The sequence below is a fragment of the Rhineura floridana genome, chromosome 11 (genome assembly GCF_030035675.1).
Source record: "Rhineura floridana isolate rRhiFlo1 chromosome 11, rRhiFlo1.hap2, whole genome shotgun sequence".
NCBI lineage: Eukaryota > Metazoa > Chordata > Lepidosauria > Squamata > Rhineuridae > Rhineura > Rhineura floridana.
Window position 1 is genome coordinate 28,623,311 of NC_084490.1, and position 143,771 is coordinate 28,767,081.

The 143,771-nt window shown below is 43.8% G+C and overlaps 5 protein-coding genes across 10 annotated transcripts; 4 read left to right on the forward strand and 1 right to left on the reverse strand.

Moving 5' to 3' along the window:
• Positions 1-12,969: 12,969 nt before the first annotated feature.
• On the forward strand, positions 12,970-70,833 carry LOC133365807 (deleted in malignant brain tumors 1 protein-like). The gene is made up of 13 exons (XM_061588076.1): positions 12,970-13,178; positions 40,788-41,138; positions 47,356-47,661; positions 49,399-49,713; positions 50,054-50,359; positions 51,611-51,925; positions 53,475-53,780; positions 59,241-59,555; positions 60,350-60,664; positions 62,631-62,960; positions 69,290-69,613; positions 69,715-69,843; positions 70,255-70,833. Exons 1-13 carry the CDS (start codon positions 13,085-13,087, stop codon positions 70,416-70,418), a joined length of 3,570 nt encoding a protein of 1,189 aa, XP_061444060.1. The 5' UTR covers positions 12,970-13,084; the 3' UTR covers positions 70,419-70,833.
• Positions 70,834-80,511: 9,678 nt separating this feature from the next.
• On the reverse strand, positions 80,512-91,415 carry LOC133365810 (zinc finger protein 397-like). Of its 4 annotated transcripts, none has more exons than XM_061588082.1 (5): positions 91,213-91,415; positions 88,324-88,410; positions 86,951-87,950; positions 86,649-86,757; positions 80,512-85,407 (listed from the first exon to the last, which is right to left on the reverse strand). In XM_061588082.1, the coding sequence occupies exons 3-5, from the start codon at positions 87,647-87,649 to the stop codon at positions 84,227-84,229; spliced, it is 1,989 nt and encodes a 662-aa protein (XP_061444066.1). In that variant the 5' UTR covers positions 87,650-87,950; positions 88,324-88,410; positions 91,213-91,415; the 3' UTR covers positions 80,512-84,226. The 4 variants fall into 4 exon arrangements, with proteins under 4 accessions (XP_061444066.1, XP_061444062.1, XP_061444064.1 ...); XM_061588078.1 differs by having other exon boundaries at positions 86,649-86,775; XM_061588080.1 differs by having other exon boundaries at positions 86,649-86,775; positions 91,192-91,415.
• Positions 91,416-94,069: 2,654 nt separating this feature from the next.
• On the forward strand, positions 94,070-102,330 carry LOC133365811 (zinc finger protein 883-like). 2 transcript variants are annotated; one of them, XM_061588083.1, is made up of 4 exons: positions 94,070-94,194; positions 95,983-96,945; positions 98,551-98,677; positions 100,003-102,330. In XM_061588083.1, the coding sequence occupies exons 2-4, from the start codon at positions 96,241-96,243 to the stop codon at positions 101,043-101,045; spliced, it is 1,875 nt and encodes a 624-aa protein (XP_061444067.1). In that variant the 5' UTR covers positions 94,070-94,194; positions 95,983-96,240; the 3' UTR covers positions 101,046-102,330. The 2 variants fall into 2 exon arrangements, with proteins under 2 accessions (XP_061444067.1, XP_061444068.1); XM_061588084.1 differs by lacking the exon at positions 94,070-94,194 and adding an exon at positions 94,284-94,345.
• A 5,151-nt stretch (positions 102,331-107,481) lies between these two features.
• Positions 107,482-116,421, forward strand: LOC133365812 (serine/threonine-protein kinase SBK2-like). The gene is made up of 4 exons (XM_061588085.1): positions 107,482-107,584; positions 108,781-108,945; positions 112,619-112,821; positions 114,924-116,421. Exons 2-4 carry the CDS (start codon positions 108,783-108,785, stop codon positions 115,521-115,523), a joined length of 966 nt encoding a protein of 321 aa, XP_061444069.1. The 5' UTR covers positions 107,482-107,584; positions 108,781-108,782; the 3' UTR covers positions 115,524-116,421.
• A 17,086-nt stretch (positions 116,422-133,507) lies between these two features.
• Positions 133,508-143,579, forward strand: ZNF628 (zinc finger protein 628). Of its 2 annotated transcripts, none has more exons than XM_061588074.1 (2): positions 133,508-133,677; positions 139,001-143,579. In XM_061588074.1, the coding sequence occupies exon 2, from the start codon at positions 139,016-139,018 to the stop codon at positions 142,601-142,603; it is 3,588 nt and encodes a 1,195-aa protein (XP_061444058.1). In that variant the 5' UTR covers positions 133,508-133,677; positions 139,001-139,015; the 3' UTR covers positions 142,604-143,579. The 2 variants fall into 2 exon arrangements, with proteins under 2 accessions (XP_061444058.1, XP_061444059.1); XM_061588075.1 differs by having other exon boundaries at positions 133,539-133,677; positions 138,998-143,579.
• The last annotated feature ends 192 nt before the right edge of the window (positions 143,580-143,771 follow it).

Below are 143,771 nucleotides of genomic sequence, written 5' to 3' on the forward strand. Positions count from 1 at the left end.
ATTCTATGATTCTAAGTAGACAGTATGCCTTTACATGGAAGTGGAGGGACAGAACTTCAGAAAAGCCCTGATGTATCAGGCCAAAGCCCCAACTAGTCCAGCATCTTGTTTTCATAGTGGCCAACCAGGTACTGATGGGAAGTCTACAAGCAGGATCTGAGTGCAGGGCAATGCCCTTCAGCAGGCCCAGACTCGGATCTAGTGTAGCCCTCTGCTTAAACAAGAGTGGTCCTCTGCTTAAACCAAATGTTTTTCTGTACCCCTCCATGCTGTGACACTGTATGCCTAGAAAGTGGCATGGGCAGCAGAAGGGAAAATAGGTAGAACAAAAGTTGATTTTTGGTGCTCAGGTAGGTTGGTACACAAGACACCTGTACGCTACAAAAAAACATCATGGCAAAGGTGATAAATCTGGCATCATTAAAAGAAGCAAGCAGTTTTCTGGCCAAAACCCACAATGAAACTTGCAAGGGCTAAAAGACCTAGGTAGACCAGGACAGCATAAAACATAATGACTGACCCTTTGTTACATTGCACTATGATCTCTCCAGGCTGTGAGTGCAGGTCAAGTTCTGGAAATGCAGGAGAGGTTCCTAGCCAAACAGCAACGATACAAATTTAAGTAAGAGAGCAGTAAAGGACAAGGAATCATTGGAGTCTCTTACCCATCCACATCTGCATCTTCCTTCCTTGGTTTGTAGCCAAGAAAGCCAGAACAACAGTGATGGTTTCGGCCAGCACACATAGAGTATATGGTGAGTGGTGGCAACACCTGTCATCTCCAGAGATGGAGAATTCATTTTTTATATGTTTCTTGGTGTTCTTCTTACTTTGTCTCTTTTCTGTGTTACTACTTTCTACAGAGAATCTAACCTAGAAAATTATATTTCTCTCATTATTCATCCCAGAAATCTCTGTCAAATTTATTTTTATTAATTTCAAAGCCTTTTTATTGGTCAATGTCATATGAAGGTGAAGACAGCCTTTTGTGTTTCAAACTGGAGGTTATGCTCTTTCTATTTTGGGTGTATTAACAGTTGAATCTGAAACTGCAGTTTGATGTAAAATCAGACTGATTACAATATGTTGCTACTTAAGCAATGACTCTAGCTGTTGGAAAAAACAAATTTGAACTGCCCAAGATGCATGTTTTCAGCCTGCTATGCTTAAACTACTCCACTTAAGGAGAAGTGGGCATGGTCAATTAAAAGCACACCTAGAATTTTGCTGGAATATATATCACATCCCACTGTTTTGTCTTTTGCAAACTAAGACACTCCTCATGTCCATTGGAAAGTATTCTGCATAACAGTCAGTGCCATTATTCCACAATTGTTTTTGGAGCTTTTTTAGTGTTGAGAAGTGTTGCTGTACTTCACATATTCACAGAAACAGAAGCAAAAGAAAATGATTTACTATATGAAACTTCACTAAAATTGCAAAGTAAACCAAACATATTTAAAGTGACTATCAGAACTATATCAACTTTCTTAATATTGTTGCTTCCTCCCTGCTAAAACAAGTTCAGCACAGCACATGTCTTGTTTCTGTTCTTTGGGCTGATTGTGGGTGTTGCCACCACTCACCATATGCTCAGAGGCACATGTTACCAAATTGTTCCAAGCTACACAGCAAGTGGATTAGACTGTGAAAGACCAACCCAAACTGTGTTTGCATTTTGACCAATTTGTAGGGCAGTACAATATCTCAGAGAGGAGTTCAGGTCTCCTGCTCCCCTGGTGCAAACACTGTAGGTGCCCAATTTCTCTGCTTTTTAATAATAATAATAATATAATAAATTTTATTTTTGAGTCGCCTATTTGTCTGGGTTAACGGACACTCTAGGCGACATACAACAATATAAAACATAATATACATAATATACATATCAAAACAACAAACATAATCAATTTAAAACCAGCCTTCAATTAAAACATTATAAAACTAATCCACCCCAATCTTGTAGGCCTGCCTGAATAGCCAGGTCTTTAAGGCTTGGCAAAAACTTATCAGGGAGGGAGCATGTCGGAGATCAAGAGGAAGGGAATTCCAGAGGGTGGGGGCCACGATCGAGAATGCCCTCTCTCTGGTCTGCACCAGCCTGGCTATTTTAACCAGTGGGACCGAGAGAAGGTCTTGTGAGGCTGATCTTGTCAGGCGGCATAATTGGTGATTCTGGAGGCGCTCCTTCAGATAAACTGGGCCGAAACCGTATAGGGTTTTAAAGGTCAGCACCAACACCTTGAATTGGGCCCGGTAGGCAACTGGTAACCAGTGAAGGTCTATTAACACTGGAGTGATATGATCACAGCGACGGCTGTGCTTGATCAAGCGTGCCACCGCATTCTGTACCAGCTGTAACTTCCAGATCGTTTTCAAGGGTAACCCCATGTAGAGCGCATTACAGTAGTCTAAGTGGGAGGAGACCAGGGCATGTATCACTCGTGGGAGTAGATGAACAGGAAGGTAGGGTCGCAGTCTCTGTATCAGGTGTAATTGATACCAAGCTGCCCGGCTCACTGCTAAAACCTGAGCCTCCATGGACAGCTGGGAGTCAAGGATGACTCCAAGGCTGCGGACCTGGTCCTTCAGGGGTAAACTAACCCCATTAAGCACCAGGTCTGTAATTCCCAACCTTCTTTTGTCTCCCACGAGCAACACCTCGGTCTTGTCAGGGTTTAGTTTCAGCCTATTCTCTCCCATCCATCCACTTACGGATTCCAGGCACTTGGACATGGTATCCACAGCCAACTCTGGTGAGGACTTAAATGAGAGATAGAGCTGAGTGTCATCCACATATTGGTGACACTGCAGCCCAAAACTCCTGATGATGGCCCCCAGCAGTTTCACATAGATGTTGAACAGCATGGGAGAGAGGATAGAACCCTGTGGTACTCCACAATTAAGAGGCCAAGGGTCTGAAACCTCATCTCCCAATGCCACTCGTTGATGCCTGTCTGTGAGATAGGAACGGAACCACTGTAAAACAGTGCCCCCTATTCCTAATCCCTCCAGACGATTTAAAAGGATACCGTGGCCGACGGTATCGAAAGCCGCTGAGAGATTAAAGTTTGATAGAAATATCTGTTGGCTATAGGTACATTCTTAAACTGCAAGGTTTTTTGCCTATTAGTGAATTTCTCTGCTTTTTAATCTGGGAGGTAAGAAATGGGACCCTGTGCAAGTCTGCTGAGAATGGATTGATCATTTGCATGCTTATTGAGTTCGGTGGGATTTACTCCCCTGCAGTCATGCTTAGGATAGGTGAAACTGACCACAGGGGTTGGGGAGGGGAGTGGGGCTGAATAGATGAAACTCACTCAACCTGTAATTTCAGGCTGGTATCATGGTCACAACAAGAAAATCTGATTTGGAAGCTAACTCTTCAGAAGATAAAGATAAAGAAATAGTTGTTGATATGATGATACAGGCACAGGAGTGACTGTATAGTCAAGGTAGGTGACTCAAATACTGTTGTTCTGTCAACTGAATGTTCTATTCATTGCAAAAAATTGAGAAAATTTATTTCACATATATGAAATTTGGCACAGAGAATCTACCTGAAGAGGCCTGTAAGTTGGTCCAATATCAGTAAAATCCAATTAAAATGTTTGAGATACAGCAGTTCAAAAACATTGCTCCAAATTTGTTGTTTTCATCTGCTTGCAACCTTGATTTTGCACTCATAGAACATAGCTTTAGTTTTTCCGTTTGCCAATTTAGATGATAAAACATAAAAAACCCCGCAATATTATTTCAGGGGGCTCTCCACTGTGGCCGTAAGCCGCTAGGGACTCAAAACAGGGGCTCGGGCAGCAACAGATATGTGTCTTGCTCCTTGCACCACTGGGACAGCCCCCAGGCATAGTCAGCACTACTGGTCCAGTCATTGGTATGCTGCACCACCACTATATGATGACTAGAACCCAAACTAGAGCTTTTCAGTTGAGCATGTGACTTGAGAGACCAATAGGAAACTGGTTGGCTATATATGACTGTTGTTCCAAACTGTTTCTCAGCCTGACCAACTTGTCTGACAGCCTTGCCTGACCTCTTACTAGATTCCTGCCTCTGGCCCTTTGGTTATCATCTGAATGCAGTTTCAAATCATCATCTTCTGACTACATTTATGCCCCCATCCTCTTGGTCCTTGTTTGCCTGAAGTGGTGCTTAAGTTCCAGCCCATCTGCCTCTGACATTTCAAAGATCAGACTTTAGCTGCAGTCTGTCACAAAGGTAGGTCCCCAAGCCCAACAGAGAGATAGTTTGTTGTTGTTATGTGCCTTCAAGTCGATTACGACTTATGGCGGCCCTATGAATCAGTGACCTCCAAGAGCATCTGTCATGAGCCACCATGTTCGGAGCTTGTAAGTTCAAGTCTGTGGCTTCCTTTATGGAATCAATCCATCTCTTGTTTGGCCTTCCTCTTTTTCTGCTCCCTCCTGTCTTTCCCAGCATTATTGTCTTTTCTAGTGAATCATGTTTTACTCATGATGTGTCCAAAGTATGACAACCTGATTTTCATCATTTTAGCTTCTAGTGACAGTTCTGGCCTGGAGACTAAGTAGTACATGCCATGAAGAGCATGTGCCACTGCATTATAGATACTGTAGCTCTGGCCAGACATGTCCAGCTCAAATACATTTTGGTTCTCATCACCTAGCTTCTCCTTTCTAGCACATTTGGACAGATCCCTCATATTAGGTGAAGAGCACATTGGCATCCAGCAATAAAACGTGATCTGGATAATGCAAAACATCTGGATAATGCAACCTCCCTCACAAGAGTGAGGGTCTGAATTCAGGAAAAGTCTCTGAATGCTGGCACTCCCTTAGCAGGGATGGCAAAGGACAATGCACCACTTAAGTAAACTGAATCATCAGCAAAAGATGTAAAAGTGGCCGTGAGGAAATCACACTGACCAGCTGAGATAAAAACTCCCCAATTGTATTTATCTGGAAATGTAAAGAAGTGGAGGAGTCCGCATAAAGAACAATCACTTTGGCAGTGCTGTGTTGCATAGACCCTTTTTGCTCCTGAATAAACTCAATAAACTGAATTTCCCACTGCAATTCAGGTATGGCAGTCTTGCCACAAAGGCAGTACATATGCCATTGTGGGTGTCCCCAGGAACATGTCCTCATTGTTTCCTTCATAAACAAAGAGCCCAATCCATTTGAAATGGAGGAGTAAATGTGCAATACCTGAAAACTGAAGGTCTTGGTTTGGGACCATCCGGTAAAAAGGGGGTATTGAGTCTTATCAGTCAGCTCAGGAGCAAAGGAGGTATAACTGAGCTTAAAAAAATAATAAATATTGTTGACAACCTTACATCATTTCAGACCATTTTTTCCTGTAACATGTCAGAATCTTTCTTTCAGGAAAAGCGTGTTTTTGTCCAACATAAAAAGAGACTTAGTGGCATTTTAAAGACTAACAAAGGGATTCCTCCTCCCCCTCTGACTTTGTTGGATTTAACTCCCATCAGTCCCAGACAGCATGGCCAATGGACAGGGATGATGGGAGTTGGAGTTCAACAACATATGGAGGGCCACAGGTTCCCCAGCACTGGGCTACCACATTTATTATGGCATAAGCTGCCACAGACCAGAGTCCACAATCAGTGTGTTAATCTTTAACATACCACTAGACTCTTTCTGATTTTTGCTAACACCTACCTCACTAGAATATATAAATCAACATTTTTTCATGGCATTTTATTGGTTGCACATATAAACATTTAAAGTGATCTGTCCAAAGTGAGGATAGGGGACAAATTCAACTCAGTTCTCATTTAAAGGTGAACCTACCAAATTTCCACTTTCTAAAATAACATGAGAACTGAAACACAGCCATCTTTAAAATTCAACTTATCCATTTTTTTGGGTGCTGTTCTCTAACCAAACAATGCTTACAAAAATGCCTATATAAGGGAAAGTATGCATAAAAATGAATATGTTCATGAAAATAACATACAATAATGCATTAGGTGAAATTGTTTCCTAAAATGTGTACATTAGTCAAAACGTCATACAAACATATTTATTAGAAATTCACACTAAAATGCTGACAAATTTTCATGAGGATTTTTAAAACACACACAAATTGCTGCAGAAATGTCATTCTGGCAGGTGCGAACAAATTGCAACCAGCTTTCTGTAATAGAATCATAGAATAGAAGAGTTGGATGGAGGGGCTCTGTGCCCTCCAGATGTTGTTGAACTCCAACTCCTATCAGTCCCAGGCAGAATAGCCAGACATCAGAGATTATGAGTGTTGTAATATTGAGGAATATTTTAAAATATTCTTATATAATAAAACAATTATTGGGAATATTAAATGAAATAGTGCAAAGCCACTTTTTTCCAAAGACCTGGGAAGGAGCTAAAATGGTAATACTCGTAATACTGAAAAAAATTAAGACATCATGAATGTTGAATCTTGCCAATCTATCAATCTTCTAAATCAAGATTTCAAGATTTGGATCTCTATATTAGCCAATAGACTAAACTCAATTATTGGTAATTACATAGCAGATTATCAAACTGGATTTATTAGAAATTGTAAGCTATTGATGAATATAACATAATTATTGAATAAAATTCATGTTAACAGATCTAAACAACCATATGGCCTGATATTCTTAGATGCTGAAAAGCATTTGATTGCATATAATAGTAGTAGTAGTAGTAGCAGTCAGTAGTAGTAGTAGTTTGGTTAAAATTTTAGAAAACATTGGTCTGGAAGGTCAATTTGGAGTATGGATAATGATGTCAAGAGCCGACTTCAGAGCTGCCAGCAAAACTGATTATCCTTTCTGGAAATGGCCCTGGAGGTAGCAACAGAATCCCTAAAATGTAGTGCTCTCAAGCCTCACCTCCCTGAACCACTCTAGGACACCATGGTCAATGTTATCAAAAGCTGCCAAGAGATCAAAGAGAATAAGCAGGGTCTCACTTTCCCCATCACTCTCCCAACATATGCCATCAACCAGGGTAAACAAAGCAGTTTCAGTGCTATGATCAGGCCTGAAGCCAGATTGAAATGGATCAAAATATTCAGTCTGTTCCAAGCATGCCTGAGGCTGGACTGCATCATCCTCTCAAACACCTGGTCCCATGGCATTTTTAACATATAAAGTGTGGGAGAAATTCCCCCTTAGCACTCATAAATTCCCTCCCAGTTAACTCAGCCCCCCCAAGTGCCCTTTAATTTCTGCTTTGCCTGGTTACATTTGGGGAAAACAATGTATATTTAAATGCTGCATTTTTCAGAGTTCTGGACATTTTTAGTTACATTTTAAATGCCAAGTTTCTTCAAATAGCAACCATTTACTATTAAAATACATGGTTTCATGATGTTTCATTATTTTTAAAAAATGTGTTTAATTATTTAAAATGAAGATTAAAATGCCCTTTTACATTATTTTAAAATGCCCTTTTGAGTTCATCTCACCCCCCGTGAAAATTCCTTTTTTAAAAAGCCCTGAGTTGTCCAAAAAGCGGATGTTTGCCACTGGGCAATGTTTAACACTTCTAGGTCCGTGGAGGTCCTCTTAAGGAGTAGACATGCCACTGCCTACTTCAAGGAGGATGGTACCTGATAGCACTATTGTTACTGCTCCAAACTACTTCAACAACACTTAAATCTCACACCCAGTTCTGGGTGCCATTTAAGATTAAGTCGAGAGTCATTATTCCTGTCATTGCTTCTGTGACCCACTGTTCTAGGGCACAGTCATTTAGGGTATCTAGAAATTTTACTTTCTAGATGTGTTAGTTGCCACCCTTGATTTTAGGTGATATCTTAAAGTTACAGATAGATTTGAATTCAACAGGCTGCAAAACACTGAAAAACAAACAAACGTCTGTCTTGGGAAATCTCTCTGTCTATATATCTTTCTACCAGGCTAAAGTAAACAAAAAGGAATATTCTGTTCTGAATTAGCAGGAAATTATTCGCTTCCTGTTTCCCTCTTACTTGTATAAATCTTTTGATTTTCCATTCTAAAAAAGATAATTGTCTACACTGCAACATTTCGTAGAATTTGCAGAATGTTCAGTGAACATCACAGGATCTGACTGTTCCTAGCTAATTTCCTGTTTTGTATAGTACTGCTGAATGCCACACAGATCCTAGGCTTACCCAAACTAAAGTCATTGTAAGGGAACACTCTGCATTCCAGAACTGCAGATTCATCATAATCTACTATGAAGGGAACAATAATTGCAAAGTCAGGCACATTTAGCACATAAACAAATCTGCCAGTAATGATTATATGTGATTATTAAATATAACAGTGAAATACATGCTAGTCTCAACCAAGCATTGGGGTTGTAGTCAACTAAGTCCTACTCAGAGTAGGTCCATGGAAATTAATAAACCTAAGTTAGTCATGTCTATTAACTTTAATAGGACTGCTCTGAGTAGGACTAGCATTAACTACCACCCATTGTTCTTTGTATCTCATGGAGCAGTGGCAATGTTGATGTCACTCTGGCAACTTCATTCGATGCGTGCTGTAAAAAGCAGCATAATAGTAGACATTCAGTGGTGTTTCTGGGTCTTGATGTTGGATGTTCATTGATTTTGCTTTATTCATTCCTTCTCAGGTTTTACCATTTCAACTGTGCAAGAGTGGAGAGATGTTCCCTGGTCCTGCTGATGTGGACAGGAATATGATCGAGTGTTGCCATTCTCTCCCATCCTGTCACAGATTGAACTGGGAATCTCCTGCAACTAAACATGCATCTTTGACAGAGTTACTAGTCAGGTTGATCATGGGAATGCCATGGAGACAGTATTTGACTTCGACAAAGCATTTGACAAAGTCTCCCATGTGTCTCTTCCTTGAGTGTTTTTGCCTGGCTGGCATGTGTCCTTGAACGCTGATAATGACTCTTGCTTGCCTGGATGGAGGATGGAGGGGTGGTGTCAGTGTGCATAGAAACTAGCCTATTATACAAAGGTAAATGTTCTGCCGACTTTTGTCTCTGACCCTACCCACCACTGAAACGTGTCCCCCCCCCTCAAAAGGTTGTTCAGAAGGGAATGTGACTATAGGGCTGAAAAAGGTTGTCTACTCCTACAGTAGGTGAGGCTGATTTTGTCACTTGTATTCACTGCTGTTTGCATTGTTTCACCTTCTTTGATGCATCACAGTGGGAACAGCAATGGAACCAGCAGTGAATAGGCTAATAATGAGTAGCCCTGTTAATAGCACACTGGGAAGAGGCAACAGGGAACCATAAGTTAGACATTTTCCTTTTTTTTTAAGAATCCCAGTTAACATATGGGGCTTATCCACGTGGGAGCAGAGCTTTGTACTAAAGGCGCTGTTTTTATCTCCATTTTCTATCTGCACCGTCCACAGTAAGGGCTCAATGCCAGCTGCAAACATGGTGCTTTCTATTCACACGGGAGGGGAAGGGTCAATCACGCAGTTTCCTAATGACCACGCCCTCTAATTTAACATTCCCACTCCCTCTGGTTACCTAGCAACCAAGCATGCTCCGTTTGTTCTACCAGTTAGTTGCATTTAAAAAAACAGCCACCCAGAAGTGTGATTGTTTATATTTGCACTGGTATAATACAGCTGAAATACAAATCTTTGTTTGAGCAGTGTTATGCTTTTGCACACAAGTTAGGAGAAAAAGAAAATAAAGGCACCGCTTGCAGCAACTTAAAAAAATGCCAGCAGAACGGGAGAGAACAGCCAGAAGTTACTCTTCAGCCCTCAGGAAATGAAATGAAAGAAGGGAGGAGGAGTAAGTAAGCATGGAGAGGGGAACAATTGACACACCCACCTAAAAGCATCAGAGCACAGTGTCTGCAAGCACTAGAGATACGGAGTGGAGACCGTTTTTTCTTCCCTTTTCGCATTATCAGAGGATTGGGTTAGTATGGATTTACAGGGGGGAAACCGTGTGATAGCTTCTGTTTGCCAATAACATCATGTGAACCATGCAAATTAAAAGGGCATGTAAGCAGCACCAGACACACAGCAAACCCCCGTGTAGATGAGCCCATGGTCATATCCACACCATACATTTAAAGCACTCTTATACCACTTTAACAATCATCGCTTCTCCCAAAGAATCTTGAGGACTGTAGTTTGTTAAGTCTGGTGACGTACAATTCCCAGCAAGGGTGTCCACAGTGGGGGGCAATCCCCCCAATTCTAAATGTAATGGTGGGTGCAGTGGGTTGCCAATGATCTGTAGTAACAATTCATAGACCTCCCCCCCCTGAAATATTTCTGTGGACACTCTTGATTCCCAGTACCCTTAACAACCTACACTGCTTAGGATTATCTATGACTATTAAAGTAGAATAAGAGTGCTTTAAATGTATGGTGTGGGTGTGACCTTAAAAGCAACAAATTGTTACCCAAGGGTACTTGGGAAGGTAATTAACCACAGAAAAAGAGGAGAGTGAATTGCTAAAAAAGAAAAAAACCACAGAATTGTTAGGGGTCTCTGTGGGCCACCTAGCCTGCCAGTTGTAGGTTAGCCACAACTCTTTTAAGCACTGTTAAGATGTGCTATGTGCAGCTTGAACCACTGAACAACTTTGTTGCTGTGTTTTGAACAACTTAAACTTCTAGTTGTACATTGGGCATTGCATTGCCATGGTCTAGTCTACATGTTGACTGCCTTCACGTCGATTCCGACATATGGTGACCCTATGAATAGGATTGGTAAGCGGTATTCTGAGGTGGTTTACCATTGCCTTCCTCTGAGGCTGAGAGGCAGTGACTGGCCAAGGTCATCCAGTGAGCTTCATGGCTGTGTGGGGATTCAAATCCTGGTTTCCCAGGTCATAGACCAACACTCTAACCACTACGCCACACTGGCTCTCAGTCTACATGTTACCAGGCATTATATAACTGTAGCAGGTTTCCAAGCAAGGCACCATTTGGCATACCAGCCAGAGTTGTCTAAATGTACTATGAACTACCTGGACATCCAACCCATACTCAGAAGTTAAGCTAATAGTATACCCACAGTGTGAACCTGATTCTTCAGCAGAAATGCAGCTCAGCCAATAAGTTGCTAAGCTGCCTTTGGGCACTGTCTCCACAAGTACAAGTAATATCTTTCTAACAATGTTTTCATTGAGACAGATACCCCAACAATGTTGGCACCCCAGAAAGTTGCCTAGCTTGCCATTTTAGTAAGGCTGATCCTACTGAGAGCTGAGTCCTTGTACTGCAGACAGGTTCTGGGCTTGAGTCCTGGTTGTAATGAACCTTTACACAGCAATCCATACTATGAAAGAAGAAGGGAAAACTGTTGACTAGAGCTGGGCTTTGCAAAGCATCTGCACACGTCCCTTTCATGTGACCGTTTGGAGAATCAGGTTCCTCCTGTTGGGCAATTCTCCCCGTCATGTTTGTGCATGGTTTGAAAGTTAGGTTTTTTTCACTTGCTTCTGCAAACAGATGCCTCCATCTCCAATAGTTTTCCGTTTGATCACACCGCTTCAAAAATGTCAACATGTTCGGGTTTAAGGCACTTTGGCTGGCACTACTTCCCCTAATCATTCAATAAGCTACAGATACTGGAAGAGAATCTCACTAGTAGATGGAGGTGTGAGTGAGTGAATAAATAACAACTGTTTGTGTTAGTTTCCCCAGAATAGGCAAAATAACTCAGGTCAGATATCTTATTTTTCCCCTTTCTTTATTTATATATCCACCTTTCTGTAATTTTTTTACTTTTTATTAAAATATCAACGGGTTGTCTCCAGTGCTTGTGCTGCTCAGAGTAAACTCATTGAAATTCATAGATCTAAGTTAGTCATGTCCATTCATTTCAATGGGTTTACTCTGAGTAGGACTAGCACTGTATACAGCCCAAGATGTGGCTATATTCCATAGATATTATTATTGTTATATATATACTGTATATATATATATATATATATGTATATATATATATATATATATACTGTATATATCCTGCCTTTCTACACATACACAAAGTGACTTACACAGCAATGCAGTACAAAAAAAGAGAGAAATAAAGCCTAACAACAAAACAAACAAATAAAAACAAGCAAGCAACAGTTTTAAAAGCAGATCACACAACAGAAGATTCGTAATCTGCCACCACTTTCCCCTGTTCTCTCTCTCCCCTTCTCTTTTTCAGCACGAGCATGGGGAACATTTGGCTTCCCTGCCAGGTGCCAAGAAACAGGCTTTACTTTCTCAGTGCCCAGCATGGAAATGTAGTTGCCTGGTGGTTCCCCCACCTGTCCCAGAAGACCTATGGGCTTTCCTAAGTTCTAATCACAAGATTTCAAACACATCACTGCTTGAGTGGAGATGACAGAAGTTTATTGAGCGAGTGAGTGAGCGAACGAGGGAGCAAGCAAGAGGTGGAACATAGGAAGTGGATTTATTACACCGAGTCGGGCCATCGGGCCATTCAGCTCAATATTATCTTTCCTGTCCCAGCCTGGAGATGCTACAACTTGAACCTGGGACCTTCTGCATGCAAAGCAAATGCTCTTTCACTGAGCTACAGTCTTAATAAGGGGCGATCCTAGCTGAATAAGGACTATTACAGCCCGTCCTACTCTGGACATTGCTAGATCTTGGCACTGACATCAGTGATTAATTTGGGGGGGATTTACTAGAGAGAGAAAGGCACCCTTCAAAAGCTCAGAGGCACATGTTAATCCTTCACCTATTCCAGAGTGGACCTCTGGCACCAAAGATGAGTCCTGGGGCTGAGCCTTGACTCAGATTAAGCCCCAATAATATCCTCAGGAACCATATGCCCCAAGGCAACCCCTCAAGCCTTGGTAAAAGCTAGACATTTGGGGGAACTGAAAGTTGTTTCACAATGTCACAAATGGTGAAAACTGCAGTGCCAGCAGTCGGCCAAGTTATGCTTGATTAAACTCCTCCCTCCCAGTTTCCACCAGCCCCTTCCCAGCATTTTGTTTCCCAACCTTTGCCCATGGCAATGACCTGCATGAGTGTCTCATCAGGACAAGCTGCAGCCTAAGCGTCCAGGCTCTGAGCGCTCCATTCAAGTGAGAAATCTGCTCCCACCTAGCTGAGTCCCAAGGACCTATGGCTACCCACACTCTCCCCTCTTTGGGGAACTTTCTAGGAAGATGGCTGAGACAGATGGCAATAACCCTTTTCCTCCTAGCCTCTCTTTGGGGTGAGTTGAGCCTTCTCTTCTTTGTTAAGCTGCAGGCTAGCAAATGGGTGCCTGCAGCTCCTTCTGTCACTGCTCCTATGCTGCAACCAGCTCCTTCAAAGTCCCACTGCTTGATTATTAGAGATCACACTAGAAGGTGGTGGTGGAGTATTGGTGGCCCACTGAACTATTTCTGGTGGACCATTTGGTGCCTGTCAGTAGCTGGAGCTCTTACAAAAAAGGTGAAATAATTGGATTATAGTCTGATCCAGCAAACCTCTGATGGGGTAGGAAGAAAGTGGATTGTGATCCACTGATGGCTCATCTGGTGTCTGATTGCTGCAGGGGTCTTGCAAAAATTGCTTGACTGAGGAAGCTTAGTCTAATATAGCAAGCCTTTTTTTTCTTCATGTACTCAAGCACAAGTGCATACTCAGGAGTACTTAACATAGCTTTGTTATCTTACCTGTTAAGAGATCCTGAGTATGTACTCTGGCTTTATACAATGCATAGGTAGTCTACAGAGGCTTGTGATAATCATAACAATTTTTAAAAGATCAACCACGCAAGACTAAAGCCAGCTGACTCTTGGATTAGTCCCAGCTTCTGGATAAGTGAAATAAAATTCACTAATAGGCAAAAACCCTTGCATTTTAAGAAGGTACCTATAGCCAACAGATATTTCTATCAAACTTTAAAAAACAGGGAAATTGGGAAGCTATAGTGAATGCACTGTGAAAGACCAACCCAAATGGTGTTTGCATTTTTACCAATTTGTAGGGCAATACAATATCTGAGAGAGGAGTTCAGGTCTCCTGCTCCCCTGGTGCATTCACTATAGCTGCCCAATTTCCCTGCTTTTAAAAGATTGATGGAAATATCTGTGGGCTATAGGTATATTTTTGCCTGTTAGTGAATTTCTCTGCTTTTTAATCTGGGAGGTAAGAAATGGGATCCTGTGCAAGTTTGCTGAAAATGGATTGATCATTTGCATGCTTATTGAGTTCAGTGGGATTTACTCCCCTGCAATCATGCTTAGGATAGATGAAACTGACCACAGGGGAGGAGGAAGGAGGGAGGGGGAGGGGAGCAGGCAGGAGGGGGAGGAGGAGGGCAGGTTTGATCATTTGCATGTTTATTGAGTACAGTGGGATTTACTCCTATGCAATTATGTTTAGGATAGGTAAAACTGACCATGGAGAGTTGCTAGGAGACCCCCTGTTCCCCTCACAGAATTTCAATCAGAGCGGCTGACTGTTAAACCACTCTGGCCACTGGAGCTCTGTCAGGGGAATAAGAGTCTCCTTTCAGCATCCTTCACAAACTACACTTAACAGGATTCTTTGGGGGAAGCCATGACTGTCTCAAGTGAAATAAAGGTCTGGTGTGGGTGTGGCCCCCTGATTAGCCAAGCCCAGAAGCTGGGAGTCTGGCTTTTAGAACACTGACAGTTGGTTCTTACTGAGCATACCCTGCCTTATCATTGAGTTCAATGCTAAATTTCTTAAATTAATTAAAAATCAGCCAGGCATTTTTTAAACTTTTAAATTGCAGAAGATGAAGATCAGAGTATGGGGCAAGGTCAGTAATAGGATTACAGGTACTCTGTGGACATGGCTAATTTTTAATGAATTTCAACAGATTATGAGAACTCTAACAGAAACAAGTCCAAAAGGGGTTTGGTTTTTCTCTCTCTCTCTTTTTACATTTTGAACTCTTGATTCTCTCTGTTTTGTGTATCGCCATGAAAATTGAGAGGGTTGTTGAGCAAGCGTACCTGAGTTCAGGACTATAAATTTTGTAAGGTTTTGTTTTGAAATGAGCTTACGGGAAGCATCAGAATGGCATGGGGAGTAGTTTCAATTTAACATTGTGGAATGCAAACATTCCATGCTGACTATAGTATACAGCCACTCTTGTGGCTGTATAATCTGAAGAAGGGTGCCTCAGCATGTACACAGCTGTATTCTGCACAGTTAATTAACTTTATCTGCTCCTGGATTCAGATAAAGCTTCATGAAGTGCTGCCACTAGAAATTGAGAACTAGATGACAGCCTTTCCCAAACTTTGGGTCCCCAGATGTTGTTGGACTACAACTCCCATCAGCCTCAGCCAGCATGGCCAATGGTCAGGAATTATGGGAATCATAATCCAGCAACCTCTGGGGACCCAATTGCTGGGAAAGGCTGAACAAGGACATGTTTGCATCTTCAGCTGTTACAGAAAGGGGGGCATAAATCAGTATGGGGAACATCAGCATTCCTTATTAACTTGGAGATAAAATAAATTAGCCATGAGTCAATCATAGGAGGGCCACATATCTTTACAGAGGACAAGCTTCTCTTTGAAGGGCTCTCAGAGGACAGCACTTTATTTGAAGGTGTCCTCTGTTTGTAGGGCTGTCCAGTCCAAGTCAGGTTTGAAAATAGAGATCCCTAAGAAGGGAGAGTTAGGGCCTTGAAATTGCCCATCAGCACTTAGTACTTGAACAGATTGAACAGGCACTAGGAATGGGAGGATCTGTCAGTTTTGGTTCTCTGTTTCTCATTTTTCCAATCTTAATTTCAGTTCTCCACATTTTGCAGCTATTTGCATTTTTTTAAATCCTTAGGAAAATTCTCCAACTTAGTGTGAATATCCCCCACTGTTCTATGATTCTATGAACCACATTTTTCTTTGCAGTTTTGACTAATGTACACATTTTTGCAAGCCATATTCCCTAATATAATGAATTTTTGTATGTTATCTTCACTAAGATTTTTATGCACACTTTCCCCTAATATATGCATTTTGTAAACATTGGTTGGAGAACTACATGCAACATTTGGATAAGTGAGAATTTCAAACGATGGCTGTATTTCAGTTCTCCTATTGTTTTGGAAAGTGCGAGTTTTGTAGATCAGTCTTTAAATGTGAACTGAATCAAATTTCTCCCCCATCCCTAGCAGGCAGACAATCATCCTCACTATGGAGAGATGTACTGCGCTTCTAACTAAATTTTAAAACAATTACTGTATTACTAAATTTATATCTCTATATCTCAACTGGAAAATGTTATGCCTTCTTTTGGCAATATGTGACTGTGGTAGCATCCAGACAAGACCACTACATTGCACCCTACGTGGGGCACATGGCAGACCATGAAGGCACACAGGTCAACTATCTTCCTCAGCCCCATATGAAGAAATTGATTCTTTTTCTAGTTCTAACTTTACATCAACACATGTGCAAATTTGATGCAAATCTGTGCCTTCTTTTGTGCTCTTTTTTTACTCGATCAGGACCCTGGCTTCTGTACTTACCACTTTCAGGTTATATCAAATGGCAGCTTCCACATAATGGATTTGTACACCTAAGTTAAATTGGAAATGTGGGGAAATTGACTTGAAGAGAGTGATGCCCCTCCAGTTTGGGCTTAAGGCCTGGGTTTAGTCTGTGTCACTATCATTGATACTACTACTAGTTGTTCTCTACCATTTAGACTAGTTATTAGCATGAGGAATATCATGGTCCTTTGTGGCTCACAGGTGACTGGCACACTGAGGCCACATCACCTATTTATTGAGCATTCAGCCTGATATGTGTGTGGGGAAGTTATATGACAATAAGCATTCATTCTGATTTGCTTCTGGGGTATTTATACATCTTCCCATTAATCATTCATTCTACACTTTTCAGAGCATTTCCCTGTTACCTTCTTAACCACAAAAAGTCTGCTTCTTGTTTCAAGGTCTTGTTCATAGTGCATTTGTTGTGCTAGGGTAACAGAGCACTTTAATCGTGCAAGCCTAAATTTCCCAGTATGCACTTGAATCCTTCTCACAAAATACTGGAGGTGCCCTGAGTCAACACCCTAGTTATGTCTTTAAGGCTGAAGTTAGGAGGGTGGGATGGCTATACCCAGGTGAGTGTTTCAACAGCCAGGTATATACAGCGATACAGGACTTGTGAATCTGACACAGGAAATGATCCCCACCATCACATCACCCAAAGTTTGCCTCCCTCACCTCACCCCACCCCCAACAAACATATTCAGAATTTCTTTGTATATTTATTATTCTAGCAGCCATGTTAGTCTGTAGCAGAAAAACCACACACACACACACACAGAGTGGTGTTGCAAGGGCAGGACTTTAAGTCCAGGACAACACTCAGCAGAATGAGCAGAACAGCCCCTAAAAGCAGCTGGGCTGGGCTGACCACATTTCTGAAGAAAGTTAAGCAATACACATTTCCATCTAAAGAGGACCCCACCCTCTGGGCCATTGAGTACAGAGCCCTACCCATGACCATTAAGTGCAGAGTCTAAAATGATCTACCTGCTCTACTGCACACACATGCAAAGAGTCCTGTAGCACCTAAAAGGCAAACATTATGGCATGTGCTGTTGGAGTCTACTTCATGGGCCAAAGTAGGCCTCGGCCAGATGAGCTCATACTACAAATAAATGTGTTAGAGCAAGAGTTCTCAACCTTTCTACCCCCAGGGTCCACTTAAGACAGCTGAACATTACAGAGGCCCACCAGTCACAAAATGGTGGCAGATGGTGGTAGAGTTTGATAGTGGTGGGCTGGATGAGGGCCAATTGACTGAAACTGAATCCTGCTAAGACAGATACACTGTGGGTGAGTAGTTCCCAAGTCCAAAAATGGCAGCAGTGGGGTGCATGTTCTAGATGAGGTTACACTCCTTCTGAAGATACACAGCTTAGGGGTGTTTTTGAACCATCTTTGTTCACGGAGGCCCAGGTGGCCTCTATTGAGAAGAATGCCTATCACCAGCTTCTGCTGCTGTATCAATTGTGCCATTTCCTGGACAGGGATAGTTTGGCTACTGTGACCCATATGTTGGTAACCTCACACTTTATGTGGGGCTTCTTCTATAGCACAGAATCCCACACCTTGTACAGTGAGTGGTGTGCCTTATTGGACACATATCACACCTATGTTAAAGGACCTGCATGGCTGCCTATTAACCAACAAACCAGTCTTAGGGCCCTGCTGCTTACATATAAAGCAACTAAACAACTCAGGGCCAAGTTACCCAAAATACCATCTTCCCTTCCATTGCCCAGTAAGGGCATTCCAATCAACAAATGGAACCCAGTTAGTTCTGCCACAGCCTGATGATTATTGGGTTGTGGTAACGCAGAGGTGGGCTTTTACACTGGTAACACCAGTTTTGTGGAATGTTGTCTCTGCTAAAATAAGGAAGTCCCCATTGGTATTAGCATTCTGCCGGCTCTTGAAGACATACCTGTTTAGACAAGTAATCCCCTGATCTCCTGATTTGAACCTTCTGCTTTAATTGTTTCATTGCTGTTGTCACTCTTTAAATTGTGCTATTGCAATGGGCTTGTTTTATTATACATTTTAATTGTAGATGTTTATTTTAATATTTTGTTGAAATTGTTTTATTGTGTTTTAATTGTATGTTTTTATTTTTTGTAATTGGTTTTATACTTGTAAATCACTTAGTACCGCCTTGGAAATTAAGTGGTATATAAATTAATAAATCAGCAGCAGCAACAGTGGTGGCAGCTACTAACAACATTTTCTACTGATACTAATCCATCTTTTGAAATGGCTAAATTCTATGCTACTGTGTTTTCCCTGGAGCAATGAGTTCCATAGCTCATCTTTTCTCAAGTTAAGCATAGACATTTGCTCTGCTGGACGTATTATAACAGCCTCACCGTTTTAGGCAGAATTTGTTGATCCAGAGGCTCAAAACAAAGAAGGCTTTTTCTTTTACATTTTCCCCTGCCCACACACACATGCCTCTCAAAGTATTTTTACTCATCCCCTGCAATTTCTTCTCCCATTCACCTTTCACAGTCAACTTGTACCTCCTCCTCCCCCAAACTGCCAGTTTCTTTCATCCCACCTCCCTGCTCCTTTTACATTCACCTCTTCCTCCTATAACAGCTTTTATCACCTGCCTGATTCTTCCCTGTTTGTTGTTGTTCTTGTTGTTGATGATGATGATGATGTAAACCTTAAACCTTTTTTAAAAAATGTTTTTAATCTTTTTTTAGAAGATGTTTTGTGCCTTTGTTTGCCGCCCTGTGCTCTTGCTGGGAGGAAGGGCGGGATATCCACCTTTATTCAGCAAGCAGAAGTTGCTGGTGCTGGCATTGGTCTAGCCAAAAGGGTATGGCATGGCTAGGGGGTGAAGCATACAAGTGAGGAGGAGGCACTGGGCAGGCTGTGGCACTAAGTCCTCCCTGAAAGTGCTCCAGGCCCACTGGCAGGCCCAGCCCATAGTTTGAGAAACACTGTGTTAGACTTTAGGGCACTAGGAGTTGATGGTTTTGTGGTATGCGTGATGACAATGATAAATCTAATAGTTGGGATCTGTTGCCATTATGTGTGTGTTTGCTGCAATTCCTTTGCCTCCCCACTGCTTGAGAAGGCAGAGTAGATGCAGTATAAGTCTCTTCCAGATGACCTTTTTATTGAGCATTCATCCTGATTTGTTTGCACAAAGTTTAAAGGGAGGTTGTACGATGCCAGGTGTTTATTGATTCTGATTTGCTTGTAGGGAGCTTCTACGGAATCATGTCAAGCAATTGTTATCCCATATTTTCCAGTGTATTTTCTCATCACTTTTCTGACAGCAAAAAGTCCAGGAGTTTTTTGGGGGGGAATGAGGGAGAGAAGTTGGTTGTGCAAAACCTCCAAATCCACTTCGGTTGCACAACCTGAATTTGCCGGTATGCCATTGAATCCCACTCGCAAAATAGGGACAGCCTGAAAGCACCCATAGTCTATACTTGTCCAAACCATTGCCTCTTTCATGGAGCCACTGGGAGGATTCCTGAGACCAGCTCTTGATGGGGCCTAGGCATCAGCCACTGTTGACAAAGAGCACTTCCTGACTGCTAGAATTAAAAAGAGAGACAGAGACTGAAAGCAAAGAGAAACACAGACTTTGATCATTGTCTACAACAGGGCTGCCAAATTATAGACACTGTTTGCCCAGGGTGATGTGTGTGTGTACACACACCCACACACTAGGTGCTGCCATCCCTCACCAACCCCAGCTCCGCCCCACCATGGTAATCCCTTAGTGGTAATCCCTTAGACCTTCCCCTTTCACTTCTGCAACTGATAAGCCCCTCCCATTCCCCCCTCTAGACCTCACTAAGTCCTTACCCTTTGCTTCCTTTAGATCTTGCTAAGCCCCCCTTCCGCCTTTAGAAGTTGCTAAGCCCCCCTTGCCTTCTTTAGACATCACTAAACCTCCACGCTTGCCTCCTGCAGACCTTTACACCATACGGCCTGGAGACTGAGTGAGCGAGCAAGTGATGGGGGAAAGGAAAGTGAGTGGGCAGTGGTGGCCTGGGTGAGCCACAGAGCCAGCTGCTGGGAGCTCTCATCCCTACCAGTAGGCCTCACATAAGTGGAGACAAAAAGGAGAGGCAAGCTCTGGTGATGAGTAAAATTTATTGTAGTGCTCCACGCATTTCGGAAATACTTTCCTTCCTCAGGAGCTGTGGAGCTATATCTCCTTAGCTCTGTCAAAGCAATGCGAATTCTTTATCCAAGTCCCACACTGGACGATAACAATCCCATTGTTTGTCCTCTGTCTCTGACAACCAGAAGTGCTTGTCTCTCAATTCTGTATACTGTATTTAAAACATTTTGTTGAATGATCATTGGGTAAATCTAATCCAAAGTAAATATAAGTGCAGTGGGAGGTCATTATACAGCCGCTAGAGTGGCTGTATACTATAGCCAGCGTGGATTTTTCACATTCCGCAATGTTAAATTGAAAATACACCCCATGCCATTCTGATGCTTCCCATAAGCTCATTTCAAAACAAAACCTTACAAAACTTATAGTCCTGAACTCAGAAACGCTTGCTTAACAACCCTCTCAATTTTCATGGCGATACACAAAACAGTCAGAGAGAATCGAGAGTTCAAAGGGTAAAAAGAGAGAGAGAAAAACCCCATAGCCCTTTGGGACTTTTTTCTGTTAGAGTTCTCATAATCTGTTGAAATTCATTAAAAATCAGCCATGTCCATAGAGTACCTGTACTCCTGTTACTGACCTTGTCCCATACTCTCACCTTCATCTTCTACAGTTTAAAAGTTAAAACACTGTGTGGCTGATTTTAAATTAATGTAAGAAATTTTGCATTGAACTGAATGATTGTGTCATGCATGCTCAGTAAGAACCAACTGTCAGTGTTCTAAAAGCCAGACTCACAGCTGCTGGGTTTGCCTAATCAGGGCCACACCCACACCGGACTTTGATTTCACTTGAGACAGTTATGGCTTCCCCCGGAGAATCCTGGGAAGTGTAGTTTGTGAAGGGTGCTCAGAGGAGACAGCTATTCCACTGACAGAGCTCTAGTGGCCAAACTAGTTTAACAGTCAGCTACTGTGATTGAAGGTCTGTGAGGGGAACAGGGCGTATCCTAGCAACTCTCAGCACCCTTTGCTGTCTACACTTCCCAGGGTTCTTTGAGAGAGGCCATACTGTCCAGAGTGAAAAAGAGGCCTGGTGTGGATGTGGCCAGGGACAGCTTTGTTTTAAATTTGGGTGGAAGGCTAAATTTGGGTGGAAGTGCCTGCTGCAGATAAAAAGGTAGGGGAAATGCTGAAAAGCAATTATACTGTTCAGAGTGTTTTCCTTTTGGAAAGGGGCTTCCCCTCTGCCCAGCGCCCACCCACCCAATCTCCTACCCTACCCGCTCCTCCTACCCTTCATGCTCCTCCCCCGGGTCAGTGTTGGACTAGGACCTGGGAGACCAGGGTTTGAATCCCCACAGAGCCATGAAGCTCACTGGGTGACCTTGGGCCAGTCACTGCCTCTCAGCCTCAGAGGAAGGCAATGGTAAAGCCCCTCTGAATACCGCTTACCATAAAAACCCTATTCATAGGATCGCCATAAGTCAGGATTGACTTGAAGGCAGTTCCTTTCCATTTTCAAACGTGATTGCACAGAAATAAATCCCATTGAACTCAAAAAGTATGGAAATGATCAACACCACCCTCCCTTCTCCTCCCTCCTATCCCCTCCCTCTTGCCCCTTTCCTCCCCCTTCCTTTGCTCCTCCCTCCCCCTCCCCTTCCAATCCTCTCCTCCCCCTCCCCTTCCAATCCTCTCCTCCCCCTCCCCTTCCTTCTCCCCATGGTCAGTTTTATCTATCTTAAGCATGATTGCACGGGAGTAAATACCACTGAAGCCTATAAGAATGCAAATGATCAAACTTGTCCTCCCCTCCCTCTTCCTTTGCCCCCCTCCAATCCGCTACTTCCCCTTCCCCCTCCTCCTCCTCTTCCCCCATGGTCAGTTTTACCTATCCTAACCATGATTGCATAGGAGTAAATCCCACTGAACTCAATAAGCATTCAAATGATCAGACCTGCCTTTCCCCTCCTTCCCGTCTCCTCTCCCTTCCTCCTCCCCTTCTCTCCCCTCTTCTTCCTCCTCCCCGACCCACTCCAGCCCTCCCTTCCTCCCCCCCGGTCAGTTTTCCCTATCCTAAGCATGATTGCATGGGAGTAAATCGCACTGAACTCAATAAACATGTGAATGATCAAATCTGTCCTTCTCCTCCCCTCCCCCACCTGCCTGCTCCCCTCCCCCTCCTCCCCTCTGCCTTTCCTCCTCTCCCCCCTCCTCACCTCTGCGCTCCCTCCCCTCCTCCCCTCCCCATCCCCTGTGGTCAATTTCACCTATCCGAAGCATGATTGCAGGGGAGTAAACTCAATAAGCATGCAAATGATCAATCAATTCTCAGCAAACTTGGGCAGGATCCCATTTCTTACCTCCCAGATTAAAAAGCAGAGAAATTAATTAATAGGCAAAAAATCTTGCTGTTGAATGCACCGGGGAGCAGGAGATATTGTACTGCCCTACAAATTTGTCAAAATGCAGACACAATTTGGGTTGGTCTGGTGCATTCAGTATAACTGCCCAATTTCACTGCTTTTTAAAGTTTGACAGAAATATCTGTGGGCTACAGGTACATTCCTAAACTGCCAGGTTTTTTGCCTATTAGTGAATTTATATTATAATTCCTGGGAAACAGAGAAAATATTAATCATGAAACTTTAACTCTTTATTGGCCTCCCATCCATTGCCTTCCTCAGAATGTACTGGCTATACCGTATTTTGACTTTCTTTCTGGAACATAACTTTCTACTGCCTCTTTTTACTCCTCCACTTAGGACAAAATTTCTTTCTATTATTTATTAGAGGCCAGACACTTTCTCTTTATGTTTTGATCTTATTAATGGGGGAAATTGATAAATCAAAGTTGTATGTTCAGTATTGCCTGCTTAATCAACATATGGTCTTGCATTCCTTTTATTGCTCTTTGCTATGAGGGCAGGACTGCATAGGAGTCAGGACTTGAGCTGCTCCTTCTGGTCTTCACTCCAGTCCATTCCTGCTTTTGTCCAAGGCGGATCTCTCCTAGACTTCGCCTTGCTAGTCCGTGTTTTCCTTTCTCTGGTGAGTGAGTGAGTGTTGTTGTTGTTGCCTTGCTCTGGTTTTAAATAAATAAAAACCCTTGCTCTATGTTCGGCTTCCCTTGTTTTGCTGCTTCTGTGTGGACATTGTCTTCTGTCTGTTTTTTCCCTGCAGAGCTCCTCTTCCCAGTAGAGCTTGCAGCTGTAGCTCCCTTCCCCTCAGAAATCTAGCAGTGTCAGTTCTATCTTTCCTCTCTCCTCAGCAGAGCTAGCAACAGTGGCTGTACCTTGCCTCTCCTCTCTGGAGCTTGCAGCTGCAACTCCCATTTCCTCAGTAGAGCTACCATAGGCACTCAGCGGAGCTCACAGCTGCCGGGCCCTGTCCATCAGAGATGCTCACAGCTGCAGCTTCCTTCTTATTGGAGCTTGCAACTGCAGCCTTCTTGTCCCTCCAGCCTCTTTGTGGCTGTGGCTTCCCTTCCCACCCATAAATGCAGGTCCTGTCATTTAGACTTTGTGCCTGCAGTTTTCTCCTGCCCCTTTCCTCTGCTGTGGCTGCTGCCTTCCCTGCTCTGCTGTTAGTTTCCCATCCTTCTTTGCCCACTTTACCATTTTGTCTGTGGGCCTGATCTCTCCTTCTTCCTTCTTCTTGGCTGTTAGTTTTCCTGCTCTTTCTACTCCAGTTACCATTTCATTTATGCTCTTTGTTCAGTTAGTTGCTCCACCTGTCATTTTGACTCCAGTTTTCCCACACTTTTTCTTGTGATCAGATTGCGCCTATTTCCACCATTTCTGTGCCTATAATCCTTTATTCTGTTTCACCCTTTCCTTTCTTCTGTCTCAGACAGTGGGTGGAAGCATTTATAAGGCTTTTTTTTTTTTACCATGCCTTAAGCAATTTTTTTCTGAGTGGCTCCTCTGTGGTTCAAGGTTTTTGGTTTCTGCATATCCATTACACCCCCATTCATGTGTGTGTGTTGACTTTTGGATACTGCACTTCTCTACCATGTGCATGTATACCACGGTCAGTCCAGCTGGACTTGTGGATCTTACTGACCAGCCCTGCAAGTTGGCATAGCAGGCTTCCTCTCAGCCTTTGCCTGCACAGTCCAAGCATAGTCACAAGGTGCCCAAGTGCAAAATTTCCAGGCAGGTGGCCTCTAAAGCTACATATAAATCTAAGCATTCTGAGAATTAGACAGCTGCCAGGCAAGCCAGTTACATGGGCACTCCTGTCCTTAGGGGTTTGCCTTCTTCTGATATCACCATGGAGGAGGAGCTACTGTCTAAGAAGGATGTCCAAGGACTTGCTTCACCAGGAGGGCTTCTTGGCGTCAATCAGTCTGACAAAAGTGTATCTGATTTTACTGTTTACAATTTTATTATGTACATGTTTGATTTTATTTTTGTAAGCCGCCCTGAGTGCCCTATTATAGGGTAGAAGGGCGGGATAGAAATATTTTAAATAAATAAATAAACTCTTTGCCCCATCACTGTCCTGACTGAAACCAGTTACCCTGCACCTACTGTTCACAATGGATACTCTGACTCTCATCACCCCCAGTTACCAAGACCAATTGTTAGGGATGAAGGCAATTGTAGTCCAACAAACATCTGGAGGGCTACAGGTTCCACATTCCTGTGCTAAGGGATTAACTGAGCCAGAATGTATCATGGAATCATAGAATCATGGAGTTGGAAGGGGCTTATAAGGCCATCAGGTTCAAACCCCTGCTCAATGCAGGAATCCAAATTAAAGCATACCCGACAGGTGGCTGTCCAGCTGCCTCTTGAATGCCTCCAGTGTTGGAGAGCCCTCCACCTCCCTCAGTAATTGGTTCCATTGTCATACTGCTCTAACAGTTTGGAAGTTTTTCCTGATGTTCAGTCAAAATCTGGCTTCCTGCAACTTGAGCCCATTATTTTGTCCTGTTCTCTGAGATGATCAAGAAGACATCCTGCCCTTCTCTTTATGGCAATCTTTCAAGTATTTGAAGAGTGCTATCATATCTCTGCTCAGTCTCCCCTTCTCAAGGCTAAACATAATTAAATGTTGTAAACCGCCCAGAGAACTTTGGCTATGGGGCGGTATATCAATGCAATAAATAAATAAACATGACCAGTTATTTCAGTCTTTCCCCTGATCATCCTTGTTGCTCTCCTTTGAACCTGTTCCAGTTTGTCTGCATCCTTCTTAAAGTGCGGTATCCAGAACTGGATGCAGTACTTAAGATGAGGCCTAACCAGTGCCAAAGAGAGGGGAACTAATACTAATGCGAACTAACGGTTAATCTCATGTAAACTCACATTTTGACCACAGTTTTATATAACCAACCCCCATTCCATTTTGTTATGCTTTTTTCTATATCCAAAAACAAATTTATAATCCCAGGAAGATAAATGCTGGCAATCTCAGACTCCAGCAGCAGATATTATAAATTTTTGGTAGGATTGTCCATTGAGACATTCCTTTTGGGAAGAAACTGTGGAAATAATGGAAGAAATGACTGGGCATACTATATCATTTTCATCTCAACCTGCTTTGTTTGGCTATTGAAAATATTTGTTGTTTGAAGATCTTTTCACATCAACTAGGCAAGCCATTGCTGCTCACTAGAAGCCAGTAAGAATTCTTCCTATTTTGAATTGGCATGGACATGGTTGGGCAGTTGTCTTTCATTTATTTTTATTTATTAATTAAATTTATATTCCACCCTTCCTCCCAGAAGGAGCCCACACTGACATACCACAGAAGTTCTAAGGACACTCAATATGCAGATAGATTCATAAGAAATTGGGTTGGGTTATAAACCTTTGGGATAATGAATTTCATGCTAATTTAATGCCTCTCCATGGGAGGAGAGAGAGGTCTGTGGGTGGAAGTCTTTCTGGTGTGGCAGTGGAAACCTCTGCTGCTGGTTTCCCATGTGAAGCCAGGAATAAGTGCATGTCAGAGGAAGCCATGAATCCACAGGATCCCAAGCCTCCTTGTTCCCCAGACAGGCCTCAAACACCAGCCCTGGAGCTGATGCTGTTAAATCCCTCCTACTGTAGTGAGGTGGTTGTTTTCTTTTTTTAATGGAAGGGGAAAACAGCAGAAAAGGCTACACACACATACACACACATACCTTCTGAGCTGGCTGGTGCAGACTAGTGCAGACTATCTGGATGCTATGGTGGCTATGAAGTGGATTTGCTCCATCCAGGAAGGTAGGATTGCTGAGCCTGTTAATTAACTTTTTAAAAAATACTCTAATTTTCCTGGTTTAAGTTCTTTGCAGTGACCTCTATTCATAGTGTCTTTATTTTGCCATTTTTGTTAATATTTATCAATGGCATATGTATATTTGTCATCTTCCAAAATTGTAATGATTATGAGTAGATAAAAACAACAAAGGTATTTTGATCCATAAATACAAAGAGAGGTTGAAAGGCAGAAAAGATTACAGAACACTACAGAAAAGAACTCAAAAATTAAAACAAAGTCACCTTCTGTACCAGTCTTCCACAGTTTGGGGCCCTCCAGATGTTCTGGGCTTCAATGTCCATCAGCCCCAAGCAGTATGGCCATGCTGGCTGGGGCTGATGGGACTTGCAATCCAAACCATCTGGAGAGATTCAGTTTGGGGAAGTCTGTTCTATACATAGTTTTGCATGTATGATAGTCCCAGGGCCGGCTCCAGGCATGCCAGGGTCCTTGGGCATCAGCTTGCCCTGGGCCCTGTCATGTGTGTGCGTTCACGTTCGCCTGTCTCTTGTCTTACCATTGCCATTAACCAAGATGGCGGCCACGGTTTCCCTAAGGGGATGAAGCCTCCGCCGCCATCTTTGTTGATGGCATGCGTGTGTGCTACACATACGCATCTCTGCCATCAACTAAGATGGCGGCAGGGGCTTCAGTACTTTAGGGAAACCGCGGCCGCCATCGTCATTAAGGGCAATGCTAAAAGGCAGGAGACAGGTAGGTAGGGGTGTGGGGGGTGGATTGCCGCGGATCACGGAAGGGGAGCAGAGGGGCCGCTGAGGGGGCCCCTGTAGCTCCAGGGGCCCTCGGCCAGTGCCCCACCTGGCCACCCTTTAGAACCGGCCCTGATAGTGACACATAAGCCCTACACTGAATAAGTCAACTAATATAAACACACATACCTTCTGATGATAAATAGGCAGAATCACCAAAGGGACAAGTCTAACTTTTTTTTCCAGAGGTAAGAAGTCTCCTTCCCAAAGGGGATGCTTAGGAAGGAGCTGTTTAGCGGACTTCCGGGAAGGGTGACTTAGCCTGTGCCTGCTCTTGAGACGGGCTCCTGCCTCAAAAGAAGCTTATTCAGATATATCAGTCAGATTTTTTCTTTTTTTGACTGATTAAACTTCTCCCGGGTAGGGAGAAACGAAGAGATTAACCTCAAAGCCTATTTTTGTTGGGACGACCAGATCTCATTAATTTATGGGACGAGGTCCAGCCGACGAAGGTGGGACGGATTTTTAACAACAAGCTCTATCTGGAAAAGCGAACGTTCATCTTATCTTCTAAGAGAGAACGCACTAACAGGCAAGCACCCTTCTTTCTATATTTTTCTTTTACTTGACTTAAATTGTTGCTGTTTAAAAGAGATTTGCCAGATTGATCGGTTTTTGACATCTCACTGGGGAGCCATAACTTCTCTCTGCTACTCACTAATTAATAGCTTATCTCTGTTTTTGTTGCAAAAAGCTGTCCTGGATTTGCATTCTAAAGATATACACAGAAGAGGGATTTCTATTCCAGATTTTTATTTTGAAGAATATTATATTGTCTGAGACTACTCTCTTTTTGGTCTATTTTATTTTGACGAATCTGTTTTCTGACGACCGCCATTAATTGTTTCGATCCTGGGAACTGCATTTTGTTTACTTAAGCATGGAGAGATAAGGCTGTCTGCTCTGTTTATACTGTGATGTCACCAAGTTTGGAGTATTAACCCAATTGTTGCTGAAATAAGAAGTGGTTTTCCTATATTTTTCTTTTAAAATGGCAATTAAGAAAGTGGCTGAGAAGCTGGAAATAACTATGTTTCAGAAAATAATGGATGAGATTGAGATAACGAAACAAAACCTGCGACAGGGTTGTAAGGAGCTGAAAATTGAATTGAGTAAAATGAAGCAGGAGATTAAAGATATAGGGGTCCCTGTGAGAGAGGTGACCCTGGAAGGGGTCCCTGTGAGAGAGGAGACCCCGGAGATTGGAACAAACGTGGAACAGGAAAAAGATTTGGAGTCTATGGACTTTAGAAACAAAATTTATTGTTTGGAGACACAGGAGATTAAAGACATAGGGGTCCTTGTGAGAGAGGAGACCCTGGAGACTGGAACAGGGGTCCCTGTGAGAGAGGAGACCCTGGAGACTGGAACAGGGGTCCCTGTGAGAGAGGAGATCCCGGAGATTGGAACAAACGTGGAACAGGAACAAGATTTGGAGTCTATGGACTTTAGAAATAAAATCTATTGTTTGGAACTCAATGTTATCTCTGAAGAAATTAATGAAGATTCTAGAGATAAAGTTATCAATGGCATGGATAATCTTCTGGACTGGAATGATGTGATGGAGCCCAATATAGAGAAAATCTATGGAATTAACTGCAGCCATGTGACAATGGAAAAACTTTCAAGAGATGACCCAGTGTATTTTGAAAAAAAGAACAGAGATATGATTTTACAGCAGTATTTCAGCAACCTATTCAGAATGGATGGCAAGAAAATATTTGGGATAGAGGTAATTCCCATCAGACTCTTACTATATGACTATGGCTTTGACAGCAAGATTATTATGGAATACTGATAATGGAAGATTGGATACTGAAATTACTGGACTTAACAAGACTACTGAAGATGGAAGATGGAAAATGGAACTAATAGGGATAATAGAACAATGGCTACTGAAATTACTGAACCTAACAGATTCTGATGTGATGGATTAATTGAAATGTTTATTTTGACTATGGTTATGACAACAAGATTATCATAATTAGTAATGAGATGGATTAATCGATATGCTTATCTGGAAAAAAAAATTGATAGATATATTTCTTAAAGAATTGAAACCTCTCTTTGACTTTTTGTGGAAAGAATAAAGTAATGTTTATGAGATTTGATGATTAAGTAAGATAACTACTGGAGGAAAGTGATTTTATAATATGACTTAAGAGACAGGATTGTTATATATTATAGACTTATAACTGATTTGATCTTTGACAAATGGGAAGTCAATATTTTACTCTTTATTTTTTATTTTTGTTTTTTTTTTCTTTTTTTCTTTTTGTTTAACTATTTTTGATTTTGTTTTTTGTCTTTGAATGTTTTATGATTTTGTCTTGTATGTTTTATGAAAATCTGAATAAAAATTATTGAAAAAAAAAAAAGGAAGGAGCTGTTTAGCATCTGGGGCTCTAGTGTAATCAGCTTCCAGAATGACTGATAGTAATGTTTAAGACCAGACAATGTTTGCAAGGATTGCATGAGTTTCCCCTTGTTTCTTCTGAAGAGGGCTTGATCTTTTGTGCACATTCCAAGTGATCAAAAGAATAAATGTTTTGCACATGCTCAAAGCGGGCACACTTGCAAGTTCTTGAAGCATCCCCTAGACAACTTCACTGCCTCCTTCTCTCCCATCCCGGCACTCCTAAGGATCCAAAACATACCAGAGTCCAGAGAATGGGAATGTGGCAGCAGCAAAAGTGGTGGTGAAGGGCCTCCAGCTCTTTGGGAAAACATTATATTCCTGCCAAAGAGTGCATGGGGGTTATATGCCCCAGTGTATTAGATGTAAATGGGATGGTAACTGCATCCTTTTCCACCGAGGAGAGCTTTCTCATGCCCCAGGTAACTTTGGGCCCCTTAGGGGCCAGGTGGAGAAGGCAACTGCAGAATGGCCTCAAGATGTATATCAAGCAAGGCCCTGTTTGGCACACACCTGTTTGCGAGTAATCCAAGCATCTCTTTTTGATTACTCACAGGTTCCCTAATAGCCAAGTGAACAGTGACAGTACTTTATTTGAAGCTAGAATTCACTTACTGTATTCTTAATGAGTACAAAAACATATTCTGCTTAGATTCCTCATGAGATCAAAAGGTCTACCTTATAGGATGGGCCATGAAGAAAAGGAAAGGGTTAATGTTTTACAAGATAAATTCAGCTTTTTAAGTAGGCACTTCAAACATGGAAAGGGTGAGTCATTTTCTTAGAAATTCACATTTCCTAAGTTCATTATTGAGCAAAACATATTTACACAACCAAGACTCTGTGTACATGATTTGTCAGCTTGCTCCACATGCCATTCAAGGTGTGAGCTGGGCCTCATGATGTCAAATTCAGATCAAGAAAGAGCTTTTCCATCATAGGGCTTACTTCTGAACAGACATGCATAAGATCTGTGTGTTGTACAATAAAATTCAATTGTTTGGTCAAGGCTTAGTCATGCTTAGAGTAGGCCCATTCAAATCAATGGGACTTGTAGACATGACTAACTTGTCCCATTGATTTCAATGGGTTTACTCTAAGCATGACTAAAGTCTAGATCTAACCCAATATTTTGCTGCTGGGGAAATTCACCATGACTTTGCAATAGCTTCTGCAGTTTGGATTGTTTATGTGAGTGCCAGAGGCACATATTGGATGGGGTTGTACTCCCTCTGAAAGAGCAGGTCCATAATCTGGGGGTGCTCCTGAATCCATCTTTGTCGCTAGAGGCCCAGGTGACCACAGTGGCTAGGAGTGCCTTTTACCAGCTTCGGCTGGTAAGACAGCTGTAACCATTTCTGGACTGGGATAGCCTGACCACTGTTGTCCACGCACTGGTAACCTCCAGGCTGGATTACTGTAATGCGCTCTATGTGGGGCTGCCCTTGAGGTTGGTCTGGAAGCTGTAGCTGGTGCAAAATGTGGCGGTGAGACTGCTCACTGGAGCAGGGTATCGCCAACATGTCACCCCACTGCTGAAAGAATTACACTGGCTGCCCATTTGCTACCGGGCCAAGTTCAAGGTTCTAGTTTTGGTGTACAAAGCTCAGGACCAGGATACCTGAAAGACCATCTTATCCCTTACATACCCAGTCGATCACTGCACTCTGCAGGTGTGGGCCTCCTGCAGATACCATTTATTTATTTATTTATTTATTAAATTTATACCCCGCCTTATGGCCAAAAGGCCCTCAAGGCGGCTTACAAAAACACGAATATAACACATCATAAAGCATAAATACAATAATGCAATTCTCAAAATTAAATAACAAATAACATTATTAAAAGAAAAGAAAAAACATTTAAATGTGTCACAATAAGAGAACCAAACACTTTATAAAAAGGCCTCGATAAAAATCTTCAATTTCCCAGCAAATAAGTAGCATTTTTATTTTTAACATATAAATATACACAGTATATAAGTAGCCAAACAATAATAATAAACAACAAACTAATGAGAACATCTCAATAAATATACAATTAAACAATCCCCACACACTTCACAACAGTTGACTTCCGGGAAGGGTGACTTAGCCTGTGCCTGCTTTTGAGACGGGCTCCTGCCTCAAAAGAAGCTTATTCAGATATATCAGTCAGTTTTTTCTTTTTTTTTTGACTGATTAAACTTCTCCCGGGTAGGGAGAAACGAAGAGATTAACCTCAAAGCCTATTTTTGTTGGGACGACCAGATCTCATTAATTTATGGGACGAGGTCCAGCCGACGAAGGTGGGACGGATTTTCAACAGCAAGCTCTATCTGATAAAGCGAACGTTCACCTTATCTTCTAAGAGAGAACGCACTAACAGGCAAGCACCCTTCTTTCTATATTTTTCTTTTACTTGACTTAAATTGTTGCTGTTTAAAAGAGATTTGCCAGATTGATCAGTTTTTGACATCTCACTGGGGAGCCATAACTTCTCTCTGCTACGCACTAATTAATAGCTTATCTCTGTTTTTGTTGCAAAAAGCTGTCCTGGATTTGCATTCTAAAGATATACACAGAAGAGGGATTTCTATTCCAGATTTTTATTTTGAAAAATATTATACTGTTTTGAGACTACTCTCTTTTTGGTCTATTTTATTTTGACGAATCTGTTTCCTGACGACTGCCATTAATTGTTTCGATCCTGGGAACTGCATTTTGTTTACTTAAGCATGGAGAGATAAGGCTGTCTGCTCTGTTTATACTGTGATGTCACCAAGTTTGGAGTATTAACCCAATTGTTGCTGAAATAAGAAGTGGTTTTCCTATATTTTTCTTTTAAAATGGCAATTAAGAAAGTGGCTGAGAATCTGGAAATAACTATGTTTCAGAAAATAATGGATGAGATTGAGATAACGAAACAAAACCTGCGACAGGGTTGTAAGGAGCTGAAAATTGAATTGAGTAAAATGACGCAGGAGATTAAAGATATAGGGGTCCCTGTGAGAGAGGTGACCCTGGAAGGGGTCCCTGTGAGAGAGGAGACCCCGGAGATTGGAACAAACGTGGAACAGGAAAAAGATTTGGAGTCTATGGACTTTAGAAATAAAATCTATTGTTTGGAGACACAGGAGATTAAAGACATAGGGGTCCTTGTGAGAGAGGAGACCCTGGAGACTGGAACAGGGGTCCCTGTGAGAGAGGAGACCCTGGAGACTGGAACAGGGGTCCCTGTGAGAGAGGAGACCCCGGAGATTGGAACAAACGTGGAACAGGAAAAAGATTTGGAGTCTATGGACTTTAGAAATAAAATCTATTGTTTGGAACTCAATGTTATCTCTGAAGAAATTAATGAAGATTCTAGAGATAAAGTTATCAATGGCATGGATAATCTTCTGGACTGGAATGATGTGATGGAGCCCAATATAGAGAAAATCTATGGAATTTACTGCAGCCATGTGACAATGGAAAAACTTTCAAGAGATGACCCAGTGTATTTTGAAAAAAAGAACAGAGATATGATTTTACAGCAGTATTTCAGCAACCTATTCAGAATGGATGGCAAGAAAATATTTGGGATAGAGGTAATTCCCATCAGACTCTTACTATATGACTATGGCTTTGACAGCAAGATTATTATGGAATACTGATAATGGAAGATTGGATACTGAAATTACTGGACTTAACAAGACTACTGAAGATGGAAGATGGAAAATGGAACTAATAGGGATAATAGAACAATGGCTACTGAAATTACTGAACCTAACAGATTCTGATGTGATGGATTAATTGAAATGTTTATTTTGACTATGGTTATGACAATAAGATTATCATAATTAGTAATGAGATGGATTAATCGATATGCTTATCTGGAAAAAAAAATTGATAGATATATTTCTTAAAGAATTGAAACCTCTCTTTGACTTTTTGTGGAAAGAATAAAGTAATGTTTATGAGATTTGATGATTAAGTAAGATAACTATTGGAGGAAAGTGATTTTATAATATGACTTAAGAGACAGGATTGTTATATATTATAGACTTATAACTGATCTGATCTTTGACAAATGGGAAGTCAATATTTTACTCTTTATTTTTTATTTTTATTTTTATTTTTATTTTTTTTTTATTTATTTTTTTTGTTTAACTATTTTTGATTTTGTTTTTTGTCTTTGAATGTTTTATGATTTCGTCTTGTATGTTTTATGAAAATTTGAATAAAAATTATTGAAAAAAAAAAAAAAAAAAAAAAAAAACAACAGTGTTTAACAAAAATATGCTATAGTCCAAATACCATCTTATCAGGAGGTCCATTAAGCTCAACATAGGAAACGGACCTTTAGTGTGGAGGCACCTACCCTGTGGAATTCCCTCCCCTTAAATATTAGACAGGAGCCATCTCTGTTATCTTTTGGGCGCCTACTGAAGACCTTTCTCTTTCAACAAGCCTTTTAAGTAGAGACCTTACCCCAGTCTGTATCTGGGTTGGAATTGCTTTTTAATATGTTTTCAAAGCTTTTTAAAAAAATGTTTTTAAAGATGTTTTGTTTTAATATTTTAAGGATGTTTTGTTTTTAATATATTTTAAAGTCTGTTTTTAGGATTTTTATTGTTTTTAGTGCTTTTGTTTGCCACCCTGGGATCCTACTGGGAGGAAGGGTGGGAAATAAATAAATAAATAAATATTGGCTAAAAAAAGGAGTGGGAGGGAAATTAGTTTCAGTTTGTGTTTAAAGGTAATCTTCACTTTCCAAAAACACAATGCGAACTGAAACATACCATCATTTAAAATTCACACTTCTTTGAATTTTGCAATGCAGTTCACCAGCCAAGTTATGTGTACAAAATTGCATATACCAGGGTAAAGTGAGCATCAAAATGCACATATTAGTGAAAATAACATTAAAACTTTCATTATGTAAGAGAAAATGTTTTGCAAAATTGTGTATATTAGGCAAGATTGCATACAAAAAATATATGCATTGCGAGAAATTCATACTAAAATGCTGATAAATTTTAATGAGAACTTCTTGAAAAAAATCACAAATTGATGTAGAAATGTGGAGAACTGTACTTAAGATTTGAAAAATGAGAAATTGAGAGAAACTGATGTTGACAAATTTGTCCATCCCTACTGGTAAAGTAGATAATGGCATGGTGTGGAGAAATGCATATGACTGTTTACGTTTTGTGCTTCCGAAAAGATTTCAGTGATCTCTGTCGATGTTAGAGCGTAACTGTCAAAGTTCAAGGCCTTGTGCTGTTGTTATGTTGCAAGACTCCCTTAGCCTTAGCTGCTTGGTGACGGGCTCTGAAGGTGAAAGAGAGACAGAGGCGGTCACTTTTGGTATTTATACAACTGGATCAGGTCAATTCCTATTGATTGGTCCAGGAAACTACAGGCTCTGATTGGCTGGAGGTTGTAGACAGTGAAGAAAATGCAGTTAACTGTCAATTGGGAGAAATTCTGCCAGTTGGGAAAAGTCAGTGGATGAGGGAAGTGTGAGGTGAAGCCCAGAGAAAACAGGTGGAGGGCTGTGGCCTGAATTTTAATCTATTCCTCCCTGGTGTGATAACTATACTTTGCTGGTGAAGATAGAAAAAGGGAGCTGGTGGTGGTGTTAGGCTAAGAGGCTGCTCTGTGTAAAAGTCTTACCAGAGGAATGTCACACAAGTGGCTTTTTAAAATCAGTTTAACTGTTCAAACAACCAGGAAGAGCTCTGGAGTCAGAGGTAGATCGTAGCTGGATCAGGTTGTAAGTGAATTTGGCTGGGGTGAAGATTTAAGGAATTTGGCCTGAGGTAAAAGCCACTTACAGGCTGGTATCAGCAACCTGTCTCTTCTTAGCAACTGTCAATCAATCAATCAATCAATCAATCATTTATTACAGTCGATAACCAGCACTATAAAATGTTAAAACAGTAAAACAACTTAGCAACTGTTATCAATAACATGTAAGAACTCAAAGTAAATATCAGTATTCCCTTAATATCCAAAATATCCCTTTAATCAATCATCTTAGTTAATTTATTCTGCTTCCAGTGTTGGTGTCAATCTCACACCTAATCCTGTTATATCAAGCTATTAGGAGACTTTAAAGGCATTCTAAGAGAACAGGTGGCAGCGGAAAGGTCAACTTGAGGAGTTATTGTGGCTGGGTGTTCCATAGACCCTGAAACATGAAAATTAAAGAGGCACAAATATCTAAACTTGTGTTTATAAAAAGTGGGACCATTTTCCTATGCTGTGCATGGTTTGATATTTTTGTTGCCTTTGATATTATTGTATTACTACATCTATATATTGTTGCGCGCCTTCCCCAATCTCAGAGCGGTGAGATTTTGGGGGTCCCTGCGCCCATCCAGGGTTTGGTTTCCTTTGGGAAGAAGGTCAGCGGACACTGCGGTGTCTTTATGAAATATGGTTTATTTATTTACACACACTCCAACCTGAGCTTAAGATGGAGGGGTTCAATGCATCAGCAGTCTAATATCCAGCTTTTCCATCTGGGTGCAGGGGCATCCTATAGCCATGATGCAGAGGGATAGCCTCTCTGCATGCCTGCAGCACCAGCCATTCTCTAGAACACGCTAAAATTACAAGCACACACCTGCTCGCTGCCAAGAGTGGGGGAGAGGCTCTCCTTTAGAGTTTTTAATGACAAAAGGGGTCTTCCTAGCCCATTCTCCGTTGCTAGGCAACTGATCGGCCCATTATCTTACCTGGCCAATCTATTTGGTTAACAAAAGACTCATCTGACCAGCAGAGAGTTCCTCATTCCAAGGCACAGGATTCGAAATCAGAAGCTGGAAAGGAGACCCAGAGAAATCATCCATCCCAACCCCCATGCTCATAGCACTATTCCTTTAGCTCTTCCTTTGCAGTTTTGCATGACAAATAATTTGTTTCTATATTTTAGTGTGGGTTTTTTCCTTTTCTTTTCCCCCTTCTCTTCTCTGTAGGACAGCTATGTGTCCTCTTTCTTCTCAGACAGCCTAGGATTTCAAGGGCTACCTGGGATGGTGTCCTCTTTCCATGTGTCCAGTAAAGGACATCCATAGAGGATGGCCACAATGTTGCTCATCTTTTCCATTGTTTTTGTGGTGTGTGTATTTTCAACGTGCCACTAGCTGAGCTGCCAGTGCTACTAACTGAAACCTCAAAATGTCCCTGGGGTGAACATAAGAAGAGCCCTACTGGATCAAACCAAAAGCTTGTCTGGTCAAGCATTCTATCTTACAGTGGCCAACCATATAATAATGGAAGGCCTGTAAGTAGAACAAAACACAACAGTACTCTTCCCTCTCATGATCCCCAGCAACTGGTATACAGAGGCACACTGTCTCTTGATACCAGAGGTGATATAGTCATCATTTTTATTTACTTAAAATATTTCTGTCCCACCCTTCTACCCTACAATGGGGCAGTCGGGGCCGCTCACAATGCCATCATACACAATGAATAAAACACAAAAAACATGAAAATAGATAAAAATACATAAAATACAGTTAACCAAGGGGAGTGATCTTAAAAGGGGACTAAAGAGATAAAACTTGAAAGGGGAAAAACGGAAAATTATTTTCAGGCTCTACCTCCAGTAGCCACTGATAGCTTTATTGTCCATGAATTTGTCTAACTTTCAAAGATGTCCAATTTGGTGGTCATTGCTACATAGCTGATTCTTACATAGGGGCAGCAATATCCTTTTCTGTACACTGTCCCTAGAAAGGAAGAAGAAATAATATTATTTCCCTTCTCGGGAGCATTTTGAGGTTTGAATCTATACATGCAGAAGAGCTGCAAGGCAGCAGATCAGCTTAGTTAAGAGAGAGAGAGAGAGAGAGAGAGAGAGAGAGAGAGAGAGAGAGAGAGAGAGAGAGAGGAAAACCATGGTTGGCTATTTTGTCTCATAATTAGACTCCTCCTGCCACCCAAAGGCAAGAGCTCACCACTGGTACCACACCCTATTTATTTTGAATCTAGGGAGACATTGATGTTGTTATTGATTAAGGGTGTAACTAATTGAATGCAAATGAATTTTGGAGCAGGATCTGGATCATCCAGGTGGGAGGTTAAAATGGGTAAATTAATTAAAGAACTGATTTGGGTGATCTGGGCTGTGATGCAAATTAACTGAACAATTTAAGTGGGATTATATGGATGAGGGATGAATTGGCTTCCTTGTGTGAAATTTAAATTCCTCAACCCAGTGTTGCACTCTCCTTTAGTGTTGATGTTCACCTGGAACTTTGATGATGCTTCTTGCTTGCTTGGATGGAGGGCAGAGAGGATATACAAACTAGCCTAATGTACAAAATTTTACATTTGTTGCTCCTCCCACTTTTGCCTCTGGCCCCACCCACCACTGGCATGTTGCCCAGAGGTTGCCCAGAAGGGAATCCAGACCTTGGACTGAAAGAGCTCTAAAGCAGAAGAAAGCAAAGCCAATTCGCAGACAAGAAGCCTAGAAGAAGAAAGGAAACAGAAGCACAAACAGCTGCTGATTTATTGGAGAGTAGTGAAGGTGTTAAGGACCAAACAGATGTGCCACACAAAATGTATAGGACAATGGGACTTCCGGGAAGGGTGACTTAGCCTGTGCCTGCTTTTGAGACGGGCTCCTGCCTCAAAAGAAGCTTATTCAGATATATCAGTCAGTTTTTTCTTTTTTTTTTGACTGATTAAACTTCTCCCGGGTAGGGAGAAACGAAGAGATTAACCTCAAAGCCTATTTTTGTTGGGACGACCAGATCTCATTAATTTATGGGACGAGGTCCAGCCGACGAAGGTGGGACGGATTTTCAACAGCAAGCTCTATCTGTTAAAGCGAACGTTCATCTTATCTTCTAAGAGAGAACGCACTAACAGGCAAGCACCCTTCTTTCTATATTTTTCTTTTACTTGACTTAAATTGTTGCTGTTTAAAAGAGATTTGCCAGATTGATCGGTTTTTGACATCTCACTGGGGAGCCGTAACTTCTCTCTGCTACGCACTAATTAATAGCTTATCTCTGTTTTTGTTGCAAAAAGCTGTCCTGGATTTGCATTCTAAAGATACACACAGAAGAGGGATTTCTATTCCAGATTTTTATTTTGAAAAATATTATACTGTTTTGAGACTACTCTCTTTTTGGTCTATTTTATTTTGACGAATCTGTTTCTTGACGATTGCCATTAATTGCTTCGATCCTGGGAACTGCATTTTGTTTACTTAACTATTGGAGAGATAAGGCTGTCTGCTCTGTTTATACTGTGATGTCACCAAGTTTGGAGTATTAACCCAATTGTTGCTGAAATAAGAAGTGGTTTTCCTATATTTTTCTTTTAAAATGGCAATTAAGAAAGTGGCTGAGAATCTGGAAATAACTATGTTTCAGAGAATAATGAATGAGATTGAGATAACGAAAATTGAATTGAGTAAAATGAAGCAGGAGATTAAAGATATAAGGGTCCCTGTGAGAGAGGTGACCCTGGAAGGGGTCCCTGTGAGAGAGGAGACCCCGGAGATTGGAATAGGGGTCCCTGTGAGAGAGGAGACCCTGGAGACTGGAATAGGGGTCCCTGTGAGAGAGGAGATCCCGGAGATTGGAACAAACGTGGAACAGGAACAAGATTTGGAGTCTATGGACTTTAGAAATAAAATCTATTGTTTGGAACTCAATGTTATCTCTGAAGAAATTAATGAAGATTCTAGAGATAAAGTTATCAATGGCATGGATTATCTTCTGGACTGGAATGATGTGATGGAGCCCAATATAGAGAAAATCTATGGAATTAACTGCAGCCATGTGACAATGGAAAAACTTTTAAGAGATGACCCAGTGTATTTTGAAAAAAAGAACAGAGATATGATTTTACAGCAGTATTTCAGCAACTTATTCAGAATGGATGGCAAGAAAATATTTGGGATAGAGGTAATTCCCATCAGACTCTTATTATATGACTATGGCTTTGACAGCAAGATTATTATGGAATACTGATAATGGAAGATTGGATATTGAAATTACTGGACTTAACAAGACTACTGAAGATGGAAGATGGAAAATGGAACTAATAGAGATAATAGAACAATGGCTACTGAAATTACTGAACCTAACAGATTCTGATGTGATGGATTAATTGAAATGTTTATTTTGACTATGGTTATGACAATAAGATTATCATAATTAGTAATGAGATGGATTAATCGATATGCTTATCTGGAAAAAAAAATTGATAGATATATTTCTTAAAGAATTGAAACCTCTCTTTGACTTTTTGTGGAAAGAATAAAGTAATGTTTATGAGATTTGATGATTAAGTAAGATAACTACTGGAGGAAAGTGATTTTATAATATGACTTAAGAGACAGGATTGCTATATATTATAGACTTATAACTGATTTGATCTTTGACAAATGGGAAGTCAATATTTTACTCTTTATTTTTTATTTTTGTTTTTTTTCTTCTTTTCTTTTTTTTTTTTTTTTTTTTGTTTAACTATTTTTGATTTTGTTTTTTGTCTTTGAATGTTTTATGATTTTGTCTTGTATGTTTTATGAAAATCTGAATAAAAATTATTGAAAAAAAAAAATGTATAGGACAATGAATATGTGATGACCAATGCCATCAGCACCTGAAGGCCTCTGGCTGGCTGCTATGGAAAAAGAATGCTAACCTAAGTGAAGCTTGGGTCTGATCCATCAAGTCAAATGCTGACTCCCCTTCACTTTATTCGCCTTTTCTGTCCTGTTGCTATTTTCAAAATGATCTCTTAACCTCCTCTCTGAAACTTGTGTAACTAGGTGGTGGAGCCTGGAGCTCAGCTCCAGAAGAACCAGTCCATGCTGAGATCAGATTGGTGAACGGTTCGAGTCGCTGCAGTGGGAGAGTGGAGGTGCTCCATAGTGGGCAGTGGGGTACTATTTGTGATGACAGCTGGGGCATCGAGGAAGCCAGAGTTGTATGTCGGCAGCTGGGCTGTGCAGCTGCAATATCAGCTCATCGTGAAGCCCATTTTGGAAGAGGAACTGGCCGCATCTGGCTGGATGAACTCAGATGCACAGGGACAGAATCAGCCCTCAGTCAATGTCCAGCAAGGTCTTGGGGAGACAATGACTGTCATCATGGAGAAGATGCTGGCGTGATTTGCTCAGGTATGTTTATCAGCTATGTTAACATGCATCCTTGATCAGATGTGCACCCATGTACATACATACACATCACTAAAACAGACATGTGAATGTAAAGATTGTTGGTCTAGAGCAGCCTTTCCCAACCAGTGTGCCTCCAGATGTTGTTGGACCAAAATTCCCATCTTTCCTGGCAATTGGCAATGCTGGCTGAGGTTGATGGAAGTTGTGGTCCAACAGCATCTGGAGGCACACTGGTTGGGAAAGGCTGGTCTAGAGTCATGGCACACCATGGGGATGTTGCATTTATACTTCAATTACACAGAAGATATCAATAAATTGCAGAGTCCAACTTGGGTGAAAAGTAGAATTGTGCTTATTGTTACAAATCAGAAAAGTAGTTGAGTGTGATTTAGATAGAAAGATTTCTCAGACACCACCCTGCTTGGAACAATAGCTTGACTTGACTTTTCTATTGAGAAACAAAAAAAGAGATACAGACAGAGAGAGAATTATTACTGTTGTCCTATAAGGAGAAGAGAAGGGTGCTTGAGATCAGGGAAGATTGCAGGGGAGATCCAAGCTCAACGAGGAAACTCAAACTTTAAGTGACATGGGTTTGGGGCAGACAAGAGCAGAAGGGATAGCAAAATGATGGAAACAAGAGAGAAAAGACAATGGAAAGGATGAAGCACTAATAACCTGTTCCAAAGAGGAAAGAAGGAGTAGGAATAAACTACTGGGTATTTAGAGTGACTCTGGTCTAAGGTTTGTGCTGTATATCACGATTCTTGAAGCAACTAGGTACAGATTCTTGGGTGCTCAGACACACTCTGGATTCTGGACCACAAGATGCTATTACAGTAGGGTCCCACTCATACGGCGGGTTACGATCCGGACCCCCACTGTAAAGTGAAAACCGCTGTAAAGCGGAACCCATTGAATAGAATGGCGCGCAATGCCCAAAAACTACCATAAAAGCGGAACAAGCGCCGTATGAGTGGGGCTTTAGTCTAATTGCATCTAATTGACACCGCTGTATTACCGAATCGCTGTAAAGCAAATCGCTGTAAAGCGGGGCCCTACTGTACAGGGAATGTAAGCCATGTAAGCTCTCATAGTTTCCTCAAAGCTCCACACAATGCAGTTTCCAGGTAGGAAACCCTTTGAACCTTCTCAGTATAAAAGGTAGGCTAACGGCTCTGAGATAGCACGTGAGGCTTTGTATTCCTTGTAGGTTCCTAATTCAGACTGAAGAAAAGAATAAACATGAGAGAAGAGGCAAAGGGATGATGTAACAGGAAGGGAAAGGGGTCCTAGAAGACAACTGAATGTGGCTTTTTGGAGACAAACTCGTAAAGGTTCTGCTTCCTGAGGACGGGGTAGCTAAAGTAAGGGGAGCAGCACAGGATCTTTCTGCAAGAGGGAGGGGTTTTCCAAAACACAGAATTGAGAGTACTCTAAAGATAAGAGGAAGGACACTTTAATTTTCCACCACAGATCATTTAGGTGCTTGCTGAGAGGGAAAACGGCAGTCCCTTGTGTAAATCTGAATGGGGAGTTTGAGCTCAAATTGATCTTGACTGAGTGCCTAGCATAAAACTACTAGGGTACTAAACTGATCTGGCCTGATGGATCTTAACCTTAAGAAATGCAAATATAGAATAATTTACAAGTAGGGGCAGTGCTTTTTGAAAAAGTGTGGGGGTTTTCTCAGCAAAGATAATGAACGGCTAAACAGAAGAACGTGCTTCTGCAAAAGGAGTTAGGTGCAGAGAGTAGCACATATCTGGTGTCCTTACTTCCTCTAGACAATAAAATTGCATTTAACCCCTATTAGAGAGGGCAGCTAGTTTATGTTAGGGTTCAGCATCGGCTCAGTGTGTACCCCACATAACAAGACAAATTGAGGTGATTTGGGGTATGTTCCTGAATCAGATTGCACCTTTTACAAGTTGTGTGATGGCAGATCAGGGAGTCCCCAACCATCTTGCTTTGCTATCATCAAAAAGTGAATTGTCATGAATGACCATTTTCTTTCTTTCTTTTTTTCCTTTTCTTTTCTGAGAAATGAAACTAAGGTGACTGGGGAAATACCCAAAGCTTTAGATGGAAGGGAAAGGGTGGAGAGGTAGGGGGAAACTTTTGTTTTGATGAACAGGTCTAGCCTTTAGGGCTAGTTCACATATGAGCCAAGATCCACATTAAAAATGCTGCTTTTTCCATTGCGATTGATTTTGACAGTTCACATACTTCCGCCCTCGCTATGAATAAATTGGCTGTTTTTCTTTTTAGCATTCACACGCGTGTGCGTTTATTGCTATCAGCGTTTCCTTGTTGCCGCGCCCACACATTAGCATGTTAACTGTGGAGGCGAGGAAGGGGCGGTGTTTCCCTAAAAGAAGGGAGGAATAGGCACTTGAAAGAAAGGGAATCTCCTACAGCTGCCCCCCTTCCCTGCGGTGCAGGCTTTCTCCTGTCCCCCCTGCTCCCACCCGTGGCTGTTAGGCTGTCCCTGCGTGAGATTGGTGTGCCTTTGGCACCCCAGGACAACCCTCAGCATGCGTTCTGGGAAACATAAAAAACCCCAAACAATTATCTTGAGAGAGACATTAAAAGCAGCTACTAAAGGAAGCATTGACCGTTTAATATTATTGCTCTCTGTTAGTGGGATGAGTGGAGCAGATGCTGGGATGAGACACCAAGGCAGCTCCCCTTTCCCCTGCGCTTTTGGGCACTTATAAATTACCCCAGCGGTGCCTTCGCCAGCCTCCTCTCACCGTGGCTGCACACACTCCAAGCCTGGGTGTAGCTCCAGCGAGCGGCGCATAGCAGCTTGTGGAACCCCCCCCCCGCAGCTCAAGCGAGAGAGCCAGCCAAGGCTGAAGGGGAGTCTCCCTCTCTGGCAGTGGGGCAAGCAAGATTTCCCCAGGAAGGAATTTCCTGAGCTCCAGCTCTTCCCTGCTACCCTCGGAGAGTTGTTGGTGTGCCTGCAGAAGAGAGAGAATGAAGGGGTGGGGAAAAAACTCGCTCATATCACATGCAGAGAGCTTTCACAGAATTAGATATTCTAGGGTGAATAATTTGGATGAATGTGATTTTGTTTAAAGGAGCGGGGGAGGAAATGTATTGGGGGGGAAGCGGGAGAAAGTGGGAGAAAGGAAGGCAAGAGCGACCGGAAATTGCTTCGTCAATGGCAGGAAACAAAATGACGCCCAGAGACAGTTAAAGGGGTGGAGAAAAGGGAGGATCTAATGGTGAAGAAACTGCGCAGCCAAAAAAAGGCACTGAAAAGGTAATACATGGTAGAAGCGCACCGAGGCAGGTGCGGATTTTAAAAGCAATTTTGGGTTTTTGTCACATTGATTTAATCCAGATTTAAAGGCAAAAGAAGCTGAATGTACTCGCGTTGGGAAAAACATCATGCAAACAGTCCAAATTAAAAGGATCTGCAAGAAACATCAGATCCACGTTATACAGGCATCTTATCAGGCCCTATAGCACAGTGATTTTCCCCCCAGTGCAGTCCCATCACAGTGAATCAAGGGAGGGATGTTGAAGTAAACATGTAGATTGTGAGTTTCCTCCAAGCTTTTGCTGTGAGAACAGGGCACACAAGGCGCACTCAGACTATTGGGATGAGGTTTTTTTCCCCAATTGTTTTTTCCCTCTCATGTTCAATTAAAAACCAGAGTGCTCTCTCTCTCCACCCACTTCATCATGGAGCGTATTTCCAGAAGGGGGAAGGGGCAATGAGAAAAAACAGTGACTTTTCATTTTTTTATAACAAAAGTAAAATAGCATAACAGCCCCTGAACCCATTTGTCTGAACTTTGACAGATTTCTTACCTTGGGGCACCTTCCTCATGTCCCTAGTTTTCTAACTGATTGCCTCCAAGAAACTATGGGAGGGAATATCAGTTCTGTTTTTCCTTCTCCAAGAAAGGGTAGGGTCTGCTGCTGCAGGAGAACCACTGCACCTATATATCTGATATTTGCCAGAGTTGATCCATTCTGGAGAGGCTCCTTTGCCTGCAGATTGTATTTATTATTATTATGTTTATGTCCCATCCAGGGTGGATTACAGCAGTTTAAAATCCAATGTTAAAAACAATGATAACAGATTACAGTCACAGGAACAGGGTGGGTCCTGAAAACATAGACCTCAGGTGTCAAAGACCAGGGTAAAGAGGTGTGTCTTCTGCATTCACTGAAAACTGTACAATGAAGACGCCTGACACGTCTCTGGGGGGAGGCAGTTCCACAACTTAGGGGCTGTCACAGAAAATGCCCTCTCCCAGACCACCATACCCTGAACATCTGAGAGGGGCAGAACTACCAAGAAGGCCCCCTCTACTGATCTTAACATCCAAGAGGGTCTGTAGGTGGTCTCTCAGTATTCACTTCTGTGAAAAGGGGGGAGGAATGTTTTAGCCATTTTTAGAATCCCCAAAAGGGGACAAAACAGAGCTTCAGATTTAACAGATCAGATTTTGACCCGAATAACAAACTGAATTGGAACAATACGGAGCAGCTGCAAAACAGACTGGGCTGTTTCCAGATTATTACAGATACAGATACAAGGCGAATCTTGTCGCTGCAAACCCTAGGCTACATTCACACCATACATTTATTCCACTATTATTCCACTTTAAACAGTCATGTCTTCTCCCAAAGAATCCTGGGAAGTGTAGTTTGTGAACAGTGCTGAGAGTTGTTAGGAGACCCCTATTCTCACAGAGCTACTATTGTCAGAGTGCTTTAATTGTCAGTCCCTCTTCCCAGAGAACTCTCAGGACTGTAGCTGTATGAGAAGAATAGGGGTCTCCTAACAACTCTGAGCACCCTTCACAAACTATACTTCCCAGGATTCTTTGCTGGAAGCCATGACTGTTTAAAGTGGAATGTGGCCTTAGTCTATGCCATTGTTTGCTTCCTCTGTGATGCATGCATCAGCCTGAACTTTGTACTGTCACAGAGTGAAGTTATTGGGAGACAAGGTGCTAAGGGGCATGCTAAAGATTACAGCAAGGCGGAGAACCTCAATAATATTTTCCTTCTGACATGATTGGGCTTACTCCTGTGCCTTTAAAGCAACTTGATACGCTGGTCTCAGCAAATGAAACTTTTAATGGCATGGAATGAAGCATTACTGCCAGCTAATATCTGAACATCAAGCTGCTGCTGTTAAAGGCGCAGGAAAGAAACCAGCCAGGAAAAAAATTGCTACCCTAAATGTAATAAAAATCATTGCAAGAGGAATGGACCAAATACAGTATTCATACGGTGAATATTTCTTAGGAATGCTCTCCCTCCTGTGGCGATAGCTGGTAATGACCACAAGAGGGAAAAGGTTTATGAAGGAACAGGCTCCAGAGGTGACAAATACCACTAGAAAACAATTTGCCATCATTTGGATCTGAACGCAGCCATTGCCAATGCAGCAACCACTATCCATGCTGTATCCCAGAGCTGTGGCTGGTCTCCTCAACACCATCAATTACAAGAACTTATGGCAGGTAACATGTTAATAAAGGCAAAGAGGAGAAGTGGTCAGTACTCAGAGTACTCTTCAACTGGCACCCACAAAGCCTCTGAACCCCTCACTGCCCCCTTAGCCATTAGGTGGTGAGGGCAGTTACTTTCTCATTTGAAGTGTATATAGAGCTGAAGGAGGAAATTGGATGCTTTGCCACTTTTGCTTCAGCTCTACAGCTCAGATTAATTCTGTTGGATCTGACTGTTACAGATTCCTTGGAAAAGTGAAATGTGTGCACAGACTTTCTTTCTGTCTCTTGTCTTGGGTGAGGGATCTTATCTGGGCGAGGGGAAAAGAAGTAACAAGAGGAGTGGCATCCACAACATTCGCCCATGGGCCTAGAAAGGTTGATGATCCCAGAGTTAATTCGTGGTTGATAGATCAGTCAGAGATTATTAAAGATGGCAGGCAGAAACCAAACATCTGTGTCCAGTGATAGCAAACCTCTAGAAGTCTGGGAACGTACAGATGTTTTCCATAAGCATACCCTGTTTGTGAACATGCACAAGAAATCTAACTGGCTACTGCTGAAGGTGAACTATAGAGAAGAGCACCGGTCTCATTGTCCATGTGAATGAATGATTATGTTTGCATGTCATTAAAAATGTTATTTTTAAAAAATTCAGGAATGGTTGCTCTGAAGGCCTGCCACTTTAGCATCAACTACACTGGTAGTATTTTCCATTTTTTCTCTCTAAACAGAGGTGAGGCTGGTAGGTGGTTCAACTTCCTGTACTGGAAGGGTTGAGTTGCTCCATAACCAAAAATGGGGAACAGTGTGTGACAACGGCTGGGACTTAGCTGATGCCCATGTTGTGTGCCGGGAAGTGGGCTGTGGATCTGCATTAGCAGCTGCACCTGGAGCTAAATTTGGACGAGGATCTGGCCCCACCTGGATTGATCAAGTGAACTGCACAGGGGAAGAAGACAGTCTAAGGAAATGCCCACCAAAAATCTTGCAAGAACACAGCTGTGACCACAGCAAGGATGCTGGTGTGGAGTGCGCAGGTAATCATCTATGGAACTACGGAACTACAGAATTAATGAAATAAAAAAGACCTGTGGAATCATGTACTCCATCCCACTTTATGAAGGATATCCTAGGCAGGTGTATATTTAATTACAGGGCAATAACATCTAGTCTAGAACTTAGAGTCAAGTGAAAAGTGGCTTTAGCTGCATAGTTCTGCATCTGAGTGCAGGTTTCCGCATGCACGCACGCACGTGCACACACACACACACTACCAGCACAGGAAGCCCAATTTGGGTTGGCACTCTAATATGGGTCATAAAAGGAGAGCTTTAACACTCAAGAATTCAAGAGCCCTGCACCTACAATATACTTTGAATGGGCCCTTTCCCCATCCCCTTTTTAAATCTGCAATGCTTTACAGGAGTGGACACCCTCCCATCTAGATTGGTACCAGAATGGAGGGCAAAGAGTTAAAGCCACACTACTCACATACCAATGCTACATTCTTGATCTAACTGATCTAGGGTCCTGATCTAAGAAGCCGGGGGGAGGGGACATCTTGCACTCAGGGGCAGAAATACACAGTTAAGTTACATGTAGTTTGGCCCTAAGTGGGGTTAGCAATTGGCAATCTCTAGGTCAAATGAGACCTCTTGGGTTGCTTTTTGATCCACCACTTGCCATACAGAGTCTCCTCTTCATCCTGTGCCAAAAAGAGTGGTGTCAGGCAGGTAAGGCACTGAAGGAGGTTGTGGCAAAAGGATGAAGGAGCAAGTGTTGCTTTGAAGGTGGGGTGGGGTGGGGTGGAGAGGGAAGTTTGTCAAAACATGCCTTGAAGAAGGAGGTGAAAGGCCTCTCACTTCCTCCTCAAAATGCCCCCCAGCCCCATGGAAGAGCTCCAAGGACAGCTGCTGTTCTCTACAAGCTGCAGACAGGGTGGATGTCCTGGTTATCTGCTTCCATTTCTCTTAACTTTACTGCCGCATTAGCAAAGAAGCTCTGCGTCATTTTAAAATCATGTTTATGTTCTGTCCAGAAATTCCTAGTGTGTCTCCTGCAGGAAAGATTCCAGGGCTAGGTTAGAAAAGTTTTCAGGACCTGTTAGTAGTAAGAACATCTTAGTAGCAGGCAGTGGAAACAGATGATTGAAAAGTAATTCCTTTTTCCAGTCAGATAGCAGATTTGTGAAGCTCTTAAGGATATTCTTCTCAAGTAGCAGGGAGGATCAGACACATCACCTGCACTGCCACCCTTGACTGTGTGTGGATGTGTAGGGATGAGGATTCATTTGCACAATTACTGTGCATGTGTGCAACATCATAAGAAACACTGGCTGGGACTGAGGTTGAGCCAAGGTTGAGCAGCAAAGAAAAGTGTGAAGGGGATGTATCTTGTTCAGTTGAATGTATCTTTGTTCCATTACTCTTTTAAAAAGCAGAATAACTTTAAATGATTGCAAAACTGCACCAAAATAGGTGAGGAACAGCATATCATGTCACAGGTTCCAGCCAATCAGAACTGTGCACAGCCAGCTTATGCTGTGAACACAGAAGCAGTTTCCCCTGAGCTTGGTCCCAGGCAGAAGATCTGCATGTCTGAACAAAATCCAGCGAGTGACCTTCCACAGCAGCCATGCCATTCAAACAATGTACATTTGTAGGCATCCCACAGAATTGAGACCAGGTTGTGGTTGAGGACAGGGACATTTTGGGAAATACAGGAATGCAGCTCCAGAAATGCTCATTCTTTGTCGATGTTTTCTTCCTTCTCAGAACCACCTGAGCTCAGATTAGCAAATGGCCCCAATCACTGTTCTGGGAGAGTTGAAATCTTCCATGATAAGCTCTGGGGGACCATATGTGATGACGATTGGGACCATGATGATGCCAAGGTCGTGTGTCAGTATCTTGGCTGTGGAACTCCTCTATCAGCCCCACGAGGTTCTCGTTTTGGAGCAGGAACTGGTCCCATTTGGCTGGATGGTGTTAACTGTACAGGGACAGAGACTGCCATCAGCAAATGCCAAGCAAAAGAATGGGGGGTACATGATTGTACCCACTCAGAAGATGCTGGTGTTGTATGTGCAGGTAAGACACACTTTTACAAAATCAGAAACAAAGCAAGGAGCATGAGAGATTCTTTTTGTTCAACTATTTTGTATTGCTGAAATGACCATATGCCTGGCTGTGGTACAAATACCAATAGTAAAGAATGACCCTTAGTGGTCAAGCCTAGAAAATAATAATCCAATGGTTCTGTTCTCCACAGAATCTAGAATCATAGAGTTGAGTGGGATTCTTGTAGAGCATCTAGTCCAACCCTCTACAGATTTTTCCGGCGATAACTCAGTGGGATTCTCTACCCGTTCTTGCAACGGCGTGCTCAGGAAACTCTCTTACTATATTTTAACTATTTTTGTCCCCTCAGAGCTCCGTCTTGTGGGTGGCTCAAATCGTTGCTCAGGAAGAGTCGAAGTGTATCACAACCAGCAGTGGGGGACTGTTTGTGATGCTGACTGGGATATGAATGACGCCCATGTTGTGTGCAGGGAACTGGACTGTGGAAAACCTGTAACGGCATTAGGTGGAGCACGGTTTGGCCGAGGATCTGGTACCATCTGGCTAGACAGAGTTAACTGCACAGGAAAAGAAGCAGTTCTGAGTGAATGCCAAAAAAGACCCTGGGGAGAGCATAGCTGTGACCACAGCAAGGATGCAAGTGTGGAATGCTCAGGTAAATTTGTACTATATGATGTCATCAGAGAAACCTGTAAGGTCCCAGGGGTCAAGATCAAATCCGTCCTTTATTACAGTCAGCTGTTCTACCAAGGCAAGTTTTCTGGATGAAAGCTGGATGTCTCAGCTCTTCTGAAGGAAGTAGATTGGTGCCTAAAGCTAATGCCAAAAATATTTGGCAGACAACCTGACAGACAATGGGAGTATTTAAAATATTACCAGTTCCTCCCAAAGCAACAGGAAACCTCATCCTCTTTCTACAAGGCTCTTTCTTATCAACCAGTGGCAAGGACTGGCTACATTGAAACTGCCAAAATTGTTTACTCCAGTCTTTGCCCTAATGGAGGTACGTGTGAGAGAGCAATAGCTAATAGCCACCAGCAGTTAAAAACCATCAACACTCAAGCATCTTCTGACCTTTACTGTGGCACTGCAGAAGTATTTTCAGCTATTAGCAAAATGAAAGCCTTAAAGTACAGTACTCTTTAGGTTAGGAGTGGGGAACCTCTGGCCTGCAGTTCCAATTAGGCCTACCAGGAGTCCCCATTTGGCCTGCAAGGCCATTTCAGCCAAGCCACGTCCACCTGCCCTATACGTGACATCGTATATGACATCAGATATGGGATAGAAAAAGACGTGGTTCATCTGAAATGGGATTTGCAAAGCCTTGTAGAAAAGATCTGTACAGGACTCCGCAATGAAACTGATCACTGAGTCTTGCAAAGCTCCTTGTAAAGCTCTGCAACACCCAGCAATTAGCTGATTGTTGATGCTTTATGAACTGCACCAAACTGTGACATCAGGTGATTGACAACTCACCGTCCCACCTGTCAAACTTAACCTGTGGAGTGGGGTGGGGAAATAACTTTCTGGCCCATCAGCCAGATCCAATTCCTCACCTCCGATTTAGGTATTCAGTGCCCTTTACATGTAACAACCTTTTAAGGTAAGTCAGATAGAGCAGGGCTGAGATGAAGATATATCAACTACCTAGGGCTACCTCTTAGCCGCTACACACAGTCCTCTGGTGAAATCAATCAACTTCCCAGCAGTCGAGCCTAGAAAAAGAATATGTGGTGCTCTTATTCACTTAGTCAGAGATGACTAGATTCACATACTGTTTCTGTATTGCTTTCAATCATCCACTTGTATAGCTGCAGTATTACTGGACCTATGTAACTGGGAATAAAGGCAAGGGAGGACGGGGAACTGAGAGATGGAAAAATAACAATGACATTAACCGTTTCAGACCCAAACGAAGTCAGATTGGTAAACGGTACAGGTCGCTGCACTGGGAGAGTTGAGGTGCTCCACAACCAGCAGTGGGGGACAGTGTGTGATGATGGCTGGGATATGAGCAGTGCCCAAGTTGTGTGCCGGGAACTCGGCTGTGGAGTAGCCTTGGGGGCTCCACGAGGAGCTCAGTTTGGAAGAGGCGATGGCCACATCTGGCTGGATGATGTCAAATGTAAAGGGACAGAAGCTGCCCTGAGGGACTGTCGCCTAAAAGCTTGGGGAGAACACAACTGCAACCATGGAGAAGACGCTGGCGCTATGTGCTCAGGTAATGGCATTAGGGGGCTATTGTGCTATTGGAAAGTGGCTGAAAGTTGAATGAGCACGACTGATTTGCCTACAGGGGTTTCTCCTAAGCTCATTGGAGGAGGAGAAAGAAGAGGAACAATCTGCAATGGATCCCTCTCTTTTTCCCCCACACCCCTTTCTGGATTTCTTGCATAAAACAACACACCACATTAGACAGGTTCAGCCAGTTACTATCCTGGGCTGTGGACTGAAACTAAACTATTGCTCTTCCAGGCTATTGCCCTGCCTCTCCCTTTTCTATTGTTGCCTTTTGTTTTCTTTTTTGACTTGGGGTTGGTGGCTGAACTCGCATCAATGCACCCTTGTGTCTACAGGATTCAACAAGACACCTTGTTAATTTCATCTACCACCTGAGTTTGTTTTTATTTTTTAAAATCATATTCTGCTTTTTGAACATGTGCACTAAAATAGGCTCACACAACATAGGTAAACACACACAGACTGTAGCTATTTCAGCACCACAGATTTCATAGTTCTCTGTTTTATATCTACAACTACCCATGAATTTTACTGGAATGTGTATTTCCTAGTTGCTAAACAAGGAAGAATGCTCTGCCTGAGAGATAGCAAGATGATCTGTTAAAATTAGGGACAGGGAATCTTTTTTCTGTTGAGCGCTATATTCCCATGGGAGTAATTGGTCAGGGGCCGCATGCCAGCAACAGGCATAGCCAAAGTAGGCAAGGTTTCCAACACTGCAGGATTGGCTAGCTCTCTGTCTCTCTCTCCAACCTCATCTCTCTCCTTCTCCCACCCCATCCCTCTCTCCTCCCCTATATGTGCCACGCCATCTCTATGGGCTACATAAGATTAAGGCTGCATTAAATTAGGCCAAGGGCCACAAGTTCCCCACCCCTGCGTTAAATTGTATTGTCATATTTGGATGCCTTTATTTAAAAAACAATAGCAGCTGTGGGACACCAGTCTAGATTGGGACTCGTGAGTGTGGTTAACTTTTTTCCTCATGATGTTTTCTTGATGAAAATTCTCTCCTCATATTCAATCTGCTGTTCACCCTAGGAGGGTAGAGATAACCACTTCTGGGGCAAACAGCAGCTTGGGGGCATTTGTTGAAGAAATGGCATCTTTCCTCTGCAGAATGGTCCCAGTCCAGATTGGAGGCCCCCACAGCTTTTTTTTTTTAAAAGATGAACAAATGTGTTGATGAGTTTAATGTAGCATTTAGTATGGCTCTCAGGTAGAGTCACTGATCTGCACTTGGCTTCCTCCTTTGACAACAAACAAAGGAACAAAGGTGAGTTACTTACTGAATACAAACTCACTTGCTGTAAAGAGGCATCTCACAGATGCACTGGATCACTGAGCTGGGAATATTTTGCCTCCCTTTTGGTCTGAAAGCGAGAGCAGTGTGTGTGTGTGTGTGTGTTTCTCCTCATTGAAACAAAAGTAACCTGATGCATTCGTATCCTTGACACTGAAGAACCTTGCCAATAAAATCTTGCCTTGAGTTGTGATATGCTGTGTCCTTCAACCTTTTTCTCCATCAGAACTCAGGCTGGTGAATGGCTCAAGTCGCTGCTCAGGGAGAGTGGAGATCTTCCATGACCAGCAATGGGGGACTGTGTGCGATGATCGCTGGAGCCTTAAACAAGCTGAGGTCATCTGCAGGGAGTTGAGCTGTGGTGTTGCTTTGAAAGCCCATACAAAAGCTGCGTTTGGAAGGGGAACAGGGCCCATCTGGCTAGATGACATAAACTGTCATGGAACAGAAGCAGCCCTCAGCGAATGCTCTGCAAGCCCTTGGGGAATCAATAACTGCAATCATGGAGAAGATGCTGGTGTTCAGTGTGCAGGTAATCCATATGTAGTGCTTAATGGTTTGGAAGATGGATATTTAAAGGTCTGCCTCCTCCCACATAAACCTGTCTGCCCACTGCATGCAACTTTGGAAGCCTTGCAATGCACCCCACTGCCTTCCAAGGAGAGGTTGGTTGGGACGTAGGACAGAGTTCTGAGTTGCATAGACTGTGGCACTTAATGCATAGTGAAGCAGAAACAGGGAGGAACATTGCTCTGGGACATATTTTTAAGAGCTGGAAAAATACTATTTTCTAGAACACTGGAGAAATTGACAGGCTTTCCTTGCTCTGGCAAATGAATGGGTAGAAAACTAGGCTTTCAAGTTTTACTATTGTTTGGTGACATATTAGCATAGAGGAAGACAGAAAAGGAGGAAAAGGAGCAGAGGTTGCATACTTCTTTCATTTAATGGGATTCCTCCTTCATGCTAGCCGTTTAATTTCCAGTCGGGCTTCAGGACTGGACACGGAACTGAAACAGCCTTGGTCGCTCTGGTGGATGATATGAGGAGGGCGTTGGATAGGGGAGAACATACCTTCCTCGTCCTCCTGGACCTCTCAGCGGCTTTCGATACCGTCAACCACGGTATCCTGTTGAGTCGCCTGGAGGGACTGGGAATAGGAGGCACTGTTTTACAGTGGTTCCGTTCCTATCTCTCCGGTAGATATCAACGGGTAGTGTTGGGGGATGAGGTTTCAGACCCTTGGCCCCTCAACTGTGGTGTGCCACAGGGTTCTATCCTCTCTCCCATGCTATTTAACATTTATATGAAACCGCTGGGAGCCATCATCAGGAGTTTTGGGCTGCAGTGTCACCAATATGCGGATGACACGCAGCTCTATCTCTCATTTAAATCTTCACCAGAGTTGGCTGTGGATACCTTGTCCAAGTGCCTGGAGTCCGTAAGTGGATGGATGGGAGAGAACAGGCTGAAGCTGAACCCCAATAAGACTGAGGTATTACTAGTGGGGGACAAGGGAAGGTTGGGTGACTTTGACCTGATACTTAATGGGGTGAGTTTGCCCCTGAAGGACCAGGTCCGCAGTCTCAGGGTCATCTTGGACTCCCAGCTGTCTATGGAGGCTCAGGTTTCTGCAGTGAGCCGGGCAGCTTGGTACCAACTTCATCTAGTACAGAGGCTGCGACCCTATCTTCCCATACATCTGCTCCCACGAGTGATACATGCCCTGATCCCCTCTCGATTAGACTACTGTAATGCGCTCTACGTGGGGTTACCCTTGAAGACGGTCCGGAAACTCCAGCTGGTACAAAACGCGGCGGCACGCTTAATAAAGCAGACCCGCCGCCGCGATCATATCACCCCAGTGTTGATTGAATTACACTGGTTGCCAGTTGTATACCGGGCCCAATTCAAGGTGTTGGTTTTAACCTTTAAAACTCTATACGGTTCCGGCCCAGTTTATCTGAAGGAGCGCCTCCAGTATCACCAAATATGCCGCCAAACAAGATCAGCCTCACAGGACCTTCTCTCGGTCCCACCGACTGCTAGGTTGGTGCGGACCAGGGAGAGGGCTTTTTTGATCGTGGCCCCCACCTTCTGGAACTTACTTCCCTTTGACCTTCGGCATGCCCCCTCCCTGTTGACTTTTCGCCGAGCCTTGAAGACCTGGCTCTTCAGGCAGGCCTATGGGATCTCTGGGGTGGGTTAGGTTTTACACTGTATTAATGTAAGATGGTCTTCAGATGAGATGTTATGATATTAATAATGTGATGATTATGTATATGAGCAGATTGTATTTTATATTGTATTTTATATTGTACGTCACCCAGAGTGTCCGTTCAGTCGGACAGATGGGCGTCTGCTAAATAAAATTTTATTTATTATTTATTATTTATTAATGGTAACCCTTCTTTATAAGATTCTTTGTATTTCTAATTATAAGCTAAAAGTTGTGTTTCAGCTGATTGAAGATCTTTTGTTAAAGTTCAATGCTTTTTACAGGTTGAACCTGTGCAGTTAGAAGTAAGCATCACTGAGTTTAATGGAGCATATTTCTAGGAAATTAGGAGTGAAGTCATGTCACATAGCTAATCAGGGATATGAATGCAGGTCTCCCTGGCCAAATTTCAGCATGTTAACTGCAACATCACTCTTCGCCAGCTTACTGTTTTATACCTGCCTGCTGACTGGGTATTATGCTATATGTTGCTGATTTGTTTTCCTCTTAAGTTTGGGAAATTGCCTGGGGGGCATTTGCAGGGGACAATCACTCGGTGCAGGAAGGGAGACCCTCCCCCCTTTTAATCTGTTGACTCTTTGCAACAAATGGCCTATTGACAGTGTGTAACATCAGTGCAGCACTGGCTGCCAATATGCTAAAAGGCCAGGTATAAGGTCTTGCTATAGGCATATAAAGCCCTGAACAAATTGGGACCAGGTTAACTCCAGGAACACCTTAATTTGTACATCCCAGCCCAGACAACTGAGTCATTGGAAGAGACAGTTTTAGTAGTGCTGTACGCTTCTGGGGTTCATCTCATATCCACTATGATGAGGGACTTTAGTGTGGTGGCACGTGCCCTTTGAAATGCATTCCCAATTAACATCAAGCAGACACCTACAGTACTGGCATTTAGGACCTGCTTAAAACTCATTTGTTCACCCAAGATTTGCCTAAGGGGTGATCCAGCTATGTTGATATATTAATCTGAGATACTGATTTGTAATGTATTTTGCTCTTGTTTTATGAATGTAATTTTATTGTTTATTTGTGATTTTATGCTGTTACGTTTTCTTTATGTTGGCAGCATAGATAGTATAGTGTAGACATTTTTGCAAATGAATAAAATAAAATTCACTAATAGGCAAAAAAATCCCTTGCAGTTTAGATGGTTTAAGGCAAATGTTACCAAATTCTTCCAAGATATACTGGAAGTGGATTGGACTGTGAAAGACCAACCCAAATTGTGTTGGCATTTTTACAATTTGTAGGACGGTACAGTATCACAGAGAGGAGGTCAGGTCTCCTCCTCCCCTGGTACATTCACTACAGCTGCCCAATTTCCCTGCTTTTTAAAGTTTGATAGAAATATCTGTTGGCTATAGGTACATTCTTAAACTGCAAGGGATTTTTTTTGCCTATTAATGAATTTCTCTGCTTTTTAATCTGGGAGGTAAGAAATGGAATCCTGTGCAAGTTTGCTGAGAATGGATTGATCATTTGCATCATTGAGTTCAGAGGGATTTACTCCCATGCAATCATGCTTAAGATAGGTGAAACTGACCAAGGGGAGGAGGAGAAGAGGGAGGGAGGGAGAACTGGAGTAGGCAGGGGAGGAAAAAGGGAGGAGGGAGAGGAAGGAGGGGGGAGGAGAAGAGAAAGTAGAGGGGGGAGGGGAGGGCAGGTTTGATCATTTGCATGCTTATTGAGTTCAATGGGATTTACTCCCATGCAATCATGCTTAGGATAGGTAAAACTGACCATGGGGGAGCAGGAGAAGGGGGGAGAGAAGAGGAGAGGAGAGGGAAGGAGGAAGGGAGAGGGGAGGGGGGGTCAGGAGGGGCAAAGGAAGGAGGAGGGAAGGGTTAAGAGGGAGGAGATAGGAGGGAGGAGGAGGACACATTTGATTATTTGCATTTTTTTTTAGTTCAGTGGGATTTACTCCTGTACAATCATGCTTAGTGTTGGAAGTGGGGCAAGAGCAACTCCTGTTTTGTTCTTTTGTTTAAGCTCCAGAGGGAAGATAGAGCTAGGGTCCTCCAGATGGATAGGCTTTGTTTACCTTTTACCTGTGATGCTCTGACTGACTTACTTCTGTCGCTAGACTGTGACGCCTTTAGGGAAGCTTACCTGCCCCTCCTCCTTCTGCTCTTTCCACTCCTTTGTCCTCCGGCTGACCAGGAGAGAGGAGACTCCCTTTGTCTCTGCTCTCTCTCTGAGCATGGGGCTGACTCCTACACCTGGGAGTTATGCCTCCAACTTAGCTAGTTAGTTAGAACTAGGTTTGCCTTTTTCTATCTACTATGTATTTCTATAAATAAAGTAGCTTTTCTTATTTTACTAAGTCTCCAGTCTCAGTGATGCTGATGCAGTGTAAAAGCCTGCTTTCATAGGCAAACGCACACACACGCTGGCACACTCACATTTCAACATCTGCTGTTACTCTCTGCTGCTGTGGTGCTGCTTTTAAACAAAATTAGGCAACACAACTACACACAGCACAACACTTAGGATAGATGAAACTGACCTTGGGGAGGGGCAGGAATGGGGAGAGAAGGAGAGGAAGGGGAGAGGAGAGGGAAGGGAAGGGAAGAAGCTTGGGTGGGTGGGCACTGGGCAGAGAGAAAGCCCCTTTCCTTTCCAAAAGGAAAATATTGTGAACAGTACTGTATTATTGTTCTTCAGGGTTCCCCCCCCCTTTTTATTCTACAGCAGACACATGTAAGCTCCCACCCAAATTTAAACCAAAGCTGTCCCTGGTCATATCCACACCAGACCTTTATATAATTTAGACAGTCATGGCTTCCCCCAAAGAATCCTGGGAAGTATAGTTTGTGAAGGGTGCTGAGAGTTGCTAGGAGATGCCCTATTCCCCTCACAGAGCTACAATCCCCAGAACAGAGGCTGACTGTTAAACCACTCAGGTCACTGGAGCACCATGACAGGAACAGGAGTCTCCTAACAACTCTCAGCACCGTTCACAAACTATACTTCTCAGGATTCTCTAGGGAAAGCCATGACTGTCTAAAGTGAAATAAATGTCTGGCATGGGTGTAACCCCCTGATTAGCCAAGCCAACCAGCTGAGTCTGGCTTTTAGAACACTGACAGTTCGTTCTAATTGAGCATGCCCACGCTTATCATTGACTCCAATGTTAAATTCTTAAATTAATTAAAAATCAGTCAGGCATTTTTTAAACTTTTAAACTGCAGAAGATGAAGGTCAGAGTATGGGGCAAGGCCAGCAACAAGATTACAGGTACTCTGTGAACATGGCTGTTTTTTAATGAATTTCAACAAATTATGAGACCACTGATGGAAAAAAAAAGTCCAACGGGGGTCTGGATTTTTTTCCTCATTTTACAGTTCAATCTCTTAATTCTCTCTGACTGTTTTGTGTATTGTCATGAAAAGTTAGAGCATTGTTAAGCAAGCAATTCTGAGTTTACATTTTGTAAAGTTTTGTTTTGAAATGAGCTTATGGGAAGCAGCAGAATGGCATGGGAGGTCTTTTCAATTTAACGTTGCAGAATGTGAAAAATCCATGCTAGTTATAGTAAGTATACAGCCACTCTCGTGCCTGTATAATAAATGTATGTTTGTTGGCAAACACAGCTATGGGGGAACCCCTATTTGCCAGGGGAATACATAGTGCTAGCCTCAGTCCAAATGAGATAAGGCATAACCAATACTAGTATGAGTAAAAATAAAACATCACCACCTTTCTTGGAACCCTGCTTGAAAAATCTGTGGCCTTCTTTTACCATTCTAGATCCAGTGGAGCTGAGGCTGGTCAATGGCACACATCAGTGTTCTGGAAGGGTGGAAGTGTTACATCTTCAGCAATATGGAACTGTGTGCGACGACAGCTGGGACTTAAATGAAGCCGTTGTTGTGTGCAGGTACCTTGACTGTGGAACAGCCATATCTGCCCCCCGAGGAGCTCGATTCGGACGAGGATCTGATCCCATCTGGATGGATGATCTAGAATGTACAGGAACAGAAACTTCCCTTGCTGTCTGCAAGGCCAAGCCTTGGGGAAGCAATGACTGTAACCATGGAGAAGATGCTGGTGTTGTATGTTCAGGTAATCTGCTTTGGTGTAAAATCCTACACCAAAAAGAGGCAGTGGAAAGGCAAGTGGGTCATTCCTGGTTCCATTAATCCTCTCAAGTATTCCTGATTACCAAGGAAATTCCTTACTTGAGCCATTCTTTCAAAACACTGAACCCTTGTCCCATACAAATGCGGCATACAATGCCATACATTTAACGTACATGACTTCCCCCAAAGAATCCTGGGAAGTGTAGTTTAAGGGCTCTGGGAATTGTAACTTTGTGAGAAGTAAGCTACAGCTCCCAGGGTGTTTGGTGGGGGGAATGTGTTTTAAATGTGCCTTAAATGTATGGTGTGTATGCAGTCAAAGACTTCTGGTCATAGTGGCTCCTTGCTTGAGACAAGAAGATTCTTGGACTCATCTGCCTTGAACAGACTCAATTTTTGCATGCCACTGTCTGTTCCATGGGGAAGAAGTATGTGATTGCATGCTTAATTGCAAGGACATGCACATACCAGCAGAAGAAGATTTGAACAAGCCTAGGATCATAATGGCAGCATAACAATATAGTTTGCTATTTACAAAGAGAAAGAGGATCAACTGAAAGTCAACAAACATTTTCCTTACAATCTGAAGCAGGTAGCATATTCATGATGGGGAGCCATCTGAGCAGGTTGTTAACTCCCTCCTGGCATCTGCCAGCTGTTTAGGATAATGCAGGATGAATAGAGAAATGCTTCATTGAAGTCCTGACATTTTTAGAGTCACTTGGAGTTGTTCCCTGTGATATTAATCCTATGATCTTTTGACTGTTTCATTCTCAGCTGATCTCAGGCTAGTGAATGGCACAAATCGCTGCAGTGGAAGAGTTGAGATTCGGCCACCCCACAGCGAACACTGGGGAACTGTATGCGACCGTACATGGGATTTACACGATGCAGAAGTCGTCTGTAAGCAACTGGGCTGTGGAAAGGCTTCAGCAGCTCCAGGTGGAGCTCATTTTGGTCCCGGATCCGGTTCCATTTGGATGGATAATGTAAACTGTAAAGGCACAGAAGATGCCATCCAAGAATGCAACTCAAATACTCTGGGGACCAACAACTGTCATCATGGACAAGATGCGGGAGTTGTTTGTTCAGGTAATCTGACATGTCCAGAGACGGAGGGGAAGAGATGCAAAAAAGTCTATGATAGATGTGATGGAGAATTAGGGCAATGATTAGCACAAGGCACTTGGGGTTGTATTCAACATTGTGCTAAGGTGAACATTCTATCAGGGCAAGGATTTCTCCTCATGCAATGGGATGTTCTCCCCCTATCCTCCCCCTGCACAGTCCCTAAATCTGTTCTTGGGTTCCCTAAAATTATTTTTTTAAAAAACAATAGTATTCCCTTCACCTCCACACTGGGGATGGGAAACAGTTTTCAGCCCCAGTCATGTTCACTTCTGGACAACCTTTTGAGGACTACATGCCCGTAGTTGGCATGGCCAAAGGCAAAAATGGATGGAGCAACAAATTCAAGTGTTACCTTTGCGCAGTAGACTACTTGCCACACACACTCCTCTCTGTCCTCATGCAGACAAGCAAGAGGAATGATCAGAGCTGAAAGACACATTCCTGTCAGACAAAAACAGTGAAGGGTGTAGCCTGGTAGGGGTGGCTGAAGACATGCTGAGGCCCTGAGTTATGTCAAGAGTAAGAGCTGCTGCAGCATTACCAACAAAATATGTGTTATTCTATATAGTCCTTTCTATTTTGGGGTCCTTTGGGAGGAAGGGCAGGATATAACAAAGTTTTATATATTGCATGTATACCAGTACATAGGTGAGGGAGCAACTAAAAACTGTCAATCTAACTAAACCATATATCTTGCAATGGAAAAATGGAAATGGACTGCCTTCAAGTCGATCCCGATTTATGGCGACCCTATGAATAGGGTTTTCATGGTACGCAGTATTCAGAGGGGGTTTACCATTGCCTCCCTCTGAGGCTGAGAGGCAGTGACTGGCCCAAGGTCACCCAGTGAGCTTCATGGCTCTGTGGGGATTTGAATCCTGGTCTCTCAGGTCATAGTCCAACATGCTAACCACTACACCACATAAGCCTGGTGCAATCTGCATTTAATCTCACCTGTACCAGTGCTGTGTGACAGCTTATGGACACCTAAGCAAATGAAATTTTGATATAATCAGCACAGATTTATAAACACGAGACAAATAATTGAGTAGCCATTAAGTATATTTTTGTCATATCAGAATGATAATGCCTGTTTTAGAGTCTATTTTCCCTGTTTCCTTTATTTTTAATCAATTATGTAAAACATGAAATTTAGTGGTTAACTTATTTATAGGCCTCTCATAACCTGAGGCGCTAAGCTATAGCTTACGCAGTTTGTGCATACATCTGGCACTGTGGCCTGGGGAGATGGGGTGTGACTCAAGGAGTATTCTGAGGGCAAGATAGAGAGGTCTGGAGGGCTATATTTGGCCCCTGAGCCCAACATTCTGCATCCCTGTCTTCACATGCTAAGACATGGAGTGAAATACACACCGTCTAAACTTGCCTCAGGTAACAAGACAGCAGTCTTGGGATAGCAGCCATGACTTCTCCCCTCCTGCTTTGAAATCATTGTCACTGAGCTTTCTTAAAGAAGTTGAGTGGCAATCAAACTGCCCAAGACCTGACCTTGGTAGAACAATGGAAAGCACTTTGTATCATAACTCAGCTTTGTGTACCCTAAGTTATGTTCACACCATACATTTAAAGCACATCCAATGCACATAACATCCCCCAAGGTGTCATGGGAACTGTAGTTTGTTAAAGGTAGTGGGAATTTGTAGTTCTGTGACAGAAAAACCATAGTTGGCAGCACTTAGCTATCCATGCTCTCTGTTGTTCTTGGTTTTTCTTTGGACATGATGGCCTTCAAGATCCTAATACAAGTGATGGGCCCACATTTCCTGCATTTTAATTTTCAGAGCTTGGCAGCTGCTGCAGATGACCTCTTAGCCAAAGAATTCCCTCTTCCCTAGTGTGGATGGGAAACCCTCTAGCCCCTTCCTTACATCTGTACTAAATTTTGTTCATATTGGGCTTTCTGCAGAGTCATCCACCATCAATGTGGCTAACATCAGACTGGTAGACGGTCCAACCTCCTGTGCTGGAAGAGTTGAGGTTTTAAACCAGCAGCAATGGGGAACTGTGTGCGATGATGGATGGGGTCTTCTGGATGCCAGCGTTGTGTGTAAACAGCTGGGTTGTGGCATTGCTTTGCAAGCCATGCATGGAGCACACTTTGGACGAGGTCCTGGCCCCATCTGGCTAGATGATGTGAACTGTACAGGTACCGAAGAATCTCTCAAAGACTGCAGAGGACGTTCTGTAGGAGAACATGATTGTGATCATGCAGAGGATGCTAGTGTGGTGTGCTCAGGTAACTCTTCAGGGGCAAATGACAATTACACACAAATGCTTACTTTATAACAAAACTCAGGAAGTTGCAATTTTGAGCAAAAGGATGTTATTTATTATTTATATTATTTGTAAAAGTATTTGCTGCCTATTGCCGAAATAAAACACAAACACCATTCATTGGGTTAAATCATGGGCCACTTTATTAAACGGAATCAATTAGAATAATGAACCTGCAGAGGGGAAATCAAGTGCGGGAGCATTCTGATGATCCAGGCAAAGCCTGCTTGCAGCCATAGGGCGACTAAACCTTGCCTGAGCCCGGGGCTGCCCTGTGCCAGACCCCAGCTCAGGCCACACCCTGAAGATGTGTAGGGGGTCCAACCCGCATCACCGCCCCCTGGAGCCGTGAAACTCCGAGCGGATGAGGCACGTTGGCCCCAAAGGCGGCCCGCGTTCTGCCCCCCGGGCCGTATAGCCCTGAGCTGCAGGCCCCCGGACCGCCAATCGCCCCCAAAGGTGCCTAAAGGTGTCACCTAGCTGCCCTTTCCCTTTAAACCTTTTCCCGGACTTCTTTGCCACAAGTGACCATTGACATATTAAAGCTAGAAACAGACCAATCAGCCTATTAACCCCAAAGGCACCCGTGCTAACCCTTGACCCGTCCCCCCAACCACAGTGTGGAGTAGGCAAAAGAAACCTGCCAGCAAAGCGAGGCAGGCAGGCCAAAAATTCCTAGTCGGCCCCGTAGCGACCAAATGAATCACACTGCAGCAGAGGGAGGGTCGGGCGGGCGCCGCCAAAATTCAAAGGAGGGCGGGAGGCTGGTGGAGTGGCCTTAAATGGCCTTCAGCCGCCCCGCCTCCTTCCTGCGTGTCACAATGGCGCGCTGGCGCGCCGCGTGCACACACGCCCACCCGATGGCGGCCTGGCTTTGGCTGTGGCAGCAAACTCGCCCCTTTGCCCGGAATTACCGGGCACGGAACGGGATTGCGACCTATTGCCAAAATAAAACACAAACACCATTCATTGGGTTAAATCATGGGCCACTTTAACAGCCGGCAATGCAGGCAGATTAGCTGCCACACTTGCCCATAAGGCATCACTGACTGACCCCACTTGTATGACGGATGGTGAATCAGGTAGTCTTTGCCCACTGCCACTTTGGGCACTATACGGGGGGGGGGCACTGAGAGAGCAGAGGTAGGGGATGATGGGAAGGGGCCAATAACCCTGCCCAACTGTATGTCTTCATCAACTGTCCCCTGGACCAGTGCGTCCATAGGACCCGGAAAACCGCATAATAAAGAAAAACCACATCATAAATGAGTCTCCCCATAACTGGGCAGTCTGCAAGCAAGGTCCATAGCCCTCGAGCGTAGCTGGGAAGGGACACTTTTCTCGAGCAGCCTCTGCTGGGGGCTGCTTCCCGCTCCTTTGAGGAGCCCTGCCCTTTAATAGCAGGTTCGTATTCAGCAGTTATTAGATGGCATGGAGTTAAGCAATGTCATCTTCTAATGTCTGCAGATCAAATGACTCTTAAAAGCACAGGACTAGAGGCCTGTAAAAAAAAAAAAAAAGGTGGGCACCTTATCTACAGACCAGTTTGTAAACTAGCTAAAGAGAAGATGCAAGCAAATGTGCAGCCTGGACGTGATTAATTCCATTATGTTTAAATAATTTACTCAGAGAAATATGAATTGGACCAATTCTATGCATACTTACTTATGAGAAAATCCCCTAGTGTATCGTTACTTCTTCCCCTGGAAGGGTGCACGTGATTGCACGCATACAGCAGAATCCTATGTGTGTTTACTCAGAATATCACAGATTAAATGGGTTTTAGAACAGAGGTTTATGGGACTTAACTGATGGAAAGGTTCATATATTCTTGACAGTGAAAAGGGGGGATGAGTTCCCTTTGCATGGTTGATTCATGTACTTTATGGTTAAAAAGGAAACATATCCCAAGGCCACAGAAGACCTAACAGGAAGCTTCTGATGTTCTGTACCTCTCTACACAAAAGCTTATTATGTCTTTACAATTCTGTAATACAACCCAAATACAGAATACTTTTTTATAGAACTGAATCAGTTGATACAAGCTAGATCAGATTGCAAACTTGCCAATTTAATATACCACCTCTCTCCCTTGTGGTATTTATAAACCATATATGTTCACTTCTCTTGCTACTGTTTTGTGCATAAATGTCATGTTAAATAACTACATTTTATTAAGAAGCAAAACTTGTATGGCACTTTATACCCAATACTATTTGGTAATACCAGTTTCAGTAACTCCAAATTTACAAGATCCAAAATAAATCAGCTGTAGAGTGAACAAAACTTATCACTCTGTGCAAATCCCATTAAAAAGTACCAATGTGTACATATCTATAGGTACACTGTATTTTTACAGAACACCTTGCACCAATTTGTGTGTGTTCTCTAGTGGGATAACCTAAAATTTATCAAATTAGTTAATTTAAGAAAGGGGCAATCACCCTGTATAAAGAATCCTATGAATCATCCTCAACCTCAATATTTACTATTGCAATACTCAAGCTTTTAAAATAGGCACAGGCCTACCCATCTTCTATATTTATTAAAAGAACCTAGCAACTAAGAAGTGTTAGATTTATTTGTGTATTTACATTGACTCAAGCTGGGCCTCTTTGTGTGCAGGGCAATTTTGTAAGAGAAAGCAAATACGCTTTCATTTCTGCAGTACCAAGAAACCGGCTTAACTAACCTGACGACAGTCTCTTGGCTGTTCATAGCCTCAAAAGCTACCTTGAAAAAGAACTCACAGCATTTCCGGATTTAAGGAGGTCCCTCCTTTCCTCAACCCTGACAAGCAGGTTTAAGATCTCCAAGCCTTTTAAGCAAACTGAATTTACATAGAGCCCAGAAGAACAACAGTGCTAGGCGCCCCAAGTAGGAACCACCAAGGAGCAGTCTGATGTCGCACAGGCACAGCTTGGGACCCCAAAAACTGACTCCCAGTTCTTGACTCCATCGTCATAATCACAAAGGTCGATTAGAGCCACGCACTTCAGCAGGAAGCACAGAAGGTAAAGAAGAAAGGACGGCGGGGTGGAGAAGGAAAAATCCACTTCTCCACCCAGCACGGCATGTAAGGGACTGGCTAATCCGTGTTAAGACACCCCGAGGACACACCCTGAGGGTCAAGCGCCCATCCCTCGCCCAGCCACAGTCACCCACCACATACCACGGGGGTTGAGGACGCTTCGGGGGCCCGTACCTCAAACCCAGCGCAAGGCAGAGACCTGCCGCCAACACTATCCCCCGGATAAACAGAAGCCCCAAGGCCTCCCTAAGTACTACACCATGCCGGGCTTGGCGAGCTGCGGGCCGCAAGGCCCCGGCAGCCCAACACGACGGTACCTTCGCTCCGCAGCGAGGAGACGGTTGGCCGGTAGGCAGCGGCTACCACCTCCTCTTCCTCGTCGTCGTGCGGCGTCAGCTACCTGTCGGTCGGGTCCTCAGCTAGTGCTCCTCCCCCCAGCGTAGTTCGTCTGGGCCTGAGGCTCGGTGTCGGCCTCATTGGCCTCTCCCCCGCACCGCGGACCTGTTGCCGCGGCCGGAAGGCTTCCCGCGCCCTGTTGCAGCCGCCGCCGCAAGGCCGGCACATCAAAGGCCTCCCGGCACATCAAAGGCTCTCGCCCCGGCTGGAAAGCCTCCTGCGGGTCGCCGGAAGGCTCCCTGCGCCTCGCCACAGCCACCGCCGCTGCAAGGCCTCACTGCTCTGCAGGCCTTGCCGCCAAAATTCAAAGGAGGGTGGGAGGCTGGTGGAGTGGCCTTAAATGGCCTTCAGCCACCCCGCCTCCTTCCTGCGTGTCACAATGGCGCGCTGGCGCGCCGCGTGCACACACGCCCACCCGATGGTGGCCTGGCTTCGGCTGTGGCCGCAAACTCACCCCTTTGCCCGGAATTACCGGGCACGGAACGGGATTCTATACCACCATATCGTAAAATAGCAGGGCAGTATACAAAATACTTTCCTCTTTCAACAAGCCTTTTAAGTTAAGACGTATCCCAGCCTGTGTCTGTGTTAGAATTGCTTTTAATATGTTTTCTTTAATAATGTTTTTAATTCTTTTTTAAAAGATGTTTTTAAAGCTTTTTTTTGCATAAACTCACAATTTTGGCATTTCTGCTTCATACAGTCTGCTCTGTTTTTATTGCACACAATCAGTTCAATCAGTCCTTCAGTTTTCTTGGCTCCATTTTTAAAAAAAGAAAATTAACAAAAAATGGAACTGGAACGAATATTAATGTACTTTCAAGAAAACAATATTTCTCCTTCACTGTTGCCCTCCCCCCAAAAACCCCTGACATATTGGGCCTGTTCAAGCCTTGGGCTCATACAATCACCCCTCCTCTCATGCCATGGCAAGGAGATCAGAACCTTCCACTTCTGATCACAGTTCCTTGTTGCATCCAAACTATGAGAACTATAAACTGGTTTGTTGGAACAAGCCAGGATCAAACTTTAGTTTTAGATCATGACTTGTTTTAACAAACCACAATTGAAGAAAAACTGTAGTCCTTCAAGTCTTCTGAACCTAAGAGGGAACTATAGTAGCTTTAATTATGGAAGCAAAATCTTGTCTGTGGCTGTGTAAGAGGAGGAGAGGGGGACTGTGTGAGCCAAAGGTTTTGCTTGTAAAAGGAAATAATGATTTCTGATTATGTGCAAATCAACCCACAGCCTCTAACCTGAAAGTTCCATTCAGCTATCATGGCTAACAGCTCTTGATAGGCCTGTTGTTCTCCAAGAATTTGTCTGATCCCCCTTTTAAAGGCTTCTAAGCTACTGGCCAATGCCATCACATAATATATGCACTTTGAACTGGCCCAGCATCAGTACCTGGCATGGTCAGGCAAATGCCAGGGCAGAGGAAGTCCCACTAGAGTTTATACTGGTCACCAACACCCATTTTCCTTTACCCAACTCACATTTTTACGATGTGCCTTGTGAATCAAAGCACTGGCTGGAGCTGCAGTTGCCTGCCATTTTCATTTCCCGAGAACGCCTTTGGGCCCTGGTATACCTAGGCCCTATATGCACTATAGTTTTAAAGCGGTATAGTCATGGCTTCCCCCAAAGAATCCCGAGAACTGTAGCTTACGAAGAGTGCTGAATGTTTTTAGGAGACCTCTATTTCTCCTCATAGTGACAATCCCTGGAGTAGTTTAACAATCAATCCCTCTTCTCAGGGAACTCTGGAAATTATAGCTGTGTGAAGGCAATAGGGGTCTCTTACAACCCTCAGCACCCTTAACAAACTACATCTCTCGGGATTCTTTGGGGGAAGCCATGACTGTTTAAAGTGGTATGAGGATGGTTTAAAACTACAGTGCAAATGGGTCCCACGTTAAACAATAATAATAAATTCTTGTGTGCCTCAGGCAGGTAAGCATATTGGGGTCCCACCAGGGTGGTGTGAGGGCCCCTCTTTCCTGTGGCCCCTGAAACCTCACACAACCCTTAAAACCTCACACTAGCCCTGGTTTTGAACACTTTATAGCAGGGATGGAAAACTTTTTTCATTCCCACATACAAAATCTTTTAGGGGCAAGTGCCACTGGTGGGCAGAGCCAAAGCCAAATGTGGGCAGAGCAACAGATATGACTTTTATCTTCCTAAGTGCACCCAAAAGTCAGAGGTTTCTACACTCACACATCTCTCCATCTAGACAAGCAAAAGGTGTCACCTCAGTTCGAGGATGCACTCTAGTTAGGCAAAAGCACTTAAGGAAGGCATGAGGCCAGTCACAACTGTGGCCTGGAGAGAGTCTGAAGGGCCAGACAGAGTGACCTGAAGGACAGCAAATTCCCCACCAATGTTCTATCACATTATAGAAATGCTTATTCCCCCACCTCCCTGCCACCAACCAGCTACAGTTTTGTGCTAAATTACAGCTAGAAGATCCAGCAGTAATTCATAATCTTCCTGCCGGGATTGTAAATGAATCCCACACAGGGGTGGCTGGGAAAAGAAGCCCACGTAAATAGATTTGTGTAATTTTAGAGATTTCTATCTCGCCCATCAAAAACCATTCCTACAATATAAGATTTTTTTTTAAAAAAATCAGACAACAAAGCAACTACAAAATCTAAAAGTAGCAGATAGCAGAGCAGCATAAAAAGTTAACATCAGAGAGTGAACTCATAGTTAGAATGCCTGGGAAAATGAACAAAGGCTTTTCCCAGTGCTAAAATGACACTGAAGCAGGTGCCGAGGATGCCTCTCTGAGCAGGCTGGTGCACAAGGTTCATCACTATAGCTGGAAAATCATGTGACTTCTCCCTTTTGTTTTCCAGGCCACATGGTGGTGCGATTGGCTAATGGACCCAATTCCTGTGAAGGGCGAGTGGAGTTGAACCATAATGAGTCCTGGGTCTCTGTTGGCGACTCTGGCTGGAGTCTTAAAGAGGCCACGGTGATATGCCGGCAGCTGGACTGTGGTGCAGCATTGTCAGCACCACGGGGCAACCAATATGGCATAGGTATTGGGCCAGCCTTTCTTGATGATGTGAAATGTACCGGAAAAGAATCGTCATTCGTCGAATGCCATTCCATCCCCACAAGCCCCCATAAGTGCATCTGTGGCTCCTATGCTGGAGCAGTGTGCAAGGGACAGTCAGGTACTTCCATGATCCAGCCCATTCTGAAGGAACGGTTATGGGATTAGGGTAGCAAATCTGACAGTTCTCACTCTCTGCTTCTTTCCTGTCCTCCTTCACAGGCTCTGCTACAACCACTGCAGTGATCCTGAGTCTGTTAGCTATTGCCCTGCTCATCGGCGGGGTCCTGTTCTACCTGCGGAAGAGGAGAGGGAAATCAATTTGGGTGAATCCTTTGACTCGTAGAGGAGGTAAGGAGGTGCCAATAGACTTTCCAGCCTTAATCTTCTGATTGGATATCCCAGGGCGTGTTTGCCGCAACTACAAATTTTTGCAGAAAGTAGCATGCACAGTCCTCACGTAATAACTGTCTCCCAGCCTGATTAGCTCACCTCTTCCAGGTTTTATTTCCTTTTTCAGTGCAAAAGTCAGTACCTTATAAAACATGTGCTAGAGTTATTGGAGTGTCTCTCAAATGTTGCATATAGTTATCGGGGGGAGAATTCTGCATTGTCTTAAATCCCAGCCATTGTCTGGCCAATCTTTGGCTATATATATCTCCCATGGAACTATTTTTAAGAAACTGGAATATAAAAGAATTTTGGAGTCTTGAGATCACCAATCTGAAGGCTCAGGCAATTCACTCTCTCCTTTCCTCACAGAAGCATTTATGGAAAATATCACTGCTGGATCGGATATGGTCAACGGCATTCGAGAGATGTATTCCCGGGGAAGAGAACAAATTGCACCTGAGGCAGATCGTGATGGCGACACCATCTGCCTGGTGAAAAACAACTCCGACCCACCCACAGACAACATTAACTGAGAGACAGGGAGTAGATAATGGCTCAGATGATTGCGAGATACAAGTTCCATGCTATGAGATTGGTTCTTTCTTCTGTCATTCCCTTAAAGAAGGAGGACATATCCTTGCACCAGCTCTTGTGCTGTCACTGTGAATGTTCAGAGACTAGGGGTGTTTTGCTGGGATCTCTGGTAACATGCAGATATCTCGGCTTCTGGGACTCATTAAGAAGGAACAGAAGACAAAAAAAAATGGAAGACCTTCAAAATTTCCACGGTGCCCAAGCTGGGAGGAGGGGGATGGAGCTTTAGAAAAATTGTGTAAAAATCTTTGCCTTTCTTATTGGTCATTACATACAGCAACCTTTGATCTGAGCTTCCTTGCTATAACTGTTATAGAGCATACTCATTTCATAGTAAACAATAAGACCCACGAACTGCACCTCTGCTGCTATTCTAACCCCTTTGCAAGATTTGTTTAAGTACAATCGTCCTATTAGGGAAGAGGGCACTTTCAGACAAGTACCTCTATAACATGAAAAGTGAGGTGATACAGTCTTTTCATGCGGATTGTGCCATTTTATTGATCATACACCTGAATTGTCCCCACCACCACCCATCTAAGTGCTAACCAGAATGAACCCTGCTTAGTATCTGGGGTTGGATGGAGCAATATAGCCTCTCTTTCCTTGCCTTATTCTAACCCTTCATAAATTGGCCAGTTGTACAGTGAGGAAAAGTGTTCAACTGCATGTGTAGGTCCAGGTGAGTTAAATGTTTTATTTGCCTATTGATTAAACATTAATGCTAGACTTAAAAGATTATCAGTCTTGCAGCACAATCTTAAGCATGTCTGCTCAGAAGTAAATTGTAATTAATACAGTTAGGATTGCAGTGTGATGGGAAAAAACAAAAATAGGGCAATCCCAATTCCTAAGAAGTTAGGAAGAAGCTGTCAGAGGGAGCAGCCAAAATAAACCTCTGTGGATTTTCAAAGGAGGATTGTCAAAGAATTGTCCCCCTGGGTCCCCTTGCTCTCAGCACCCCAAGGGGGTTCTTTGCTTCTGAGAACAGTCCCAACTCCTTTGGGTCTCTGCTTCCCAGGCAAAACCCTCCCTCCTTCAGGAGTAATTACTCAGTAGTACCGGCACCACTCCTCTTCCTGGTACCTTTCTCTGAGGAAGGGGAACTCAGAGAACTGCTGAATTCTAAAGGGATTAACCCTCATTAACCAATCAGTAGCGTTCAGCAATCAAGGACTAGATTTAGAATCGCTAGTTTCAAGCCAATACACACCATTTATAAAAGGATAGTTTATTTAAAAGTAAACAGAATGGTATATACAAAAGAGAGAGCAGCAGTTTGTTTCCTTAAAGCTAATCACCCTCAGATGGGCTACATGAGGTACATTGGCATAACAACAGTGAGAGGTTCAATATAGACAAAAGAATATAACAAAGATCTAACTAAGCTAAGATCCTATACTTACAGTAGTAGAATAGATCCTATTCTCCCAGTAGAATAGCCTGGTTCCCAAATGGCTTTTCTCTGTCAAACTTCAGGCGAGTCAAGGTAGATGGAAAAAGGGAACAGCCAACGAAGGAGTATTCACTAGTAGGCAAAAAACGTTGAGGTTTAAGAATGTCCCTATAGCCCACAGATATTTCTATCAAACTTTAAAAAGCAGGGAAATTGGGCAGCTATAGTGAATGCACCAGGGGAGCAGGAGACCTGAACTCCTCTCTGAGATATTGGACTGCCCTACAAATTGGTCAAAATGCAAACACCATTTGGGTTGGTCTTTTCACAGTCCAATCCACTTCCTGTGTAGCTTGGCAGAATTTGGTAACATGTGCCAGTTACCATATAGACATGGGGGACTCGGTGCCAGAGGAAAAGACGACTTCAAGGAAACAAGATGAGTCTTCCCTACAACCTCTGGAGACTTGCTGAAAGGAACTGGGATCAGGCTGAGTCATTTGCAGTTTTTAGATAAGTCTTCCATCTCCTTTACTGCAGATCTACAGTTTGCATGGGACTTTATAGGTTCAGATTCTGGCTTTCTTCTGGAGCCTCTTTGGAATGGTGGAGTCTCTAGTGTTTGACTAGAGCCTGCCTCTTCCTAAACCTTCTGCTACACTCAATGTGGCGATAAGGTTTCTCTCCTGTGTGGATTCTCCAGTGAATGATAAGGTCAGAGAGCCAAGCAAACTTCCACTCATATTCATCACAAGGAAATGTTTTTTCTCCTGTGTGGATTTTTTGATGTCTGCTAATATCAGAGGGCTGATTGAATCTTTTCCAACAATCACTGCAAGAATATGATCTTTCTCCTGAGTGGATTCGCTGGTGTGCAGTCAGAGCAGAGTGCTGAATAAAGCTGTGCCTGCATTCAGCACAGCTATGAGGCTTCTCTCCTGAGTGGGTCCTCTGATGTTTAGTGAGAGCAGAGCTTGCTACAAGCCACTTCCCACACTCAGAGCAAGCATAGGGCTTCTGTCCCATGTGGATTCTCTCATGTACAGTAAGTGCTGATTGGTGGCTGAAGCGCTTGTGGCACAGAGTACAGCGGTAGGGCCTTTCCTGAGTAGATTCTTTGGTGGATAAGATGTGCCCATTGACTGAATGCTTCACCATACTCAGTGCAATGATGAGGTTTTTCCCCAGAATGAATTCTTTGATGCCTAGTAAGGTGGGATATCTGACAAGCATTTTCTACACTCACCACAGTGATAGGGCTTTTCTCCCATTCAAGTGTTTGACCAGATCTGATGGACAGTTGAATCTTGTCCCACATTCAGAGCAGGGATGGGGCTTCCCTCCCAAGTGGATTCCCTGATGTCTCGTGAGGTGGGAGATTTGTCCAAAGCTTTCCCCACACATTCCACAGTGAGAGGGCTTCTCCCGAGTGGATTTTCTGGTGTTTGGACAGTTCTGAAGGCCTAGTAAAAAAATTACCCACACTCAGTGCAGGGATGGGATCTCTCTCTCTTTTGGTTTTCCCTCTCTGCTGCTTCTCCCCCAAACATTTTTATGCATCCTTGAAGTTCAAACTCTCACCTCCCAGCTTTCTTCACTTTAACAGTATAATTTAGAGAATGGAGAAAGAATATTTGTGTGTGTGCACTGCTATTTAATACAGGGAAGTCAGAAATCTTTGCCATTCTACTTCAAACCTCCCAGAGATTTACCAGTCGATTCCAATCTACCTTCTGCTTGCCCTTGCTACTAGGCAGATATACATAGCATTCACTCACGTATCCCATGGTCTGAAGACACAGGATGTAACGACTGTGTTAAATCTAGGTCTGGTCTGTGCCTGGATGGGAGACTAGCAAGAAAGTCTACGCATGCGACTTTTACTTCATGGAGGAAAAGAGGAGTATAAATTAGAATAGAATAGAATGGTTCAGCTCTTGAGTGTGCAAACAGAAGCACAATTGTCCCTGGAAAATGACAGGTGCCTTTTCATGAATTTGGAGGTAGGGAGACGATTGGTCTAGTGCTCACCCTGGACAATGGTATTCCTGATGTCCAGCGTTTGGGCATCCTTGCAGTGCTGCCTTCGCCTGGTGTTTGGCCGAGCTCTTTGCACATCAGGCAGTTCACAGGTGCTCCTTGAAACATCCTCAACACCTGAAATGGCAACCACATTCCAACAGAACAGGACGGAGTGGCCGGGAAAGAGAAAGCTAGACCTGCAAACTCAAATTAGGAGGTGTCCTATTTGCACATGCTGGCCAATTCAGACCTCACACATACAGACAAGAGTCATAACCAAAGCCTGGTGCCCATGTTGTAAAAATAGCCGCTTCCTTGGTTGCCTTCAGTGAATAAAGCTCGCCTTCAGGCAGCTAGGCAGAAAAGTGGGGAGGGGAAGGGGTTGAAAGATTTCTCCCTTTAAACCACAAACAGTTACAGCTGCAATCCTATATGCCCTTTGAACACAGTGGGACTTGTGTCTAAGTAAACATGCATAGGGCTGTGTGCGATAACAGGTTTGAGACAATAAGTAAGCCAAAAAAATTAATTAAAAATATATTGTGGGGTTAGTTGCAAAACTGTTTTATGATTGCCAGATGGGCAGCTGTGTTGGATCATTCCACATGGTATCTATCACCATACGTGCAACAGCATCTTACTTATTTCTACAGAACCATCTGTGTATATGGCACTTTATCAAGAATGACAAGGCATGTCCCCACTGCAAGGGGCTTACAATCTAAAATGAGACACAAGGGAGCCAACAAAGGAAGATAAAGGAAACAAGGCAGGGCTAAACAGGGGGAGAACATGCCATTATTTCATTTACATTTACACAATGCCACCAAAGACCTTTTTTAAACATTTCTGATGGTGTGCAATGGTATAATCTTCCCAAGGCTTACGAGGTGGAATGTGTTTGGTGGGAAGAGAACAAGAGAGAATTGATACACCCATAAAGGGCCCGAAATTGAGAACTGCCAAGTTAGATAGGAACAATATTTAATTTAATTTATTAGAGTTATTTTTATACTGCCTGTCAGCTACATTTTTCAGGACAGTTTTCAAGAAAGAATAAAATGATCAAAAATGGTAAATATAAACAAAACATAAAAGCATGTTGAGGAGAATTAACAGGGCAATCCTATACAGGTGTACTCAGAAGTAGGTCCCATTGAGTGCAATGCGCTTACTTCTAGATAAATGGATCTAGGCTTGTAACTTACACAGCTTCAAGATCTCTCTCCATGTCCCATGATTGGCTCAGGACCTCTAGGGCTCCAAGCACTGTCTCACCTGTTCTTCCTGTCTTCTGCATTCTCACTGTCTCAGCAGAAAACCCTCTGCCAGTGCTACATAGGGTTGCCAGGTTCAGGGCCTGAGACTGATCCTGTATCTTTAGGAGAAGAGAAAGTCAGCCAAGTGCAGGTGTTCTTGCAACACTGTAATGGGAAAAACCACAAGGAGGAATTTCCCCTTCCCCCTGCACAACTCTGCAATCATAGTAATTAAAACACACCAAGGCTGCAATCCAATACATGCCTACTCAGAAGTAAGCTCTGTTGGGTTCAATGAGACTCTTCCAGGTAAGTGGGTATTGGATTGCAGCCCAAATCACTATCTCACACTTCAACATCATTCAACTGACAACAAGAATGGATGTTTGGATGGGCAGGGGGATTTTTACCAGTTCTCAGGCTGATCTGGGGCACACTTTGGATCACTTAGCACAGGTTAAGAGCACACGCATGCACAAACACACACACACACAAATCCAGATCACGCAACATGGAAGACATATTTCAGTGCCTGTTCCATGTTTTGGAGAGCCCTTGGACAAGATGTTCTGAGTGGACCTCCCCCCCCGCTATCCTTGCCATTATTGCCACTGGGCCAAATGTGCATCACTGGGCACCTGCCAAGGCCCATGCCACTGCAGGAAGCCCTCTGCCACACTCTAGTGACTTGTGGTCCTGCTCCTCATCCTGTACTGGCCCTGCCCATGCTCCTCTGTTGTCTCCAAGCATGCAAGCAACTGCAAGAGTGAGCAGCGCCCACCACTTGGGCTCCCCTTCTGAGTGGCTGTACGAAGTGGGCCCAAAGAGACAGGGTAAGTGACTTAGCCCCGGTGCCTTGGTGTATTGCCAAGAGGCAATAAATTACAGGGCTTGTGATTTCAAGGCAATAAAACACTAAAGGAAGAAAGGGTTACAACGCTTTTAATGAGAGCAATTGATGTTTTTACAACAGTGGGCACCCAATCAATAAAGTAGAGATAACAGCTACTGTGCGTACCAACAATTTCACCAGCCTTCAGTTGCTGAGAGTCCCGGGGCAGCAACAAGCAAGATCTCTGTAATGCAGATTTCCAGGTGATAAACCCACAGCATCTGCATGCACGGCAGACTGGTGGACTCACCGAGCAGGACCTGGGGACCTCCTCGTACACCAAAGCAAGCCCCCAAGTCCCGGGTGCAGTTTTGCACCTGGTGACTTTAGTTCTACCTGTGAGATGCTTATTTTCACTTGGATCCCATGCCTCTGCTTTTTTTATTCCTTCTGTTGGGTCAATGTTTTGAATCAGCCTAGCTGGGAACACAGCTGGGAGGCTGAGTTCCCATCCGTGACCTTGATACTCGCTGTTTCTTTGGCTCATTAGAAGCCTTCCTCACCTGATCTGTTTTTTTATTCTCAGACTCCTGTCAGTACTTTCTGCTATGAGAAAGACTGCGAAATAAGCCTACCTGGCTTAACTACAAGGGAAGGGTGTGAGACAGGAGCATGGGACAGGAGAATGGGGTGTGCCACCCTAAATCTCCTCTGTGTACTGATGGCTTGTGGATTTGGCAATACACTTGGAGAGGAGGAGCTGTGAAGAAGGCATCTTGCTAAAAGAACACTCTCTCCCCCACTCAAACCCCCACCACCACCTAGAGCTTTGGGGAAGGGTTGTGGCTCAGTGGCTGAGCATATGCATTGCATGCAAAAGGGTCCAGATTCAACTCTTGGCATCTCCAGAGAGACCCCCGTCTGGTGTCTTGGAGATCCCCTGCCAGTCAATACTGCTAGATGGACTAATGGTTTGACTCAGGATAAAGAAGCTTCCCTTCCCATGCTCCTATAAGCTGGTACTAGTCATCTTGGTCTCTTAGACAATCCAAACAAGCTCAGGAAGGTACTACCATTATTAGGACCAGCAGAAAGTCACAAAGTCATGAGCAAGCTTCTTTGGGATAGATATTAAACAAAGAGGGAGGGAAGGGAGAGAACAAGAAAGCTGGGCATGATCTGAATGCCCCAGTGTGGCTGCATAAACATCACACATTTAAAGCACATGACTTCCCCAGTCCTGGGAACTGAACTACAATGCCCAGCACCCTTAACAAACTAGTTTCCAAGATTCTTCGGGGGAAGCCATGTACTCTCAGTGCAAGCCATGTACTCTCAGTGCATTGTATGCGTAGGCAGTAACAATCGTAAGATGGAGTGGAGAAGGAGCTGGGCCAACTTACAGTGCAATTCTGTGTATGTTTACTCAGAAGTATGCTCTACCTGGCTCAGTCGGATATGACAGGAGCAAGCCATGGTTCAAGGGTACCATGATAATAATCTGAGGTGAAAGTTCAAAACTGATACAAATTCATACAAAGCATGAATTTCAACCAATGAGGTCTTCAAAGCCCCACCTGCCTTCCCGTACAATATGTGAGCACTTGAGTTTTGTATCCTCTGTACATCCAGTTTGGGGCTGCGGCATTGTGAGGTGATGTTCCCATGATGATGATCCTCTGTGTTGCAGACTGCTGGTCTGCCTGCTCCTCCCAGCTGTTCTGTCCCTCCGAGCTCAGGTTGTATTTTATTTATGTAAACAATTATCCTGCTGTGTGGCTGAAAAAGGCTCCCAGGGTGGCTTGCAATTATCAAGAATAGGATAGCTAAAGGACATGACACAAAAGGAAGGAAAACTTTGAGGGAGAAGGGAAAAAAGCAAATGCAGGGACCAGACCTCAGTTACATTTTTTATATCATTTCTGCCAGGGAAGGACACAGCAAGTTCCCTTCAGCTGCTCCTTCTCTGGCAGATGGATGTGACCAGGTTGGTCTCCCCCTTGCTAAGAGGATCTTACTGGAAAGCAGGGGCCTTAGAGCCCTGGCCAATGGTAGAGGCCAAGAGTGTAGTGCACTCTACTGTACGGTATAGCCCAGTCCCTACATCAAACTCTGCTGCCTGCCTTCACTGTCTGATCGCAGCTCCCATCTTCACACATTCACTCTCAAGAGTCTGGCAACTCTTCTCCTTCTCCTCTAACCAGCTTCTCCCCCTCCCTAGTTTCTCATCCTCTAGTTCAACTGCCACCCTCTAGTTTTAACTGCTACTCCTCCCAACATTCCAGTCTCCTTGGCGATGGTTGCCTAGACGGATGCATGCTCTCCTGGCCTCTCTAGTGCATCTGCCCACACGGGATAACTCCCAGGTAAGTGTGCATAGGATGTCTAGTTTATTTAAATTAGCCTCTCCTGATCAAGCCAGCCCCCTTACAAAAACACTCGACTGAAACACATACTCTGCCGCACACTGAACCCTCCTGTTCCATGAGGTTCAACAGGATAATGGCGATTCTCTTCCAGTACTGAATCGCACAAGCCAAAAAAGTAGGGCATGTGGACAGATTGCCAGTCACTATGTATTTAACCATGAGTCAACTCACAAGACTATGCTGTCAGCTAACTTAGCAGTATATTTCTGTCCATTTTTGGTCTTGACTCTTGGTTTGGGAGCAGATATGGCCAACATTTGTCTGTGCCAATCTTCCGTTTGCTTTTTATGTTCAAAAATGAGATATGTGGTTTTGTTATGTGCCTTCAAGTCAATTACAACTTATGGCGACCCTATGAACAGGGCTGTGGAGTCGGTACACCAGACCTTCGACTCCAACTCCTCTATTTTTCTACTATCTGACTCTGACTCCTTCATAAATGGCAAATGTATATTAACTAGTAATAACACATTTACTGTAGTAAAATGGTAGCACAAGGCATTTCATCACCACCATGTGAATCCAGAGCTTGGAAAAGTTACTTTTTTGAACTACAACTCCCACGAGCCCAATCCCTGGGGCTGATGGGAGTTGTAGTTTAAAAAAGTAACTTTTCCAAGCTCTGGATTCACGTGGTGGTGATGAAATGCCTTGTGCTACCTTTTTACTACAGTAAATTTGTTATTACTAGTTAATATACATTTGCCATTTATGAAGGAATCGGAGTCGGAATCTGAGTAGGAGCCAGTACATTTCTACCTTCCCCGACTCCACCCAAAATTGCTCCCGACTACTCCATAGCCCTGCCTATGAATCAGCAACCTCCAGCAGCATCCGTCATAAACCACCCTGTTCAGATCTTGCAAGTTTAGATCTGTGGTTTTCTTAATGGAATCAATCCATCTCGTTTAGCCTTCCTCTTTTTCTACTCCTTCGTTTTCCCCAACATTGTCTCTCCTAGTGAATCATGTCTTCTCATGATATGTCTAAAGTTTGATAACCTGTTTCATCATTTTAGCTTCTAGTGACAGTTCTGGTTTAATTTGTTCTAACACCCAATTATTTGTCTTTTTCGCAGTCCATGGTATGCGCAAAGCTCTCCTCCAACACATTTCAAATGAGTTGATTTTTCTCTTATCCACTTTTTTCACTGTCCAACTTTCATATCAGTACATAGATTTCGAGAATACCATGGTCTGAATGATCCTGACTTTAGTGTTGGTGTTGTCAGGTGTGGGACATCACCAATTTGTGCTTGCTGTCAACTTACCTTCCATGTACTCGCAGTTCTCCCTGGTCTTCCAGGCCCAAACATAGATGGGGAAGATCAAGTTCCTTTGACCAGCAACAATGTCCCATCTTGTCTGGGTCCTGCATTGCCTTAGGAAGCATGCAAGCCTTACTACATTGCTAGAGGAATCCTCCTGTGAGATGAGGATCCCATGCCTGCTTATTGCCTATTATCAGTAGCTGGCAGGATGAGTTAAAGAGTGGAAGATAGGGGATTCCTCTGCCACCAATGGCTTGGAGCAGCCTTTCCCCACCTTTGGGTCCCCAGATGTTGCTGGACTATGATTCCCATCATTCCTGACCATTGGCCATGCTGGCTGGGGTTGATGGGAATTGTAGTTGAACAACTTCTGGGGACCGAAAGGTAGGGAAAGGCTGGAGTATGGTGTATAGCTTTCTATTATTAAGATTATAATTCCACTAAAGAAAAGTTTGAAAGCAAAATTCAAAAATAACCCACTTGTTTCATTAATTTTAAACAGGCAACAAGAAAAGGCGCATCTAGGTAGCATGGAGGTAATGAACATACTGGTTTTGTGTAGGAATGGGCTGCTTGTTTATATTTGTAGGCTGGCCCCTCTTCCTCACTTTTTTAAAAAAAAGACTCTCAGAGGGACTTACATAGAACATCAAGTGTGGCAACTGAGCTCACACATCAGTTCACATACCATTTGTTGCAAAGTGGTGTTGGGAGGGTTCAATTTGAAGCAGAGGTGTGCAGGAAGAGGGTGCTTTACGCTTCCACTTATAACTCCTTTTCCATCGCAATATCGACCACCCAGCTGGATAGAGCAAGACAACTGATTTCTGTGTAAACCAAACGAGTTTAATCATTGAAATAAAGCCTAAGATCACAACAGACTGTTTAAAAACACAGCACTTATACCAATGGCAATTAACCATGCCCCACAGCGATTCCAAGAATTTGTGGACACTCTGTATGACTCTGCAATTATTTTTCTGCCAAAACCAGCACCCCCTCCTCTTGCCAGTCAGTTTCACCTCTTCTCTTTCTCCTCCTCCAAGCCAGTCATTTTTATTTTAAAGGACCTGATAATTCATAAGTAAAGGGTATTTGTGGAAACAGGGCCAGCGCCAGAGGGCAGCCAACAGACCCCTGAAGGGCCCCTCCTTATGGTTGGTGGCTAGTACTCCCTGCCGCAATGTGCGGCAGTGTTGGCTCCCGACCCTGCTGCAGATCGCAAGGGAGAGCTCCCAGGCACCTTCCCCTCTGCCATGCAGGCCGATGCCCACATGCATGCCCCACCTACCTCTCCCTTGATGTAAATGTGGATTGTGCTGCGGGCGCAAGCCTGCCATCAGCTAAGACGGCAGCTGACATTTCCCTAAGGGGCTAATGCCCCGTCGCAATCTTGGTTGATGGCAGGGATGTGCATGTGTAGTACACATGCATACCATCAACCAAAGACAGCGGCAGATGAATCAGCCCCTTAGGGAAACCTCGGACGCCATCTTGGCTGATGGCATGCATGCACGCATAGCGCAGGCAGCATTCATCAAGGGAAAGGTAGGTAGGTAGAACGTGCGTGTGTGTGCCGGGGCCTGGGGAAGGTTGGGGCCCCAAGGGACCCAGCTGGAAATATCCCAGATTGTGATAATTCAGCCTCCTAAAAAAAATTACAGTGCTGTCACCTAAAAATCTAAAATGTGCATTTTTCCAGTTTGATCTGGAGCTAATGCAAAATTTTAATGCTGGATTCTAGGAAGTAAAGAGTCCAGCCAATGTTAAGCACATTTACAGTACAATCCTATAAATGTCTACTCAGAAATAAATCCAATTGTGCTCAATAGGGCTTATTCACAGGATGTCAATATAGGATTGACACTGTAAAGTCTCACTGCCGTCAAAAAAAGCTATTTCAGCTAAATCCTACCCATACATACTTGGGAATAAATTCCATTGAAAACTGCAGAGTAAATATGCATAGATTGTTTTAAATTTTTTGCTTAGCACTGAGTAGGATTTAAAATGCTTAACTTGAATTGCCTTAGCAAACACAATGCGTCTTGTGACACCTTAAAATACTAAAACAAATTTACTAGAGCATGAGCATATGTCAACAAGAGCCCATGCCAGCATGAATTGGCATGTTCAGCTGACAGGCATATATTGAGCACACATAAAACTGTCACTTCAGACACAAACACAACTCCCCCTTTGCACAGTTGTTGCCTTAGGTCAGGTGTGGGCATGTTACTGAACTACAACTCCCATCAGTCCCAGCAACTACTATTTATTTATTTATTAAATTTATATCCTGCCCTTTCTCCCAGTAGGAGTCCAGGGTGGCAATTACTGGGAATGATGGGAGTTGGAGTTCAGCAAATTACGTGGAACTAAGTTTCCAGTTTACTTCTGAGTAAGCGATTGGGCTGTCCAAATATGTTACAGCCCTCTGGAAGGTATATTTCTTCAAGACGTTCCTTAACTATTTCTGTTCTCACAATGCACAAACTTTTTCAGCGCTCAAGTCAGCAATGGTGCTGAAAACAGGGAACAAGAACTCCAGCTGGGTAACTAAACATTGGCTTTTATTATTATTTACAAACTAAACTTAAAAGCTGCCAATTTAAAACACTTTTGTTCACTTTTGGCAGAGGTACCCATATGCCAGGCCCATTGGGGAGGGAGTGGGAGAGAGTTGGACAGGAAGTACTTTCAATCTGGGTTCTGTTCAGTCGATTTCCCCACTAAATTTTAGAACCAGTTTTCAAATTCTATTTTTTTTAAAAGTGGTTTGCCAATTCAGTGCAAGAGCCAGGGAACTGAACATGCAGACCAGTTTCAGATTGTGCCTAATGCTGCTAATCCAATGAGCCCCATTACCCATATGCATGAGGCATGTGCACACAGCTGGACTTTTAAACAGAATCTCCCAGATATCACCTCTGATGTTGTTTCTGACACTTTCCCTTCTGTTGCAGTATTAGAAAGTTGCCATTATTATTAGTTTTCAAGTGATGCTTAGTGGTGCATGGATGATCTTGGTATACAGATGTCTCAATATGAATCATTTGCCCTGATCCACCAATAGGAATTCAGATATGCAAACAAGGTGCCACATATAGATCTCCCTGTGTTTGCTTGTGTGTGTGTGGGGGGGGGAGTAGGACACCACATCTAGTACATGGGGCTATGCAGTGCTCCTGTCCCACAAATGCACATAGGTCACCTTTGACAATGCTAACAGGTGAAGAGAAATGCATCTGTCACCCAACAGAGTTGACCTTAAATTACCTATTTCATACAGATAAAAGTTGCAGCCCCTTGTCTGATGCTTTTTGTGTGCCCATCACTATATAAAGACATGCCCATTTTAAATACTGGATATGACAATTCCCAAATGGGTTGGGCCATTACCAACTACCTCCATATTGCTTCCTCTGCTCTCTCTCTCTCTCACACACACTCAGGCCAACTCCTACCCTGTGGCTACAATCCTGGACCCCCTTAACTTGGAGTAAGGCCTATGGAACTTAATGGGATGCACTGTCAAGTAGACATGCATCCCATGTACATTCCATCCAAAATAAGATAGATACATATACACAATAACTGCCATATCACTTTGAACTAAAAATGGTCACATGTAACTAACAAAAAGACAAGTCACATTAATGGAAAAAGATTCACCTGCTCCTCGCATATGGAGACTGGACACGTGCAGCTTTGGAAACCATGAACTGCCCAGAAGCAAGAGTCCCTGGGCTTATATATTTATTATTTATTTATGATTTGATTTATATCCCACCCTGCCTCCGGCAAGAGCCCACTCCCCACCCACCCCCAATCAGTAAATGTTCACATTGTCCTGAACCACAATCCATCCCCAGGCTCTCAATGAAAACCAATGGGGAGTACAGATGAGAGGTGATCCTTAGCAGGGCCCCTTGGGCACATCTCAATTTCAACCAGAGCTTGTCAGTAGATGTTCATTACAAGAAGAAATGAAATTTTCTATATGAATTTGGATTGCTTTTTGGACTGCTAAACTCACATGGAACACATGATGACAAAACCATCTTCTGACTTGGAGCATGAGGCTCCTCCTTCCTGAATGTTCAACTGTGTGCCAAGAAACCCAAGATGGAGAACACTTGTGGACACACCCTTAATCTCTATTTTTCACAAAGATCTTACTTAATCAGCAGAGAAACATAATGGCACAGATCAGCCCCAAGGCTCCCATCTTCACTGGAGGCCTCTGCTGCAGCTCCACCCTTGGAACAGTTAGGACAGCACATGGAGCTATCTCCCATTTGCATTATGATCAGAGCCAGTGACTTCTTCTGAACAAACTTCCCACTTGTCTTATCGGCAGAGCCAGCGACTTTCTCTGAACAAGGTTTGCTCTGACTTCTCAGGATAAAATGGGAAGAAAGCAAGGAACTGGGCCTGGAATTCGTTTTCTAGTCACTGTAGGGCAAAGCGATATTTTCCAAATGCCCCAATAATCTGTCACGGTAGCAAAATCACTGGGGGTAAGGATGAGCCAAATTATTCCCACCCTAAATTCTTCCCCAAAAAGTCAATCAAAGTATATTCTTGAGAGGGGTCAGTGTTGGAGGAGGAATGGGACCTACCAGACCAAGATGAAACCTCTTCGCAGCCTCTAGAGTTTCCCTCCCTTAGTAAGGCTGAGAGGGAGTGATGGGTCAGGAGCTGGGAAGAGAAGGCGAGACTGGTACTTTCTAGGTTCCTGATGCATCCTTTTCGTTCTTTTTCTTTATCTGGAATGTCTATCTTGTCTTCAGTCTCACTAACTTTCAGTTGGCTATTTGCCTGTGACTCTGTGGATAAAGGCTTGCTGTTTTCTGCAGCCTTTTCTTTTGTGTGGATTCTCTGATGTGTTACCAAGGCACTCTTCTGCCTAAATCTTCTTCCGCACTCAAGGCAGCGATACGGCCGCTCCCCGGTGTGGATTCTCCGGTGTATGAGAAGATCGGAGAACCTAGTGAACCTCCTCTCACACTCGTCACAGGGAAACGGCTTCTCTCCTGTGTGGATTTTCTGATGCCTGGTCAGGTCCGATGGATAGCTAAACCTTCTTCCGCACACACCGCAGCAAAATGGCCTTTCTCCAGAATGCGTTCGCTGGTGCGAAATAAGATTGGAGCGCTGAATGAATCGTTTCCCGCATTCGGCACAGGAAAACGGCTTCTCTCCTGTATGGATTCTCTTGTGTATTTTGAGTGTGGAGGAGGAGACAAACCTTTTCCCGCATTCCAGACAGATGTAGGGCTTCTGGCCCGTGTGGATACGTTCATGGACCTTCAGCGCTGACTGGTGGCTGAAGCACTGCTGGCAGTGAGAACAGCGATAGGGCTGCTCTCCCGAGTGGACTCTTTGGTGACTAACCAGAGAAGCTCGCTGGGCAAACGATGCACCACATTCAGTGCACATGTGTGGTTTTTCCCCTGTGTGAACCCTCTGGTGTCTGGTCAGGTGAGACAACTGACTAAATCTTGTTCCGCACTCCATGCAACGAAAGGGCTTTGCGCCTGTGTGGATGTTCTCATGCTTAGCCAGATCAGATGGACGTGCAAAGCATTTTCCACAATCAATACAGATGTGAGATTTCTCCTTCCTGGGAGTCATCCCGGGAGTAGCACATGCTCCCTCTTCCTTGGCCCCTTGATGCTGAAATGGACCACTAGTTCTGTTTGTAAACTTGGCACCTATGAGATTGGGGGGGGGGGCATGGGGAGAAATCGAGAGGCCATCTTAGTGTTGCTCAATGCACAAATGTGACCAACATTATAGATTAAAACAATGTGTGTTTAAGTATGTCATCAGCACTATTCATTCTGCTTCTGGCCAGGACTGTATATATGGTGCAATTCTGTGGAAGTGCAGAAGAAATGCAGAGCATTAGGCAAGTACAGAAGTCAAATTTCCTGACGCTCAGCATTTCATTTTTTGAAAAAAATGTTAAAAGCAAATTTCTAGCCCTTATGACTAAAAGTATGCTTGCAAATGTGGGGACAAAATACATATTTTCCTGCCAACATCTCATCAGCCAGAGTTGGCTGAATATAACTTCTGGTGTCCGTAGGGGTTAGGGCTTCAGTTCCATGCATAGCTCATAGTGGGCTAATTTACATGATTTATAAATACAATACTGATAAACTATTCATGGTGCAAATGTTTGATTGGCCAGTCATAAATTTGTATTGTTTTAGTAGGGCGCACAAACAGCCCAGGGTATGGCACTCTTGCAGAATTAACAGAATCATAGAAAAGACCAAATTAATCATCCAAAGGCCTTCCATCAAAGCTCTCTCCCCTCACCTCTCCACCAACAAAAGCTTAAGTAACCTTGAGGAAAAAATAATCTGAACTAAGGTCATATGACTTGGGCCACTAAGCCAAGCTACACGCTGCAGAGGAAGTCCTAGCCCAAACAAATATTTGAGAGGAAGCCAAAACAATACTTATTTTCCATTAAGCTGACTGTGACTGAGGCTCAAATTGTGCATGATAACTGAGGCATCTCCTTAGAGCAGGGATGGGGAAATGGTGGCCTTCCAGTTTCACTGAACTACAACTCCCGCCAGCTTCAGCCAGTATGGCCAGTGGCCAAGGATGATGGGAGCTAGAGACCAGCAAATTCTGGAGGGCCACAAGTTAGCTGCCCCTGCCACAAGAGCATGCCACAATGAATTTGATGGCCACAACTGAATTTGCAACATCTCAGGAGTCTTTAACCTTTTTACTACAATAGAGTGACAAAGCTATCCCTTCTAGAATGTAGCATTCATGGCAAAATTCTAGAACTTCACACCTCTCCTTTGAATACTTTCCTACTGGTCTAAATTCCTTCTTGAACTATGACACCCAAATTGGGCACGGCCCATAAGCTGTGGCCTTAAGCTCTGCTGAACCAGACTATGAGCAGCTGCACATGTGAAAGCCTTACCCAGCAAGTTGTTTTTCCCGTTATCCTGCTGCCTGGCCTCCGTGGCAAGATGCCCCTGTCTGGCATCAGACGCAGCCCGCTGGCCTTCAGAGAGATTCATGGCTGTCCCCTGAAATGAGCAAGAGCCCTAAAACAACAATGAAAATTAACACTGAAGGCCCTACCTCTGCCCTCCCCCCCCCCCAAAAAAAAATCATGGTTAAAATGGTGCAATAGCAGCGGTTAATGCAAAACCTGGAGGATGAAAGGGCTGCTGAGCAGCAGAGCAGCTGACCCAATTTGCTTGCTTTCGACTCACTCACCTGTGGTTCACTTTGCAAGCTCTCTTGCTGCCGCAGAAGGAAACCTTCTGCCAGGGCTACCGCCTGGGCGCAGGTCTCGGGGCCACGTTCTCGGACCCGGTTCTGGATTTCCTTCGGCAGGACAGTCAAAAACTGCTCCAGGATCAGCAGCTCCAGGATCTGCTCTTTTGTGCGACTCTCCGGTTCCAACCAGCGATGACAGAGTTCCCGTAACCGGCTACAGACCTTGCGAGGCCCCTCGGCCTCCTGGTAGTGGAACTGGCGGAAGCGCTGGCGCTGGGTCTCAGCGACGCTGGAGCTGTCCTGCAGGGCAGTAGCTTTCACCTTCCCGTGGTCCCCTTTGTCTCTGGTATTCAGGCTGCTCAAGGCCTGCTGGGCTTCAGCACTGAGAGAGGGCATGAGGCGGCTCATCCCTTCTCTAGACCACTGGCAGGCACCAACCACACGGTCAAAGGTGGCCAAGGCATCCCATGAAGTCAAGTCTGGCCGCGGTGTTGTTCCCCATCCTGAAGAAGCGTACTGCACTGTTTTCAAGTACTCTTGCCACTGGGCTTCCAAGCGTTGGGGTATCGCTTCCTGGCGTGGTGTTGTCCATCGGGACAGATCCTGGGCACTACTAGACTGGACCAGAAACTTGGCTCTTCCTGATCCCCCAGTTCCTCCTCCTGATTCGGATCCTTTTCGGGCTTGTTCCTCCATTTCCACAAGGTGTGGATCTCAATTTATTTCCTCATAAGGAGGTCCACATCCGCCATCTTGTCTTTCTCAGGTTGGCTGTCTCTCAATGCAGATGCTCAAGCCTGGGCTACCCGTCAAAATTCCGTGTTTTACACCTCAAATCAGGTAAAAGAAAAGTCCACTCTCTAGCTGTAAACAGTATCTCAGGCTACCTCACATCTCCCACCATGTGCATTGGGTAGAGAAGCCCACTCAAGTAACCAAACAGTCATGGCTTTCTGAACCTGGAGCCAACAGGTTTCCCATCCAAACAGCTTTGTTCCTGAGGGAAGACGAAAACAAAGGAAATTAGTCAAAGTCAGATCTGTACGCACCTAAATTAGCACAGTGGAGAGGACAGCCTGGCTGGGATTCCAGAGTTTGTGAGTTCAAATCCCCACTCGTGTCTCCTGGGTGTCAAGGGCCAGCTAAAGATCACCCCCATAGTGAGTGGCTCAGGGGTTACATGCCTTGCCACCTGTGCAGCTGTGGGCAAGCTGCATAGTCCCAAGAAGCCCAGTTGCCCCCCAGCAGGCAGCTGCAGATAAGGAAGGGTCTGGCTTGTGCAGCTATGGCAAGCTGAGCAGGCCCTAGCCAGCTGGGGAGGACTAGCCTCAGAAGGAGGCAATGGTAAACCCCCTCTGAATACCGCTTACCATGAAATCCCTATTCATAGGGTCGCCATAAATCGGGATTGACTTGAAGGCAGTCCATTTCCATTTTTCAAACTAAAATGGCTCCAACTATATTAAGAAACAAAGTATGTAGCAAAAAGGGAGAGATGGTGTTAGTAATTTCAGCTAAAAACGCAGGAAACAGAGTTTAGATGGGCAAGGGGGAGAACATTTCCCCACAACATAGTGATTTTCAAACATTTTAACTTCAGGCAACTGATCCCACACTGATTTGTCTGCTGGGGATTCTGAAGCACATTTTTGGGTGCACAAAACAGTTCAGACAGCTGCAGCAATGCCTATGGGGCTCCTCATTGCCCAGGCATGAATTTATACCCAATAACAGAATCAACAATCTCCAGCTCTGGACTTTGCAAGAGGTTAATTCATGGTGGTGAGCCAGCTGCCTTTTAAGGAGGCTTGTCCGCCATTACTGATCTCAGAGAGAAACCCGCAAGAAGCTCCCAAGAATCCCTAGGATTCCCTGGAACCTTTGAAAGCCACTTGATTTGGCTGGAAATTATGCAATCTTGATTCCCCTTCTACCCACAGTCCCTCAAAAACCAAATGTACATATAATGTACCTCTTAACAGAGATCCTTTTTGCTTTTAATATTAAGCCTCTTTAAAAAAAACAAATCATATATTTAAAGCTCTCTTTTTTATTTTCTTAAAAACATTGTTAGCCATATTTGGAGCCTGAACTGGACCGAAGGGATCTGGAAAGTGCTGCACAGTTTGACCAGCTCTTCTGAAAGAACAGTTATAATTGCAAATATAAGATGCAAGCGGGGGGGGGGGGGGAGAGCGAAGAGAACTCCAACAAAATTCTTAACCATGTCCCACTATCTTATACTACAAGCAAAGAGGGGCATTGGAAATATTAGGGAGGGGAGCGTGCAGGGTATTTTAGGGCATTTTTGTACTAACCCTTTATTTGAAACCACGGCCTCAGAAGATGGCTGGCTGGTGCAGGGAGGAAAAAGACAGCCTCTCTGGAAAGAAAACTGAGATATGCTTGTGCGGGGTCTAGGCAGGGATAAGCCAAGCCCTTAATCGGCTCAGGAGTTAAACACATTCTGCAGAGAATCGGCATCCACAGGGCTTGCTTGCCCTTCCCCCACAACTCTTGACTCTCTGGGGGTCTCCTAATCCCTCACCCCTTAAATCCTCAGATGCTAACAGAATGGAAAGGCTAGATAAACTCAGACTTTAGCAGGAGCTGTACCTCCATGCTATTTGAGAGGCACTCTCTCTCTCTCTCTCTCTCTCTCTGCCTTCATCTACTTACCTTGGATAGCTTGGCAAGAAGGTGCAAGTGAAACTGCACTGAAGAACCAAAACCAAGGTGGAATGAAAAAATTAGCAAGAAAGAGAATCTTTAGGAGTGCTGTAACTTCCTTATTTATGTTACATGTACAAAATCCACCTCGATTAAGCCATACCTCATCCTTTCCCTTGCTCACAATCATTAACTTGGATTAAAATCCTCCCTTCATTCCATCATCTTACATTGGAAAGATGGCAGCATTCCAGTCCTTTTCACCCCTCTGCAACCACCCTGACTGTTAACACATACCAGGACACACTCTCTCAAAAGGAGTTAGAGAGTTCTGCCTCCAAGTTTTCCCACATCCCACCTCAACATGTTTTTCTTGGGGTAGGGGATAATCCAGAATCATCACCCTCAACACCCCCACCCCTCTGCCCTAATCCTCTGGTGCCACACCCGCTAAATCACACCTTTGTGGTCTCTAGATTAATCTGAATGAAATGCTGTCACTCCTTTGCTCCATACAGAAATGTAGATAAGGAATCTCCACATTGCCCATAAGCATGGATGGAAGGGGTGGTACAAAAAGGCACTTTTCAACTATTTCTGTTATGAGTAGAATAAGTTAGCTGAAGGGTGTTGAGAGGTAAGAAATCTGAAAAAAGAGTCACCTCCCCACCCGCATCAAGTCCTATGGAGGGATGTAAAGGCTCCCTACAAACCTCTCCAAAACTGGAACCTGGCTCCATCTTTTGCAGCTGCAAGCAAGGGGATTTAGAAGAGAAGAACAGTAAATAAAAGGGAGAGGTAGAAGGGTAGAGATGGAACAATGTTACTTCTGAGTTCTGGGTCCAAATCCAGACTCAGAATCCCCATGTGGGCCTGGGCGAGTCACAGGCTTGCCTCTTCTGACAAGATTCAAGCACTACTTCACTTATTTGACTGTGAACATGGATGGCATCAGATGTAGGAGGCAGAGTATCTGCCTTGAGCAAGGAGAATCAGTTCAGATTCCTTTTCAGTCAAGAAATCCCCAAGGTCAGTGGCTCCCACACCTTTTACCCTCACAGACCACTTGGCAGTTGCTGGTGGTTTTGGTAGACCACTTAATACTTTTTCTGCCTGTTGTAGCAATTGTAATGGGCTGTGCTAAAAGCTATATGATTTTTAATTGTATTCTTATAGACACACCATGGACCACCTGAATGAAGCTCATGGACCACTGATGGTCTTTGGACCACAGTTTGGGAACCTCTGTTTTACGTGTCCTTAGGTCAATTGCCAAGTCTCTGACCTACCTCACAGGGTTATTGTGAGGGTCAAAAGAATTCCTACGACTGTATATCCTGCCCTGAGTGCCTTGGATACACATTACTACAAGTACAGACTGATTATCAACCGGTAGACAGGTACAGATGTAAGAAAATAACTGATTGTATCATCATCTTACCCATTCTATACTGTATGTATAGAAATAATTACAAATCTAGAACAACCTCTGAAGACAGCCAGACAGAGGAGGTTGTTTTCTCATTCAGAGTTAACCCTACAGAGACATTTTGGAAACGGACACACACCACACCAAAGCCTCTTCCAACCTGTCTTTGCCTGCAGATGTTTCTGCCCTGGCTCCTTTGCAGCTCGATCTCCCTGTGCTCAGCTTGAATCAAGCGCTCCTCCAATCCTTTCACTCAGAGGTGCTTCTTAGCTGAGCCCCGCGGGACAGAGCCCCACTGTTGAAGATCTACAGCCCTGCAGAGGCAAAGCTCCCCCTTATTAAAATTCAAATCCCAAGTTTTGATCCTGGGAAGAGGAGGAGCGGGAAGGTGCCCTGGCTAATGCATCCCCTCTCTCTAGCCGGGTTTCCTGAGCCTCTCTAGGGCGGAGAGCTCACACTCGATTTAACCCTTGGTGTTTCTCAGACATCAGGAAAGCAGATCAATTAGCTTCCAGGCACTGGCAGGAGAAAATAAAATGAAATAAATAATGCAACTGCTTACTTGCAAGCGAGGCGTGCGAAACAGCCTGTCAGATCAACACTCCACACACCGGGGCGGGGGGCTCGCACCAAATATTATGGAGACTGTTCTCACGTGAGTGATGAGCCGTCGAGTGACGTGAAGTGAATGTGTGAAAACATGCAAAGTGAGCCGTGGCAGCCGCCCCCGCCGCCCTGGCTTGAGAGACATAGCGGGCTGCTTGCATGATGACGGACTACAACTTCTATGATCCCTGACCATTGGCCATGCTGGCTGGGGCTGATGGGAGCCGGGTGTCTAACAACATCAGGAAGATCACAGGTTCCTTATTCCTGCCCTAAAGAAAAGCTCACCCAGTGAGATTCATGGCTATGTGTGGATTTGAACCCTGATGTCCCAGTGTGTAACCGCTACACCACACAGACACTCATTTTTTTCAACTCAGAGTAGTTCCATGGAAATTAATGGACCTAACTTAGCCGTGTACATTAATTTCAACGGGTCTACTCTGGGTAGGACTAGCATGGCACACAACCCTTAAAATTATATAGCCACATCTTCCAGGAAAAAACCACATATCGCTCATTTTCATGTAAGGCTGACACTCCTCCCCCTCTCCAAATAGAATTTTGACTCTAAAAAATACCAGGCAGACATTCAACAGGTGCATTTGTTGGCTGTCTGGCTACCGATCATGTAGTAGTTGCCATGGGTGCAGAACACCAGTCAAGGAAGGAAGTGGTAACTTTTGTTTCATACCATAGCTGACTTCGTGTGTGCAGATCCAACACTGCAGAGTAAGTACACTCAGGCTGAAATCCTAAACACACTTACTAGACTCAAGTGTAAGTCCCATTGAACTCAGAAGGGTTTACTTCTGAGTAAGCATGCTTAGGTTTCCATGGTCAGACACACACAAGGAAGGAAGACTTTAAAAACACCATAACCCTCCAAATACGAAAATGCATCTTAATAAAATAATGGTCTTGTATCCCCCCCTTTTCTATTTCTTCCTTTTGTAGATTGAGTGATGGGGGCAGGCGAGGAGTTTGGGTAGGGAGTGAATGGGAAGAGGGGTCTTGGAAAATTATAGCAGAAGAAGGCACTTCTGTCTGGTTCATTAGTTGTTGACAATTCAATAAAAAGAAAAATAGTTATAGAAACAAATAAATTGACCAGTTTTGTATTTTGTTTATTAAAACCCCATTACTTACTAATAATATTTCATTTTTATTGGGTTAGTTGTTCTTTAGTCATGGCTAACTTTTTGGATCGATTTCGGTGGGACCTACTAACATGGCTTGGGTCCAACCTGTTGAGATTGTATTGAAAACATAAGATCCCTGGTGAATCATGCCAAAGGTCCATCCAGTCTAGCATCCTGTTTGCCACAGTATCCAGTCAGACACTGCCTCTAGCAATTGGCATTCTGATATCTGTGATCTGTGAACATGGAGGTTCCACTCAGGTATCAGGCCTGAGAGTCACTGATAGACAAAGCCCCCATGGATTTCGTTTAAACCTTTTATAAAAACATCTCCACTTGTGGCCATCACTACATTTTGTGGCAGTGAATTCCATAAATTACTTTTCTGTGACCTGAATCTACCACTCATCCATTTCTTTGGGTAACCCCTACGTTCTAATATTATGAGAGAGGAAGAAAAACCATTTAAATCCATTTTCTTCACACCACATATTTCAAAAATCTCTGTTGTGTCTCCTTCACCACCTTTTTATTTTAAAAAGTAATTGTTATGGTTTCATAATTATAAGACACATCCTTTTTCTAATTAAAAAGCCCTTTAAGCTTAAACTTCCTCTTATTGGGAAGATACTCTCATTCCCTGGTCATTTTGATTGCCCTTTACTGCACCTTTTCCAGCTCTACAATATCCTTTTTTTTTTAGATTGGATGACTAGAACTGTACACAATATTGCAAACATGATCACATCTTATAAGTTACCTCATTATTCAGCACAACCTTGTAAGGTAGACAGCCCATCATTGTTGCCATTTTACAGACAGAAGACTGAAAGTGAGAGCAGACTTGCACAGGCCATGCTATTATTATTATTATTATTATTATTATTATTATTATTATTATTATTTAGGACTAAGCCCCACTGAAGTCAATGGGCTCCTACTGGGAGGAACAGTGTGATATAAATAAATAAATAATAAAATAAAATAAAATTTCCTTCTGAATATGTAAGTACTCCTTACATATTCACTGCAAGTCTCCTGGATGACATTCTAGAGGACAATTTATACAATCTGCAGAATCAACTGGTCACTTTGTTGGGCCCTGTTCAATCTTGACAGAAGGATTGTGTGATCTTTTTGTAAGAATGGACACATCTGCTGTCTCCTTACCTAGTGTCTCTGAGCCTGCGGGAAGAAGTTTCTCCATCAGATTATGGAGGGTTAAATAGATTGCACTTTCTGGGTCCTAGAGCCCGTATATACCATCCAGACACAGGGGGAAGGAATAAGGTAGGGAGCTTCCTCTCTCTCAGAGTCAGCTCTGGTTATTTCAGCAGCCGCAAAAGCAGCAGCTCGAGACAGTACAAGCCCCCAAATTGGGCAAAGCAGCAGAGGTGAGTCAATTGCAATTCTGCAGGTGAAGGCTTGCAATTTAAGTGATGTCTGGAAGTTGTGGGCATGTTTTATTGACTGAGAGGGAAGATGAGTCTTCTGCTATAAGGCGGGTCCATGATGTTCAATGGAGTGGTCATCGTCAGCATTTGGGTGAGAAAAAATGCTCAAAATATAAGATGCTCTCCATATTAAGAACTAGCTCCTACTGATAATTCTGCAATGAAACCTTGGCAAATTAAAAATATTGTACAAAGTTCTTCGCAGTCTTTATCTTGTTCTCTCTGACAACATCCTTGTGAGATAGGTCATGCTTGTTCCCATTTTCCAGATGGGAAGACCTAAGGATGTGTTTGTTCCTGCAATATCCAACAGTCCTTCAGTTGTGTGAAACAGCCTTCCCTGATCACAATATTACAGATGGGTTTAGTATCAATACCATACAGGATGTTCATATGTTCATCTGTGAGTTATAAGTCCTCAACAACACAGTCATATACATACCAACTGAGAAGAAATCTCCATTGTTGGTACCTCTTTACCCTGGCCATTGACACCTGCGACATACATTTTTAGGACCCACTCTGTTTTGTAACTTTAGCTTGTTTTTCATTGTTTTTAATGCTATATCTTAAAATTGTTGTAATCTGCCCTGCAGCCTCTGGGTGAAGAGCAGGTAATAAATGTTAACAATAATATAGGATTGGGTGTAATCCTATACAAATAGGTAAGTGTGTACAGGACTGCACCTAAGAGATGCTCATGGATGTGTGAGTCCACCTTGAGAGGTCCACACCATTCATTTAATGCACATTTAAAGCACATGACTTCCCCCAAAGAATCATGGGAACTGTACTTTGTTAGGGGTACTGTGAATTTGTAGCTTTGTGAAGAGAAATCCAGTTACCAGAATTCCTTGGAGGAAGTCTTGTGCTTTAAATGTAAATTGGATGTGCTTTAAATGCATGGTGTGGAGCTTTCCTATAGAGACAATTTCTGTCTTATTTTATGTGCAGATAATTGCCTGTGTGAGGGGGTCCACTCACAGTGAGCAGCAGGAGGACAAAACACTTTGCCAAGAGATATTGTCACTAGTTATTTCCATGGATGGGTGTTCTGCTGTCACATTGCTCAAGTGGAGTTTATGGTACCAAGTGCAGATCCAACATCCTGAGGGTCAGCGTCTAAGGCTGTAAAGGTAGATCTGAAAGCATGTGAGCAATAGCAGATGAAGGCCAGAAGCCAGAATAAAAGCTGAGAAAGATTTTCATGGTCAGGATTGGGACCTGAGTGTCCTAAATAGCTCTTTGCTCATCTGCCTGCACCGGAATAGCAGAAACAAAAATAAATACCAAAAAAAAGCAAATTAAATTAATTTGCACCACCTATACAAGTTTCAGAAGCCCACTTTCCTTTACGTATCCTGCATATTTCGAATCAGTCTTTAACATAGAGGCTCTCTCATTTCTCTGCATCTTCTCTCTAATTATTACACAGACCTTCTTGATTTTTCCTTCATCCCAGGCTCTTACAGTGTTTAATCCCTATTTCTAGGCCCTGCATGACAGTTTTTCCCTTTCCAAGACCGCCTTCCACCTCCCTCAGAGCAGCTGCACTATTTTTCCAACATTCCATTACTAACCCTTCCTTCTCAGCAGCCAGTGTGTTCGTAAACATTCTGTGACACCACAGCAGCTCAGCCAATAGCTAGGAGTGAAGCTTGCATTTAGTGGACAGGTTTTAGACCTTTATGTTTGAAAATATATCCCTCCCTCTCTCTCTTTCTTCAGAAACAAACTAAGCTCCTCAGATGGGAATTTTGCTGTGCTGTGTATACCTTCCTGGATTTTGAAAGCTGAATGCATTATTCGTAGCATTGTTGATGATAAGCCCTGATCTATCGAGTGCAGTCCTGCCGATTCTGGTGTGGGAGATGTGGACTTGAGAGCAGCGTTAAGGCCAAGGAGACCGAATGGCTGCACTCCAAGAGAAGCGATACCGCTGACTCTTCAGCTCTAGCAGCCCTTGTGAGCAACCCTGAAAGAAGAATGGAGGAGCCAAGCCCAGCATGTCCTGAACCGGGGGATGGAGCAGGCAAATCTCGGGCCATTCAGGCTGGGGCAATAAGCGACTTTCTGAGGTGGGCCACACCGCAGCATGGTAGGGTTGAGAGACAGGAGGGAATGCCACCACACGGAGAAGCCCAGTGGCAAGAAATCCTAAAAACGGTACAGTCCTCTCACACAGGCTGGGCAAGTTCTCAGCTGCCAGAGTTGCCTCCGTGGGACGACCTGCCTACATTTGAGCGGGTAGCTGATGCCTGCCAGTGGCCGCGAGGAGAGGGAATGGCCAAACTCGTGCCAAATCTCAGTGGAGAAGCACAGCAGGCCTTTAACAACCTAGAAACCAGAGACAGAGACTATGGGAGGGTGAAGGTTGCCATCCTGAGGGGAGACGTTGCAAGCAGGGAGACCCAGCGCCAGCGCTTCCGCCAGTTCCACTACCAAGAGACTGAGGGGCCCAGGGAGGCCTGCAGCCAATTGCGGGAGCTGTGCCACCGCTGGCTGGAGCCAGAGAGCCGAACAAAGGAGCAGATCCTGGAGCTGTTGATCCTGGAGCAGTTCTTGACAATCCTGCCAAAGGAAATCCAGATTCCAGTCCGAGAGCGTGGACCAGAGACCTGTGCCCAGGCTGTGGCCCTGGCAGAAGGTTTCCTTCTGAGACAGCAAGAGGGAGGGGAACAGGATCAACAGGTGAAATCATTTTTATTCATGATCATCTTGGAGGGGTGGGGATAGTAGAACTAGGGCCACATTCACACCAGACATTAATTCCAGTATCATTCCACTTTCAACAGTCATGGCTTCCCCCAAATAATCCTGGGAAGTGTAGTTTGTGAAGGGTGCTGAGAATTGTTAGGAGATCCCTGTTCTCCTCACAGAGCTACAATTTGCCATAGTGGTTTAACAGTCATTTCCTCTTTCCAGAAAACTCTTCAGAATTGTAGCTCTGTGCAAGGAACAGGAGTCTTCTAACACCATTCAGCACCCTTCACAAACTACACTTCCCAGGATTCTTTGAGGGAAGCCTTGAATGTTTAAAATGGAATAATAGTGGAATAAATGTCTGATGTGAATGTGGCTTTGAGCTCTCTTCCGCATTCTTTGGGATTCTAAATGAGGAAATATGCATGGACTCTTAACATGTACACACACACACACGCAGTGCTTCATTTCTAAAAGCGGATTTTCTGGGGCTCAAATTTGCCTGGAGTAATGGGGACACTAAAAGTATTTGGGAGGGTACAGGTGCAGGAAAGTGCATTTGAAATAGGGAATATTATTTTTAATATTAGTGAACAATATCTGTACTTGGCCCTGCACTGATTAGTGTTTTTCTGATAATGGAGATTAAGGCCATTTTGAACTGTGTCAGATGATCAAACAGCCTAAGTCAGCCCTAGTCTAAGGGCCTGTGATTTTCAAAATAACAGTGTTAGGGCAGTCTACTAATTTTTACTAATAATTTGCCATTTAAAAGGGCTCTTCTCTGTGGCCTGGCTACCATCAAGTCCAAATATAGAAGCAGGATAAACATTGGACCTGACCTGAGGCTAAAGCAGACAAACATTATACCAAACTTTGCTTACAAAAACACGCACATCATATTAAAAAAGCAAGACCACAATTTTTTTGCATACAAGGTACGTATGTAGTTTGATTTGTAGAACAAACGTTTATTAAGTGGTATGTCAAGGCCCCCAGCAATGTTCATGCGGCCCACAAAAATCCCCAAACAGTTCAGAACCTCTGCACTATAGAATAATCTAGAAGCTGTAGAGAAGTGCATCTTGCTGTTGCCTAGCAACAGTCCACATACTCTGAGGGAAGTGCACCCATAGTTCAAAAGTCAGGCAGAAGCAAGGAGGTCCAACAGGGATCATTCTTTTTTCGACAGAACTTGCTAGTGACGATGATCTTGGCTAAGGAAGGGAAACCTGTGGCCTTCCAGATGTTGGTGGATTCCAGTTCCCACCAGCTCTGGCCAGCATGGCCAATGGTCAGGGATGATGGAAGTTTCTCCCCACTCCTCATCTGGACAATGGTCAGGACAAATCAGAAATCACTGTCTTGGAAAAAACTGCAAATGACTGTGGTGGGCTTTAGTTTGAGTGAAATGAATTTAATGCTTCTCACAACAGATACACACTCATCCCCCCCTCCAATCTGCTTCCCCTTTGACACCAGAGGAGGTCTCAGCTCATTTAGGACTTGCTCTGTTTAGGGTGGGTTGGGAAAGGCCATTAGGTTCAATCTTCCCTCTTTTCACCTCCAATGAAATGGTTGCTGCTGTTTCAGGCATCGGGAACAGTCCAAGGAGGGGGCGCAAATTGCTCTGAAGCTCAACGGCCTCTGGCTAACACCAGGCAAAGGCAAACCTACAAGGAAGCCCGGCAGCAGGACAATGGGAATGCCAGCTCCCCGGGTAAGGATGGATATGGCCATGGATTGCACCAGTCTCCTTCCTCCAGTCTTCTTATGATCACATATGTCACTCTGAATGTGGTCCATGCTTTCCAACTGCTCTCAAGGTGACCGAGTGGGTAGGGTGGGGAGTTCAGCTGCACAGACTCTTGGAGGAAACTGATTATCTTTGACCTATTTCAGGCTGCGTTCAGGCCTGGTTTTGGAACAGAGTTGGCCTCAGTTGCCCTGATGGATGACCTTCTTTGGGAGAGGAGCAAGGGGAGTGTGTGTGGATCCCTTGGCAGCTTTTGACACCATTGACTATGGTATCCACCTGGATAGCTTCTGGGGATTAGGGGCACTGTTTTATGGTGGTTTTACTCCTACTTATTGGGTTGGTTCCAGATAGTAGTATTGGGTCACTTTGCGGGGTGCCACAGGGCACTATTTTGTTACTAATGCTATCCAATATCTATATGTAGCCCCTGCGTGGTCAGTAGGAGATTTGGGGCAAGGTGTCACCAGTATGCTGATGACCACCTAGCTCTATTTTTCTCTAACATCTGAACCAGGAGAGGCTGTTAATCACATGGTTTGGCTTTAAATGCAGATTTTTTTCTTTCACAAATACCCAGGATGAGACCCCAATCCAAATGCAGATCCTGGCAAACGGGGTAGAGGGCTTTAACCGTTTGCCTCCTGCTGCAGTCCCAATCCAGATTTGGCCCCTGAAGCTGCTATTTGCATGGGGGGGTAGTTCCCATTAGGTTTAGTGGGAGCTTTTTTCCACATGTAAAATAGCCGGCTCTGGAAGCCCAGACAGGACTGGGACCACAACAGAGGGGGAAAGTGTTAAAGCCCTTCTACCTTCCTCTCCACGCAAACACACACTAGAGTCCCCATCTAAAAGGGGGGGCACTGGCTATTTGTGAAAGATAATTCCTGCATTTAAGGGCAAACCACAAAATTAATGCAACTTGTTTAATCCATATATGTGAGGAACTGGTGATCTGATGCTAGTAGCTATAAGGTGAGCTGGCAAGCTGGCAAGTCTCTAATTCACATCTCTCCTTTTGTGCATGTTGTGTTGTGGTCTGTCAGTCTAAGCTTGACTTAATTCTGGTTACATGCAGTAATTGTTATACTGCATTTAACAGTACTTTTTGAATATTATACTTTGTGGGTGTTTTTTAGTTAATGCTGAATAAATCTACATTGTCAAATTTTGCATTGTAACATCTTGAGTATGATGCAGAATTTTTTGGAGTTCAGAGTTCAACACTGAATGTCTATATGTATCCCTATCCACAGAATCACATCTGGCTTTTCTTTCCCACTCAACAGGTGCCAAGTTTTTGGGAAGAGCTGGACAGTGTTTCCAGTGTCCAGACTGTGGGAAAAGGTTTAGGGGAGAAGAAGAACTCCGAGCTCATGGTGGCATCCACAGGAAAGACAGACCTCATGCCTGTGCTCAGTGTGGGAAAAGGTTTACCCGTCCCTCAGGCCTAGCCAAACATTTGAAAACTCATTCAGGGGAGAAACCCTATCACTGTGATCAGTGCCCAAAACGTTTCATTCAGATGTCACACCTCACCAGACATCAGAGAATCCATACCGGGGAGAAACCCCACCCCTGTGCCGAATGTGGGAAACGCTTCAACTGCCCATCAGACCTGGCCAAACACCAGCACATCCACACAGGTGAGAAACCCTTCCGCTGTGCTGAGTGCGGGGCAAGGTTTAACCAGTTCTCACATCTCACAAGACATCAGAGAATCCACACGGGAGAGAAGCCCCATGCGTGTACTGAGTGTGGGGAAACCTTTAGCCAACGGGCACATCTTATCAGCCACCAGAGAATTCACACAGGAGAGAGGCCCTATCGCTGCACCTATTGCCAAAAATGTTTTAGTCATCTTTCAGCTCTCACAGTACACAAGAGGATCCACATGGGCCAAAGGCCTTACGGTTGCCCTGAATGTGGGAAGAGGTTCATCGCCTCATCCGCTCTAACCAGGCACCAGAGGACCCACTCAGAAGAAAGGCCCCACACCTGTGATGAGTGTGGCAGGAGATTCAACCAGCTCTCTCATCTTCACAGGCACCGAAGGACCCACTCAGGTGAGAGGCCCCATACCTGTGCGGAGTGTGGGAAAAGATTCAATCAGCTGTCTTCTCTCACTAGACACCAGAAAATCCACACAGGAGAGAAGCCTTATCCCTGTGATGAGTGTGAGAGGAGGTTCATTCGGCTGGCTGACCTCATCATCCACCAGAGAATCCACACAGGAGAAAAGCCGTATCGCTGCACTGAATGTGGGAGGAGGTTTCGGCAGAGACAAACGCTTGTCAAGCATCAGCGACTTCATCCAATAACAAATTCATAATCTATATACGTGGAACAAAACAAATCCTTCCTGCCTTTGGGTTTGCATCCAAAAAACAGATGTTCTGAAACCTGAAATTTTAAAAAAGTGTGTGTAGGACGGGGAGACATTTAATTTTACTATTCCAGTTTGCTATCACTTTATTCATAGCCTCTCTTTGTTCCTGCCAAGGAAACTGTTGCAATAGTTTCCAAAACGTTTTTTACAAAGTTAAAATCTACTAGAACTTCTAGCTGAATGTTGTTTTTCAGAAACAAAAAAATCACATTCATCTACACATGCATGCAAGCTGTTGAACAGGGGATGCTTCCCTCTGCAATGTTTCATTGACTATATCCAGCGATCAAGGATATTTTTTTGGCACTCTGAATATACTTTAGAGTTGGGAAGAATGGATTTTTCCTTAAAGAATCTGCAGAAGAGTTGGAGAAATAGAGATCAAAGGAGTTGAATGCTCTGAGCTGACACTTTTCTGCATAGTTCTTGTAGTAAGATGAGCCTCCACCTTTATTAACCCCACTTTGTCTCTTCATCATCTCCCCACCATCTCCACCTTAATAGTGTGTGGGGTAGCACTCCCATCTCAGTTGCTGATTTCAGGCAAACCTCCAAGTTAGATGGAACTTCTGTTATTATTTTATGTAATCCTTTGACAAAAGAGTCTTATAGTCAATGGGTTGTAGCCAGCTAAATCCTACTCAGAGTAGACCCCTTGAAATTAAACCTAATTTAGTTGTGTCCATCAGTTTCAATGGATCTGCTCTAAGTAGGACTAGCTTTGAATACAACCTTATATCAGCAACCTTTGAGGGGGATCATGCCCACTTTTCCAGATGGAGGGGCTGAAACAGACAAAGTGAAATGCCCAATGTCATGTAGCAAATCCATGGTGGAGCTGGAATTTCACACTCCAAAAGATGGCTGGCTATGCATATACTGGATTGCACTGACTCGCATTTCCTCCCTCCTGTTTTCTCATCACACCTTTTACTTCTGCTAACAGGAACAGAAAGGAAAATGTGACACCTTGCTCTTTGCATGGACCTTGTTATGTAACTTTCTGTTATTTCCATTTTCCAGATGAGAAACTGGTGGAGACAAAATGATTTGTCCCAGGCCACCCACCAAGGCATGACATAATTATTGCTCAAGTGCAGGTCACTCTTGCTTTCTTGATCCATCAGAGTAGAATTAAGGTCACTTCCAGACTATCAGTATTGTGAAGAGATTCAAGTGCATACCAGAAATTTAATTGTTTGTACAATTAAAGTGCTCTGTCATGCTCTGCAGTGACAAATCCATCCCTTTCTTCCCAAACTGCAACAGAGTTTTTGCATTTGTATAACCTTCCCTCAAACAAATCGGAATGAATGCTCCATAAAGACTGAACATAGTCTAACCTCCATGTAAGCTTTGTGAAAGCAAATCAGGATGAATTCTCAATAAACAGGTCATCTGGAGGAGACCTATGTTTCCATGTGCTGTCAGGGCACCTCCTGCCTTGTGTCTTTTCTGCTGTCTTTCTCAATGACAGCCTTTCCTCCTAAAGACAGGCACTTGGAACTCCTCTGCAGTAAAACACCAAGCCTCTCATAGGGTGGAGAGGAAATAACAATTGACAGGCCTGTGCCTTCAAAAATAGTTTTAAGTTTTCTCAAAACTATTTGTGATTTTCAAGAGACCACCCTGCTCTGCAACATGAAAGAATCTATCTCCTGCTGAGCCTCTAAGACTCCAACTCCCATCATCCCTGGCAATTAGCTATGCTGTCTGGGGTTGAAGTGAGCTGGAGTGGATGGCACCATGTTGGTTTCCTCTGATCTAAGCACTTAAGTTTCAATTCTTGGTTTCATTTCTCAACTTGAACTCTCAAGGATCACTTCAAAGCTGAAGGTCAAGTGGGGGCTTCTGGTGCACTAGGCACATGCCCTACCACTGAGCTACTGTTCTTCCTTGTTCTCCCACAACCCTCATCCTGCCCTTATATTTGTCTCCAAGGCTAGATTGGAACTTGTTTTGTGGTGGTGGAGGAGGTTGAAAGGAAAGTCATAGGCCTCATCTTAGCTCTGCTTTTTGCAGACCATACTGGTCCTCAGGCAAGTAGATGCCTGGAAAATCCTGTCCGCTGGTAGCAGAAGGAATTTCAAGTTGCATCTAAAATTTGTGGTTGAAAATGGAACGTGGTGAGATTGGAGTTGGTCCCGTTGGTTGAGAAAGGAAGATGAAGCAACACTGCTACGAGCTTTCTCTTAGGAGAGTCAAGGCTTCTGGGGCTCAGAGCTTGCTGCATTTCTGTGCTATGATTTTGATTAAAGTGCGACTTGCCTGATAAAGGGAATCACTTGGAGCAAAATTCCACCCCCAGAGCCACCAATGAAGGAAGCATTTGTGGTGTTTCTCATGGTTGTCTCTCGGCTTCCGCCTTGCAGCACAAGAGGGAAAAGCCAACAGTGAAGGCTGAGGTGCTGCCTGCATAGGTTTCTCTGTTGTTCCTATTAGCAGTGTGCTAAGTGGGAGGATGGGGCAGCTTGGACTTCCTGGCACATAGATTTGGGGGACTGGAATTGGGAATTCCTATAGGCCAGTGTTTCTCAAACAGTGGACTGGAATGCAGCCCACCAGTAGGCCTTGGGCTACTTTCAGGTGAGCCTCGGTGCCACAGCCTGCCAGGTGCCTCAAGATGCCAAGTGACTCACACCCTTTGTTGTGTCATAGCCTTTTGCTTGGAACAGGGCTAGCACCAGATGCTCCTGGCAAGCTGAGTGAAGGTAGCCAAGAGACAGAAGTTTAGAGGGAGGGAAGAAAGGAGATCTACCTCTGAGGAGAAAGGGCCACAGGAGGTGTTGAAGGGAAATTAGAAAGTGAGCTAAAAGGTTAATATGGATGATTAAATAAAGTGGGAATAGAAAGAGAAGAGAGGAAAGCTGTTATATGGAGGACGAAGTGGATGTAAAAGCGCCATGGGGAGAAGTTGGTAGTTCGGAGAAAGAGGAGGAGGAACAAGCTGACTGAAAGGAGAATGGGAGAAGAAATGGGGGGGCATATGGGGGGGAGAAGGGGGAAATAAAATGGGGAGGTTGTTGCAGTACATCCAGGGCAAATGTCTCTACTTAGCTTGAGAAAAGCAGCTCCTTGCCACAAGGAAAATGCTGTAGCAAAGAATTTAGCAATATCCAAAGATGGATTAGAGATATCAGTAATTGTCTGCTGATTATACTAACGTACAGAGGGCAACTTCTTTGTGTCTTTTCCAGCTCCCAGCTCCAGATCAGACTAAAGAAAAGCCCCATAAGCATAGGCTACCTCCTGGCCCTACCCAACTGAGGGAGAAAGGCCTACCCCAGTTGTTCCTATGGCAGCACCTCTGTTCTTAAATGAGTCTTTAGACATGTAGTTCAGGGACTTGTCGGACTTGGCCAGAAATCATTGCCCTATCAAAGAAATTGGTTTGACAAGTTCAGCAGATTTCTTTACTACAAACTCTATCTCTACAGACACAGAATTACAGGCTTGATGGGTACCCACAAGCACCATCCAAACCAACCCCCCCCAATCCTATAACAATATATTCTCTAAAATGTGGCTTTTCAATTGAAATGAGCCAGAGGACGCGTATTTGCCTTTTTTCCATGAACAGACACATCCCTTAAAACTGCACATTGATGATTTCTAAATGCCATCTTCACCACACATAGCAAAAAAAAAAGCTTCCTTGGGATTCCCTTCTAGGACAATAGTGCATTTTAAATGCAAACAGTGGTTAGGGTATTTTCATAGTGTAAAAAATGATGTTTGAGCATGCATAATATAGGATTCCCCCCCCTTAAGGTCCTATGCTCCTTGTCTTGGAAGTAAGATGAATTAAGTTTAGTGGAACTTGCGTCTAAGGAAATATGGGCAGGGCTGTAAGTGAATTTTCCTTTAAACCTCACTTTGGAAGTGGCCTGCAGTTCTGTGCATTGCCAGGTGATGGAGCCACAGACCTGGTACACAGCACCCTATGTGTGTGTAGTTTTCTGTCCTCTGCGTGCAGCATGAGATTATCTTTTCCTGTGGATGAAGCTAAAACTCCAGCTCATAGTACCAGCTGAGTGTTGATCCCCTCATTACTGTGCCAGGATAATGACCAACAGAAAGCACCCTTGCCAAGGTAAACAACGCCCAAGTCTGCAGCTGTTGCCTGGAGCTTCATTAAGCAGGAATGTGCCACCCGCCAGCTGGATGGCTTCCAGGGCAGCAAGGCTGATAGTTAAGGAGGATCACTGTCATGGAATGGAACAATAGGCATCACAATGGGGCAGATTCCCTGTCCACCCTGGTCCAAGTGATGGAAGCCTCATGATTGATCTGTGGCCATGGCAACGGAACAATCTTGACCCTAAAGGAGCAAACACAGGTGTTTATAGGGAAGCAGTTGCCATGGCTGCAGGCCCCGAGATAATGGGTCTGGATCGTTCACAGGTTAGCTGTCACCTTTTATGTTAGCACATGTAATTTACATCAGACTAAGAGGGAGGAGGGTGAGGCAATATTAATCAAAGATAGGTTTATAACTAATGAATTCGGCATGGTGGTTTAGACACAAGCTGGAAGCATTCAGACAATACACACACCCTGAACTGCAGCCTGGAGCCCAGGAAAATCTTTACTTCTCGATTGAGATGACGTTATGCACTGGCCCCCAAGACACTGTAATACATTAAATCAAATTACCAAAAAGATATATGTCCCATACTTTGGACAAGATCCACCATCTTTAAGAATACAGAGGGACGTGCTGAATGGAATGTTGGCAGACAGTGGCTTTTGGGGTGTCTGTTCACAAGTAAAGTGGAACAAGTGGCGGTCTTTAACAATAAAATAAATGTGGGAGGCGCTACACCTTTACCCTTCCTGCATCTTACCTTTCCACAGTTGGATGTTCCAGGCTCTTTGCTCCCTTCCTGCCTCTAATACCCAGAGCTGCTGGGAAAGGAGAAAATGCCTGGAACAATCAACTGTGCAATGGTAAGATGCAAGAAGGGAAAAGGTTTAGTGCAGGAAGGTTTAGTGCTAACCTTTTGCCTTCTAAATGTTGGTTGGACTACAGCTCCCGTCATCCCTGACCATTGGCCATGCTAGTTAGAGCTGATGGAAATTGAAGTCCCACAACATTAGAGGACCACAGGTTCCCTATTCCTGGTTTCATGACTTTCTCATCCATGCTCCTTTTACCGTAAAACACTAACATTATAACACTGTCCCACACTGTATGTGAACAAGGTGCACTTGTGAATGATGTCCTCTTCATGTCTGATTTTGCACAGTGAAGTTGGTGCTGGAGCTGTGAAGTGGCCACTTCTCTCTTGGCCCCCTGAAGCAACTGTTCTATTTTACTTCAGGATAAGGTCCAGTGGTACTCTTACAATGGGGTTTTTTTTTGGGGGGGGGAGGACTCTTTAGATGGTCATGTGTATTACTTCACTTACTTCAAATGTTGGTCAGTCAGTCCTACTGTGTATTAGAGGGGCCCTTGTGCTGAGTGGGGCTGTGGACTTCTGCCCCAAGTCCTGCTCTGCCAGCCCTGCTGGTAAGGACAGCCATGCTGAGGAAGAAAAGTTACTTGCCTTTTTCCAGCATATGCCCCAGACTTCATTGCAACAGTTCCCCACTAAAAGCTCAACTCTGGACACCCCTCTCTTATCCCCTCCCCCTTCTCTCCTAGAACAGTAAACCATTTCAGTGAGTGACTCTCCATGGAAACCCAGACCCAGGGCACAACAAACAGTGCACTGCCCACCTGCTTGTTTAAGCCCCCCCCAGTCCTTCCCCAGGGGCAGCTTATTGCGTTTGTACATCAATAAGCCACCACTGGCAAAGGCCAAACCACACGCTAGGCAAAGGCTGCCAAGGAATAAGCAAAGGTCAGGGCACACGCTGTCTCCTGTTCAGGGAAAAGATGTATAGCAACAAGCCCTTTTGCAGGAAAAAAAAAGGTTTGCTGTTAATGAACACCAGGTTAAAGAGGTCTGGTGATCTAGGAAGGGGTACTCTATTCTGAGCTTTTAAGGTGCCCCCTCAAAATTGCTTAACTGGCTGTGTACACACCAGAATGTAATGCACATGTGGGTCACACAAATCCGATTTTTCCCTGTGCACGTTCATCCACACATGGGGCAGAAGAGAGAAGCACAAATCCATCTTTCCAGGAACATCTGGGATACAAGTTCATAAGTGCCGTAAAAGCAGCTGGGCAACCGGAGGTAAAAATAACCCTAATAAGTGGCTGCTAATCGTGCCCCATGGAACTGCCTGAACTCCTCAGCCATGACCTTTTGGGGGCAGGGCGGGGGAGAGATGAGAGGGGTGGCTTGGCCTCCTTCCCTATTTGTGGTGGCTGGACTGAACTAGATGGGAAGTGGTTGCTATAAAAGGCTCCATGAGGATCGACATGTGGCAGGTACCAAATAGACAGCCAAGGCAGGGTCGAGCACCCAGAAAGTCAGTCAACAAAACACTCTGAAGGGAAGAGACAAAGTGCTCCGGCTCCATCGTGGCAGGTAAGTAAAGGACGTTTAGATTGCTTTTTGCAATTCCTGTAACAAATTCAAATGCAAAACCTGCAGGCTAGAGAGTGCACTTGACTTTAACTGTGCAATTAGAAGTTCCACTGAGTTCATTAAGAGTTACTCTCGAATGTTAGGGTGTGCACAGGATTGCAGCCTTAATGCAGCCTGTTGCTTTTTACCCTGCACCAAACTAAAAGGTGTATAGAGCCACTTCAAAATAATATATCTATTTTTGGGATGCTTTTGTGTTGTGTGAAGTGGGGAGCGTAAAACATCCTTAAGTTACCCCCCCCATTCCAGTCCCCAAAGTTTAGTTGAAGGTAAGAGATCCTGAGTCAGAAACCCGCCTGCCTGTAAATCATATCTTTTGGTCTCCAAGTGTTTTCTCCATATCCGAAATATGTGGGCATTGGTTGTGGTTGCTCTGTGAATGAAAGCACTCTGCACACGTCAAAACACTAGGATCATAAGACTTTTTGCTATCGTCATCCATCTGGCCCAGGATTCTGTGCTTTGTGCCTCATTTTGTGATCCAGTTCGCCAGAGTCAGGCAGCCTCTGGCTGTCTTTCAGAGGCAGCTGATAACCAGATACCACAGGTATTGGGCTGTGTATGTAAATACATGCTCGTGTAGTCATTTCTGATTCTGTGCCAAAGGGAGTCATTGCTGTCACATGGGAATACATGCTGTTTCAGAACGACCAAGGAGCAGTGGGAGCAGGAAAGGGCGCCAAGGGAAAACATGGCATATCGAGGAACAAATGACCACCACTTCCTACATACAGGCAGGCAAACAGTGCCTGCACAGTGGGAAAGCATGACTGCCGCTGTCTTGTGCTGTCTGAATCTGTCAAGGTGGACAGGCAGTTGTGCAGTCTTAGAGTGTTTCAGGCCTTCTCCTGTGTGATGCAAAATGGCCCGTTCTCTTGAGGCTTTTGTACAGTCTGATATTTCATGGCAATGGCTATTCTGGAATATTCATTTTGGAAAGCAGAGCATGTTGCATCTACAAGTATTTTTTTCTTGTTGGACCTTCAGTTTTCTGTGCAGAATGACCTCACCCCAATTCCTACTGAGCATTTTAGCCACACAGCTCCCCCCAAAAGTGCATATGCAGGGTATGTTGCTACTTGGTCCATGGCCTTTTATATTCACCTCAAAAATCTTCCATCTCTCTTTCTGTACAGCCATGAAGCTAGTCCCTGGTGACATTGCAAAACGACTGGAAGAAATGGTGCTGTTGACAGCTCAGAACCTGCCCCAGATGGAGGTGGCTACTAGTTACACTATCCTCCGAGAACTGGGTAGTGGCTCCTTTGGACATGTGCTGATGGCAGTTCACCAGCAACAAGGTAGGTCAAGACCCAAGGGAATAAAGGGGTAGCAAAGGCTATTAAACAGATCCTTGAGCCAATGTGAATTGAGCCAGGGACCTATAGAGATGAGCCTGATACATGGCAGGTAGAGAAGAGTGCCTTTAAGTGTGCGCAGGGTGCATTTTGTCCATGAAGTATTCAGAGTACCAGCCTCAACCATATAGGACTAGAGGAGGGATGGGCAACTTGTGGCCATCTAGATATTGTTGGACTACCAACTGCACCAAATCAATGGTCAGGGATGATGGAAGTTGTAGCTCAACATCTGGAGGACCACAGGACTAGAATCATGGAATAGTAGAGTTGGTAGCGGCCTATTGATTCCAACCCCCTGCTCAGTGCAGGAATCCAACTTAAAGCATGCCTGACAGGGGGCTGTCCAGCTGCCTCTTGAATGCCTCCAGTACTGGAGAGCCCACCTTATCTCTAGGTAATTGGTTCCATTCTCGTACTGCTGTAACAGTTAAGAAGTCTATCACCAGTTCCCACTAAGGTGGTAAACACACCTTCAGGCTGTACCAGTTTACAGTACAAATAGGGGCTCACAAGACTGAATATTCATACTTTAAAAAAAAGCAAACCTGCACTTAGAAAACTGCCACATCAGGGAGATTAAAAATCCCTCCCTTTTGGGGGTATTCAGTCACATGAGCCACCATTTCCCCTCTGAACTGAGGCAGTCCAGTCATAAATTCATCATCTCCTCTGCCGTTTGCAAGAATAGTGTTTGTTCTTGATGATGCTCCTCACAAGGGCCTGATCCCTGGAGGTCAATAGGACAGTCACTTGGCTACTTTGCTGAGTCTAGATATCGTTTTAAGGTCCTCACAATACCTGCCGCCGCCACCACCAGCTGAGTTATAGAGAGTAGTAGGGCCCTTCCTCTATATCCTTATCCGAGTATATCTACACAAGATATCTGGGATGAGATAGATTAACCTTGTAATCCATCCAGACCAGAACTCAGATACGCTACATTCAGACAGTACTTTATTCTCTTTTTCTGCCATTTCCTTACCTGTTATTTTTTGTGTTTTATGTGATCCTTCTGGAAATCTAGTGGAATTGTGGAAGTTTAGCACTCATTTCCATGCTAATTTCTTCCAGGAAAAAATATCTTTTCAAACCCATTAACCTGGAAAATCGCAGGAGTTTGGTGTTTTATTTTTCTTAGGAGCATGCCACTGCACTCATGTAACAAATTTTGGGACAGTATTCCAGCATACAGAAGTGCATACACACATAAAGAGTAGAGGGGGTGGCATGTCCGATGACATCCACTGTTGTTGTGTCACACCATGTCCACTAGCGTGAATGAAATTTAGCATATCATGTCAGAATATTGATGGGGGAAAACCACCAGTTTAATGCAACAGGTACTGCAGTGTAAAAGAAATATCAGAAAACAGGTCAGAAGCACTAGCATTATAATCAGGAAAAATAACACAATAAGCCACACGTCTGTTTGCAGCCATAGTTAAAACAGAAAACATATATTTATAAAAAATAATGAGAACAAGTAGTCATAATTTTATACAGAATAGTAAAATAAGAGTTCTAATGTCCTAACCATAATGACTCTCCTTTATACCTATCCTCCTATCTAGTTTTTCATTCTCCCTCTCATCTCATTCCCTCATTCTCTGTCCTCCTCACCAACTCTTTCAACTGTCAATCTCAAGAAATATTCTCTGTCACTCACTCTAACTCCGCCCAACATTCCATCACACTCCCCTGGTGTCCAGCATTCATCCACTTGCTGTTCTGTTACGGAGATGTCAAATAGATTTGTTTTATTCTGTCCAATTGTATCTGTGTGTGGCACAGGGTCCCAACAATAAGTTGTGGCTGGGGGTCACATTTAGAAATCTAATAAACTGTTCCAGGTACTACAAAATACCAATTTCACAGAAGGAATAATTCAGACACCCCATCCCTGCAACCCCCCCAAAACAGGAAAGACATCTACATAAAATACAGACAAAAAAACAGGGCAACCCCTCAAAACAGGCAACCAAAACACATCATTAAAAAAGAAAAAGAAATTGGAAGGGGGCAGTGAGCCTTGGTAGGCAGGGAGCCCACAGCAGTCACATTAGAAACCCCAGGGCAGGGGCATCACTACCGGGGTGCGGAGGGTGCGGACCGCACCCAGGTGACACCCTGAGGGGGGTGACACCCTGAGCCACCCTGCCCCATGCCATTGGCTGGCAAAGGAGCCAAGAAGCACTCCGGGTCAGCGCAGCCAACTCCTCCTCGGAGGCGGGCAGGTGAGACTGACAGCAGGCGCCCGCTTGCTGGCGGTGAAGCCGGTACGGGCCTTCCACCACCAGCCTGGAGCGTGTGGGGAGTGCGTGCGCATGTAAGACCAGCCACTCCCGTCCATGCATCTGGGAGGTCCGCACCCCCCGCACTCCCGCTAGTGACGCCGCTGCCCCAGGGGCAAGGCATTTATCAGATTGTGCTATTCTACCAGAAGGGCAGGGCTAAGAAGATAAATCCTACTAGATTGCTGGTGACGTGGTAGTTGAGATTTCTAGACTGAGAGTGGAGAGTCCATCCAGACAGGATCCTTTCTGAGGAGCAGAGACCTCTTCATTCCCAAATCTGAGAGTTTGCCTGCCACTGTGAAGAAATTTAGATTTGTCTCTCTCAAAAAGAAGAAACACCAACATCATTGGACTAGTTCACACAACACAGGGAAATATATTTGCCACTTTCATCCCCTGCTAAATACATAGTGTGGAAGGAGAAAAATTGGGAGCATTATTATACCTGCAGAACAGTGAATACAGCCTCTCACAATCTTGGAATCATTATTCTCCCATTAATGTTTCAAGGGTGATTTGTAAATATTGGGCTGGACCCAAATTGTCAGTTGCAACTATGCTGTAGTTCTATACACAGTTACCTCACTGGTTCCTGCTAAAATAGTGGGAGGAAATGGTAAACCCCCTCTGAATCCCGCTTACCATGAAAACCCTATTCGTAGGGTCGCCCATAAGTTGGAATCGAATTGAAGGCAGTCCATTTCATTTTTCATGTCATGATTAATTTGTCTCATGAAATTAAGGCTACTAGAGCCAAACCTGTATAATTCAAATTGATATCATGTTACCATTTTGCTAAAAGGAATTGTGTTTGCTTTTATATCTCAACAGCAAATTGGGGTTACATGGGTGAGACTTGCTAGTTTGATGTGGAATAGCCTTGGGAAGCAGTTAAGCCCTTAAAGTCTCTCCTCTCTTTCAGGGGCCAAAGACATTGGATGCCTCAGACTGTCACTATTTTGTGGGAGGGATTCACGAGCATTCAGTACATGTAGGTTTGCACACTTCTGTGGATTAAAGGGCTCTGTTGCCCTAGCACAAAAAAATCCACTTTAAAAAAGACTTTTTTCAGAAAGGAAATGCATTGAAAAGTGTGGAATAAGCGAATGATTAACAGGAAACACCCCAAAAGCAAATCAGGATGAATACAGGATGAATGCTCATTGTCATACAACTGCCCTTTAAAATGAATCAGAACAAATACTCAATAAAGATTGGATATAGTCTAACCTCTGCATAAGCTTTGTGCAAGCAAATCAGGATGAATGCTCAATAAATAAGTGCCTTGGGGGAGCTCCTTATCATCTTCTCTCTTGCAGGGACGCCAATGGCACTGAAATTTGTACACAAGAAGGATACAGAATTACAAGATTTCATGAATGAATACTGCATTGCGCTGACCCTGGGGGCCCATCCCTGCATTGCCACTGCCCTTGGGATTACTTTCCAGACCCTCCATCACTACGTCTTTGCACAGGAGTTGGCTTTGTCCGGTGACCTCTTCTCTCTCATGGTGCCACAGGTAACAAGCCACTAGGCATGGGCACAAAGCAGTTATGCCTTCCATAGTTATCACCCCTTTTCATGTTTCTGAGACAGCACAAAAAGATGAGGTAGAGGAAGAAGATGGGAGAGTACAAGGCTTCTTCACTTGCATGCTCCTTTCCCCCCTACTCCCAGTCCCAAGCCATTTCAGATGATGGAATAGTTTCAACAATTGTTTTCACTGCCAGGACTGCCTGTAGTAATAAAACTGCTTCTGGGCATGTGCAGAGGATGCTTTAAACATCTCTCCAGGAAACACTTGTTTCTTGATCCCCTCTTCCATCCCCAATATCTAAGGCTTTGTAAATCCAAATCCTGTGTAAAGAAAAGCTGAATGCTCAACTGCTTTGAGCCTTGCCACTAAGACCACAATCCAATTAAAGGAGTTTCTATCAATCCTATGAGTTTTAGTTGATTACTCTGTTGATTAAATTTGCATATAGGTAAAGCAGGAAGCATGCTTTCTTTGGTTTTTAGCAGAAGGCATCATTCTAGAAGAGGCATTCTTCCTGTGTGAGAAGAATGCCTCTTAGAAGATAGTACTTGCCACATGTAGTTTTTACAAGCACTTGTATTATTATTTTTAAAAATGTACTGCCTGATTAACTGGGAAAGCTTTTTAGTCAAAGATGTAATTGATAAGCTATTCTTCCTGCCTGAGAGGTTAGAAACATAGGGTTGTATGCAAGTAAGTCCTACTCACAGTAGATTAGGGATGGGGGAGAACTTCAGTTTAGTTTGTATTTAAAGGTAAACCTATCAAATTTACACTTTCCAAAATGATATGAGAACTGAAACACAGCCATCATTTGAAATATGCACTTACCCAAATTTTGCAATGTAGTTCTCCAACAAAGAATGTTTACAAAAATGTATCTATTAGGGGGAGGTGTGCATAAAAATGAATATGATTGAAAATAACATACAAAAATGCATTATATTGAGAGGTTGCTTGCAAAAATGTGTACATTAGTCAAAACTATACAAAAATATGTTTATTAGGAGAAATTTGCACTAAAATGCTTGAGAATTTTCATGAGCATTTTAAAAAACCCTCAAATTGCTACAGACATATAGGGAACTGTATTTAAGATTGGGAAATGAGAAAACCGAAATTGACAGATCTTTCCATCTCTAGAGTAGACTAGGGATGGAAAGAGATGTCAGTTTCAGTTCTCTTAGTTTCTCATTTTTTCCAGTATTAAAATCAGTTCTCCACATTTCTGCAGCAATTTTTTTTAAAAAAAACTCATGAAAATTCTCCAGCATTTTAGTGCAAATATCTCCTAATAAACACATTTTGTAAGCAATTTCTCATCATATATAATGCATTTTTGTATGTTATTTTCACTCATATATTCTTTTTTACGCACACTTTCCCCTAACATAGGCATTTTTGTAAATATTGTTTGGTTGGCAAACTTGAAATAAATGAGAATTGTGAAGAATGGCTGTATTCCGGTTCCCATATTGTTTCGGGAAGTGCAAATTCGATAGATTTGGCTTGAAATGCGTACTGAATTGAATTTCTTGCTCATCCCTAGAGTAGATCTATTGAATTAATGATCCTAAGTTAGTCATGTCAATTAATGTCAATGGATTTACTGTGAGTAGGACTAGCACTGAAAACCACCCTTATTTTATAATAAAAAATGAATTCCCAGGATGCTGGCTTTTTGATGTGATACCTAATCCAAAGCTTACAACAACAAGTTATCACAGAAATATGGAACTTACCAGTGCATACCAGTGCATATGCAGTATTTTCTTCCTTGCGAGTGTCCTTTTCAAGTTGCTTTCTGGAAAGCTGCCTGAGTGAGTGCTTAAAAAGACTAGAGCACATATGCCGAGCTGGATTTAGCTACTGGAACTGAATTTGTTAATGCAAAGGGGGATAATCATGAACCCCTAAAGAGGATGCCAGAAGTATTATAGCTCCCAAGCTCCTGATGATGTAACTTGTTTCTGCTTGAACATGTCAGTTAACTGAGGAATGGAGGCTGGATGGTGTTTCTCAGCACCTTCAGGAAGTCTGTGAGGCTACATACGTGACTTGCACATCTCTCACTCTTTCTCCAGGTTGGTGTGCCTGAGCAGCAGGTCAAGCGCTGTGCCCTCCAGCTTGCCAGTGCCCTGGAGTACATGGAAACTAAGGGGCTGGTTCACCGTGACATCAAGCCAGAGAATGTGCTGCTTTGTGATCCTTCATGCCGGCGCATCAAACTAACCGACTTTGGGCTGAGCTGCCCACAAGGCCGGGCCATTGAGGCTTTGCCTGAGAGCTTGCCCTACACCGCCCCCGAGCTGTGTGTCCTGGGCCCCAATGCTTATTTGGAGGCCCAGCCCAGCCTTGATACGTGGGCTCTGGGAGTACTACTCTTCTGTGTGCTCACTGGCTACTTCCCCTGGCTCACCGCTGTGAACGCTGACCGGTATTACCGCAACTTTGTCTGCTGGCATCGCAGCCCCCGCTTTTCCCCACGGCCACCCCATTGGGGGCGTTTCACTCCCCACTTGTTGGAGATGCTGCAGGGGCTGTTGATGCCCAACCCGGCTCAGCGTAGCCCTGCCAATGAGGTGATGAATTATATCAAGTTACCTTGGTTGCTGCCAGAGGGCCAGAGCCGCCCCCGGCCCCGGCCCAGCAGAGAACTTCTTGGCACCAGCCGGCGGTGCTAACCATCCAGGCCACCAGTGTGAAAGAGGGATGGCATCAATCCCAAATCTAGCTGTAGCTGTTGAGGGACCAAAGATCCCCCATCACCAAACCACGACACCTCAGTGTTCCTGGGAGCAAGGAGAAATTGCTGCATAAAAGCTATGGAAACAGAAACAGTGACTGTCGCCCTAAGAAAACAGAGCAGGCTGTCAGCAGGACAGGGAAAGAAAAACTGAACTCAGGGAGCTATTCCCCTTCCCTCATATGTGACTTAATCTTATGAGGGTTATTCTCCAGTCCTCTGTCCTGTTTCTGGATCAGAAATTCAAAAGGCTTCATTTCAATCTCTCCATGGTCAATAACTGGCTCTTCTTTTTTTAATGGAAAGGAGCAAAATGGACTTACATTTAATAGGCAACAAAACCTTAGTATCTCCTCTCATCCATCCTGAATCAGACCAAATAGGGGTTGACTATAATTGTGTGTGACTTGAATAGGTTGGAAATGAGTGGCCCTGCTTTTTTCAACTCTAGAACAACGGTCAGACTTCCAAAACTTCTTCTGTATGGTTGTGAATCACGGTGTCCCATTATTCACAAAATCTGCTGATTTCATCATGGATATTGCTGAGCAGTTATGCTACTCTTTGTCCAGAGCCACGATGGATGGAATGTCTCTTGACTACAACGGTTATATCCAACTTCAGGATGAGAGAGGATGGCAGAGAAATGCTGCAAGGAGCAGTTTGTTTATGGGCTGCCCAAGCTGCCAAGGGGTTTCTGGAGACGATAAAGTTGATTTGGTGTCTAGAATTGATGTTGTTGTGAGTCCAACACTGCCTGCCTATGTGCTTACCTTATTTGCTGCTGTTAATACCCACTCGCCGTGTACATTTGTAAATAAACAGATTCTACAACAAACACAATATATATATTGTCAGTGTTCTCTTTTCAAAAGGAAACAGATCCTGTAATACAGCCTTCCCCAACCTGGTGCCCTCCAGGGTCTTTGCACTACAATTCCCATCATTCTCAGCTAGGACATGCTATCTGGGGGCTGATGGGCCTGGTAGTCCAAAACACCTGGAGGACAGAAGGCTGCTGTAATGGTCGACTATGGTTTCCAGCTGCTTGGGAAATGGAAAGTGCAAAACAATATTTCTTTCAGTTAGAGACTGGCAGCCCAATTCATGGTGGGTAAGTCTGAATCAATACATAAACTTTAGTTCTTTAGCTCTGGTTTCCTGAGGCCTGACTACAGTCATGTTGTTGATTCCACCCTTCTTCCTCTAGTTTCCCTGTCCCATCTAGATTCCAATCTTGGCACTCACACCCAAGCCTCTCCTGCACATAGCAGTCTCTTTTCTCTAGATACTGTATGATGTCTTTTCTCCAAGCCTCTTTTGACCTCTCTTTCTCAAGTCCCTCCTCCTAGACTTCTGTGTACAGTACACACATACAACAAAATCAGATTGAAGGGTGCTGTGATGATAAAGCTAAGAGATTGGAGGGTTGGACTATGGCCTGGGAGACCAGGGTTTAAATCCCCACTCAGTCCTGAAGTTCACTGGTTGACCTTGGGCATTTCAAGGCAGAGAAAACTTGTTAGAAGCTTCTTCAAGTTCTGCTATAATAATAATAATAATAATAATAATAATAATAATAATAATAATAATAATAATAATAATAATAAAGCATTTTCCCCAAAGTCTTCCTTCAGGGCAGACAGGTCTTAAGTCAGTCTTGGGCCCCATCTGCACTATATATTTCAAGCAGCATCATACCACATTACAATGTCTTGGACCCCCCCCCCCCCAAGAATCCTGTAATCTGTAGTTTGTCAATGGTGGTAAGAGTCGTTAGGAGACTCCAATTCCCCTCACAGAGCTACAATTACCTAAGTGGTTTAACACTCAATCCCTTTTTCCAGGGAACTTTGGGAATTGTAGCTCTGTGAGGGGAATAGGAGTCTCCTAAGAACTCTCTGCACATTTAACATAACAGTTTCCAGGATTCTTTGGGGGAAGCCTTGCCTGTTAAAATGGCATATTTCTTTAAATATGTAGTACAGATGGGGCCTTAATTACACCCACATTAACCAATGTCAATCACCAGGCAGGACAAGCCCTTGGAAGCCAACATGGCTGTCCTTCTCAGAGGGTGCTTATACAACATGGGCGATACACTCTTGCCCTGCAACTTGGAAGCTTTCTGGCTTCTCCAGTCATGTCTGATATGAGATTCCATAGGCTACAAGACTTGAACATCCAAGAGCAGCTGTAACCGGAAACGATTAACAAGCGGCTAGTGTGGCTTGCCCCCTGCGTCCTCTCACACATCTGCTAAATATAACTGAAAACTGAAGACAGGCACAGCAGGTGGGTGGGAGAAAAATACTCTCGTCCCACCCTTCGCTTCCTCTTGGTTGATTCCCTAAAGGAAAAGTCTCAGATTTGGGGTCACAAGGCTTTCAGGAGGATTATGTTCAGGACTGTGTGGATTTCTGCACATCCAGGATTGAGCCACACAAGGACAGAATTTTGTATCTGGCTGTAGGGATGGGCAAACATGTCCATTATGGTTTCTCCCAGTTTCTCATATTTCCACTCTTAAGTTCAGTTCTCCAAATTTCTGCATTACTTTGGATTATTTTTTAAAGTCCTCATGAAAATTCATCAGCATTTTAGTGAAATTTCTCCTAATATGCACATTTTTGTACACAATTTTGCCTAATATACACATTTTCAAGGCATTTTTTCATGTTATTTTCACTAATATATGAATTTTGTATGTACACTTTCCCCTAGTATATGCATTTTTGTACACATTACTTGATTGGAGAACTGCATTGCAAACTTCAGGGAAGGGCAAGCTTTAAAGGATGGCTGTGTTTCAGTTCGCTGATGGTTTTGGAAAATGCAAATTATGTAAGTTTGCCTTTAAATGTGAACCAAACTGAATTTCTCCCCCATCCCTACATACTGGTACTGAACTGAACTAATAACATTTAGCACCCACAAGTTTATAGCCCATATGGATGTAAGGATGAGCTTGAAAATTCATCAGCAGTGCATGTAGAAATCCCAGTAACCAGAGTATGGTTGGACTGTAGGACTTGCCGCTTAGTTCTCTCTAGTGACTGACTAGGCAAAGCAGTGGTTGCAAAATAAAGAGTGCATTTGCAAATATGTTTAATTTTCTTAATAGATTCAAACAGTAGATTGAATTCCCCACAGTTCTGCCAAATGCAGCCCAATTACTTTACCCACGAAATTCAGTCGGGACCGAGTGCGAACAATGCCTGCTGCTTTATATAGCACCTTGCCCTGAGTTCTGTTTCTTGGTCACACTACAGTGTAACAAAGAGATGGAATCAGAGACCTTTTTTAAGGTGTACGGTAAGATAACCTATATATCCATTTTGCTGAATTTAACTGGATGTTTTTGAATATTTTTGGTGGGCTTAAAATCAAATCAATTAATTAAATGCTTTTTAACATTAGTAGATATTTTGTTGAATCCACATAAACATGGGTGGTATCCATTCTCTCCTCCTTACACACACACACACACACACACACACACACACACACACACACACACACACACACACACACACACACACACACACACACACACACACTATAGGTAACAGCAACAGCAATCAATAACCAATTTTTCATCAGCACATATTTAAATGAATAGACATGTATAAATAAATATCCCAGGGTGGGGATAAGAATGCTTCTATCTCTTTCCCTTCTGTAGAACCTATCCATTGCAGTGTCACTGCCTCTCCTTCAGCTGCCCTAAAATATATTCTTTGCTAACTCTGGCTGGCAGCCTCTGGAGGGAAGAGTGACATGAGGGAGTCATTAAACCATCAGCCCCAGCAATGGATTACAGAAGCTGGTAGGGCATGGAGAGTTATGTTCAAAATATAATGAAATAAATAAATAAAGGCTGGGCCTTTTACATAGATCTGGATAGTTTTCCTCCCCTGCAACCAGGATGATGGTGTCTCCTTCCTCTCCTCACGCCAAGTTCAGCTTCAGTTTAAAATGGGAAAACATATGCCAACAATGAATGGCCTTAGAGAACGTGTCAGCCCAGTGACATCAGTTAGATCATGGGTCTTCATTTAATGGGCCAGGAGGATCTATCAGTTGGTCATGTCCCAGCTCAATCTGGGTCAGAGCACTGGCATCATCATCACCATTTTCTATTTTGTTTGGTTAGGTTAAGAGAAAGATGAATTTTAGATAGAGCAAAATGCTAAGGAGGACAGGCCTCCTGAACTGTTAATTGTTGTGTAGAAGACAGGGAATTTCAGCAGGTTCAGTTTTTCTCACAACTATATGGCAACCTGGTATCTACTACCAAAATTTATTCTAAGAAGCCATTTATGTGTATTTCTATTTATACAAATACTCATGTGCTACTTTTTGGATGCACAAAGGGCCCTCAATGCAGCTCACAAGAAATAAAACAAAACAAAAATAAATGTCAAAATCAAAATTACTAAATAATTATGCTGCAGCATAAAACAACTCAGGAGGACATCAAACACTATTAAAAGCATGCCTTTAAAATCTTTCTGAAGGACAGAAGGAGCCGAATTAGCTTGAGTGTCTAAGGAAATAGGATTTCCTTACTGTCCTTGATTGTTTCCAGTCTAGATAAAGTTTATTTTGGAATCCAGGCTGCTGGATCTCCTACAACAAAAGAGCAGCAAGTGCTTATTAACTGAAAATTATATGGATCACCCAGAAAGACCCTGGTCGACTTTAAAACAGATTAAAAGAGACCTTCTATATCCCTGCTGGATTTGCTTTGGTTTACCTGCCTGCCACACTAAGGAGCAACGTCTTTGGAGAACTACAGCTTTGTAAACTGTTGAATAATTCTGAAACACTTCCAATGGAGGCAAAAACTTGCAAAACAGTGCAGGTACTTGTCAAAATACCAGAGTCTTGTAAAAAGCTCTTTTGAATTAACAATCCAGGTTTCAGGAAGGTTTAATTAACACACAGAGGAGCTGCCTTGCAAAATGCTTGTTTGATTTAGAAAACACAGTTCTTGACAGCTTGATTGTTTCTAAAGTTTTATCAAGATATTGCTCTTTTCTATGAAGGGGAATTCCTAAAAGGGAGGAAGATCAACTCTAAAATCTCAAGAGAACTGGCAGGTCTGTCTCTTTGCACATCAGCTTCAACATATTACAAAGCATAATTGCTAACACAGAGACAGAGATTTACAATCACCATCAATGCCGCTGAGGCAGGAGCTCTCCCCATCACAGAGGAAGGGATCAGATAATTTGCCTTGAAATTGGGTTGGGACAGCTCTTGAAATTATCAGTGCTAAATAGTTGATCATGATGACCAGCCATGTGATCATGTAATGGGCATGAGGCCACATCACTTGCATCCTTGTAAGAGGGTGTCCATGATTTGGAGTCAAAAGGTAAGAATTTTGTTGGAGAGTACTGAATGTGCTTTCATCTGTGTCAGTCTTCCTGACCTTTAGACAGGTGGCGAGGCGTTCTAATCTTCTGCCTCTTTAAAAGTCCCTTGGAAACTGATAGTTCAGATACGAAGATCTGAAGAGTGTTGAAGCTCTATGCACGGTGATTATCTGAACTGCTGCGAGTGGGTACGACTGCAAACTCCTGTTCCTAGAAGGAAGTACTTCTTGCATAGACAAATCCTAATTTGTAGAAGCAATGGTCTAAGCAGCTTTAAATCACAAGCCCAAACTGGGTTCAGGGGGAATGACCCTCCCTGCCAACCTGCTCAAGGTCTGGTTTTGATGCCATTGCCAGGCTTGGTAAGAGTACAAGAGATGATGTGAGAACAGAAGTACCCTGGCTCTCTTTCAACCAGTTTTACTCAGTGTGGAAATGACTTCTCATAGTACTACCCTCTCTTCTAAGCCTGCTACAATCAGGATGCTAGTCCATTGACCAGTAAAATATTTTCAACTGACCAATCTGTTGACTAAGTCGTGTTAAATATTGTCAACATATTCCACAAAGTTGTGATGAGTAATATTGTGTGAGTGGCAGCCTGCCATTTTTATTGCATCATGGGATCATCTGATAGCAGTGATAGGTCATTATGGGTCATCTAACAGAGTGACCCTCTCCTCCTCTCCCAGCTCCTCCTTTCCCAGTTTCTCCCACTGGCCAGGACATGGCATCATCAGAACATGAAAAGCGATACAAGGTTTAGGAGGAATTGTGAAACAAGCACACAAAGTCCCACTGATGCAGGCTGCCAGCTGGCAGAATTCTATTGGCCTGATTAGAATTTACCTTTTTAACTGATTTCAGGAATTGGAGATTGCATATGCAGCCAAAACATATTCTAGGCCAAGTTGGTTTTACTAGTAATGTGCATGTGTGCATTGTCATGAACACACATGCACACTAAAGCATTCTATGCTGTTGTAGGAGGATTTGTATTACAGTACAAGTATGAAAGCAAAATGTGTGCATTGTGCTGTTCCATACTGCTTCACTGCTTAATAGAAAGTGGTGACAAAATTTTGCTGGGTGCATCCAATATGACATCATCACCACCATAATCATATCATTATTTATATCCTGCCCTACAGGTGAACTGAGCAATATAATAGGCAGAAATAGCAATACATTATAGTAATAATACATAAAAACACATGCAACCCACATATGCAAAATTGACTCACGTTGTAGCCAAAAAAACTACTAAATAAACTACTAAATAAACTGAAAAGACAAATTTCCTTATGGTGCTGAATCAAAAAGGGTGTATCCTAGATCTTGACAAGATGTCTGGATTATATCTTGCTTCATCTAGACCAACTAAGAAATTAGGAATTGCTCATAGTTGGCATATGAAAATAATCTTCTGGCCTTTTGTGTTTCTTCCAAAAAAAGTATTATCTGATGTGAATCATCCAAAGTAACTTAACCAGCAGAGCTTCCTCAAATGGGGGTTATTGTTCCTTGGAAGCTTCAACACAGAAATCAGTTCCCAAAATTATAAAAACTGGAAAGTGGTACAGGGCTCATTAACAAATGACAGACTTTGCACATGTTCAGGGATATTTTGCCTTTAGATGCTTTACAGATTTTTTTCCCCTTGAGAGCAAAAACAATATACATATTCTTACACCTAGCTATTAGATTTAGCTTAAGAAGATGGCAGCTGTACACAGGTGCCCAGGGATCAAGATCATCATCATCCACTGTATTTGTTGTAGGAAGGAGAGGCCCATACACGATCTGGTGTGGAGCTATGTAAAGGTTGTGGGAAAGACTGAATTCTGGAGTTGTTTTTGGAATTAGTTAAATTTTCTCAGCCTGTTACTTTTCCAACCAAAACTTTCAATATTTGATGACTAATTGACAACATATGACCAATATTGGTCATGGCAGTTGTCTGCTCAAATGCCAACCATAGCTGAGAGTAGAGAATGATGGGAGGATGGAAGGGGAAACCAAAATATTTTTGCCTTTGCTGAAACTGCTTGGAATAAGAAGGCATCTCTGCCCTCACTTCATTCTCCCCAAGACTCTAAAGCCTGGTATGATAACCAGACAAAATTGTATTGCAGAAGTTATGCTATCCACAGTCTGCCTTTGGACTATTTCTGAAGCTTTAATTATTGTAGCATTAAACAATGATACCAAGGAGGAACAGCAAAAAAAGCCTCACCATAACCTCGATTAAAAATACATTCAGATTGAGAGTGCTTTGCTAACTGAACTTACCTTGAACAACAAATGTCAGTGGAGACCCTTCTGTTTTGATATGGCAACCTGCCACAGCAGGGAGATCAGGTAGTGAGGAAAAGAATGAAGAGGAGACTTGTTTTCTTATACTCTTATTGCTCAGCTGCAGGTGGAGTGAATGGGGAATGAGTTAAAAGGCCAGAAGCCACAACGTTATTATTGTACAGTTGTACATCCAGAGAAAAGGCTTTTCTAGACCCTGGGCAAAACAGCTAAGCCCTATACTACTGAAAACATTCCCTGGCTTGCTTGCTATGACACTGTTAGGCTGACATCATAATGTGAGGGGCGTTACTGACAGAATGGCATCACAATGTGGTCTCATGTCTAACTGGATGGCATCACAAAGTGTGGGTACAGGATTGACTTATCATGCCTCTTAACACTTTAAAGTGAACAGAGCATGGCAAAGGTCTTTTTGGTATACTCAAGTGTCCTACGATCTTATTTATTTATTTATTATTTTATTTATAGCCCACCATTCCTCCTGGCAGGAGCCCTTAGCAGCAATTCCATTTAGATCTTAGCAGTAATTAGACTGTACGAGGCAGTTCTGTAGCTGATGCAAAGAGCTTTACAAAAGACGTGCTAGATGTGAAGTCCTCCACTTCTTCCCGCCAGAACCTCCACACATTATGAGTCATTTTCCAGTGTAGGATTGTTGTTGGCTTGGTGTAAACCTGAGCTCAAGTATCCCAGTGCATCAGAGACCTAAGAGGCTTTTTTGTTGTTAAAATTGTTATGTTGATGTGTTTCCCATACTGGGTTCCTTCAGGATGAAGGGCGGGATATAAATTCAGTTATAGTTGTTATAGTTGTTATTAACAGTATCTCATTAGAATTATTATTATTACCTCTCTAGAATTTGCAAGATGTTGTGACAGAGAGAAAACACACATGCTTTGATCTACCTTCACAGACAGCAGCTTGGGGAAAAAACAGTTGCAGCCACACTTCCCAGTATGTGAATTCTCTTTTGCCACTATTGGGCACGAAACAAACCATCATGCAACCAACAAGGTGCATCATCAGTGGGTTTAAGGGGGTTGAGCTGAGTGCATGGGACCACTGTTGTTGCTTCTATGGATGTAAGGGGGTGAGGTTAAAGGTAAATGAAATGCAAACAGAAAACAAAAATTAAAAGACAGTGGATTTCCTAAATGCAATACCATACCAACCACAACAAAATTCCTACGAGTAAGGCAGAAAACTCAGCATCCCACAACCAGTCAGGATTCCTAACCAAAAACCAAAACTAAAAAACTTCTGGCAGCCAGTCAGCCAAGGTCACAGAAATCTCCATGCAGCACAACCTGACCCAGGGGCTGTAGTGAAGAATGCTGTGGCACAATTGCTGACAAGAGTGAGACCCTATCAGCACATAATACCTCTGCTCCGAAATCTGCACTGGTTGCCGATTTGCTACCAAGCCAATTTCAAGGTGTGCTTTCCATGCTACGGATGCCACATACAACTTGTTCTGCTCTTGTAAGAAATCAGTCCTTTAGTGTGGCAGCACCTACGCTTTGGAACTCCCTGCCTATTGACATTAGGCAGACACCTTCATTGTACTGTTTTCAGCACCTGCTAAAAACATTCTTGTTTAGGCAAGCCTATCCAAGCATGTAGAAGTTATTGTGATTTTTATATATTTTGAAAGTTTTTATATACCTGTTTTTCCCAATCATTTTGTTTTAATTCCTTGTGTAAACCGCTTTTAGTTTTTTTTACAATAAAGCGGTATATAAATGTTGTAAATAAAATACATAAATAAATTTTGCAGTCACTGTGATCCTTGAGTCTCTTTCCAGCTTTAGGAACAAAGGAATCTACCTTGTACCAAGTCAGGCCATTTGATACCATCTGGCTCAGTGCTGATGACATGGACTAGCATTGGCTCTCCAGGATTCCAGGCAATAGTCTTTTCCAAAAATTGAATTTTGACCTTTGCATGCAAAGGATATGCCCTACCACTGAGCTACAGCCCTGTTTAAAAAAGTATCTTTTAAAATTGTTCTTTTCAATTCACTAATGAATTCATATCATACCTAGGGAAGATCCACACCATTCATTTAAAGCACACTCAACACACTTTTGAAGCACATGAATCCCACCACAGAATCATGGGAACTAAGGGTGGTGGGAACTATAACTGTGAGAGGGAAACCACATTTCTCAGGATTCTACAGGGGAAGGCATGTGCTTTAAATTAAGAAATATTTATAAAGGCATGACTGTTAAAGATGTTTATTATTTACAAAACCTGTAAAGATATTTGTAGTGCAATCCTATGTTTGCTTACTTAAAAGCAAGTTCCAGTGTATTCAATGGGGCTTACTCGAACAGGGAAGTGTTCACAGAACTGCAGCCTCAAGTGATAAGGAACACATACCCAACCCAAAATTCAGAATCATGCCACTTTAAGCCATTTTGCAAGTGTTTATACTTGTTTTTATGGTTATTGGATTTAAAGGGATTTATTTCTTGTTGTGAGCTACCTTAGTTTCCAATCAGCAATCCTCATAGGGTTGTTGGGAAGACTACATATTAGGGTTGCCAGGTTCAGGGCCTGAGACTGATCCTGTATCTTTAGGAGAAGAGAAATTCAGGCAAGTGCAGGTGTTCTTGCCACACTGTAATGAAAAACCACAAGGTGGAATTCTCCCTCCCCCCTGCACAACTTTTAAAGATACAAGAGACCTCTTGGTTGCCAGGCCCAACCATTTTTGGTAAAAAAAAAATGAGGTGCTGGTACTCATAACTTGACAAAAGTGCTGTGGATGCCAGCACAAAATGGTTACCATGGGCAGCAAAAAAAGAGAGATGCCAGTATTCTGTACCAGTGAATTCCATCACACACAAAAAGCACTGGGTATAAGGCAAGATGATATAACGTAAGAAAAGAAGAAGAGTCCTGCTGAATCAGGCTAGTGGCCCACCTAGTTCAGCATCCTCTTCTCACAGTAGCCAACCAGATGCTCATGGGAATCCTGAAAGCAGGACCTGAGTGCATCAGCACTTGCCCCACCTGTGAGTCCCAGCAACAGGTATTCTGAGGCATACTGCTTCCGACAATGGAGGTATAACATATGTAAATGTGCACCTCAAGGCATGTGCAGAGTGCATTCATTACTAAGAAATAAAGGAGGGCAAAAACCAAGATGGTAGAAAAGTAGGAATTTATAGAATGTTTAAACCCAACGTGTTTCAGCCTGTTGATTTTCAGGCCTTCATCAGGGGCTATAAATATTATTTTTTTCTTTGTTTGGATGCTAGCCACTTCCTGTTGTTGTTGCATTCATTACTAAGAACTTTAACCAATCCTCCTGCCATTCATTGTGTTTCACTGTATTTTGTTTTGCGTTATTTGGTTTCTAACTGATTTTTAGTTCTATTTTATATATTATTTTATTTATTTGATTTATATCCAGCCCTTCTTCCGTAGTTGAAGGTCACTCTGAGACAGCTTTTTGTATAAAGCAGCAAGTAAATGCAGTAAAATAAATATATACATAAATAAATCTGGGATTTGGGAGAGCAGGGTTTCTTCTCTGCACTCATCTACACTGTAGTTTGCTGTGTTTTTGGTGCTACTCACATCTCCTTTTAATTTGCATGGTTCACGACATTACTGGCAAGCAGAAACTATCATGCAGTTTTCCTTCTGTAAATCCATACTAACCCAATCTGCTGATAATACAAAAAATGGAGGGGAAAAGCCTCCACTCTATTTCTCTACTGGTTGCAGACACTTTGCTCCAATGCTTTTAGGTGGGTGTGTCAATCAGTCCGCTCACCACACCTACTATCTTCTCCTCCCTTATTTCATTTCCTGTGAGCTGAAAAGCATAGGTTGTTCTCCATTCTGCTGGCCTTTTTTATGTTGCTGCACACAGTGCCATTATTTTCTTTTCCCCGATTTGTGCACATAAAGCATAACACTGCTCAAACAAAGATTTGTGTTTCAGCTGTATCCTACCAACCACAGGCAGGGAAAACACAGATATTTGCATTTCTTGGTTTTTTTAAAGGAACCTACTGCAGCTGGTAGAACAGACTGAGCATGTTCAGTCATTTATTTATTTATTATTTGATTTATATCCCACCCTTCCTCTCAGCTGGAGCCCAGGGCGGCAACTTAGCAACCAGATGGGGTGGAAGCATATAATTAGAGGGTGGGGCCACAAGGAAACAGCGAGACTAATCCTTCCCAGAGAAATGCCTACCTGTGTGAATGGGAAAAACCTATTGGCAGCTACCACTGAGCAGGAATTGTGGATGGTGCAAAGCAATAACGAAGGATAAGGCATTGTATTTGCTATGAAGAAATGCTCCCATGCAGATTAACCTCTGTGTAGCTTTCAGGAGAACTTTCATCCTCCACACTTCTGGTTTTATAAAATCCAGGACTCATTATGCCTGTAGCCAATGCTTCAGGAGTCACCAATATTTTGTGTGCCATATGCTCTACCCCCTCTCGTCACTTCTCTCTTCAGTTCCTTGGGTCATACTCACCTCCAACAGACAAAAAGAAAGCACACATACACACTTTTTTAAAAAAAGGTTCCATGGGATCTGGTTAGAAGTCGGATCCCGTAGCATTAAGCAAATCCTCTTGAATTTGCCTGATCTTGCATGAGATACAAAAAACAAAAAACACCCCACCGTCAAATTAAAGCTTATTGGTAGACTAAAGGTAAAGGTGTCCCCGCACTTATAGTAAGAGTTGTTTCCGACTCTTAGGGTGACATCTTGCGACGTTTTACTAGGCATACCATATATATGGGGAGGGATTGCCAGTTCCTTCCCCGGCCTTTCTTTACTCCCCAGCATAGGTAGGGAACTCATTTTACCGACCACGGATGGATGGAAGGCTGAGTGGACCTCAACCCCTTTTTACCGGAGATTCGACTTCCTTCTTCCATTGGAATCAAACTCCGGCCGTGAAGAGAGCTTCGGCTGCATTACCGCCGATTTGATGCTTGCCAGCACTATAGAATCACTGATCCAGCACATTGATCCTCATGATTTTTACGTAAGAATGAGAACAAAAGCACCAATAAATCACAGAACACATATGTGGATACAGAAATGACCTGATTTGATTATAGTCTTGGAGGAATCTACTGCAAAAAAAAATAGGAGGACCCACATCTCAGCTACATGTTTTTGTATCGTGGTAATGCTAGGTCCTGGATCCAGACCCGTAACCATAGGGAGCTACACCCCCCCAATGTGCGTCCATTTGAAGCTTTATTTTCATTTGTCTCTCCTGCACAAGTATTCCTTGGGACATTACAGCAGTGGAAATGCAAAAAACAAAGCAATATTTGTATGGGTCTGTTCTTTGTTCCCCACTTCCTCTCCTCCAGGGTCAACATGTCCTTCAGCATGAAACAATCTATCCACCAAGTGTCTTGGAGAAGGAGAGTATGATATGCTCCAAGGGCACACTTGATTTTCTTACATTGTTAAAGCTAAGTAGATGTCAGCCTGGTTAGTGACTGGAAACTCCATGTAGGAGGTGGTGCGCATGGGGAAACTAGAACGCTGCTTCAGGTTGCCCTCAAGATGCATCCTGGCAGATCCGATCCCACCTGCAACCCTCCTCTGAGGTTGATCAACTTGCTCTATCCTACACCCACAAAGTAATTCTAATTCTGCTTCTGTCAGCAGTCCAGGCTCTTCTTTCTGTTGATTTACATCTCTGGCCCTGTTCAGAGCAAATACAACAGGAATTGGCAGTCCTAGAACATAACACAATAAATCATATGCAGGATTAGTCAGGCCTTGTTCAACGACTTTTTGTCCTTCACCACTCCTTCTCCCCTGCCAGAACTTAAAAGTTTTATGCCTTCATTTAGCCCACTTTGAGTAGGAGACATGCAATTTTAGGACTGGTCCTTGCCACTACACAAGACATTGCAGAAACTTTTCAAATTCGTTGATGTTTGTTGGTGGACATTCAAGTAAACTGTCCAGGAGCTGAGCCTACTAGATCAGAAGAACACCCTGTGCAAGACCCAATCATTTGTGGGTTAATTCAAATGAGCCATGCAGATCCCAAGCTTTCTGCAAGACTTCTGATTCACTGTAAATAAATTAAGAATGACAGATTTGGTAAACTGAGCAGTCAAGCATCTCTGTGCTTTGTAGCCAATACAGATCTTATTCACTGCTTTATAAGATAAATGTTGCTAAACTTGAGCTACTTTATCACTTCAACCCAGATGCTACCAGCAGATCATAAAACAACGTGTTAAGTAAGACATGCCTAGATTAGGATTTAGAGTGGAAAAACAAAAACATGTAACCCAGTCCTATGCAGACTGGGCTTGTAGGCATGCCAAACTTGCATAAAATTGAGCTGTAAAATTCAGCCACAAAGTATAACAGCATGAGTTTTATTGTATCAAGATGCAAAATCATGAGGAATTTTTCCTAAATGCAATGGGACAACCACCCCTTGTCACTGCCACTACTGCAGTGTCTATGAATGTTCTTTCTTTCTCTTTGCCAAGAGAATGAACACACCCTTTTTATTCTGAATATAATAATGTGGGATAATTAGCACCCCTTCCCTCTTGACAACTCCAGAATGTCTAGTTAGCACTTAAATGTACATAGGAAAAGTAATAAAAGTTTGTTTCTTGTGAGCACAGTACACTTGAGCAGGTAGTATGGACAAAAGGAGAGCTATGGTATGTTTAGGGCTATCTAACCCCTGCCAGATGATCTGCTTCAAAATGCACAAATTGATATTTTTCTGTTAGGAAGGAGAACGGAACACCTGACTCGCCCTGACTGTCAACAGCTGATGTTGTGACTTCCCAGATGACAGTTCAGGAGAGCAGCCAAAGGACTGTTGTGTAACAGTGAGAGTGTTTGTGTAAATCTTTCATCAACAATGCTCGGAATCTGTTCTCGCACCTCAATTCTACAGCATGCTGGACCCACTCCAGCAAGCTAGTAGTTCAGGCTGGCCCGCAACATGCCATTCCGCTGCTGGGACAACTCAGATCATCCAGGTCCTCTTCTCCCTAGCCTGCAGTAAAAGAACATCAGGGTTGTTTTGTTAGAGGTCCTTTTTCCAGGTTAAAGTAGGAGACTGTTGACCCCTGTTGGTGGGAACAAATACGTCAAAAAGCCAGAAAGGACCAGAAGAGGTCATTGAGTCCAATCTCCCTGCCCAAAGATAGCACCTTCTGTGCATCCATACCTCACAGGCCAACCTATACAATCCATTTCATAGCAGATTATAAATTAAGTGCTTTGCAGAGTGCATTTACAGGCCAAAGAGCTTAAAACATCACATGCAAATGAAACAAGCCATTTGTTGCAGCTGAAAACAAACATAGTTGATATTGTTGTTGGTTTAATAGTGCTAACAAAGGCAGTGGGTACAATGCATATGTAGAATACAGTACTTCATCCTCAACTCAGGCCTCACTCCCTCTGCCCATGGTTCCCAGCTAGGGTTGCCAGGCTCAGAGCCTGAGAATGATTCTGTATCTTTAAGAAAAGAGAAAATTTAGCCAAGTGCAGGCTTTCTTGCAACTCTGTAATGGGAAAAACCACAAGGTGAAATTCTCCCTTCCCCCTGCACAACTTTAAAAGATACAGAAGACCTCTTGGAGGCTGGGCCTGGCAACCAAGAGGTCTTCTGTGTCTTTAAAAGTTGTGCAGGGGGAAGAGAGAATTCCACCTTGTGGTTTTTCTCATTAGAGTTGCAAGAACACATGCACTTGGCTGACTTTCTCTTCTCCTAAAGATACAGGATCAGTCTCAGGCCCTGAACCTGGCAACCCTAGTCCAGACACTTCTTTTTCAATCCATCTTTGACAAGGAAAGTTGGGTTGAGTTTTTTAAATCTAATATTCCATGTGGTTTGATTACATTTTGCATATGGTGATATTTATTTATTTATTTATTTTGTTGCATTTATATACCGCCCATAGCAAGTAGCTCTCAGGGCGGTAAACAGCATAGGATAAAATACATACATCGTAATAATAAAATCACAAAACATATATGACATAAAGAAAAAAACAAAAATACAATTAAACAAAATATAAGAAGATAAAAGGATTAGATAAAAGGATATGACCATGTTAGGCTGGCTGTTATGATGTTTATTTTTTTTAAATGCTGCTCTGTTATTTGCTTGTATTTTTAAAATGTGCTGCTGCCTTCAAGTCGATTCCGACTTATGGTGACCCTATGAATACAGTTTTCATGAGGCTGAGAGGCAGTGACTGGCCCAAGGTCACCCAGTGAGCTTCATGGTTCTGTGTGGATTTGAACCCTGGTCTCCCAGGTCGTAGTCCAATGCCTTTCTACTTCGCATATGATTTTAAAATTATGGGTTTTCATGGTATTGTTTTATTGTATTTTTGTTTAACTCCCTGTAAGCCACTTTCAAAAGACCTTGGATTTGAAATGGGTATAAACGTTTTGTAAATAAATATTGTTATAAACTATTTTACATGGATATTAAGCCACCTTGTGGATCCTAGTGGAAGGAATAAACAGACACTGGATTATATTTGCCTACTACCAAAAACTCAATAATAGGTGTCTTTCCGAGCCACTTAAGGAGATATGTGATAATTTACAAATGTAACAAATGAAGAATGGAACAGATCAATCAATAAATTTCACTGGATAAACTTGCTCTAGGAGTAAACAAGCTAAGTTTGTGAGCTGCATTGGTCTCTTTTCAGAGGTAAAACAGAGAAGTTGCTTATTTCAAGTTAAGTAGCCTACAGAGAAATCCAAGCAGATTATAATTACCAATAACTGTAGTAACCCTTTTTCTCCTCAAACAAACACACTCTATTACCTACCATGCACAGCCCTCTGTAAAGAGCCAAGAAGCTGCAACTGCATTAAAAGGGAGAGTGCCCAAGATCTCTTTTAGTTTTGGTAGAATTAATGTATTTGACTTAGTGCTGCCCCTGGGTGGTTAAAGGATAGATGTGTAATCTATTTTCCTATGGAAGAGATGACAGCCTGTGCTGAAAGCATGGTACAGCAGCAGTATGGTTTTGTTCCACGCAGCTCCACCAACAGTTTTAATTTTTAGCAGTTGCAGACTGGATACATTTTTGTTTTTATCTTATTTCTGGAAAATCTTCGGGGCTAAAGAGCAGGATGTTAAATATATATTAAATACATTCTTTTAATTGGATGGGCTTTGTTAAGTACATTTTGAGTGATTTGATATTACGGTTGTCAAAGAGGGTTCTAACTGCTTTTTAAGAGTCCTAAGGGAAAATTCTAGAGCCAGTGTAGCGTAGCGGTTAAGGTGATGGACTACGACCTGGGAGACCAGGGTTTGAATCCCCACATAGCCATGAAGCTCACTGGGTGACCTTGGGCCAGTCACTGCCTCTCAGCCTCAAGAAAACCCTATTCATAGGGTTGCCATAACTCGGAATCAACTTGAAGCCAGTACATTTACATTTAAGGGAAAATTCTACCCAATGCTGCTTTTCCCACTACTCAGTTGTGTCTGTGGAACGCCAAATCTGATAAAATTATCCTTTCGATAAAATAACATCTAAAATACAGCTTCTGTCTCACATTCAAATATCCCAGACTGGGAGTGAAGCCCACTGAATTCCATAGGACTTACTTGTGAGTACAGTAGGGTTAGGATTGCACTTTTAACTGATACCCAAGTATGTAATTTTCAACTATTTTATTATTTTACTTAATATTTACATACGTATCAAGGTAGGCAGGATGATATCATTATAAGCTGCGATATCGCTAAGGCCACATGGCAGCAGAGCTGGATAATAACTGAAAAATAATAAATTCCTTTTATTAGGTGCCCTCTCTGCCTTCTTTCGTCATTTTATAATATATTAAATGTATCACAGTGTCATCGGGCACACAATAGTGACGTCACAACCTTTAGTGTAAGGCTCAAAAATGTCAACGCTCTCATGATGCGATACCACGCTACCACCTTCTCTGAAATAAATAACACAAATAAGTTTAACACTTTCTCAAAACCTTACAGTATCAACGATACTTCCGGTGGCCTAAATATGCAGCAATTATGACAGGACGAGAGAAACTTCCTTCTTCCAATTTCGCCCTTTCCTAAATTCTTCTCGTGCACGTGGTACGCAGCCAAGATGGCGACGGATATCCCCCCCAAACTACAACTACCAAGATGCTTTGCGTGGCCAATGGCAGAAGCGCAAAGGGGCGAGGCCAGTTGTCCTCGCGCGCTGTTAGTGTGAGCGAGTTAAAGCTTGGGTGTCTCGCACCGCCGGCCGTTGGGAGGGTGGAGCGAGGGCCCCTCCCCCCACAGCCCCGTGGTACTCCTCCCATCAACCTTCTATTGAGACGAAGCGAGCGGGGAGGAAAAAAACCGCCCAGGTGAGGAAAAAGCAGAGAGAGGGAGAAAGGAAGAAAAGACGTCGCGAGGCCAAACGGCAACGAAGGGGGAGGGGCGGCGAAGCTAGGTTCCTTAAAGGGGCAGGTCCATATTTAAAGGGAAATGTCACAGAATTTTTTTGCCCTCCGATACAATGGTTTCCTGTGAATGGTAGTGGGCGGAGACACTGAAGTAGGTTTTCATTAAAGGCGCGGTGTTTGGCTCAAAGGCATTAATTACATAATATTCGGGAGGGAGGAAAGAGAGGTGCTCATGTTCAGGGAAGCTGTCTACAGAGGACGAAACAGAGATTTAGCTCCGTTAGAACCAGGGTCAGATTTAGTCCCATATCATTAAAACTTACACAGAAACATGATCCGGTTTTAAACATATTTAACTATAGCTGCTACCCCTTAGAACTATTTCTACTGGAAGTGTGGAGAATTGAATAAGAGAGAGAACCGTAAAATCCTCTTCTCCAGGACTACGTGGCTGAAAAAGTATTTAAAATATGTTGAAACCTCTTTTAACATTTTCAGTTGATGGGTCGGGGAGGGGAAGAAAGCTCTTCCTCAGGTCATTTCCCCCCTGTTTTGTGATCCTATAAGGCTTAACAAAGAAGTAAAATAAGTACGCTTGGTGGCAATTGTGCGGTGTCTGTGTTCCGCCCATGTCAGAAAAAAAAGAAATTGATCCTGTATTGGATTTTAAATAATGGGCTCTATGTAGTCAGCTTTTAATTTAAAAGGTATTAATTTTCTGCTTTGGCTACACCCACTTTTCCACGTCAGCTACACCATTTTAAAATGCGGACCTTTGAGGATTGGCCATGGTCAATGTGGCCCTCTACCCGGAAAAGGTTTGCCACCCTTGCTTTAACCCAAAGATGGGGAGCCTGTGGTCCCCAGATACAGCTATACTATAACTCCTGGCCATTGGCGTTAGAGCCCAACCATATCTGAAGAGACACAGGATCCCTGCTTTAAGTGGCATGTCCTTTTGTCTGTTAAAGGATTGAGGGGATCTCAGAGTACGGTATCCTTCACAGCCAATTCTTCATCTCATCTCTGCTGTCTTTAAGTTGCAAAGGAGCTGTTCTTGTCAGTGCATAGGGCAGATGTGGAGAGCCTTTGGCCCTACAGATTTCCCCCCCTGAATTACAAGTTCTGTCAGCCCTGGCAAGCATGGCCAATGGCCAGGGATTATGGGAGCTGTGGCTTAGCAACATCTGTAGGACCAAATGTTCCCCACATCTGACATAAAGAATCTTTGCATGGGAGGGAGGGAGAGAATAATTGAGTTAGCCTCAAAGGATGTGAAATTTGGCTAATTCCTTCTTCCTAATCTTTTAACTGACAAAAGGAGGCAGTCCTCATAGTTGAAATGATCTTTTGATGAAGACAGGGGTTGGGATGGGATCCAAATCCCCCCTCCTGGGCTAAAAGAACGCAATAGGCAAGCAATTGTTTCTCTCCAGTTGTCCAAATGTCCACAACCAGGAGTGTTTTCTGGTGACATAAGGGTACTGTGCATGTGAAACCTACATCCCCTGATAGTTTGGGAGGAAGGCAGGTAATCATTACAGCACACATGCAAAAGGTTAAGAAATCTTCACTAACAGGTAGAGACCCTCTCCTACCCTGCTTCTTTCCTATATTCACATAGTGGATTTTGGCATCCAGATATACAACTTTACAAATGGGAAGAGTAATTCCTGACTGCCACTGTCAATTTGTTCAGATGAGATCATGAGGCAGATGCCAGTTCACATCTGGGCAGCAATACAGCTGTGATGACTCTTTCAGCTACAATATTCCCCCATCCTAAATATTTCTGGACTTTTTAAAATGTTTGCTGTTGTTGTTGTTGTTGTTGTTATCATTATTGTTATTATTGCATTTATATACCGCCCCATAGCCAAAGCTCTCTGGGTGGTTTACAACAATTAAAAACAAATATACAAAGCATTTTACAACAATCTTGGCCACTGTTATTATTCCAGCTGCCAGTCTAAGTTCAAGGTGCTGGTTTTGGCATATGAAGTCCTATACCCCTTGGGACCAGAATACCTGAAAGATAATCTCACCTCTTATACACCCAGTCAATTACTGTACTCTGCAGGTGAGGACCTCCTGCAGATACTATCTCATCAGGAGGTCTGTTCCGCATGACATAAGAAGTGGATATTTGGTGTAGTGACACCTGCCCTTTGGAATTCACACCCCTTAGAATTTAGACAGGCGCTGTCTTTTTGACACCTACTGAAGACCTTCCTCTTTCAACAAGCCTTTTATGTAGATGCCTTTATTCCAACTGCATCTGTACTGGGATTGTTTAAGGTGTTTTTAAGATGTATTTTGTATTTAAAATGTTTTAAAGATGCTTTTCTTGTTTTAAAACTGGTTTGTCACCCTGGGTTCCTTTTGGGAAGAAGACCAGGTTATAAATTTAATAGGCTACATAGTTTTATTTATAATTATTTATATCTTACCTTTCTGCCTGACAATAGGCTGTCAGGATCCCTGCTGCTGCCACCACCTGTCAGGTCCCACCAGTCAGGATCCTGGTTTTTATTTGTTCTCTCACCGGCTCTAGCACAGATCTCACAAGATCCCACTGCTAGGCAGCACCACCAGCCACTCCCTATTTCACAATATTGCTTTGAGACTTTCCCTTAGTCTCCTTCTGGCTTATTGTTACTTTGTGTCTGGGTGCACTTGCAGGCCACAACCCCCCTGTATCTTTGTGCCTATAAAGCATACAGCCCTGGGTTGCTCTGGATACTCGATGATGTTACACTATCTCTTCAGCGCTGCCACCATTTGATACTGTTTCTCCACCTTGGTAAATACCCTGCCCACCCTTCTGGTCTGTGAAAGCCCCAGCCAAGGATCAGGCTTTTGGTAAACCAAGAAAATATTTATTTATAAACACCAGGAAATAACAAGATTACTTAAGGTATATTTAACAAGCGTATAGTTTCATATATTTTATTACTCCTTATGTTTCTAGTCATATGTAATCTGCCTCAATACCAGCCTAATACAATCCAACCCACAACCAACTCCAACCCACAACAGACAGAACTCCCAAACTCCACCCTCTCAACTGTCATCCTCTCATTTATACCTTCAGCAACTCAAACACTCAGCCAATCATCATACAGCATTCTGAAGCATTCTAGCCCATGTACTCCCCCGTCTCACTCAGTCCACTTACCATATATACTTTAATAAACCTGCACTTACCATATTTACAGTAATATCTATATACAGGGACATCACATAGGCCTCCTAGGCAACTGATAAGGGATGATGATGGAAAATGGCCCCTTCCCAGGTCTTGCATGCCACTGATGCTCTGGCTGTTCCAACTGCTGCTGCTCAAAGTTTCTGTGGTGACCTTAGGGGAAAATAGCTCCATCCTCAATGTGCGCACCAGAGATGGGATCCGTTGTCTGGTGTCAGTTCAAAAGCATTCCATTGAAATAACAGGCTGGTATTGATTCAAGTTTGTTCTTTGTCTGCTACTGTTGCCAATCCACTTTTCCCCTTGCAAAAAATATTGATATTAATATTGATATTTTGAAAGGAAATAATTTTAAAGGAAATAACGATATTTTGAACAGAAATATCAGTACATAAAGGAAATATCAATAAAATTATTGTTCTTAATATTTATATTTTAGAGGTGGAGTTTTTAACAACAATATTTTTTTAAATAGCCATGGGAAATCGCTACATAAAAATCCAATTCACAACCATAGAGAATAAGGAAATTAATGGAAAATCCGGTACCAAATCTGAATTGGATGGAATTCTAGGACATCCCTAGTGCACACTGAAGCAGCCAGGGCCAGGTAGCACCAGATGTTTGGGGAGTGAGGCATTTTCTGGACAAGCTGCAAGTGCTGGATCATCCTGGTAGCAGATCGTTGGGGAGGGGGAGGGAGAGACAATGATGGGGAAATTACCATTTCTCAGACTCTAGGACAGGGATTGGGAACCTGTGACCCTCCAGATGTTGTTGGGTGACAACTCCCATTATCCCTGCCCATTTGTCATGCTGGCTAGGACTGATGAATGTTGAAATCTAAGAACACCTAGAGGGCCACAGGCTCCCCATCCCTGCCTTAAGAGGTTGCCATGTAATCATCTGTTATGAGTTCATCACCAAGCAGGGATTTGCATATGTGGGGGGAAAATCACCAGAGAGAGAGAGAGAGATCCTGTACTACCTCATATCTGTGCCTCATAGGAAGAACATAATGGCATGCAGAACATCCACCCAGAGAAGGAGCAGCTGTTCCAGTGTGAGCTTTCTTCACCCCCGTTCCTTTTTCTTCTTGTATCAAGTCTATTAGAGAGTAAAGGCAAGGGCTGTCATTTTATTTTATATTTGTAAAGGCCTTAGTAAACTTTAGGCACAAGTATTTAATAATACTCTCCTTAGAGGTCACATTTTTCCCCGTTGTTGTTGTTGTGTGCCTTCAAGTCGATTACGACTTATGGTGACCCTATGAATCAGTGACCTCCAATAGTATCTGTCATGAATCACCCAGTTCAGATCTTGTAAGTTCAGGCTGTGGCTTCCTTTATGGAATCAATCCATCTCTTGTTTGGTCTTCCTCTTTTTCTACTTCTTTCTGTTTTTCCCAGCATTATTGTCTTTTCTAGTGTATCATGTCTTCTCATGATGTGTCCAAAGTATGATAACCTCCATTTCATCATTTTAGCTTCTAGTGACAGTTCTGGTTTAATTTGTTCTAACACCCAATTATTTGTCATTTTCGCAGTCCATGGTATTCGCAAAGCTCTCCACCAACACCACATTTCAAATGATTTTTTTCCAGTAGGGTCTGTTTAAATATTCAGTTGCAAGTCATAAACTGTCTTCCTGTTTGTGTATGTAGGAATCATTTAATCATCACTAGTTTTTATAGGAAGCAGGTCCATATGTGGTAATTTTACCCTACTATTTTCAACTGAGGAGGTATTTGTAAGAAACACCCTGGTAACTCCTGGAACGTAACATAAGTGCTTATTTGCTCAACTACTTCCCCATATGAAAGTGAGGGGGTAAAGTCACTGTCCAGATTTGTATCACCTCAGACACAAATGGGAAGGGGCCATATCTCAATAATAGAGCACATGGTTTGCATGCTGGAGGTCCCAGGTTCAGTCCTTCAAATTCCCGAGTAGGGATGGAAAGAGTCCTGCATGGACAATGCTGAGCTAGATGAACTATCTGTCTGATTTGGTGTCAGTGTGTGATAATTATGGTAAGGATGTACACACATATTCATTCTCTCTCCGTTTCCAGCAGGTGAACTCTGGTGCAATGGTGGGAGCTCAGCAGCTAGAGATGCAGGCAGCGACAGTGCCAGTGGTGGCCCCATCAGGTGGAGGCCCCAGTGGCAGCAGTGGCGATCACCAGTATGAGTGCCTGGTATGTGGCAAGGTGTTTAAATGGTCATCACGGCTCATCCACCACCAGCGGACTCACACAGGTGAGCGCCCTTACAAGTGCTCAGAGTGTCCCAAGGCCTTCAAGGGGTCATCAGCCTTGTTGTACCACCAACGCGGACACACGGGTGAACGGCCTTACAAGTGTGGTGAATGTGGCAAGGCATTCAAACGGTCGTCCTTGCTTCAGATCCATCAGAGTGTGCATACTGGTCTGCGTGCCTTCAAGTGCGCGCAGTGTGGCCTGGCCTTTAAGTGGTCCTCACATTACCAGTATCACCTACGTCAACACACCGGCGAACGCCCATACCCCTGTCCGGCATGCGACAAGGCCTTCAAGAATTCGTCCAGCCTGCGGCGGCACCGCCACACCCATACAGGCGAGCGTCCTTATGTCTGCCCCATCTGCGGCAAGGCCTTCACACAGTCCACCAACCTGCGGCAGCATCAACGGGTACATACTGGCGAGAGGCCCTACCGATGCCAAGACTGTGGTAAGGCCTTCACCCACTCTTCTAACCTGGCATTGCACTGCCGTTCAGCACATGCTGCCCGTCCTGCCCACACTTGTGTTATTTGTGGTAAGGCCTTTGCGTCTGATCCATATCTGCAGCGGCACTTGGAATCTCATGCAGACGTTGCACCTCCTGCACAGCTCTTCTTGGAGGAACCAACCACCACTGTAGAGATGCTCTTTCGATGTAGTGTCTGCCATCTCACCTTCCCCTTGCAGGAGCAGTTGCTGAGTCACCAAGAAACACATTTGGCCCCGGCAGAGCCATTGCCTTTGCAGCAGCCGCCACCGCCACCAGTGCAGGAGGAAGTGGCGTCCGTAGCATCCCCCGCACCCTCCCTAGCTTGCTCAGCGTGCAGTAAGACTTTCAAGAGTGCAGTGGGTTTAGCACGGCACCAGCAGAGCCAGCACTCATCAGATCGCACATACACCTGTATGGTATGTGAACGCTCTTTCCCAGCACTGGCCAGCCTGTTGGGCCATCAGCGTTCACATCCCCCAGCTGAACAGCGGCTGGAGGAAGCTGAGGTGACATGTCCAGCACAGGCTGAGCCAGTGCCTGCAGCCACAGTGACACCGCCCCCACCCCCTGAGCGACCCTATGTGTGCGGAGAGTGTGGGAAATCATTCAAGGGCTCATCTGGGCTGCGTTACCACCTGCGCGACCACACAGGTGAGCGTCCCTACGCTTGTAGTGAATGTGGGAAAGCCTTCAAACGCTCATCCCTGCTGCGCATCCACCAGCGGGTACACACGGGGTTGCGTGCCTTCACCTGCCCCACCTGTGGGATGGCATTCAAATGGGCTTCTCATTACCAGTACCACTTACGCCAACATACTGGTGAACGGCCATACGCTTGCCAAGATTGTGGGAAAACCTTCAAGAACACCTCGTGCCTCCGCCGGCACCAGCAGCTGCACACTGGTGAGCGTCCCTTTGCCTGTCAAACCTGCGGCAAGGCCTTCACTCAGACATCCAACCTCCGGCAACATCAGCGAGTGCACACTGGTGAAAGACCATATTGTTGTCGGGACTGTGGCAAGGCCTTCACCCACTCCTCCAACCTGGCGCTGCACAGACGCACCCATTCGCGGGAGCGCCCCTTCCAGTGCCCAGTTTGTTCCAAGGCCTTTGTCATGGCCTCTTACCTGCAGCGCCACTTACGCACCCATAGCAGTGCTGAGACACCCAGTCGTCCAGCCGCTCCCTCACCTGCTGCCACCCAGGAGGTGCAAATCATGCCCAACTTGCAGGCCACTCTGAATGTGGAGTTAAGTGGCAGCCCAGCCCCTGCTGTTTCTTCTAACACTCAGACTTTCCTGCTTGTGCAGACAGCACAGGGCTTGCAACTTATCCCCAGTGTGCAGCAGCAGCAGCTGCCACCCCCCCAAAGTTCACCCCCCAAACTGATCCTACTGCCCAGTCCCCAGGTGCCCACTACATCCACTGCTCCGGCCAGCTTTACCCTGTTGCCAGCTGCTCCCACCACCCCAGGCAAATCTGTCTCGCTCCGTCAAGGTAAGGCCAAGAAACCTGTGCCATTGCCTCCCCCCACACCATCGGTGTCTGGCAGCCAGAATATCATTCTGATGCCCAGTGCCACTGGGGCCAGCATGCAGCCCCTCCCTAATGTGCAAATCCAGAGGACACCAGGGTTGCAGACTAGCGGACAGAATGTTATTGTTCTCCAGAGCTTGCCAGAACAGCAAGTGGGCACAGTGCAGTTCCAAACTCTGCCAGCTGCTCCACAGGCAGGCACCATCCAGATTCAAACCCTGCCCCAGCCCCTCCAGAGCTTTCCTATTGCTCAGCAAGGTGGCACTCTGCAAATTCAGACCCTGCCTGCTTCCCAGCAAACTGGCACAATCCAGATCCTCCCGCATTCTCAACAGACTGGCATTGTGCAGATCCAAAGCCTTCCCCAGAGCAATGTCCAGATCCAAGGTTTTTCCACCTCCCAGTCGGCAGGCACAGTGCAGATCCAGAGCCTGTCCAGTTGTGCACCGACTGACACAGTGCAGTTCCAAACTCTTCATCCTTCCCAGAAGGTAAACACGGTGCAATTTCAGGCTATGTCATCCTCTGATCAGGTGGGGACCCTCCAACTCCAAACTCTCCAACCTTCCCAGCAAGTGGGCTCCCTTCAGATCCAGTCCTTGCCATCTCCACAGCAAGCCAGTCCTCTGCAGATCCATCACCTGCCCTCTTCCAATCAGCCTGTGGCCAACGTTGAAATCCAGAGCCTCTCACCTTCCCAACAGCTGGATGGGACCATTCAGATCCAGGGCCTGGTTTCTTCCCAGGATGGGCAGCAGCTCCAGCCTTCAGAGGAGATGGGCAGCGTTCAGCTTCAGACTCTGAGTCCCTCTCAGGAGATGAATGTTGTGAGGAATGCTCTGTCCAGTTCCCATGAGCTCTCTGAGGTGGACCTCCAACAGGGACCTGGTGTGGAGGAGGAAAGCCAGAACCTAATTGTGGTACAGAACTCTCCAGGGGAGGAGCTTCTGGGGCCAGGGGGTGAGGTAGAGAGCCTAGAGGGGGTGCAGGACATGCACTTTGAGACTCTGCAGACGGAGGAGGGAGTTCAGAATGTGTTGGTACTGAGGAGTGCAGGAGGAGAGCAGACCCGGTTGTGTGTGCAGGAGGTAGAGAATATCCAGACAGTGCAAGAACTGCCTGGCCTCCAGCTGCAAGGTCCTGAGGGTAGCTCAGGGACTGGGCAGAACCTCCTGATCATCCGCAGTGCCCAGGGAGAACAGACTCTCCAAGTGTTGGAGAGTGTGCCAACACTGCAGGTGAGCAGCCCAGACAGCACTCAATCGGCTGGGGAGGGCAACAGTACATCCCAAATGGTACAGCTTCTGCAAAGTCCAGTAACCTCCCAAAGCCTGCCCTCCATTCAGATTGTGCAAACAGTACCCAACATGCAGCTTGTTCACACTTTCTGAGAGTACCTGTCCTTGTTCACCTGTTGGAAGCATCAGTCGAGACTCAGTCATGCTCTTAGAAGTAAATGTGATGGGGGCCCTACTGGGTGGCTGCTGCAGTTAAAGGTGATGGCAGATAGGATCCACCTGGGTAACTTCAAGAATCCTGGATGTGATTGCAATCTCTCCATGCTGGCTTGGCTTACCTTCCTCAGGACAAAGTCACCGTGTGACAGCAAAGCTTAACTCAAGCTCCTGCCTGCAGGTCCAAAGCATATCTTGACTCCCCCCCCCCGCTCTCATGGGGACTGCTGTTGCTTCTGCTCTTGCTGTTGCAGTTACAATTGCCCCTCCACCATGTTCCCCCCTGCCCCCCAGAAACCATTTGTATGCCCTATATTGCATGGGAGAAAGAGATAGCAAGTCCAGTCCTTGATTCTATCCCCAATCCACCTGTTTTCCCACCCTGTTTGAAATACTTTGTTCTGGCAAATACCAAGCATATGTTCAGTCTGAGGGTTAAAAGACTGTGGCATGGCAGCCAGGACTCCTGAGTGTTAGACAGGGAATGTGATTAGTAGGTAGCAGCTGTACTCTGGCATCTCTCCATTTCTTTTCTGTGCTATAGCACTGGACCTGAGTGGCGAAGCACTGTAAGCTCCTTTTGTGTATTAGAAAAATGGGAAGGTTCAGCTTTGTGGGTCTTCCTTTGGTTTTGGGTGCTGTGGGAGGCAGCCTTATGAGCTGCCAGAAACAGCATCTTTTTCCATTTAAACCCTTCTTATATGTTCTCCATTCCATATCCTCCCTCACCATTTGCAGAATCACATTTCTTTCCAAGTATACCCCAGTATCCTGGTGCTAACAGACAAGAGAGTCAAAAACTCTTCTGGCCTAGAAGGAAAATAAAAGACTGCTCCAAAGCATCTTTAACTTCCTGTTTCCAGTCCTATTCTTCTGGGTATCATGCAAAGGCTGCGTTCATTTCTCTCTCATACATGTATCGTACTTCTTTTGTACCTTTGTGGTCCAATTGGATTTTCGGTAGCAGACTACCCAATCCCCAAGAGGAGTGAAATAAGAAAGTAGGAAGTTGCCTTTTCTGAGTCAGACCATTGGTCCATCTAGCTCAGTAATGTCTACATTGAATGGTAGCAACACTCCAGGATTTCAGGAAGGTATCTTTTTC

Excerpts from the sequence above, each read along its gene's own strand:
- LOC133365807 (XM_061588076.1), top strand. The coding sequence starts at position 13,085 with ATGGCTACCCACACTCTCCCCTCTTTGGGGAACTTTCTAGGAAGATGG. Across the intron at positions 59,556-60,349 it reads TGCTGGTGTTGTATGTTCAG|CTGATCTCAGGCTAGTGAAT; the intron begins GTAATCTGCTTT and ends TTTCATTCTCAG. Across the intron at positions 60,665-62,630 it reads TGCGGGAGTTGTTTGTTCAG|AGTCATCCACCATCAATGTG; the intron begins GTAATCTGACAT and ends GGCTTTCTGCAG.
- LOC133365810 (XM_061588078.1), bottom strand. The coding sequence starts at position 87,649 with ATGGAGGAACAAGCCCGAAAAGGATCCGAATCAGGAGGAGGAACTGGG. Across the intron at positions 86,776-86,950 it reads GCTTGCAAAGTGAACCACAG|GGCTCTTGCTCATTTCAGGG; the intron begins GTGAGTGAGTCG and ends TTGTTGTTTTAG. Across the intron at positions 85,408-86,648 it reads CGGGAAAAACAACTTGCTGG|GTGCCAAGTTTACAAACAGA; the intron begins GTAAGGCTTTCA and ends CCAATCTCATAG.
- LOC133365811 (XM_061588083.1), top strand. The coding sequence starts at position 96,241 with ATGGAGGAGCCAAGCCCAGCATGTCCTGAACCGGGGGATGGAGCAGGC. Across the intron at positions 96,946-98,550 it reads GAGGGGAACAGGATCAACAG|GCATCGGGAACAGTCCAAGG; the intron begins GTGAAATCATTT and ends CTGCTGTTTCAG. Across the intron at positions 98,678-100,002 it reads TGGGAATGCCAGCTCCCCGG|GTGCCAAGTTTTTGGGAAGA; the intron begins GTAAGGATGGAT and ends CCCACTCAACAG.
- LOC133365812 (XM_061588085.1), top strand. The coding sequence starts at position 108,783 with ATGAAGCTAGTCCCTGGTGACATTGCAAAACGACTGGAAGAAATGGTG. Across the intron at positions 108,946-112,618 it reads GGCAGTTCACCAGCAACAAG|GGACGCCAATGGCACTGAAA; the intron begins GTAGGTCAAGAC and ends TCTCTCTTGCAG. Across the intron at positions 112,822-114,923 it reads TCTCTCTCATGGTGCCACAG|GTTGGTGTGCCTGAGCAGCA; the intron begins GTAACAAGCCAC and ends CTCTTTCTCCAG.
- ZNF628 (XM_061588074.1), top strand. The coding sequence starts at position 139,016 with ATGGTGGGAGCTCAGCAGCTAGAGATGCAGGCAGCGACAGTGCCAGTG.